This window comes from Dryobates pubescens, chromosome 9 (genome assembly GCF_014839835.1).
Source record: "Dryobates pubescens isolate bDryPub1 chromosome 9, bDryPub1.pri, whole genome shotgun sequence".
Taxonomy (NCBI): Eukaryota; Metazoa; Chordata; class Aves; order Piciformes; family Picidae; genus Dryobates; species Dryobates pubescens.
The window spans coordinates 39,047,754-39,182,286 of NC_071620.1; the positions used below are offsets into that span (position 1 = coordinate 39,047,754).

Genomic DNA, 134,533 nt, shown 5'->3' on the forward strand with positions numbered 1-134,533 from the left:
ACAATGCAGCCTTTCTGGCTTTATACCTTCCCAGACACAGCTACATTTCCAGAACTGCCATGTGACTACCTAATTTTTATTCATCATGAGAGTAGCTTTGTTTGCCTGAAATGCCAGAATCTGTTTCACATGCTTGAAAAATTCCCAAAGACATTTCTTATCCATTGTGAGAGGGAGTGATACTTGGTATCTCAGCTCAGCACGTTTAAGCCACAGCTAGGCAATTCTTTTGAAACTCAGATAACTGGCAAGCCCAAATTTTGTAGATATTTGAAGAAAATTCTTGTAGCTTAGAGATCAAAGTGTTGTTTGAAGTTTGAGCAGAAAGTATTTTCCTCTCTCCTGTGCAACCTATCATCCTGCTCCACAAGCTGGAGAGGTGAGGCTGAACAAGATCAAGTCCTGCACCTTGGTTGGAACAATCCTCATTATCAATACAGGCTGGGGGATGAGGTGATAGAAAGCAGCCCTGAGGAAAAGACTTGGGAGTTCTGGTGGATGAGAAGCTGGACATGAGCCAACAGTCCACAAAGTAAATCACATCCTGGGCTGCATCAAAAGAAGTGTGGACAGCAGATCCAGAGAGGTGATTCTGCCACTCTACTCTGCTTGGGAGACCTTACCTGGAGTTCAAGGACAGGTTGGATGAGACCTTGAGCAACCTGGTCTAGTGGAAGGTGTCCAGCCCATGTCAGGGAGGGTTGGAATTAGGTCCTTTCCAACCCAAACCATTACATGGTTCTATGACTATGATTTGGAGACTTTAGGTGATTTAGTTCAAATCAGTTTCAGCTACCCAACAAGTAGGTTTCCTACAGAATATTTTCTGGTCCACCATGTCTGTACCTTTGGAGCTAGAGCAGGCAGTAGAAGCTGATAATGACAAGGAACACCATAACTTTCTGATTTAGTACTGTCTGTGGGTTTATGACACAGATTACCTAGATTAATCAGAGAGATGTGCATTAGGGGAAAAACTCAGAGAAAACGTTTATGCAGTGGGTGCTGACACATATGCAGCCTATAAGAGAGTCCTGAAAGGTATTTGCTACCTTGTTACCAGATGACTGAGTGCCTCTGTTTTTGAGAAATCATTTTTAATGAAAGCCATGAATCTTCAATATAGTTTAATCTAGTTTGGGCTATATGACATTGCTCATCTTCTTTTGCCAACTCTTCTGTGTTATTGCCACCACTTGAGCATTTAACTAAAGTGCTATTTAATATTAAATAGAGGGTTTGTCCCTTGCCTTGTTACCATATCCTTCAGCACTCAACAACACTTCTTCATTAGAATTAGCACTAATAATTCCTTTAATTGATGTTAAGTATGCTAGGTCACTCATCTAACAGTTTACTGCACTGTCTTTTCAGTAGGGTTAGCCCTCTGGACTAATAGAAACTCATTTTGAATTGAAGACACAGCAGTTCACAGTTGCAGGACATTAACTGTGTAGCATTTCCTTATTTGTTAGAATAATTGTGCATTCATCTTTTCATTCATCTTCATCAGTGAAGTAATTTTGGAAGAGCTTCTTAATATCTACATAGCATACATATAATTATAGAATCATATAATGGATTGGATTGAAAGGGACCTCCAAAGGTCATCTAGTCCAACCCCTCTGCAGTCACCAGGGACATCCTCCACTAGATCAGAGCCTTGTCAAGCCTGACCTTCAAGATCTCCAGGGATGGGGTCTCAACTAGCTCCCTGGGCAACTTATTGCAGTGTTCCACCTCCCTCATGCTAAAGAACTTGTTCCTAATATCCAATCTAAATCTGCTGTTCTCTATTTCAAAACATTGCCCCTCATCCTATCCTCAGCCTCTGTAAATAGTCCCTCTGTATCCTTCTCATAGGTCCCCTTCAGGTACTGGAAGGCCTTCATCAGGTGTCCCTGGATCTTCTCTTCTCCAGGCTGAACAACCCCAGCTCCTTCAGCCTATCCTCATAGGACAGGTGCTCCAGCCCCTTGATCATCTTCATGGCCCTCATCTGCACCCAGTCCATCAGGTCCATGTCCTTCCTGTGTTGAGGGCTCCAGAGCTGGATGCAGAACTCCAGGTAAGGTCTCCCAAGCAGAGTAGAGTGGCAGAATCACCTCTCTGGATCTGCTGTCCACACTTCTTTTGATGCAGCCCAGGATGTGATTTACTTTGTGGACTGTTGGCTCATGTCCACCTTCTCATCCACCAGAACTCCCAAGTCCTTTTCCTCAGGGCTGCTTTCTATCACCTCATCCCCCAGCCTGTACTGATAATGAGGATTGTTCCAACCAAGGTGCAGGACTTGATCTTGTTCAGCCTCATGAGGTTTACCTGGGCTCACCTCTCCAGCTTGTCCAGGTCCTTATAGATGATTTTCTGTCTCTCTAGCATATTGACAACACCATTCAGCTTAGTGTCATCATATGTATATAAAGGCAAATCAGTACACAAAAATGGAACATGATAACCTGATTTAAATTATACTAAACCAAAACAAAACGGTAGGTTCTTACATCTGCAGAGAAAGTGGATTAAAATCCATCATCATACAGATTAACTCGAATTTAAACCTATTGTGTAATTTGTGGTTAAGAAATACTGTAATCTACAGCTGAGCTGGGTCTTAACAGGAAAGATAAATCTTAACTGAACCTATTTAGAATAGAATAGAATAGAATTAACCAGATTGGAAAAGACCATTGAGATCTTGTGGTAAACTGACGGATCTCAGCTTCACTGGGCTTCTGTCTTACTGTTACAGAAGTGTGACATTTAACCACTACTTAAGAGCTTGTTACCTTTCACTAAGGTGTTGTGAACTGTCTTGAAAGTCCTGCAAAGATATCTAGATTCATGGACTAGAACTGCCAAAAATCTCCTGGCTGGTAGAATTTGCAGTAGCACAACGCTTCACTGTGAAGCACAATCAATTGATTCTTAAGTGGCCATTATTTGTGAAGTAGACAGTCTGTTCATTAGTGGAACTGATGAAGAGTGAGATGTTAACAGAGAGTATTTTATTGCCAGCTTTCAGAGCTGCAAGGGGAATATGCAGAAGAAAAGTGAACCTTCAGAATCTCCATTTCCCATCATTACAGCTACATCCTTAGAAATGCAAAGAAAGCAAAGGAACAGCTTTGATGACTTGCCAAAGGCTGCCTTTTACAGCAATTCATATCTTGGACAGTTTAATCATATCATGGTCCTTTCTTCAGACATCAGTTTGAGAGAAGTCTAGTCATTAGGCTCTTATGACTCTATTTAGCCTTGATTTATCAGAAGTTCATGATTCCTTCTCCTACAGGAAAAATCCCAGTCTTTTTAAAAGTGCAGAATCATGAACACATGCAGCACTGCTGTCTTCTAGTGATAGAAGGTAAATGTCCATCTTTCACACCCTATGCAAAAGTGGACTTTATGCTACTTGTGAAGAGTTGTCAGGAGGTATGAGAAGAAGCTATCTTCTCTTCAGCCCCTCAAATGTTATCCCTTATAGTGCAGAAATACAGTCTCCTTCCTCACTGCAAATCAGGTGCCATCAGGGTACCATTGACCATTATCCTTCAGAATTATAGTAAGGACAGGTATAGATTAAGAGAAGCACTCTTACCAAAAATGGTAACAGTAGGATTCACCACTAAAAATGTCAATAATTGGTCTTAAAGGCTTTATTTTGAAGCTGTTGGTAAGACAGAAGAAAACAGACAAGTCTGTCTCAATTTCTATCACCCCTGCTCGGGAGCTGGGGAATACAACAGACAGGATGATGAACCTTTTTATGTTTAGCGGATGACAGGGTTAATTCTCAGTCACATAATTGTTCCTCATTCTGGGAGAGGAGTTTCACCTTAGGCAGAAGGCTCACTAGACCTAAGTGTTTGGCAAGGAGATATCAACACAGGATTATTCTCTGTTCCACAGGCTCTAGAAATTCCTACTGCATTCCAATGGTACAGTGATAACATGAGCCAAACTGTAGTAATAGTTTAGTCATTTGACAGGCAGCCACATATCTCAGGAGTTCAGGCAGGAAGTTAGAAATAATACTTCAGGCCACATTTTCCTGTTAGCATGCCATGGGATTTACAGAATTTACACTACTGCCACGGCACCTGTAGCATACTTGTTTTCATTAGCATGTGCAATTCTCAGAGACAAATGAGGGATACTATTAGCTCTAAGAACCATATGTCATTGAAAACTAGAAACCTGCATTTTAGATCTCAGTTGTGATTTCTGCTGTATTTTGAATCTGTTCATAGTTTTGGTTTGTATCTGTTCCATGCTGCAGTTTTGTTTGAGTTTACTCCAAGGAGTGTATGTTTGAGTATATTTACAGTTTATTATTTATTTAGGGTATCTTGGAAAGAGGAGTATTTTCTTTTGCATTCAACAACATATCACAAGACTTCCTCTGTTCTTAGAACAGACAGTCTGAAATCTGAAGAGTTGTTGGAGCTCAACAGGTGCTTCTATTTTCCTTTAATGACATGAACTGAACATGAGCCAGCAGTGTGCCCGGTGGTCAAGAAGGCCAACTGGCATCCTGGCTTGGGGTTGCTTAGCCTGAAGAAGAGGAGGCTCAGGGGAGACCTTATTGCTGTCTACAACTACCTGAAGGGAGGTTGTAGCCAGGTGGGGGTTGGTCTCTTCTCCCAGGCAAGCAGCACCAGAACAAGAGGACACAGTCTCAAGCTGCTCCAGGGGAGGTTTAGGCTGGATGTTAGGAAGAAATTCTTTACAGAGAGAGTGATTGCCCATTGGAATGGGCTGCCCAGGGAGGTGTTGGAGTCACCATCACTGGAGGTGTTTAGGAAGATACTTGATGGGGTGCTTGGTGCCATGGTTTAGTTGATTAGATAGTGTTGGATGATAGGTTGGACTCAATGATCTCAAAGGTCTTTTCCAACCTGGTTAATTCTATTCTATTCTATTCTATTCTATTCTATTCTATTCTATTCTATTCTATTCTATTCTATTCACTTTCCAGTATATATCCAGAGGTAGCTGTAAAAATACATTACAAGTGGAAGCAGGTTCATTGACTCAGGAAGCCTCAGGATTTTATTCCTAAGTATCTTCTTTCAGTAAGAAGCCATCTCATCCATCGCTCATATATATTGAACTGAAGTTGCTGCTTCTGCATTAAAAGTGACATGGCTTGACGCAGTCTCTTCCCACTGAAGTACTACTTCTGAATGAACTGATTGTACTGATGTAAATGAGAATCTTTTCCTCTGGCTTGTGACGTCCATCCCAGTAAAGACAACAGGACTCTGCCAGGGACAATGGGTTAAAATCTAGGTTCTATTAGGCATGAATAGCTCAATCAATTTATTTTATAAATCTGAGTCTTGAACATATGTGGCCATCTTGTCTCAAAGAAAGTACAGGTTGGTACTCAGCCGCCTTTGAAGAATGTTATTTTGGTTTTGAAGAGTATATGTGGTTCTCCTTCTACAAACCAAGTGACATACAGTTGGAGAACAACCTGTACATTTCAAGGGAACACACTGGCCATGAAACAGAGTTCCTTCTTTTGCTTGGAAGTTTGAAGTGCCACTTGATAACATCAGCCTCAGGCAGATTTGGAGGCTGGAGTTCTACTCAATCCAAATTAAGTAAGGATGCTAAGTTGTCCTTTTAGTCAATATTTTCCCAAGATTCAATATTTTCCTATGACTTTCTCTGGAGGAAGTGGCAATGCAGTAGCAGAACTGCAGTATGCAACCTCCTCTTCTGAAGCTGCCTTTTTAAGATAATGGGCTACCTCAACTTCCTCCATGTCATCTTAGTCTTCTCATAAATTTCACAGAAGCTTAGCTGCACAGCCCACATCATCTCTGTGATGTCCCTTACACACAGTGCTACTGACAGACTTTCTTTGAAGATGAAAGCATGTTTTACCCCAACGGTCTCTTCCCCAACTGTCATATGTTGACTTCTCTGCCTCAAGACCCCAGTCTTATGTATCTTGAAACCTCCTTCACCTCCTCACGAGCCCTCAGCCCTGTTCTCAGCCTTTCTCAGGGACCTCTGGGAAGGGAATCTGTAAGCTTAATGTAGTAGGAAATTAATTATCCAACACTTGACAATACAGTCCCTTCCCCAGATGATTCTTCCTCTCTCTACTCCTGGATTTCCCATATGTTACCAGTCTAGCAGCCATTACTTTCTCAATAATCACAGCCACTGTGCTACAGCAGCAAGAAGCTCCCCTTGGAGTCTCAAGTTCTTCTTGCAGTAGCCTAACTCCCTACTTTCTCCATCAGAAGGTTACTTGCCTTCCTTGGGCATGACAATTTTGGTACCAGTGGCAGTTCTTGACCTAGAGGATCTGTTAGAAGACCAACACTCCTGTAGAAATCCTGGATTTATTTGGCTTGGGAGTTCTACTCAAGAGACTAAGATGGTCATTTCTCCTTAATATACATTTCTAATGCTTTTCTTTCCCTTAATAGCACATGTAGGCATTAAACAAGATACAGAATCTTAAAGATTTAGATATTTTCTCAAATGCTGTAAGCATGCAAGTTGAACTACAACATTATATTTAGACAAAACCATCACAGCCATGTACCTTTATGTTCTTTGTGATCAAGTTAATCTCCTGATGTTACTGGGAAAATCTTCTCTGTAATTTTTGTCCTAGGCAACAGAACCTTTGAGGTGTGCTAGTATGTAATTTCCTGATGCATGGAAAGAACTGGAAGCTAAATGGCAACAGTCGATTCCTCTCAATGCTGCTTGACACGCTTTTTAGTTACCCTCTCTATTGAACTTTTGGTAAGTTAAGATAATCAAAAAGCAACTTTGCAAGTGTTTTAATTTTGCAAGAGCAACAGAAGCAAGGACACATTTTAGAATTAAAACTGAAATACATTGACCTTTTTCCCCCTTGTCCCTTCAATTCTAATAAAAACTGCAGCACAACAAATTTATGTTCTCTGTTGCAAGAAGACCTCTACTCAGTGGATTCTGTAGAGCATAAATAACCCTTTCCAAACTGTGGTGTTTGTCTCTGACATGAGGCTTGTCACCCGCCATAAACAATAGTCCGCTCTTAATGTCTGCTTTATAGCTTTGTCAGGACTTGCAACATGGTTTTGTTCAGCCTTCAGAGAACCTTCTTTAAGGGGTGATCAATTTCTCCCCCTGGCTCAGAAGTTAATATTTAAAATGCATTGTGGCAAACTTTAAATGAGAACATAACAAATTAGACTGGAAGAGTCCCTCGGCATTTATAATGCTAACAGCTGGAGCACTATAAAAAAATATTTTTCCAATTAACAAAGCTCTAGCTCATTAAGTGTGAAGCAAAGTTAATTTCAGACTTTCAATGCAACAGGCTACTAAATAGTCAATTAACTTTTGAGTCCTGCCACGTTCTCGTTCTTCAATTTGAACGTTAATACGAGTCTCCTAATTGAACATTGTACCTAAGAGAGAATAAACAATCCATTTCATACCTAGCAATTGTTTAAATGGCCCTTCTACATGCCATTTCTAATGCCACATGTATCACATTCCTAAAATCAGGACATGTACCATCTGCATTGCTGACTTTGAGATCTAAATTCTGTGCAGTAATCAAAACAATGATTGTGGGGATGGTGAGAGTGATGGTTGCAGCTGAGGCTACATTTGCTTTCACTTTTATAGAGGCAATTTTACTATTTCACCACTTTTATCCATTGCTTATCGTTTTCAACCCTGCATATTGCAGCTGGTATACACAGAGATGTTTTCCTTGAATTTTATTTATTTTTAGAGGACATCTTAAGATGCACAGAGTCCACAGCTAAATAAATACACTTGAGGAGAAGTGCCAGTTGAGAAAAAGGTTGAGCTGCAGCTTGAAGAATAGTTTCTTTGCTTTCCTGAATTGTATGCTCCACTGTAAGGACTAACATTAGAGATAGCAGAAAAAAAATTCTACTGGTTGAGAAAAAATGAAATTTCCAGAAGAGAGATGATCTATTGCAAAGAAGTTCTGAAACAGAAAGCTACCAAGGATGGATTTTCAGCTCAGATAAATTAATACAAAGCAGGGTGAAACTCTTTTTTGACCCAGGATAAAAGGAGATTAAGTGTCATGCCACTGTATCTAATGGTATGCTACAGATCTGCACAGCCAAGTTCAGGGGTTGAGTTTCTGCACACTATAATTTTTCCTCACTTACAACATAAGGAATATTAATTTTAAAACACCATAGATTTGAGAGAGGATGATATCTGCACTAAGAGTCTGTACATAAATGTTCAGATTCCAGATATATGGACCATGTTATCTTCAAACACAACAGCTACTGCTTAGTTTTTAAACCAAAATAATGTTTATCACAAGTGGTTAATGAATATGCAACAGAGGCCAATTATATTTTGAAGAAAAAGTTCTTAGGCAGAAAGCAATGAAGAAAATCCTGTTCACCCAAGACACCTACAACCAGTTACCATAACCCTCATGAGGGGTGGGAGGCTGGTAGTTCTAAGCCTGACCAGAGATTCTGTAAAACAAATTCCCTTGGGCTCAGGGAGATTGAAACAACATCTTCTTTTCACCCTCCTTAGTTTCATTTTTTATGGTCTTAGAGAAGTTTTACCTGTGTGTAACTGACTCCTCAAGAATTACATTTTCATTAAATAAGAAGCATCAGATAGAAGTCCCCAGCCTCACTCAGATGCAAGGATCCAGATCAGGACCACCCTGAAGATCGAACATTCAAGCTTAGGAGTTGCACCCAGCCTGGGAAATGGCCTCCAGCTCTGGTGTGTTTAACTGCTTTTCCTCTGAAGCTGGTCATGCTATACATAGGACAGCCTTGGTGATTCTGTGAACTTCTATCCACATGGTAGTGAGTTCTTATATAGACAGCCTTGCTCCTACTTGCTGTCCTGCTCCAAACCTCAGAAAGTGTATCACATTTTGAGATAGCATGTACAAGTGTATAGAGAAAGAACAGAGTCCATGAAGCTATTTTGTCCAGGACAAGAATGACTCTAATTTATGCCTTGGAGAAATCAGAGCTCACTGCTGAATCAAATGCAAATAGCCTGACAATTTACATACCAGCTTACAAAGGGGAAGCAATCAGAAAAAAAGGGCAATAGCCCATTTTTCATTTTCCTCTGCAATACACTCCTTTCTCTCTCTCTATCTACAGAGTAAAAACACATCTTCTAAATGTTACTCCCTTTTTGTGTCTCTTTCTGAAAAAAAGCTCTATTTTAATTCTAATACTCAGTTGCTGTAGTCCCTCACAGGATGTTGTGTCCCTTCTAGTAAGAAATACAGGCCTGTATTTCGGTTTCTCTTGTGAAAGTCTAATCCTCCTCTCTAAAATTTACGATGAGTGTTTTCATATATTTTCTATTTAAATCAGAATGTAAAGATAGTTTTAAATTTCTTTTACTCAACACCAAATATGAATCACTGAGCATTAAAGACATCTTCACCTTTATCCTAAAGAATGAGTTACATCAGAGAAGAGAGTAAGATGGTACAAGAAGCACATATTGAGAAATGCCAGTTTCGTTCAGTCTGTCTTCGCAGGACACATTCAGTACAGATGAACAACAATGAAAATTAAATCAATGTTCAAGAGTAACTCAGCTCCTCTGTGCAATCTCAGGCTCCTGCACTCATCATCACATTCCTACGTGAATGCAATTTGCTGCTATTATTCTAGCATAATTCAATTGTTTTAAGAATGAAGATCAAAACCTCTTGAGCAGCGAACAAAGATAAGAGCTGCTAAAGCTGGAGTATTCAAAATATATCTGAACCCACTACCTTCTGAGGAGATAACTGCCTCAATAAGTAGATATCATGAGAAATGTTTTTACATCATGACAGATCTTTCCCAACTCATGAGCTATATGAGCTGAACAAAGTCTGAACCAGTCCTTACATCTATTAAAATCCTTGTTTGTATTGGTGCTCTTAAAGCTCTCAAAGTCTTAGCATTTTTTAGAAGCTGGATCAGGATGGATTAGTACAAGACATCTTTAAGATAATTAGACGACTCCTAGGATCTTTTAAAGATCTCTGGGATACAAGACAAAACACTTTACAAAAACCCTTGAAGTTTCACTCTAAATAATATCCCATGAATGCATTATGCTGCTGTTCGCTTCTGGAGGGAAATGTGAGCAACATGAGAAAACAGAAGGCATATACATTGTCTCAAGGAAAGGAAATCCGAGAAATTCCCAAATCAGCTAAGACTACATTATAAGACATAGTAAGTAAAGATTTGACAGAGCAATATACCTCCACCAGTCTGTAAAAGTGTCTTCTTTGAGACAGGTATTCTTAATCCCATTCACCTGCTACTTCACTGGCATCTCTATCCACAGCTTAGGAGCGCCTCCTGGACAGCTGTCAGCAAAGGCAACTGAGACACAGGACTTACCTGGGATGTTCCCTGAACAAAGCATTGGACAATTTATAAAAGGCTAATATTAACAAGAGCCTTTAGCAGGGGATAGCATGGAATCAGGCTTTTCCCCAGTCAAAAGCTATGGACAGCTAAGGAAAAAGGCTAAGTTATTCACATGGTGTATCAGTCCATGCACACTCCTTCCAAGTTTACAGATAGGCAGTTTTTGACAGGACAAGAGGGAATGGATAAAAACTGAAATGCAGGAGCTTCTCTCTGAGCAATTCTTAACTGTGAGGATGACCAAGCACTTCACAGGTTGCCCAGAGGGGTAGTGGAGTCCCCATTCAAAACACCCTCTGGACATGGATAACAGATTCATAGAATGATTTGGGTTGGAAGGGACATTAGAGATCAACTAGTTCCAAACCTTGCGCCATGGGCAGGGACAGCCTCCAGTAGACCAGGTTGTTCAAGGTGTCATCCATCCTGGCCTTGAACACCTTCAAGGAGAGGGCCTCCACAGCCTCCATGGGCAACCTGTTCCAGTGTCTCACCACCCTTACTGTAAAGAATTTCTTCCAAATATCCAGTCTAAATCTGCTCTCCTCAAGCTTCAATCCATTCCCCCTCACTCTATACACAACAAACCCTTGTAAAAATTTTCTCCTCATCTTTCTTATGGCCCCCCTTCGGGTACTGGAAGGCTGCTATAAAATCTCCCTGGAGTCTTCCCTTCTCCAGGCTGAACAGACCCAACTTTTGCAGCCTGTTGCCATAGGGGAGGTGCTCCAGCCCTCTGAAAAACTTAATGGCCCTCCTCTGGACCCACTCCATCAGCTCAGTGTCCCTCTTATGCTGGGGGCACCAGGACTGGACACAATACTGCAGGTAGGGTCTCATGAAAGCAGAGAAGAGGGGGACAATCCCTTCCCTGACACCCCCAAGTTCTCCTCCTTGAGACTGCTCTTGAACCATTTCTCACCCAGCCTACATTTGTTCTTGGGATTGCCCCAGACCAGGTGTAGGACCTTACTAGCACTCACTGGGGGTGTTTAAATAGCCTGCTCTGCGTCCAGCCAATGTCCCCTCAGTGCCGCATCGGCTCACTCGCGTGTGAGATCTGATAGCTCCTGCCTGGGTCTGTGTACTCAAACTCTGCCTGCCGTTGCAATACCAGAAAAGTCTCTGGTCTGCCTCGATACAGCCTGATCTAGTACACAGCACTTACCATTGCTGCTTCTGAGACCACACTGGGACTGCTCCGAAACGGTGACCCTGGCCTGTGCAGCTCCTGGCAAATAACTTTCTGTGAAGAACTTTCTCCTCACCTCGCGCCTAAACTTCCCCTGGCACAGATTGAGACTGTGTCCTCTTGTTCTGGTGCTGAATGCCTGGATCACTTGCTTCCTTGAAATCTGAGAAATAAAGGGGAAAAGGGAACAATTTCTGTTCTTCTGCAATGTCTAATGATATATTAAGTGAATTCTTAGAAAAGAAGGAGCAGCATCCATAATCTTGCCAAAGGCAGGAATTTTAATCTGCAGATTTTATTCAGTCATGCCTCCAATAAAAGTATCCCTTTCCTAGGAACTGAAGTATATCACACATATTTTCTATTTCTATTCCTCTTGCTATTTATAAACAAGAAAACTAAAAAAAAAGTCCTATTAGTGAAGCATTTCTGCCTGGCATGATATTGTTGCCTGCACTGAAACTTTTGGACAGTCTGGGAAATGGGTGTCACTAGCACATCATCTTTTGATTTGCTCTTCACAGGAACAAAAAGAGTTATCTGGTCTTTTCTAATGTTCAAGGTGTGAGGAAGGACTGAGATTTATCACATTAGAGCTGCCTTTTGAGAAGAATCAGCCCTGCGTGCTGATTGAAGAGGACCAGCCATCTCCCAGTTTAATGACTAGCCTAGAGCCAAGGCAGAGGGACTCGGAGAAACAGTGGGCTGTCTGGGAAAAGGGGGCAATTCAAGTTCAGGCAATTGGAATTACACAGATGATAGCAGAAATTCAGTATTAACTGGAATTAGGTAGCTGGTGACCTGTACTACCTTTAAGTAAAAAATAAATAAAGTTGAAGTAAAAAGAAAAATGCCCCAAGGCAGGTTATAATGCACTGAAATCAGGTATTTGAGTTATCTTGGTTGGTAGTGTTCAGAGCTTAGTGAAACCAAGTGGTCGGGAAGGAGGACCTTGTACAGGGCGAAGTGTCCAAAAGGCTTTCATGCACCTTGGAATCTTATTAAATTTGTGTCTTTCAAAACCTGGCAATACTGAGAATGGCTGGAAGATATGCTGGGTAGCAAGCAGAGTACAAAGGACATAAACATTAGAACAGAAAATAGTAGTGTGAAATTCAGCATTTCATCTCAGCTTCACATTAATAACACTGCTATAGGATGTTTCTTGACTGACTGACACTGTACATTGAAAAAAATCTAAGATTTAATATCCTTTTAGGGCAGGTGAGGGATGGACATGTTAGATATATTTTAGGAGATCTAGCCTAACTTTGCACCTAACAAATCTCACTTTGTAATGTAGTGAAAGACAAACACAAATGCAATATTATATTTGTTATCCTAAGGTCCTTATAGCTACATTTCAGTATCTAAAGGGAACCTACAGGAAGACAGGGAAAGGACTGTTTGGAAGGGCTTCTAAGTGACAGGATGAGGGGTAGTGCTTTGAAACTGGAGCAGGGTAGATTTAGGTTGAACATAACAAAGAAGTTCTTTACAATGAGAATGGTGAAATACTGCAACAGGTTGCCAAGGGTTGTGGTTGAGGCCCTGTCCCTGGAAACATTCATGAACAGACTCGATGTGGCCCCGGGGCAGCCTGGAGATGTCCCTGCTCACTGTAAGAGGGTTGAACAAGATGACCTTTGAGGGTCCCTTCCAACCCAATTAAATCTGTGAATCTGTAAAATTTTAACTAACAATTCTGCTAAACAATCCCATTAGGAAAGCTCCCTAGCAGACAATGCAGTCCTCTGCGGTAGATGTGCAAAACCATTAGGACACCTATGGAAACAGTTGAAAATATATAATTAGCATTTAGCAAAGGAAGGCTGAAATTATTTGTCTCTTTCCAATCCCGTGTCTCCTTCCTTGAAAGGGTTAAATATCCCAATTTGAGATCATTATGTCCAAAGTGAATTGCAATCAAACTGCAAAAGACACCAAAACCAAACCAAAACCAAACAAGCACAACCACAAAAGAGAAACCAAAAATCAGACCAGACTAATTTCTTGAATGTTTGGGGATAGGGTGAACAGCAGAATTTTCCTACAGAAGAGAGTTCCCTTATCTGAGAGAGGAAGGAGGTGGAAGCTTCTGTAAGGCTGTGGAGAACTGAGCGCCAGCCAAAGAGACACAGCACCTTCACAAGCTGTACTTGTGACAGAGAAAACTGCTTTGCTGGGCTCCTGACTTCCCTGCACTCCACTGCAGGGATGGAGATGTTCTTCCTCAAGAGACTGAAAGCTGAAGGCAGAAAACTGATGTCTTTCCTCTCATCTTCCCTCCTGAGAGTGGGTGGGGCTTGCAAAGAGTTGTGGCACTGATGGGACCAGCAGGGGCCAAAAGACAGGCCAGGAGAGGCCCTTTCAGGTGCTGGTAGGCACTGGAGGTAAGGAGACAGTTTCCTTAACAGAAAAAAACAGAAAGAAAATGTTCAAGCAGTTGACCTCCACAGTCCTGCTTTGTTCGTGACTACGGAGATCAACTCCCTGCACAATCATGGAGGAAAGGACAGAGCTGCCAGAATGCCCACAGTGAGGGGAAGAAATGGTAACAAAGGAATTTTTAGAGATCCAGCAGCAAAACAGAAGAGCTGATGATCTTCTAGCATGGACTGATCTCAGCAGTGCCTGCCTTCTTGCTTTTGTGCCTCCGAGTAACAATTTGGGGATTCCTCACGTGCAACACAAAGAAAATTCCAGTTCCAGTATCCAGCTCCTGGATCTGGTTCCCATCTGCCACTGGGACTTCCAGCATGCCTGCTGGTGATGGTGATATAACTGCTATCAGGAGAGCTGAGTTCAATACTAGTTTTGTATATATATATATTTTTATATATTATTTTATTATTGCCATTAAAGCTGTTTTATTTTCCTTTTCCAATTCATCTCTCTCCTTTACTCCTTTTATTTTCCCCTTTGTGAAAGAAGAGGGGCTAATAGTGTCTGCCCTGCCCTAACACTTGACACTTGAAAAGGCTGTATGTTTCTTCTATCTTCATTCCAGCTCTCCAAGCAACTTTCAAATTATACTTTTATTGCTCCACCTAGTGACAGAAATAACTATCTCCACACTTCAGGATTCCTCACTTCAGGAAACTATTGCAGGCTCCTGAATTGAAGGGTCACAAGAAGCTTGTTAGCTGTTTAGATGCTCTAAGATGCACAGAACCACAAAGTAAAATTACGGACTTTTTCAAACATCACTTCTGAATCATATAGAAAGTGTCTGCACAAAGGACAGGGGTGAGCAATGGATCTAATGCTAAGCTGCACAAAGTTGGAAAGTCTTTTTTTCATCTCAATGTGGGATGCAAGAGAGCTTTGAGATTTTTAAGAGAAGGAATTGTCTCCAGTGAACTCTCCAATCCAGGGACTGGACTAGGTTTTATTTGCTGTGTGAACTTCTTCTTCAGTTTCTTTCTAGGCATCCTCCACTCGAACCCCAAGACTAGTCTTTTAACTAATAATAATTAATTAAAACCCCATCATTCACAAGTCTCGTTAAGATCAGTGCCCATTGCAGTATGGTTAAACTAGCAGAGCCTGAATGTTTGTTCACCTTGGGGTGACTTTTGACTCCTTTTAGGCAGTATTTTTAGACATGAGATACCACTCAGTTCTTTTATTACTGCTGTGTACTAAGAAATTTGAATTCACATTAGTTGTCCTGGTTCAGTACTAATCTCCAGTTACTGTAACTTAAGCCAGCTGATCTACACTGTCCTCCTCTTTAGAAAGTCTTCTGCATTCCTTCTGATTTTCTTAAGCATATGTAACGTATTTGTGCCAGAAGGAAGCAGCAATACTTCCTAGAGCAGTCTTGCTTTTTGTATCCATGTAAAGTGAAAGCAAGCACAGTTACTGCTTTCTGCTTGTAAACTTGAATTCTCTACTCATTTTAGGCTAATTCTCTGTCAAAGAGGAAGCCAAAGATGTGCATTCTCAACATTCTTTATGAAGTTTGTGTTATTGCCCATTTCTGGATGGCTCTGTGGCTTTCTGTCTGAGTTACCCAGTCCTCCATCTGTGCATAGATGCAAAAGTGAACACTGTCCTCTCCAGTTTCTAATGCTGCACCAAATGCTACATTTAAAAAAATTAAAAATCATATTCAAGTAAAGCAAGCTATTCTGCTTCAAAGCAGTAGTGAATAAATGCAGGTTTAAAAGCCTTTCCTTCTTAAAACTTAAAAATCCCCATCTTGTCTTGTAAACAGGTTGTGGCAGTTTAGGCTGGGTGCCTCCTGTTAGTGCCACACAAGCTACACCTCCAGTGTCCTGAGAGACCAGCCCAGTAGCTGGACACAGGAAATAGAGTATTTCATACCCATAATATCCTGCGCCCTATTAATCAATCTGCAAAGTCTTTCTCTTCCTCTTTCTTCCCTCTGCTCCCATGGGAGATGCTCCCTGCTGGGTAACAGTGGGGGAGTATCTCAAGGCCTCTTAGGCCTGGCTAGGCCAAATGCCAGGAGGAGAAGCAGGGGGACCTGGCCAGCCTGAGACTAGCCTAGCAGTGGAGGGGGGAAGAAAGAGACATGGGGGGTTTGGGTATACCCTCAGGTGGGGAGAAGGGAAGTGTTGGGAGGCCTTTGGGTATGCTGTAGGGGGCTCTGTGTGCTTTGGGATTCTTTTGTCACTATGCTTTGCAGCTTCTGTAAACCACTTATTGCTTTTCCATTTGAACTTTCCATCATTTCACAATCCATTTGTGTGAGTGTCTTTCTTTTGCCCCTCTCAGAGGCAAGAGAGGATCTGCCCGGCCTCAAACCAGGACACAGGTTCATCTTGTGACTCCTGTGTCAATGTCTCAGAGAACACAAAAAAGGATCTTTTATTGCAGTGCTGAAAAATGTCAGTTGTATTCAGCTTCTTGATGTAGAAGAAAATCTGTGCTGACAGATTTAAGAATAAAAAATGGAAATGAAGTGTCATTTAAAAAAGTAATTTAAATTCTAAGTGTAAGGGAAATCCCACCACTGTTAGCTGTTCCAGGCTAATTCATCCACATCAGCTATGGAATTACAATGAATAAAGAATAGCCTTACATATTCAAAATATTATGGATGACTTGCATGAAAGTCTTAGAGCAAAGACTAAGTCTAAGATTAATGATTCCAAGGAGACAACCATCTTAGTGTATAGACATCTTGAGAACTATCTAACATAAAAACTTCCTATGTGTATTTGGTTCCCAGAGTTATCCTAGCAATGTCTTCATTAAGGGTAAGTAACTGCAAAAGGGTAATGGTAAAATTGCAAAAAGCAGAAGCAGATGAAAATGCAGAAATCTGTTTTTGCAGTGATGATCAAATTGGGGGTTACCAAAAGCAAAACACAACAAAGGACAAATAAACAATCTCATCACTCAAGCGGCAGAGAAGGGTTCCCTCTCCTTTACTCCCTTTTTAGATGAGTTTCTGCCAGTAAGCACAACTTGCATTCCCTACATCTTCAATCTTTGCTCCTCCGTGTTCCCATGGAGCAGACCACTAAGGAGTTTATCTTGACTTCAGTTCATCTTGAAGCAAAAAGCTTCTGAAGCTGGGAAGCTACCCTGATAGATTTCCCTGAAAAGATCTAAATCTTAGTACCTTCAAAATCTGGTGTAGCTGATGTTTCCAGGGGCCTGAGGGGCAGCTGGGACAGGGATGACCTGAGTGCATTGTGGTATAGAATCATACAATCATACTTTGACTGTATTATTTAAGTAAGTATTTAAGGAAGTATTACTACTTAAGTAAGTAGTACATTAATACAGTAAGTATATAAGTAAGTAATACATACTTCCAGTTTAATGACAAATTTTTTCCATTATCCTGAGAAAATCATTTAAAAATTACCTTTTGGTTTTGTTTTTTGGTTAGTTGGTTGGTTGGGGTTTTTTGGTTGTTTGACTTAAATATGTGAAATGTTAAGTGCAAAAGTGTCCATCTGTATTGGGTTAAGTAAAAAATTATACAGCATCAACATCCTCTTGTGAGAAACAGAAAAAAACCAATACAGCTGGGTAAAGGTCACTGAAAACACTCCCAGTAAGGAAAATGGTTACTTGGAATACTTGATAGTTTTTTTCAGACAAAGGTCCTAACTTGTGAAATGTGCATCAACATGTTCACAGTGAAGTGGGTGACAGGAATTTCCTACCTGAATGTGTTCTTCAAGCGTCAACCTGTTGCAAGATAAGCAACAAGAGTCTCGATGGTGGTGGTGGTGGGGAAATGTTGGTCATCTGGTGAGACAAACGCCACGGCAACGGAGAGGCTCGACGGGAGCCTCCAGGAGCCAGGCTGACGAGGCCTGGGGGATGCTAGGGGTTGCTGGGGCAACGGCGGGAGATTTATGCGCTCTGTAACCGTCACTAGCCGAGGGCGCCCGCTTGGGAGCCGGGCGTGCCAGCAGCGCAGAGATCTGGGCCTATAGCGGGGGTCCTGAGGCGTTTCTCTCAGCAAGGAAACGCCTGGGGACAGACACCCGCAGGAACCAGCAGCACTCGCAGGACAGGCTGAGGAGGCCTGCGCCTCACCAGGGCAGCGGAGGGAGGTTTAAACGGTCTGCGACCGAAACTAACGGCCGGTCGCGAGAGCAGCTGCCCAGACCAACGGCCGGTCGCGAGAGCAGCTGCTTCGGAGCCGGCCCCGCCAGCAGCTGAGAGACAGATCATAGAATGGCCTGGGTTGGAAGGGACCTCCAAAGGTGATCTGGTTCAACCCCCTCTGCAGTAGGCAGAGGCATCCTCAGCTAGACCAGGCTGCCCAGAGTCCTGTCGAGCCTCACGTTAAATATATCTGGGTGCACTGGGGGTATCCCCAGGGTTTCTCTCGGTTGGGAAACACCAGGGGAGCAGAGACCCGACAGCAGCCGACAGCTCTCGTGGGGACGGTCTGAGAAGGGCTGGCCATTGCTAAGGCATTGGCGGGAGATGAGAAGGGTCTGTCACTGAAACTAACCGCCAGTCGCCGAGAGCAGTTTCATCGGAACCGGCCAGACCAGCAGCGAGAGGCAGATCTGGGGGTATCCTAAGGGCTTCTCTCGGACGGGAAACGCCAGGGGAGCAGAGACCGGCCGGCAGCTCTCGCGGGGGCAGTCTGACAAGGTCTGGGCATTGCCAAGGCGGGAGTAGGCGCCAGTCGCGAGAGCAGCTGCTTCGGAACCGGCCCTGGGCGCGCGGGGGGTTTCCCGAGGGAGGGAAATGCCGGGGGAGCAGAGCCCCGCAGGAGGCAGCAGCTCTCGCGGGACAGGCTGCGGAAGCCTGGGCGTTGCTGGGGCAACGGCAGGCGCGTGGAGCGGTCTGAAACCGAAGCTAAGCGCCCGTCGCCGGAGCAGCTGCGTTGAAGCTGGCCCGGCTGCTGTCGCTCGCCCGGCGCGCGTTACGCCAACGTGCACAGAGCTGAGGTATTCTGATTTTAGCACATATTTGCAAATACGGACACACAAGGTGCCCTTCCCGTTGAACACACGTTCATTACTATTCTATTCCTCTACTGGTTAGTCCATCTCTCGCTTTGACTTAAAGGTCACAAGCAGTACACAAGAAGCAGGCGGAGTCTGCTTTAAGGAGGTATCTTAAGAGAGGCGGTTTGGCACCTAGATGATTATATTGAGCATAGTTATATATATACATTATAATGAGCGTAGGTTCATCTCTAGCTAGTCTAAATATAGTAAGTAAACCTGCTTATTTATATGCTCTGTTCAAGGCTTTTTTTACCTTGTTGCTTCTGAAGCCTTAATGGTCTTTAAGCAATTACTAATTAATTGTAAATGAAATACTTAATAGTAACAGGGACAACTGAAACAGCCAGATAGTAAAACAACAGGTAAGCAAAATAAGTATTTTTAAGCACAAAAATAGTTAATTCTGTCAACTAGAATTGACTGTCAGGGCACACAAATGGTGGCTGCTCCATCCAGGCTGGAAGTGGAGAGACAAAGGTAGCCCTGGCATGGGCCAGGCTGGGCTGCACCAGAGGGGCAGTGCCAGAAGCAGTAGAACCAGGTGAGCAGGGCTGCATGGTGACAGTAGCAGGTCTCATCAAGGACAGAAACAAGCCAGGTCAGTAAGGGCTGCCAGTACTCCAGAGCCCTGGCACTAGGCAGAGGAGGAGACATCGAGTAATGGAAGCACTTTTCACCTTCCACACACAGCTCTGGATCTGTACAATGATTAATAGGTATACATGATATACTACCCATGAATGATGGGCCAGTGTGATGTCATCAGATCATTCTGCATCAAATGGCATGACTTCCTTTTTCTCCCAGCATACATCCTCCCTGGAGCCTCCACCAGTTCCAAAGTATGCTATGAAAAGTTTCAGCTTCTTTATCCCATTTTGATAGGGCTGAGCATTGTCTTCCTTACTGTAAATTTGGGTTAAAATTTATTATTGTAATACTGTGTCTTTGTTCATGAATCAGTTCAACCTAGTAAATACTGTTAGGAAGGCTTTCAGCAGTCCCTGTGCTCTCTTACAAGACAATGAAGGAGATACATGTTTACTTAATAGATCTATTAAGGTGTTATGGTCTTTTTCATGTTCCACTAGAGGGTTCTTCTCAGTAAAATAAATTTATTTCTAGCTTATATTATGGAAATCTCCGGTGAGTTTAACATCAGAAAAAGGAAAAAAAAGAAGACATTTGTTCTTTGGCTCAATCTTTAGGCTATGAAACAGCTGAACATGAGTCATGAGGTATTTCCCTAAGAAAGGGCAGTAACCTTACTGACTTTGTGGCTGTGAGAGCATTGCCTGAGCATTTGCTAGCATGACAGGTTCATAGAAGCAACTGGCAGTTCATTATCAGTGTGGAAAGATTTGAGACCTGTTTGCTGACATGTGATGCTAACTACTTTGTTTATCAAGCCAGAAACTGCTTCAAGTGAAGTTTGGTTTTGAAAGGGGTGTTTGGGGAGGGGGAAAAGAGGAAAGACAGAAGTGGGGGTTTGTGTTTGTTCTGAAGTACAGATCAATGTTATTGAAATACTTCAATGACAAGATGGCATGGTGTTACACCAGACAGAGGTCAAAGTATCCTTCAATCAGAAAAGCACAGAAGAGGGGGACTGATATCACAGTAAATTTTGCAAGGCATGTGATTTTTTTTCCATAAGGATTCTTTCCTTAGGGCAAATGCTGTAGAAAACAATGGGTCCATACTCTTGTAAAATCTCACAATGTAATTAGGGCTGATTTAGAATCATAGAATCAACCAGGTTGGAAGAGATCTCCAAGATCATCCAGTCTAACCTATCACCCAGCCCTATCCAATCAACTAGACCATGGCACTAAGTGCCTCATCCAGTCTTTCTTGGAAGATCTCCAAGGATGGTGACTCCACCACCTCCCTGGGCAGCCCATTCCAATGACAAATCACTCTGTGGAGAACTTCTTCCTAATATCCAGCCTGGCACAGCTTGAGACTGTGTCCCTTCATTCTGTTGCTGGTTGCCTGGGAGAACAGACCGACCCCCACCTTCAGGTAGTTGCAGACAGCAATGAGGTCTCACCTGAGCCTCCTCCAGGCTAAACAACCCCAGCTCCCTCAGCTTCTCCTCATAGGGCTTGTGTTCCAGGCCAGTTTTGTCCCCCTCCTCTGGACACATTCCGGTACCTCAACATTTCTCTTGAATTGAGGGGTCCAGAACTGGACACAGTACTCAAGGTGTGGTATCTTAATGGCATTATTGTGACCAGTGCTGAGTACAGGGGAAGAATAATCTCCCTCGTCCTGCTGGCCACACTATTCCTGATACAGGTCAGCATGCCATTGGCCTTTTTGGCCACCTGGTCACACTGCTGGCTCATGTTCAGCCTACTATCTACCAGCATCCCCAGGTCCCTTTCTGCCTGGCTGCTCTCCAGCCACTCTGTCCCCAGCCTATAGCACTGCTTGGGGTTGTTGTGGCCCAAGTGTAGAATCCTGCACTTAGCCTTATCCTGGAGAAGAGGAGACTCAGGGGTGACCTTATTACTCTCTGCAACTACCTGAAGGGAGGTTGTAGACAGACGGATGTTGGTCTCTTCTCCCAGGCAGCCAGTACCAGAACAAGAGGACACAGTCTCAGGCTGCGCCAGGGGAGGTTTAGGTTGGATGTTAGGAAGAAGTTCTGTACAGAGAGAGTGATTGCCCATTGGAATGGGCTGCCTGGGGAGGTGGTGGAGTCGCCATCATTGGAGGTTTTCAGGAGAAGACTTGATGGGGTGCTTGGTGCCATGGGTTAGTTGCTTGGGTGGTGTTGGATTGGTTGATGGGTTGGACACAATGATCTTGAAGGTCTCTTCCAACCTGGTTTATTCTATGTATTCTATCCCATTGGCATCTGCCCACCCATCCAGCCTGTCAAGGTCGCTCTGCAGGGCCCTCCTACCCTCCAACAGATCGACACCTGCTCCTAACTTGGTGTCATCTGCAAACTTAGATGGACTCAATCCCCTCATCCAGATCATCAATAAAGATATTGAACAGGACCGCCAGTTTCTTTAAAACTGTCTTGCTCCCTCTCCCTCCCCCCACCATTTTAAGGCAAGTGCCCTGAAGAGATTGGGTAAATAGGAACTCCCTTGATTTACATGCAGTTTTGCCCCCTCAGCTTGTGTTTGGAGGGGCTGAGCAGCCTTGTAGCATTTGAAGCAGGAGGTAGGTTCTTGAGGAAAAGGAATAAGCAACCTGACTCCACTAAAGTTTCTATATGCAGTTTATGAACTGCTAAGAATCTTGGACCCAAGGGTAGCCACATCTTTGTGACAGAATACATAAGCACAAAGAAAATCTGTCATGGAATTTATTCTACTGGAACAAATATTTTAAAATAATTATTTACAATATCAACAAAAGTAGTCAAAAACTGTTAAGTGCACAGAGTCTCTGTAGAGCAACTCCTACTATTAACAAATTAATTACAAGCAAAACTTACTTATAATAAAATAATTTTCTATGTGACATTTTCCTCTTTCCCATGTCAGTTTCATTCTCAGTTCCTGTGTGGTGGTGGTTTGGTTTTTGCCTCTGAAAGTGGCTGTTTTCTCCAGAACCAGATTGCTTTCTACGTTCAATACGATTCTACAAGTGTTATTTTCCAAACAGCAATGCTGAAATCAGGAAGAATCTGATACAGAAGGTTTTGCTGCTGACTTCAGTGAAGTTTGGGGTTTTTCCTGAAGAAAAGATCAATTCAGCTTCTTACAGAATTCAACAAATATTGCATGCCTATGCATGCATACTTTTTAATCCTCACACCCACATAAAAATGAAGGTACCAAGCCAATGTCTACACATTAGGGTTATTATCTCAGTCATCAGTGAAATACTCTAAGGCAAAATAAAACATTAATGCAATGGAGTATAAATAGAAATTCTATTCTGTGGATGGGGCAGAAGTCATAAGCTCCTCTAGAGAAATGAGTGGGGGGGGTGCCTGGTCATCTTAAGCACAGCAGTTAACAAAGACAGCTATGTAAACCTAGTATCTTAATGGCATTATTGATGTAATTTTTTTTAAAGGTCCATTGCAACTCAGGAGCATGTCTGTTACTCACCAAACTCCATCCAAAACAATATTTAATTATGTAAATAATTTCTTTTCAGATTCTATTTTTCTTACATAGAAAAAATTCAACCAAACCAACCAAACAAAACCAAAACAACCACCTCCCTCGCCCCCCCAACCACATCCAAACAAAAAAGGGGAAAAAGTAAGTACATTTTATGGACAAAAAATTACTGCCTTCTCTTGCACCGCTTCTAAAAACAAGCAAGAGAGTATAAACATAATCACAAAACTAGTCTGAACAAGGCAACAGGTAACAGCTCAGATGCTGCCGACTGGAAGAAGCAATGCAACTCGAATCTAGCTCTTGGTCAGCTTGAGTTCTAGTGCCACCTGCTGGAATAACAGCATTTTTCCCCTTGCAGCCAGAGCTAACACGCCGTTCAAATGAATCCACCACATTAGAGGGCAATGCGTAAAGGAAGGTCACAAAGAAGAGGTGCTCATGTAATCTAAGTGCACATCCAGAGGGCCATACACTGAACCCAATAAACTGAGAACCTTCTCTTGAATGATGTCAACCTGCTCTGAAGGGCAATAGTCATCCAAACTTGATCTGTAACAAGGAATTGAAAAAGTGTTAGGAGTTATCACTGCCATCACCACATTTTGTATTCTTCCAATACCCTGTGGACAGGCTGAAGCTACTTTCAAGCTGTGATGAGTTCTACCTCCTAGTTTCCTTTCCAAAGCATACTGTTGTGGTTTTGGTCATTACTTTCAGCACTAAACAGTTTCCTTGAAGCTGACTAGAAAGTCTGGAGCAGACGAGGAATTTAACCTACTCATCCTTCCAAATCTACTCTCTGACTGATCCAGAACCTGTTGGCAGTTGAAATTCAAGCAAAGGATCTTATTAAAGGACTGATGGAAAATTCAGATTGAAAAATTCAAATGCTACCAGCAAAACAGGCAGGAAAACCTGAAAACCAAATATTTACAATGCCTGACATAGAACATAATTTTCACTATCTATTAATGAGCTGTAAACAAATACTAGTACAAAAGTAGAGCTGACACTGCTTGTATTTTATACCTGTCAAGTCTACATAAATTATTCTGGCTTTTCTGCAACAGTGGATGTTAATTCTGCAGCTGGCACAGGAAATAAAGCTTTCTTTTACTGCAGGTATTAAGCATACTATTTCTTGTTGACAAGGAGAATTTCTTTGCTAGTTGCCAAGAGCAGCTGCCTCGGAACCAGTCCAGCCAGCAGTGGAGAGCTAGATCTTGGTGTCCAGGGGGCTTCCTGAGGGTTTCCTTTGGTAGAGAAATGCCAGGGAAGCAGAGACCTGCCAGGAGTCTGCAAGTCTCACCGGACAGGCTGATGAGGCCTGGGCACTGCTTCCTTCCCTAGCAGATTGCTATCCACTGTTAATCTTTCAGGTAGACAGCAATGAATTATCAAAAAGAAGTTTAAGGGCAATGAAAAGAGATTTCCAAGCCTTGGGATTTTTGGTTAAGAGATCAGGAACCCATGTAGTGTTCTCCTCTACCGCTCCAGTTGTGGGCAGTGATGAAGGAATAGACAGGAGGAGCCAGCAAATCAATGCCTGACTCTGAGCCTGGTGCCAGGAGCACGACTAAGATCTTTAATCATGGGTTGATTAATTAGACCCCAGACTCGATGGCAACAGATGAAATATACCTTTTACAAAGTGGCAAAGGAATCCTAGCCCAGGAGCTAGCAGGGCTCATGAAATAGCTTTAAACCAGATTTCAAAAGGTAAGGGCCTTGCTAGAAGTAAGCCCAAGGGCAACACACCAGCATTTGAAGGATGGTATGCTAGTGAGGTCTTTCTGTCTTCTGTGTCAGTGGGAGACTCTCGTGGCAGCAAAGACAAAAGGGTTATTGATGGGTCAGTAACCAATGAAGAACCTGAGAACAGCCAGGTAGGAACTAGGACTTACCCCTGCAAAAAGGTAGCAAGACCAACTGAAGAGAGGATCTGGCTGGAAGCCATTGTGCATGGACAAACTATTACCTAATGGCCATCACAGAAATATGGATGTCTCACATGACTGAAGTGCTGCAATCAATGACTACAAACTCTTCAGAAGGAAGAGACAGGTAAGGGAGAAGTCGTAAGGTGGCCCTTTATGTCAAGGAGTGTTTTGATTGTTTGAGCTTAATGATGGTGATGATAAGGTTGAGTATTTATGGGTAATAATCAGGGGGAAGGCTAATAAGGCACATGTCCTGGTGGAAGTCTGCTATATACCACCAAACCAGGATGAAGACACAGATAAAATATTCTTTAGGCATCTGGCAGAAATCTCATGATCACTAATCCCTTGGCCTCATGGGGCCTTCAACTTCGCTGATGTCTGCTCAAAGTGTAACACAGCAGACAGGGAGCAGTCCTGGAGGTTCCTACAGCATCCTACAGAACAACTTCCTGGCACAGCTGGTGAGGGACCCAACTAAGGAAGGTGCCCTGCTGGACCTGCTGTTTGTGAACAGAGAAGGACCTGTGAGTGCTGCAATGGTAGATGGCCATCTCAGCCACAGCAATAACAAAACGATGGAGTTCTTGATTGTTGCAGAAGTAAAAGAGGGGTGTCAGCAGAAGTCCCACCTTGGACTCTCAGCAGGCAGACTTTGGCCTGTTTTGGAGATTGGTTGACACAGTCCTGAAGGGACAGACATTATTCTGGAAGGAAGTCTCAAAAGTGCAGGAACAGGCTGTCCCCATGTGCTGAAAGACGAATCTGCAGGAAAGAAGGCAAACCTGGCTGAACAGAGACATTTGTTTACAACTTACAGAAAAAAGGAGTTTATGTTCATTGAAGAAGGGTATGCATCTTGCTGAGCTGGAAGATAGGCATGGGGAGCAGAATGAAGCCCTCATAATCCAAGAAGAGATGGTTAGCAACCTATTGCACCACTTAGACCACTTAGTCTATAGCACAAAACTAAAGGTGCTGATAGAAGTGCTCACTAAGCCACTCTTGAATCATTTACCAGCAGTCCTGGCTAGCTGGGGAGGTCCCAGCTGACAGGAGACTGGCAAATATGACTTTTGACTACACAAAGAACATCTGGAAGGATTGAGGGAAGTACACATCTGTCGGTCTGACCTTGAAGGTCATGGAGCAGACCATCTTGAGTGCCATTATACATCACGTACAGGACAACCAGGCAATCGGGCCCAGTCTGCATGGGTTCATGAAGGACAAGTCCTGACTGATGAACCTGATTTCCTTCCACAATAAGGTGACCCATTTAATGAATGAGAGACTGGTTGTGGATGTTGTTTACCTGGACTTTAGTAAAGCCTTTGACACTGTGTTCCACAACATCCTCCCAGAGATACCGGATGTTCATAGTTTGGATGAATGGGTGCGTGTCTACCTACAAAGCTGTCTGGATGGTTGGGCCCAGAGAGTGGTGGTGAATGGAGTTAAATCCAGTTGGTGGCCCAAGTGGTGCTCCCCCAGGGCTCAGTATTGGGGCCAGTTCTCTTTCATATCTTTATCAATGATCTGGATGAGGGAATCAAGTGCTCCCTCAGTAAGTTTGCAGATGACACTAAGCTGGGAAGGAATGTTGATCTGGTTGGGGTAGGAAGGCTCTGCCTGTAACTCAAACACTGGTGAGGCCACACCTTGAGTACTGTGTTCACTTTTGTGGCTCACAGTACAAGACATTGAGTTGGAAGGGGTCCAGAGAAAGGCAACAAAGAGGGTAAAGGGTCTGGAGAACAAGTCTGATGAGGAGTGACTGAGGGAACTGGGGTTGTTCAGCCTGGAGTAAAGGAGGCTGAGGGAAGCCTTTGAGCTGTATAACTACCTGAAAGGAGGTTTTAGCAGGGTGGGGGTTGGTTTCTTCTCCAAGTGATAGGACAAGAAGAAATGGCCTCAAGCTGCACCAGGGGAGGTTAGGTTGGATATTAGAAGAAAATTCTTCACTGAAAGGGTTCTCGAACATTGGAATAGGCTCCCCAGGGAGGTGGTTAAATCCCCATCCCATCCCTGGAGGCGTTTAAAAGATGCAGAGATGTGGTGCTAAGGCAACTGGTTTAGCACCAGACTTGGTAGTTAGATAATGGTTAGACTTGATGATCTTAAAGGCTATTTGCAACCAAAATGATTCTATGACTATGATTCTATAGTATATTCTGAAGTGATTAAATTCCAATTTGTGAAGGGATATGCTGTGGTCTTCAAACAAGTTTTCTCAGGACAAATCCCTGGTTCCCCAAGGTCCCTGGCCTCAAACACCATCCTGTTCTCCCTTACATAATACTCTTACAGTCCTGGAAGCATTATTTTTGTCCCATCCAAAGCTTTACTAGAGCTTTCTAGAACACAACCCCCTTTCATCTTATTAGATGAAAACCACTTCCATGCGAAGTTTCACTGAAAATAAAAATACTGTCTGTGCCACCATAAATCCCAGAGCAAGGGAGTGAGGAAGGTGTGATCTCAGCATGTGCAGCTTCAGCAAATTAGCTTTGTCTAACACACACAAGTAATAAAAGTGGAGATGAACCCCAGTCACAGCTATCAATATCTACAAACACAAGGCCTCACCACAGGCTTTCTGTAACCTGTGGTGAAGCTCATGAAATTATCTTTTGAAATCTGTGCTAGCTATTCTAAAGGCCATTAAGTGGCCATCAGTGCAGAACCTTCCCTTACCTGTGCAGATACTGTCAGTGCCTTATGATCAACATTTTCAAACCTCCATTTTCACTACACTATGCATGTGCCAACCAGTTGCTATATTGACAGGATCACTTAGCTTTCTAAGCAGAGTCTGAGATTTTAAAGTGAAAGTATCTATATAACCTTACCGAGCAACCGTCACAAGTGTGGGCTTAGGCAGATCTTTTAGTAGAGCTTTAATGGATTCTATGAGGCCTTCGATCTCCTCTTCAGTGCTAACATGGTGAGGAAGCTCCATATAATCACAGGTCAGACCTGCCTGATGGACCTATATGTAAATTGAACATATTTAATGTCTGTTGATAAATAGTGATGCAGCTCATCTGTGTAAAAAAATCTCTACTATCCCTAGCCCAGCAGGTAACTTACACTTCAGGCAGTGAGATGTTTATTTGTTTTCCTAAACTTGTCAAACCCAAAGAATATTCTGGAGGCTGTATGGATTGTTTTGCTATCTACAGTACACTGGACCTCTCATATGAATTCAGAGCATGTTATAACCCTTGATGATAACTCTAATCTTTTACAAATAGGTAACTTCAGTTCTATAGATTCTGTCAACATTCCCTTGTGAAATTAAACCTTCCTTCACAGGAAGCTGCCTGAGACATCAAAGTTCTGGAAAGATCATATTAATGTTGCCTAAATACAGACAAGCAGAATGTAATTTTATAGTATTTAAAAAGAAAAGCTTGCTTAAGTAATAAGGCATTAAAAAAACAACAATAAAACTACCCAAATCTGACTGAGTCCTGAATGAAGAAGCAAGTCAGAAATGAAGAAAGATCTTTTCCTTCCCTGTTGAAGCTATGCTTCTGGAAACTTTGTGCTTTTCAACCTAGTCACCTACCATTTCGTAGTCTGGACTTTCCATCCTGGTTTTCAAACTGTGAACTAGTTGAACAAGTGACTTCATTCTGGAATTAAGACAAAACCAAAACTTGTTACATACACAGGTCGGTTAGAAACACATATATTTACCCTGGGTGATTTTTGAGAGAGAAAGTAGAAGTTATCGTGGTCCCTCTGTGTCAAGTGCTCTCTGTTGCAAGGTGTTATTATCAGTACTATTGTACTGTTTCACTAGGTCTTTCTTAGAGAGCCCTACACTAATCTCTGGCAAGACCACTTGGCGCTTCTTTTAGGGCAGATCTGGAGAGAAGCTGTTGTAGCTCAAACTCAGATGAATTGGATAGGAAATGTTTGTGGTCCCTGTTACACAGGTCTGACAGTAAGTGCTGCACTTGATGGAGAAAAGGGGTGGATGTCCTATCAAGGGAATCACAGAATCACAGAAACACCAAGGTTGGAAGAGACCTCAAAGATCATCAAGTCCAACCTGTCACCACAGACCTCATGACTAAACCATGGCACCAAGGGCCATGTCCAGTCCCCTCTTGAACACCTCAGACTTCTGCTGCTGCTTTTCAGCTGAAAACATTTAGTTGAAAAGCATAGGTGAGGCTGCTGAGATGTTCTCTGGACACTTGTTCAGGTACAGCCTTTCATTTTTTTCCATTTTTCCATAGAAAGCAGAACCTTTGGGAGCACCAAAGCAGTCCTTTTCCATATCCTCCCTAGTTTCTTGCTTTTCTGAGAGCTCTGCTTCGCACAGATCAGTAGTCACCGAACCTGCCTCCCTCCACAGACAACAGAATTTGCATACAGCTGTACAAGGCTGATCTCAAAAGGCTTACCATGATACTGAAGACAGCAGACTACCTTCATTTTGTTTGTCTCTCCTCTAGCACTAAAGAAAAAATGACAGGCTTGCATAGATCCTATCCAGCTTCTCTCCTTTTGTTAGCAAAGTTCCAAAACTACTGTTTTCATTTTGAAGTATTTAGAAATCACCTACCCAGGATATGAAGCCCACTTCTGTAGGGTCTCTTCATCATCATTATCACACAAATCTGCAAATGCTGCTTCCAAGTCTTCTAGCTGATGAACACGGCTTTCAACACAATCCACCAAGCTCTCCTTTAAATAAGCACATATAAAAGTCTGTTAGGAAAATAGGAGGCAAGAATGTCATAGCTTACCCTATGGCTTGAATTCTGACAGGAGTGATCCATTTGGAAGTTAGGAATCCACAAGTGTTGATTCATTACTACAGATTATCTTTTCAAGAGGATCAGAATGAATTCCTGCAGAATAAATGTTAGACCCACAGAATAAATCAGGTCCTTTTGCTTTGCCTTTCCCACAGCAAATTTTAAAAAGCCACTGTGGAGAGCTAAGAAACTCTGTCAGACTAATTGCTGCAGCCCTGAAATGCTCAGATGAGTACAAGCTTTGTATTTTTATATTGAAAGGAGAATTTGTTTTGTTTTTTTAACCAAGAGTATTATTAAATAAATATTTGCTGAAAAAAACAAAGCAATTGTTGATGTTTTGAGGTTCTTTCAACTCTGCATGCCTGAAAAGACAAGGAATTCATGCAAAATGTCAGTTATTCCTCTTATCCTGCAAAAGTTTATGTCCTTTCTTAAAAAATTCAGACACATAAAGAGACAGCCTTCTTGGAGCGAGGCTCCATACATGAATACAGTTGTGTAGGCAAATATTTGCTGAAAGAGATCCTACATATCAAATCAACTGCAGAGCTTGGCATATTTGGTATTAAAAAATGCTGAGGGCAACAGTGTGTGAAGGAAATTAAAAGCCCTTTGGAATAGATGGACAACAATTAAGACCATGTAAATTCCTTCTCAGGATTCTGGTGGTTGTATCATATAACAGCCACTGCTTCTTTAGGCCAGAGATGTCAGCTTTGGGCCATTTTTACAAGGAGCTCAGAAGGTATCAATCATTCATGAAGTACAAGTTTGTGATCCTATCCTGGGGTATGAATAAGACACTTTCCTAAGCATCACCAGCAACTAACCTTGAAGACACTTCTGTTCTCCCTCTGTACTATTTAAAAACCAAAAGCAAGCAAAAAATCTCCCAATAATACAGCTTATTGTATGATTTAACCATGCAGTACATTTAACCATACTCTGGAACTCTGACACATTCAGGATATTATCTGAAACTTTGGAAAACAGAAAGTTCACTGTTTTCAACCTTCAAAACCTTTAAATTGACTGTCACTATAAAATCACCCATGAATCTTGCCTAGTTCAGTTCTACACCTGAATATAACCATCTGCTAACCATTTTAATTTGATCCTGTAATTTTTTTGCTTTTGTAAATAATTCATGCCCTGAAATCATATTGGGAACTTAAATCACAAGTGTTTACCCCTTCCATATTTATTGACCGTTTCAATAGGTAACTACTTGCTGGAACGTGTCCAGAGAAGGGCAACAAAGTTGGTGAGGGGTTTGGAACACATGCCCTATGAAGAGAGGCTGAGGGAGCTGGGGTTGCTTAGCCTGGAGAGGAGGAGGCTCAGGGGAGACCTTATTGCTGTCTACAGCTACCTGAAGGGAAGTTGTAGCCAGCTGGGGGTTGGTCTCTTCTCCCAGGCAACCAGTGCCAGAACAAGAGAACACAGTTTCAAGCTGTGCCAGGAGAGGTTTAGGCTGGAGGTTAGGAAGAAGTTCTACACAGAGAGAGTGACTGACCATTGGAACGGGCTGCCCGGGGAGGTGGTGAAGTAACCATCATTGGAGGTGTTTAGGAGGAGACTTGATAGGGTGCTTGGTTGCATGGTTTAGTTGATTAGGTGGTGTTGGATGATAGGCTGGACGTGATGATCTTGAAGGTCTCTTTCCAACCTGGTCTATTCTATTCTATTCTATTCTATTTGCCAGCTGAATAAGAAATATGAAAATAAATTTGACAATCTCCCACAGATCTCCATTTTTTTATACACACATTAATTAGGATTGAACTGTGGTAATTTTATGTGTTGAATAGCATACAGATGAGATTAGGACTGCAAAAACAAGACCAGGGTTACAAATTATTTGCTGTAGTGACCTTCAACATGTCTGTCTCCATGGTCTGAATGACTGTATTGGTAGCTACAGCAAAATGACACCATTCTGTGATTTAGAAGCATATAATGCATATAAAAATACATTCAGTGGCAAAATAAAGGCCTTTCCACGCTTAAATATATAGCTAAAATACCAGCTAGGCACTCAGCACAGCTCTGACTGTGAAGGAAGAGCAATTATGGCAAAGAAGCGGGGAGCCTGGAGGGAAGGAAAAAACCAAAGCCCAAGAAGATCACAAACCACCCTCCCAAAAAATCATCCAAACAACAACAAAAAACCCACCCCCAAAATCCTATGGAGCTACACAAATAAGATTGCAAACGACTTACTGTGTTTCCATTTCTTCCTTGTCAATTACCACTTGTATATTCAAATTAATTTTCACACTCTTGCTAAATATTTATGTAGTTGAGATGTTTAACTAAAATGTTTAATAGGAAAGAACTCCTAAGATACTCCTCATTAGCATTCAGCATGCTGCATAGCTTAATTGGAGACCACTTCGTTAAGCACCTTTCATAGGTTCCTTCCTTGTTGTAACTCATTTTTATTGGGTAAATCAAAAGAATCACTCACTTCAACATCCCACAAGGAAATACCATACCTCTGTTGCATTTCTATGAGGCTTCTTGAAATTGTACAACTCTTGCAAAAGCTCATATTCTGCCTTTGAAAAAGACAAAAGAAGCAAAAAATTAGGCTCTTCAAATGAGAAACAAAATCCTCAAAGCCCTCTTTCAAAAAATTTTGATCACTAAGATCATTCTACAACTCAATGCAGATAGTTCTCTGTAACTGCAGCTGAGGAAGACACTGTCAGGCTTGAAAAAGCAATATTGCACAGCCTCAGCCAAGCACTTTGCAGTTGTTTAAACCTGACTTCAAGCACACAGCTTTAAAAGCTAAGTGCAGTCTGTTGGAATCTCTGAAATGAGCCATGCATTTGGCTGAACTATAGTCTCAGTGAAATGCTGAGTGAAACTCAGATGGCAGATGTAGGCAGACAAAACCAGAGTATGATTGTAAATGAAAACCAGACAGGTAAAGACTTCCTGGTTGACCAAATTCACAAGTAAACCACTACAGTGGCTTGTCATTCCTAGTTCTTGATAATATTCACGTTTAATTCATCAAGGACAAATGATTTTATTTACTTAATAGCATTCCAAAGGTGAACACCCATGAATTTTTTAGGAGTACAGGCAGAAAGAGTAAATTTGTCAAATTTTATAGAAATACATCTTTCAGGGCAATGTTTTGGAGTTTAGACTTTTTGGGTGGAAGCCAATACTCTTGGTATTGGAGAACTGTGTTTGCTTTTTATTTTTCCCTTGTATTCTTACATTCCAAGGGTTAACTTGTGAAAAATTGTTGGATGGAATTATTGTCATTTACTATAGTGGGAAATACTAACTGCAAATGAAATGTTGTATCAAAAAAGCTGCACTGCACCACTTCTGAAAGTTGTTCCTAGAACTCAGAACCTATCATAGCACATAAACCCCCTTAAAAACACAAGAAAGAAAAACCCTACACCACCAACCCTGCCCCAAAACCCAACCAAACAGAAAAAGGCCCCAAAAACTTCCCCATTATTTTATTCAGAATGTATTTTACCTAAAAGAAGCATTGAATTGCATTCTTATATGGCAACACCCCTATGGTGTTTTCCTTTTGCTGTACACTTCTCTTTGTAATTCAGAACTGGCACTGTAAATTATCTGAAGACATTGATCATCATCTCAAGAGATGTCCAATGACATTGTCCAGGGGAAATGGGTGCACCCTGGAGCATAGGAGGTTCCATGTAAGCACAAGGAAAAACTTTTTCACTGTTATAGTGACAGAATACTGGAACAGGCTGCCCAGAGAGGTTGTAAAGTCTCCTTCTCTAGAGACATTCAGAACCCATCTGGACGCATTCCTGTGTGATCTGCTCCAAGTGATCCTGCTCTGGCAGGGGGGTTGGACTGGATGATCTTTTGAAGTCCCTCCCAACCCATAACATTCTGTGATAAATACTGAATGTCAGAAGCTTACAGGGCGTGAACAAGGAAGCAACAGTCTAGGTGAAACTCAGAAATGTCAGATGTTCTCTAGCATATGCTCAAGTTAAACCAGTGTTAAAGAGAGATTTAAATGCCAAAACGAGTCAGGATATTACAGAATTTGTCAGCCCAAATGCCACACTGAATTTTCAGTGTATGTTAATTAGTTCTTAATAATCCTGTTCACATCAAGAAAAGCTGTTAACTGCTTTACACCTCTGAGGACTTAGTGTGATTCCATGATTACATATTTATGACTCTATATAGACAAGCTACCTTTGCTGTGCTAGCAAATTAAAAATGGAATGTAAGGCAGTCTTAAGGTCAGAGCCACAGCATTAGAGACAACAGCTGATTTCTTTGCTCTTATGCTTAGCAGTCCAAAGGAAATGAGAGTAACATCACCACAAGTTACCACTCCCGGGAGTAAAAAATGATACAGTCTGTTATCTCTCCCTGATGAATCTTGTTGTGAGTATTTGGGACATTACCTTTAGAAGGCCAAGCATAGCTTTTATGTCCCAAGCAACAAGGAGAAGTGAGCCTTTGATCTTGAATGTGCACACAATACTTATTTCAAATATAAGGATCTACCCTTATGAGGCTGTTATACTTTTTTGGAGCACACACTCCTTTAGCATGTCTCTCCTTCAACTACTACCATGATTTATTAATCATGATCAGCTGATCCACTAAGTGAGCTTAGATGAAAGTTTCTCCATAGATCTAAATGCTAGGATTTGTGACTGCTAAGAGGCCTCTCCATTGTAAAGCTTACCTGTGTGTACATTTCTTTGAAAGGATTTTTAACTGAAAAGAAATCTAAGTCGATGTCTAAGACATATGGGTCCCCGTTCTGCAGTACTTGGCAGACATCTTTAATAACTTCCCGTACTGGGCATTCACTGTTCCTGAGAGAGCTTGAAGCTGAGCACTCTGACAATGTTTCTGCCTTGTTCGGAGCACTTGCATTTTCTACATCCTTCTTCAGTCTTGGGCTGCTGTGATCAAGGTTACCAGGAGCCACTGATGAAGAGGCAAAAGAGGTGCTTGCTGTGTCATCTGTATTTAGCTTCAATCTCTTAGCAGCTGCTACTTCACCATTTTCTTCCTGGCTGTTTGATGCTTCAGTAGGATTGATGAGAATGACATGTAAATTTAAAGGCTTCTGGTTTTCCAGCTGGTCAGCAGGGACATAAAGACCATCACTCAAAAAGTAATGATCTGTACCTGTAACCCTGCAATTGACAATAACTCACAGTTAATACACATAGAATGGGTTGGGTTGGAAGGGACCTCCAAAGATCATCTAGTTCAACCCCCCTGCAGTGAGCAGGGATGTTCTCCACTAGATCAGGTTGCACAGAACCTTGTCAAGCCTGACCTTAAAGATGTCCAGGGATGGGGCCTCAACTACCTCCCTGGGCAACCTGATCCAGTGTTCCACCACCCCCATGGTATAGAACTTGCTCCTAACATCCAATCTAAACCTGCTCTAATTTCAAGCCATTGCCCCTTGTCCTATCACAGTATAACTAAGGTTGGAAGAGACCCCAAGGATCATCGAGTCCAACCTGTCTTGGTAGACCTCATGACTAGACCATGGCACCAAGTGCCATGTCCAATCTCCTCTTGAACACCTGAACATCACTGCAGGCCTTTGTAAACAGTCCCTCTGCAGCCTTCTTGTAGGCCCCCTTCAAGTACTGGAAGGCTGCTATTAGGTCAGTGAAGCCTTCTCTTCTCCAGGGTGAACAACTCCAGTTCCCTCAACCTGTCCTCATAGGCGAGGTGTTCCAGCCTACATATTTATAAAGAGATTAGGAAAAAGCATGTACACTTACAGGAATCTGAGAAGAGTGAAGAGATGATTGATGGGCAAGAAAAGTAATAAAATTATGTATAAAAAAATTATTCAGGGCCAGGTTTGATAAGGCCCTGAGCAGCTGAGCCTAGCTGAGAGGCATCCCTGCCCATGTCAGGGAGGCTGGAGTAGATGATCTCTAGGTCTCTTCCAACCTAACCCATGCTATGATTCTATCTATTTTCATACACAGGTTTTAAACTTGAAGTTTTGTATACTTCTTTATTGCTGAGCCAATACATTTAAATTCTCTCTATTTTGATAGCCCGACAAGATTTCTAACCGATAAGATGAAGGGTCCACATGAGGTACCACTGAAATTAATTTGTCATTGAATTGCATTTTAAAGACCAAATTCAGAATTTAACATGGTATTATCAATATTGTGGCATGTGAGACTGCAAAACCATGGATATTTTGTCTTGGATTGCCTATTTGTTAGTTGTGCTTGAGAACTGGCCTGAAGGCCATGAATATTGATTTAGTAGAAGTAAATTATTATTATTAACCAAATGGTAGCATTCCACTTTTCTTTACCACTACAGTGATTAGAGGACTGGAGCATGAAAGGGAAGCAGAGGAAACAGGGTTTGATTTGTCTTTCTAAGGGAGGACTGCGGAGGATCTAAATGCTGCCCTCTGACAAATCAGCTGTTAAAAATTACTACTTTCTGAGATTTTTGACATTAATAAAGAGAATTAACTTAAAACTTGGGGAGATGAAATGAAATGTGAATAGGTAGAGTTACCTATAATAATAAAAAAAGAATGTAAGGCACAATTTTAACTGGATCCACTCTCACAAAAAAAGGAATGCAAAAATACAAATTTTTTTTTCTTTTTAATTGAAGAGAAGAAAAAAAATGGATTAAAAGCTACAGAAACAGTAAATGACAGCAGAGAGTTTACCTGATTGTAGTTGTTGATATGTCTTTCCCAACTAAAAATTGATGCTTTCCTTCTGAGATCTGCTGGGCCCAGGGTGGGTGAAGCCATAGCACTTGAGAAATATGACCAGCATAAACAGCAGGCATTATCCAGTTCTCAATACTTACTTCACTGAAATGAATGGAGAAAGACTGGAGATAATACTGTTACTTTTCCTGTTAGCAAAACAGGGTTGGTTAAAAATACAACATCTTCCACACCTTGAAAGTTCTCAGACAAATAACCTGAAATTAAGACTTTATGTAAAGGTCACATGAAAGAAACAAAGAGATGGAAATCTTAATCCACAAGACAGACCAAAAATGTCTACTGTAGAATTAAAAAAGTTAGGACTATAAATTATAATCAGCTTCATGCATTTTGAGTATAAACTACATTGAGAAGTTGTGGCTTGAGAAGTTGGGTGAAAATATTGGTCTTAACAGGAAAAGCTTGTTTAACTTCCCATATTCACTGTTCCCTATTCACAGGAGATAGCAATTCAATTTCAGAGTCAAGTTTTCAGTGTGAAGAGAGAAAAACTGGTTTAAAACCACAGCTCTTCAGACATAAAGCATACACTCAGGGTGCTGTCCTGTTACTCAGAGGAACTACCTATTGGCCTAATAACACTATATGCTACAGAACAAATAAACAAAGTAAATGTATCTTAAATGGCTTGATATGTGGCTTAATATTTGACCACAACAGTAAATACAAACATAACTTTTTTCATCAAAAAAAGTGTTCAGCAAGAATGAAGAGACAGAACACACAGCTTCAGGCTGACTGACACTGCTTTTGTTCATACCTACTAGAGAGTCATACCAATATCCACTGTAAAGTCTTGACAGGGCTCTGGGGCAACCTGATCTAATTGAGAATGGCCCTCCTTACTGCAGAGTGGGTTGGACTAGATGACCTTTGGAGGTCCCTTCCAGTCCAGACCATTCTATGACTCTATTTATCAAAGGCAGCAGGAAGTTTAAGGGTTGGAAGGGACTTCTGGAGAACATCGAGTCAAATCACCCTGCCAAATCAGGATCGCTTAGGGCAGGCCACACAGGAGCACATTGAAATGGGTTTTGAAAGTCTCCAGAGAAGGAGACTCCACAATCTCTCTCAGCAGTGCTCCATCACCCTCACAGTAAAGAAATTCCTCCTCATGTTGAGGCGGAATCTCCTGTGTTCTAGCTTATACTTGTTGTTCCTTGTCCTTTCACTGGACACCACCTTCATCTTGACACCCACCCCTCAGATATTTATAGACCTTAATAAGGTCCCCTCTCAGCCGTCTCAAGACTAAACAACCCCAGTTCTCTCAGTCTTTCTTTATAGGAGAGATGTTTAAGTCCCTTAATCATCCTCATAGCTCTCCTCAGACCTAATATATTCTGATACAGTACCTAGGACTTACCTAAAAAGAGCTTCTTTGTCAAATACAGTGTCTGCAGGCATATTCACAGGAATAAGAAGGTCTGGATGGGAATCAAGGTGAACAAAGCTGATGTTACTGTCAGGAAGATGCTTTGAACCAATGGCTCGATAGATGAAAGGCAGCACCTACAACAACACATATATATCCACTGCAATTAGTGAACTTAAAGATGCAATAGCTTTTACAACAAAACCAGTAGTTCCACTATTATTCCTTTAGAATTTGGGTTAGAGGGAGAAGGAGGTAGAAAACAGTACAAAGGAGAAACAATTCTAGTGGCAAGAACTCATGAACTGTAACCATTATGAGATGAAGTGTTCCACATGAGAAGATGATGAAGAATCACAGTTCTGCTGCCACATTCCTTTATAGGAATCCTTGATGATAGAAGATCTTCTCACTAATCATTTTACTCAATTCCTATTTTTAATTACAACTGAGACCCAAGAATGCCTTTCTTCTTCGGCAGAACATTGCCCCTGTATTACCTCCTCACCACGCATGGGTGCCGTGGAGATAGACATCTTGTGTTTTATAAGTTAACTGATAGTGAAAACTGACTACACCATTGTTTAAACTGTAGCTCATCTTTTAACCTACCCGCACTGAAGAAAGGGCTTACTTCCTAACCTCTACATGATTTAGTCACTGTAATATAAAGACTACCATTCTCAACTGCCCAACCTTATCCCTTGCTGAAAGTCTTCTCTCAAAGGTGGGAAAATCGGAGATGAGGCAACTCATCAATTTGCAGTACAGCAAACCCCTGAAGTGCAATCATGTTGGGTGGTAAAATAAGAAAACTGATGGCAGATTCATACCGTACACTGAAGTGCAGTACATGTAGTCCCTCCCACAGACACAGGATAGTAACTGTCTTAGCTGCCAGAACAAATCCAACAAGGACTGGGGTGGCGGGGGGCGGTGGGACACTGCACCAAAGATCCACCGGACACCTCCCTTCGCTTCCACCTACCAGACTAAGCTCCCACACTGTGGAGAAGGGAAACGCAAGCAACCAAGGAAGAAACAAATGAGCTACTCCACATGCACCACCCAAGCGACCCCTCATTCCACCGCCCAGCACCGGGTACTCACGTCCTGATGGTCCTCCACCACCCACACCGGCAGCACCGGGTAGGTCCGCAAGCAATCCTTGCGGGAACAGTCCCAGCCGCCAGCCACCGAGACCCCGCCACTCATGCCGCCGCGGCAACCACAGACCGGGCAGGTCGAACCGCGGCCCAACCTCCGCCTCCTCTGCCGGCGGACGGTGCTTCCGCTCCCAGAGCCCTCCCATCGCTTTCCTCTTCCGGAGCCGGCGCTACGGGCCGGGCTGGCCTCGGCTGCGGGGCCCAGGTGGGCTCGGGGGGACGTCTGTCTGCCGGGGGTGCACAGGGACGGGCGGTGGGGGCATGTTCGAGGTGCTGCAGATCGTCGTGCGGCGCGGGGGATCCGGAACCGGGGCGAACGGCGAGAACAGGTCCCTGTGGCGGGGGGCCGTCGGTGCTGGCGAGCTCCGTAGTGCTGACCGGGGTAGGGGTGGCCGGGCCAGGCGGCCGCTGCCGGTGGCGCCTCCTGCAGCAACCGCCTGGCCGACCTGTGGCTGAGGAGATCCCTCTGTGTGGAGCGGGGCCGTGGCGCGGAAGGCGGGTCGACGGAGGCGGTCGGGTGGCGGGCTCCCCGCGCGGCTTCTCTGCGTTGTGTTCTCTGCCGACCCTTTGGTGGCCGTTGGAGGCCGTTACAAGCCGCTGGGAGGCGGTGGTCGGGGGAGGCCGGGTCTGGGCGTCTTGTTGATCTTAGCTGGCAGCAGGGTTAAACGAGATTTTCCTGTGTGTTTTAAGGAACCTGTGTTACTTTCGTGTGTGACAGAAGCAAACTAATTTCCTGTTCTAGGTGATAGGAGAAGGAAAATTTGTTATTTCCAGTGTTTTAGAACTTCAGTTTAAGTGTGACCGAAGTTTGGGGCAGAGAGAGCTTTTCAGTAATTTGGGCGCTAAAAATAATTTCGTGTACTATTTTGTAGCTTTGATTCTGTGCATTCTGAAACAGAGAAACCAAGGTGATAGAAATAGAGCAGCTCTTTGGTGCTGGACAAGTCCTAGAGCTCTATTTAAGAGGAAGCTGCTCCACAAGACCTTTTGTTTGAATGCCGTGACACAAAGCACAGTGGTACAATGGCTTGTGCTTTATTTAAGGTAGTAAGAGTCTAGCTCAGACTTTAGATTAAATATGTATGTAAATGTCAGCAAAGTATAAACCAGTTTTTTGTTAGGAGCCTGAGCTGTACAAGATCTTGATGGAGAACCAAAGCAAAATTGATTCAGCACCTAATGGATTAGAATTAAGAAAAAGTTTTCATATTGCCAGACAAAATACCTTTTTTTGGTTTTTTTTTTGAGGCTCTTTACACAACTGGAGGCTACAGAGCAGGCACAGGCTGCTTGGAAGGAGCAAATGGCTTTACCATCATGTCCATTAATGGCCATGGCGATATTAGGTTGATATTTGGAGTCAATGATCATGGAAGTCTTTTTCAACTGAAATAGTTCTGGTTCTATGACTGCTATCTCCTAGAAATGTGGAATTCTGTTAGCTTTTGGTTACCCTGGAGAGGGAATGAATGCTTCCACCACCAATTAACAGTGATTTCCACTAAGCCCTGCATGTGTAAGGAGAGACTTACGATCCTCTTGGTTCCCTCTCTTTATGTCAGTCCATTGCCCCTTCATTTCTTTTTTCCTTCTAGTTCCAGAAGTGTTTGGCTGTCCTTCAGCAAGCTACATCATTTGCAGCACTGGCATCAGAATGCAGCTGAAGGCAGTGCTCTGGACAGTCTAGGTTGGCCATATTGCACGGTAGCAGGTGGGAGGGTATTCTGTGTGTACTCCAGCATCAGCAAAGTCTCAGTAAAAAGGAGGTTTTCTTTTCTCTATTTGATGATTTTTCTAATTACATGCACGTCTCCTTTCCTTCTCTGCCTTCCCTTTATGGAAAACTGGATTTGATTTCTGTGGCTGCTTAACTAATTTGAGTAAACAGCATAGTTTACTTTTTTTTTTCTGTGAGATTTTTTTTCTTGTAAGAAGCTTATTCCATGAAAACATACCTACCTAGCTTAAAATACTTCAAAGTATGTGTTTAGTCATTTACTAAATGGAGCTCTCAATTATGAATGTAAATTATTACTGTCTCATTTTAAATTTATATGATTTGTTGGACCCGATAACTTACAATGAGGTAACTTAACAATGCCTGAAGTTTATAATAATGTTTTAGAAAGGACACTTGCTTATGGGACTTTGGATGACAACTGCAGTTGTTAAAATGAGTGATCCCTTTGGTGCGGGCTTTCTGAAGGCTTTTTATCAAAGTGTCTTGACAGTACTAATAGATGCACATATATCTTTGGCAGTTATCATATCTGTCCTTTGAAATGGATATTGCCATTGTCAGAGTGTGGTTTGGTTTTGGGGTCTGGATTAAAGAGAGTAGAGTGCTTTCATGGATTGGAGGCTGAAAGTAATCAAGAAGGCATAAATGACCTGTATGTAGAGGTCCGAGGAGCACAAAGCTTCCAGTGAGAGTCAGTGAACATTGTTCACTGCTTCTGCTAAAGGAAACTGCAAAAACTATTTCAGTGCTTTGGGAGGAGTTCCTGCAAATGCATTAAGGACATCCTACAGAAATTGTATGACCTTTATTTTCCTCATTAAAGGTGAGCCATGTCTTTCCATTCTGGGCGAGGATGTCCCCGTGGTCAAGGGGGACCAGGAGCAAGAACTTCAACACAGACCTACCGCCCTCAGAACCTGCGGCAGCTTCATCCACAGCAGCCGTCTGTACAATACCAGTATGACCAGCAAACTGCCCCTCCAGCAACCTATTCAAACCCTCCATCCACAGGTTACATACCTCCCAGGCCAGACTTTGTGCCCTATCCTCCTCCAGTGCCCCCTTCCACACAAAATCCCATTGGCCAGTGTACCTTGAGGCCACCATTTCCAAACCACCAGATGAGGCAGAGCTTTCCAGTGCCTCCGTGCTTCCCTCCCACTCCTCCACCAGTGCCAAATCCTGGCAACACTCCTGTGCCAGGAACTCCAGCTGGGCAAAGCACCTTTCCTTATATGATGCCTCCTCCAACAGTACCACATCCTCCCCCACCACCAGTCATACCGCAGCAAGTCAACTACCAGCCTGTGTACTCCACAGGGTATTCACAACAATCATTCCCACCACCTAACTTCAATAGCTATCAGCACAACTCTGCCTCCTTTCAGAGCAACGCTGCCAACAGCAGTGGTGGCAGCAGCCATTTCCGGCACATGGGTCAGTACCAGGGAGAGAAATCACAAAGCGATCGACGGTCCCCAGACAGGAGCAAGCACTATGATGAGCACAGACACCGTGAGCACAGTCACATCCATGGCGACCGGCATCGGTCCACTAACCACGGGGATCGTCGGGATCGAGGCCGGAGTCCAGACAGGAGGAGGCAGGAAAGCAGTCGGCACCGGACAGATTATGACAGAGGAAGGATATCGCCTCATCACAGAAGTTATGAACGTAACAGGTAACTTGAGGTGTTTCCTTCTTGCGGAGGGAGAGCAGTCATCATTGTCCTGGAGTATTTGTGTCGGTGTTCTTCCCTCACCTTTCCCTCTAGCCTGGGAGGTAGCCAGTACCTGGGTTTGATGGGAAGAGCTACTGTTTTGACACCTTTCAGGTCGACTCCTTCTACCTTGCCTTTGTGAGCTGATGACTTGTTGTTCTTGTCCATGGAGACAGCTGGAAGCAAAATCTTGTCTGAAACCCAAACAGATTGCTGAGTAGTGCTCTACTCATTGATATTTACCATACAAACTTGTGCACTTGTGGCATTAAAGTAGACTTGGCACAACTTTGTGCTAAAGACTGTGTTCCAAGCTGAGCCTTAAAACCAGTTAAGCAGTATCAGTATCACCAAGGTTGGAAGAGACCTCAAAGATCATCGAGTCCAACCTGTCACCACAGACCCCATGACTAGAGTAGGGAGGAGAATAGTGCCCACTGCAGGCTTGAACTCACAAGCTTCCCATTAAGGGTCTTATGTGCTACCAACTGAGCCACACCACAACCCCAAAGTTAAGTTAAGTTATAAGTTAAGTTAAGTTAAGTTATAGCACTTCAAGATTTAGGTACCAGACTTAGGGTTCTGGATGCTGAATTAAATTTGGCCTTTGAGTAAATCCTGTGTTTGTAGAGAACCAGCACTTTGTGTGTGTGTGTTTATAGTCTGATAGGTGCACATACCTAATCTCTGCAGTGAGGTGTTTTAGTGAAAAGCACTCTGCTGAGTGTTCTTGCATCCTGCTGTGCGGGAGACCAGCATGGACGTGTGCAGACTTCTCAGGACCTACCAGTGGGTGCTTAGACTACCTGTGTGATTCTGCTCAGGACGAAGACTTCTGAAAGCCATCCTGTAATCTCAAGGTGAAAATTAGTATACACCATATAAAAGAGATAGACCTCTTAACGATTCTTGTTCTGTCACTTGTTGCTCCATAGAGGAGACATCCCATCTCGCTGCAGCCTCCTTTCAGGTAGTTGTAGAGAGCAAGAAGGTCTCCCCTCAGCCTCCTTTTCTCCAGAATAAACAACCCTAGTTCCCTCAGATGCTCCTGATAAGAACTTCCTCTCCAGATTCTTCAGTTTCATTGCCCTTCTTTGAATGTGCTTGAGCACCTCAACGTCTTTCTTGTAGTGTTGGGCCCAAAACTGAACACGGAGTTTTAAGGTGTGGCCTCACCAGTGTTTGAGTTACAGAAAGGCAATCACTTCCCTGGTTCTGCTGGCCACACTATTGCTGATACAAGCCAGGATGCTGTTAGCCTTCTTGACTGTTTGGGCACACTTCTGGATTATACTCAGCCAGCTGTTGATCAATGTCCTTTTCTATCGGGCACCTTTCCAGTCTCTTCCCCAAGCCTTCAGTTAAATTACAGCTCTTTTAGCCTGGAAATACGTTTGCATGGTCAAGTTCTTTATATGTATGCAACAGATGAGACTGATAGTTCCAGCATGTTGCACACTTTTTGTTTTGTCAGTACTTTTTGTGTGCTTGCGGTGACTGTCAGAGAGGGCTTGCCTAAAACACTCAAATGACTGCCATGCTTACAAAGCTATTGTGCCATGGAAAAGGTTTACTTTCTGTTTCCTGAGGCATTAAGAATAGTTAAAGATGCAGTAATCCTAACCTTTGCCATTTGTAACAGGAGAAGAGGAGGAATGGCAGCAAGTCTTGTGGTGAATTTATAGGTGTTACCTCTGGGTGGTATTGAGATAGCTGGCTTTATGGCAAAGGTGGAGAAGACAAGGGACTGTCTTTTACAAATGACTGGAAGGTCAGCATTAAGAATGAGTTTCTAGTGGTCACCATGTGTGTATCATTTTTCATAACAATCTCAGCCTGCTTCTGTGTTCCTTTCAGGTGTGGAATGTATGAAATGCCAGATTTCTCAATTAACTTATGTTTTGAACTCTCCAAGGGAGCGGGAGAGGGAGAGGCATAGGCACCGTGACAGCAGAAGATCACCATCACCAGACAGATCCTACAAAAAAGATTACAAGAGAACAGGAAGGTAAGGAAGATTACATTTGGTCTCTTGTGTGTTTGAGACTCTGTGCCTTGACACATACAAGTTTTTGTCTATGTATACATGTGCACATGCCTGGTTTGAAACTCAGAGAAGATGAGTGTCTTAAATTTGTAACCATCTGCTCACATGCAAATGAAATCATTTAGGTTGGGAAAGACTTTCAATGTCAAATCCAACCATGAACCTTACTCTGCCAAGTCCACCCTAAGCCACATCACCAAGCACCACATCTACAGGTCTTTTAAACACATCTAGGGATGATGATTCAACCACCTGCCTGGGCAGCCTGTTCCAATGCCTGACAATCTTTCCAATGAAAATTTCTTTTATAATGTCCAGCCTAAACTTCCCCTGGGGCAGCTTGAGACCATTCCCTCATGTTCTATCACCAACACTCACCTCATGACAGTCTCTCTTTGAGTAGTTTTAGAGAGTGATAAGGTCTCCTCTCAGCTGCCTTTACTTCAGACTAAACAGCCCTGGTTTCCTCAGCTACTTCATACAAGACTTCTCTAGGCCCTTCACCAGCTTAGTTGCTCTTTGGACCCACTCCAGCACCTCAGTGTCTTTGTTGTATTGAGGTGCCCAAAACCTAACACAGTACTCAAGATGCATCCTCACCAATGCAAAGTACAGAGGGACAATCACCTTCCTGGTCCTGCTTGTCACACTAGTTTTAATACAAGTCAGGATGCCACCTGGGCACACTGCTGGTTCATACTCAGCCTGTTGTCAAGTAGTATCTTCAGGTCCCTTTCCACCAGACAGTTTTCCAGACACTCTTTCCTTAGCCTGTAGCATTGCATGGGGGCTTTGTCACCCAAGTGTGGGACCTGACACTTGGCCTTGCTGAAGCTCATGCAACTGACCTCAGACCATTGATCCAGTCTGCCCAAATTCTGTAGAGCCTCCCTACTCTCAAGCACATTAACACTCCTATTCAACTTGGTGTTGTCTGCAAGCTTGCTGTGGGTGCACTCTATCTCCTCCTCAGGGTCACTGAAAAAGATGTGAAACAGAGGTAGTCCCAATACTAAGCCCTGAGGAACACCAGTTGTGTAATGTCTCAAAACCTTGTGAAGTTAGAAACAGAATTACTCCCTGGAGAGGGCTTCACTACTTTTTATTTTAAGTCATTCTGCTTAGATCATCTTTTAAGAGCCTTTTTAATATTGATGCTTTTCTGAGTCCTGGATAGTCAAAATCAGAGTGACATTATTGGCTTTGTAGGTATAAGAAATAAAAAGTAGGTTTCCTACATTCAGCTTTTGAAAGCATTGATCTAGCAATATGTAAGGAGTCTCACAGATTTTGCTGTCCAAGGAAATGCCAGAGGCAGAGTAACACAAAGCAGGGTGGCTTCCATGTAACCCTTCCAATAAAACCCTAACTCTTTTCTCATGCAAGTAGTTTGTGGGCTATGTATTAGAACTTTGTATAGGAACTTCTAGTTGTGGCTGATGTGACTTGTAGTTATTAGTGATGAGCTTCCAGATTTGGAACAGAATCATAAGAAAGTCAGGAGTAGGAATTTTAATGAAAAATACTTATTTTTATTCTAAAATATTTTTTTACATTTAATTACTGAATAAATTTTATAGTAGGTAAAAGCTACTGAGTGCTTTACTCTTGATTGTGCAAGTTAAAAACAGGAAGAGGCAATTGGATTTTGCTGTAATGTATGTGATAAAATGATGTACTGATCTGAAGCGAACTATTTGCTCTTCATTATAAAACTCTGCCTGTTAAGATAATGAAGAGAATTGTTCTCATTTGCTTTCTCCCACTAAGCCGATCTCCAAGCAGAGAAAGAAAAAAACCTCGATGGGAGGAGGACAGGGAAAGGTGGTCTGAGAACCAGAGCTCCACTAAAGAGAAAAATTACATTGCTACCAAAGACAAAGAGTCAGAGGAGAATGCATCTGAAAAAAACGAAGAGGAAGATGAGGAGCTGCTGAAGCCAGTCTGGGTTCGCTGTACCCATTCGGAAAGTTACTATTCCAATGACCCTATGGATCAGGTGGTACGTTTGTCAGAGAGCTCGGCATTGCTGTACACAATCTTCTATTGATTATTTGACTAATATGAACGTTTCAGCAGGATCATGTTTCACATCATTAATCCTCCTCTCCTCCCAACCATCCCAGCCTTTTAACCCTCTTAAGAACTTTGGTATTTTGGTATTATTCTCTATTTTCATCAGATTCTTCTGTCTGCATTCAGAGCAGTGGTATATGAAAGAGGGCTACTTTCTAGTCTGTAGAAGAGAAGGGTGGATTTTTTCCATTGTAGCTGTATGCAAAGATGCCTTACGCACCATCCATTCCCACAGCTTTGGAGACATTCTGGACAGAAGCAGGAAGTCAGGATTCTTTGTACTTGAAAGCAACACTTGGTGATGGAGTAGTGAAAAAAAGCAGGAAGTTTCTGGGATCTTGTGTGGGTTTTTTTTTTTTGTGCTTATGGCTGGTTGTAGGTATGGGGTTTTTGAGAAGGAATTCATGGAGGTTCAAAGCAGGCAACAAAGTGAACTGGGTTTTGTGTTTATTGTGTATGATAAAATTCTTTTTCATTGCAGAATACTTTCACAGATGTCCTGTTTCTTGTAAACCATGTTAGAAATCAATGCTGAGCTGTACTAAATTTGCTTGGCTATAGTTCTGCTTCGTTAGGCCAAAGGTTTGATGATAATGCACCAGCAAATGAAGTAATTTCTCTGCTAATTCAGCTGGCAGAGCAATGTAATGGTACGCTAAAGGCTTACCAGGTATTTCCATGTTCTGTGAACTACACAGATCTGTCTTTTTCCCCTTTTCATTTCACAAAATGCTGGTACATTGTGTTTATGTGCTGTTTCAATGCTGTCTTTTTGTTGTTTGTTTTTCAATTAACAGGGAGACTCTACTGTGGTGGGAACAAGCAAGCTCCGAGATCTCTACGAAAAGTTTGACGAGGAGTTAGGAAAGCGACAGGCAAAGGCCAAAGCAGCCAGGCCACCATGGGAGCCACCAAAGACCAAGCTGGATGAAGATTTAGGTAGGCAGAAAATACAACAAATCTCTGAAATGGAATAATCTATAGTTAAATTGGTTTTCTTCAGCTGTGTGTATTTAGTAATGTTGGTGGATTAATGTGTATTTTTTAAATCTTCCATTATATTACACATCTATGGGAGATTTCCTGTTGATTTTGACTGATGTGGATCTAGATTCTTTACCCAGGAGGCCCAGAGGAACATGAAGAGTATCTAGCACTGAAGTCTCTTGCATAGCATAAAAGCATCCTAAGTATGGTGTGACAGGTCAAAGCCTCCACTAGATGAGGTTGCTTAGAGCCTTGTTGAGCCTGACCATGAGTATCTCCAGGCATGAGAAATACTACCTCTCTGGCAAACCTGTTACAGTGTTCTACCACCCTCATGGTCAAGAAGTAGTTCCTAACATCCAATCTAAATCTGCTCTTCTCCAATTTCAAGCCATTGCCCCTCATACTATCATTGCAAGCCTTTGTAAAGGGTCCTTCTGCAGCCTTCTTATAGGCCCCCTTCGGGTACTGGAAGGTCGCTATAAGGTCTCCCTGGAGTCTTGTTTTCTCCAGGCTGTACAGCCCCAACTCTTTCAGCCTGTTACAGGCATTTCCTATCCACAGTATTTGCTGCCAGTTGTAATTAAAAATGCACTTGCTGTCCTTCTTTATCTTTGTGCGAATGTCATGCAAAATGTTGATAACTTCCAATGTGTGCCCCAGTTATCTGTGTCATGTTAGAGAAGGCATTGCTATTGGAGAAGGGTGTGTGGAAGGGGTTTTCAGCTGACTTTATTCTTCTTCTGTGAATCAGAGACCTCCAGTGACTCAGACTGTGACTCTGAAGATGACAGCAGCTGCTCCAGCAGTTCGGATTCAGATGTTTTTGACGTCATTGCAGAAATTAAGCGTAAAAAAGCACACCCTGATCGTCTCCATGAAGAACTATGGTACAATGATCCAGGACAGGTACAGTGAGAGGAAAACTTGCTGTGTGTCTGAGAGCTGCTCTCCCCTGTAGACCATGAATTCTGTATTGTCAAACATACTGGGTGACATGTATTTCAATATGCCTCTTCTGGTTTGTGTTTTTTACTCCCCACCCTTTCCCCTTGTCTCCCTCATCTACCTAAATCACTTTTTATATCAAGAATGTGCTTTCAGCTCATGAATTCTGGGGTTATTTAGCTGGAATCCTATCTGCCAGTGTTAGTAAAACCTGAATTGCTAACAGTGTGCTAATGCTGTCCTCTTAGCCCTGAGATAAAGGTACACAGATGAAGTCTGGGATGGAGAAAGGCTATGTATTTACCTCCTTTACAAGTTTATCACCTAAAAGTTCATAATGATAAATAACATTTTAAATATGCAGTTAATACTCCTAATTTCTTGTCTAATGGTTCTTTTGAAATTGCATGGAAGTTGTAGTTCTCATTAAATTGCTGATCTCATGAAGTGTTGAATGTATACATTGCACAGAGGGCTAGTTCTTGTTTGCAAATTTGCCATCTTCATCTTTCTTACTTAAATATTTTACAGTGTATTCTAACTCATTGTCAGATGGCACCCCAGCAAATTCATTGTTCAGGCACTTTGTGATGCATGAGTTTAGGATGCAGCAAATCATAATGTGAAGACATGCCGAAATGCTTATGGCCACTGTGGTTATTCAAAGGTCTGTTGTATATTCTGTTGCAGACTCATCGATGCTTCTAGGTTAAAAAAAAAATAACTGAGCACAGTTAGATGTTTGTAAGGAAAACAGAATTAGCACACTTGTTATTTAACTGAATCAATTGGCTAGCTCCTGGGCACACTTCAAAGCCACATTCTAGGGCAGAATAGTAACTAAATAAGACATTGAATAACTGTAGGTTTAATAGATTTAGGAATGTGTGGTTTATGAATTTCCTGCTGAAAAACTTTCTTTCCTGAAACCTTCCTTGAGACTGACTCTTCATCTTTCTTGAAGGGGCTGACATGAGATCGTGGTGAGCTTGTCAGTGCTGTACTGAGTAGATTTCATTTGAAAACATTTGAAGTTTTTCTAGTTATTTATCTTCTATGCCAAAAAGCTTTCTAACTTTCACTACATAAACCAGGAGTGATTGCTGTGCACAGTGGCATGTACAAGTCAATGTGACACAGAACTAGATTTTTAGGATGTATCTTCCCAACCCCTCATTCTGAGCAGTATGTTTGTTACTTTGGATAATCACCAACAGTGCTGGCAGTTTCTAGAAAACAAATGGTTAAACCTTGATGCCACCATATTGGCCTTTTCCTTGCAAGTGTTACCTGTTGGACAGAGAAAGTTAGAAGCCACTGCCTATGTAAAATTGTGATCTTTTAACATTTTATCATCACTTCATGATACTTTTTTCTGCATTTTTTTCCATGAATAATGTCATTAGGGACAAGATAGGTATCTATCTGATTTGTTTCTCAAGTTCTGGGCTTCACATCACTCTCAGTTTCAGTTGGTGCATTTAATGTAACAGAGGCAGTGTTAGTGCTCAGCTAGTGCTCTAGCACTCACAGCTAAAGGTCAAGGATAAGATTTTAAAAAATAGGTGGTGGTGATTTTAAAAGCCACAGTAGGTCTTGTGCAGTCATGAGCAGTTTGCTAGTGATTGCATTTTTTGATTCTCTATGGGTTTGTGACTGTATGAGCCAGTGAAGGAGTATGCTTTTACCTACAAGAATGGTTCAGTTTCATTAAGCCTGTACTTTCCTCAAGGGAAAAAATGTGTGAACAAAAAGCCATCATGCCAACTCTGTTAAGATTGCATGACTAAGTTCTCCAAGCAGAAGAGAAGTGCCCTACTTGTTACATTCCTTTGCTAGTATGACAACTTTAACCTAGTATGAATGCAGCAAATCTGAAAAGTTGTATTCCTCTCCAAACTGTAGACTACAATAGCAGTAGTTTGGTTTGGCTTTTGCTTCATTTTTGCTTTTGCATGGTTTAGTTGATTAGGTGGTATTGGGTGATAGGTTGGACATGATGATTTTGAAGGTCTCTTCCAACCTGGTTTATTCTATTCTATTCTATTCTATTCTATTCTATTCTATTCTATTCTATTCTATTCTATTCTATTCTATTCTATTCTATTCTATTCATGTTGTGTCTGTTGTGTGATGATACCATTTAACCCTGCTTTTTACATTTTGAAACTGCTTATGGTGGCATGGAAAGTTCTGCAGCTTTTTGTATTACATTGCAAGCAAAGTTGTTTGGTTTTGGTTGGGGTTTTTTTAAGTCTTGAAAAAAATGTTTCATTTCTTGGATCCAGACTTTGAAAAACTCCATTAAAGTTGGGAAATTGACTTGTTTCTCTGGGTTTTTAGTTGGATTTCTATGATGGGCATGATGTTAAGAACTGTAAGCTTTAGGCTATTGCAGCAATTTATAGTCTGCATTGAAATTGGTATAAAAGTGAAAAGAAAGACACTAGATTTATATGATTTGCAAAGGCTTTTCTGGGTATAGCTACTTGATGTACCCTTACAGAATACTCAAGTGGATATCTGGATATTTTGTTGCCCCTCTTTTTTTTTCTCCCTTCTATTTTTCCTTTTCTTTTTTTAACAGATCTGTTAACCAGGATGGATTTAAAGTGCTGCTATTAGTTCTTTAAAGCACCAAGTAAAATCTTAAAATGGCCTGCTTTGCATCCTTCTAGTAATAGTCTTGCTACATGGCAGAGGGGTTAGTCCGGGGCAGAATTTCAGCTGCTGAACCTAATGGAATGTTTTGGACTTGGAGATTGCATCGTGAAAATACTTGTTAGTGCATGCTTAGGGCCTGAATTTCTTCAGGCAGACAACCATGGGGTTTGTATGTATGAGAAATGGAAAAGATGTATATGATAGAGTGGTACATTTCTGAGAGTTTTTCCCTGTTGTGCTTCTGGAACAGTGCTGAAGTTCTAATGCTATCGTGCAGTTTTCTTACATGAATCTATACTCTTTTCAGTTTTATTGGCTTAAGAACATCCACTTAATCTAAGCATGACAGGCTTTTAGAAGCATCAGCACTTCAGGCATTAAAACCAACATACTCTTCCAAACCCATTTCTCAATAGAAACAGAACTCTGTTTTGTTTTCCCCAGATGAATGATGGACCTTTGTGCAAGTGCAGTGCTAAAGCCCGACGAACAGGAATAAGACATGGCATTTATCCTGGTGAGGAGGTAAGTAATCCTAAGAATTGCAATTATGAATACAAACTTGCTGCTGTAAACTCATACTGTGGTTGATTTGAGGATTTTTCCCCCCATGATTTACAGGTTGAATAAAAACTCCTGTGTAACATTAAATCACTTAGTTGTGTAACCTTGTATTTAGAACACACTACCAGTACGAAATCCACCTGAAAACTGTGGAAACCTTTTGTCTGCATTTGGTTAGTTCCAGATACTTTAAAAAAATGACTGAAATACAATTACATTAATAAAAAAGAACTTAAGGTCAGAGATCTGAAGTGGGTCCAGAGGAAGGCCATGAAGATGATCAGAAGGCTGGAGCACCTCCCCTGTGTGGGGACAGGCTGAGAGAGCTGGGCCTGCTCAACCTAGAGAAAAGGCAGCTCTGGGGAGACCTTAGAAGGCCTTGCAGTACCTGAAAGGGGCCTACAAGAATTCTGGGAAGGGAGTTTTCACAAGGGCCTGTAGTGATAGGATGAGGGGCAATGGCTTTAACCTTGAGGAGGGCATATTTATGCTGGAGTGTAGGAAGAAATTATTTACACTGAGGATGGTGAGATACTGGAATAGGTTGACCACAGAAGCTGTGGGTGCCCTCTCACTGGAGGTGTTCAAGGCCAGGCTGGATGAGGCCTTGAGCAACCTGGTCTAGTAGAAGGTGTCCCTGCCCATGGCAGCAGGGTTGGAACTAGATGATCTTTAAGACCCCTTCCAACCCAAACCATTCTATGAATCTTCAAGTGAGTGAGTATGTGAAGGGATTGCTTTGAAAGTAAAAGCAAAAATAAAGAAATAGTAGTTCTGTTGCTGGTGGGAGCAGAAAGCTTGTCAAGAGGTGTTCTGGCCATAGCACTAGAGCCTCTCACATGAGGAGAAAGTTCTTCACTGACAGAGTCGTTCGCCATTGGAATGGGCTGCCCAGGGAGGTGGTGGAGTCACCGTCCCTGGAGGGGTTCAAAAGGGGATTGGACATGGCACTTGGTGCCATGGTCTAGTAGTCATGAGGTCTTGGGTGACAGGTTGGACTTGATGATCTTTGATCAACCAACCTTATTGATTCTATGATTCTATGATTCTCTGCACTGTGAACTGTCAAACACACAGTTCTTCGTGTCATCAGAAAAAATTACTCCATTTTAGAATGGCAGTGCCTTTCTTTTGAAAACCATTGTTAAAATAGTCTTTGGTTATTCTCCTTAGAAATACTCATTTGTACAGAGCATGCTTGATGATCAGTATTGCTTCTGGAAATAAAAACAGTGCTCTGATGACCTCAAGCTATTTTTTTCCTAAAAAAACCTTTGCTCTTGTGAAAGAATCAGAGAACATAAATACATAGGGTTTACAATTTAGCTTTGTCATTTTTCTTAACTAATTTCATTTTTCAATATATTTTTGTTAATATATGATCTGAAACATTATTTTATTTGGCTGCATCTAAGGATTTATGAATATTTCTGGGAATTATTCCAGTTCAGAAAAATGGCTTTGGTCTGAAGCTTACTTTAAATCACTCCACTTCAGGATCAGTGCCTCCCTAGATTGTCTCTAGTGTTTGTGAGGGTTTTTTTGCAGGGGGAAATTTTAGAAGGCAAAAGCTGATGTATCAGACTTCCTGAGTGAATGCAGCTGCTTCCAGGTGCAAAGCCAGCTAGGAATTTGAGGCTGCAGAAAACCTCCTAGTAATTGTTCTGTATAGCTCTTAAACTAGCAGGTTTGTAACTGTCTTGTTGCAGCAATGAGAATCTTAGTTTGGGCATGACCAGCCAGAGTAATTACTCTACTTATTCATAGATACATAGAGCAGTTTGGGTTGGAAGGGATCGAGGAGGCTCAGGGATGATCTCATTGCCCTCTACAACTACCTGAAAGGTGGTTGTAGCCAGGAAGGGGTTGGTCTCTTCTCCCAGGCAACCAGCACCAGAACAAGGGGACACAGTCTCAAGCGGCGCCAGGGGAGGTTTAGACTCTAGGTGAGGAGAAAGTTCTTCTTCAAGCAAGTTGTTCATCATTGGAATGGGCTCCCTGGGGAGGTGGTGGAGTCACCATCTCTGGAGGTGTTCAAGAGGAGATTGGACGTGGCACTCGGTGCCATGGTCTAGTCATGAGGTCTGTGGAGACAGGTTGGACTCGATGAGCCTCGAGGTCTCTTCCAACCTTAGTGATACTGTGATACTGTGAAAAATCTTGTTCCAAGCCCCCTTCCTTGGCCAGGGACACCTGCCACTAGACCAGGTTGCACAAGGCTTCACCCAGCATGAACTTGAACACCTGCAGGGAGGGGGCTTTCATGACTTCCCTGGGCAACCTGTTCCAGTGTCCCATCACCCTTGCTGTAGAGGATTTCTTCCTAATATCCAGTCTAAATCTGCCCTCCTTGAGCTTCAGTCCATTCCCTCTCAGCCTATCATTAGAAGCCCTTGTAAAATGTCCCTTCCCAGCTTTCGTGTTAGGCCCCTTTCAGGTACTGGAAGGCTGCTCCCTGAAGCTGCCTTTTCAAGGATTTATTGGATGGGTTATGCAAAGTAGGCAGTTGCACAGTGGTGTAGTGATCTTGCCACGGCAGTCAGGCCACTTTTTGTGCTGCTGTTTGGTGTAGTGCACTTCTAGCTGCTGTGATGTTTTTATTTTTCATGCAGACAGATCTGTTCTGAACAGACTTGTGGCAGCCTTTGAACTGCAACAAATTTGATGTAGGGCATGTGAGAAACTTTAGTCTGGCCTGAGGATTTTTAGGTCTTTAAGATGGGATGCTTCAGAAGAAGCTAAGGAAAACATGAACCCCAGGTGTTTGGTGTTGCATCAGAGTGCCTGGAGGGCTGGCTGCCTTTAGATCTCACAGGCAGGCATTACAGCCTGGCAGACAGAGCAGCGATCACAGAGCTACCTCAGAATATTTAGAGGTTGGAAGGGACCGTGAAAGATCATCCAGTCCAACCCCCCTGCCAGAGCAGGGTCACCTATACCAGATCACACAGGAGTGCATCCAGGTGGGTTTTGAATATCTCCAAGGGAGGGAGACTCCACAACTGTTCCAGTGTTCCATTACCCTCTCAGTGAAAAAAATTGTCCTGGTGTTTCCATGGAACTTCCTATGCCTCAACTGCCACCCGTGCCCCTTGTCCTGTCATTGGGCATCACTGAGCAGAGCCTGGCTCCATCCTCTTGGCACTCACATTTACATATTTATAAACATGAATGAGGTCACCCCTTAGTCTCCTCCAAGAGGAGGAGCCCCAGCTTCCTTCCTTGGAAGGAAGATGTTCCACTCCCTTAATCAATTTTGTGGCTCTGTTGTGGACTCTTCCAGGCATCTCTCTGAGGTCCCTCTTGAACTGAGGAGTCCAGAACTGGACACAATATTTCAGATGTGGCCTCACCAGGGCAGAGTAGAGGGGAAGTTGAACCTCTCTCGACCCTTCTAATACAGCTTAGCATGGCATTGGCCTTCTTGGCCACAAGAGCACAATGCTAGCCTATCACCTCCCTGGTGATAGAATCCTTTCTCTTCAGGCCCCGGATTTGCCCCTAGCAGATGAGCTGATCCTTGTCTATCTTTATAGCATACTTTGAAATCTCATGTGAGCTCCATGTTGCTTTTTGTGAGCTTTTAACATCAGTTTCCTGAGAGAAATTTATATAAAAGAGGGAATTATTCTGGTATGTAAACAACTTCCTGCTATGCCTAAGAAAGACCAAGAGTCAAGTGGAAAAAGCAAACTCTACAGCAATGTTTTTTGCCTTTTTTTTCCCTCCTTTTGAATAGCTTTAAAAATATTTCTGAAAGCAAAAATGTAGCTAAAGCCAGAATGCTGAATTATGACAACCTGCTTTTATTTAATTTTTCATAGTGCATATTTCATGGCTATTAGAAATGCTTTATTCTCTCTTTTAATCTAAATTTGCCTTGACTTTACACAGAGTTCTACCTTATCTCTTTCTTTAAGCCCATTAAACCGTGTCGCCCCATGACCAACAATGCTGGCAGGCTGTACCACTATCGAATCACTGTGTCACCTCCCACAAACTTCTTAGTAAGTACTTTATAAACCTTTTGAACTAGAACTGTCATGGGTTAAGGCTTATGCCTTTAAGAACCGTGCAGTACAAGCCTCCAGAGGATAGATGGGTCCAGGTAGTGGACAGGAAATTGTAATCTTTTGGTATTTCATTCCCATAATTCTGTTATTTTACCCTATTTAAGCTGGCAGCAAAGCTGGCTCTTCCTCTTTCTTTCCTCTCTTCTCCCAGGGAGGCACCTCTCTTATCTCCTGGTATTTTTACTGGGCAATCATGGCTTAGGTAGTGCAGCCCTAATGGGCCTCAGGAGGGATTAAGGTGGGGGCAGTTCTGGCCTGGCCAGCCCTGAACTAGCCTAGCAGGGGAGGGGGGGAAGAAAGAGCACTGAGGGTTATGGCAAATCCCAGGTGGGGGGCGGAAAGAAGTACTGGGGTTTGGTCTGATTTGGTGGAAGTTTGGGGAAGGCTTTGGCATGATGGGGTTCTGTGTTAAGCCCAGAATGTGGATTTGTGTATTTCATAGGCTTTTGCACTGCTTTGTATTGTAGTTTGCAGTTATTAATAGCACCTTCCATTTAATTTTCAAATAATATTCTGTATTTCCATACAGTCCAATCCTGTGTGGAGTCTTTCTTAATTACTTAGAGAGTAATTTTAGAGCCTGTCTTCCTCTACTACTTAAGCTACTGCTAAACCAAAGACAAACTCTTAATTTTGCTTTCAGTGATGGAAGTAGTACTGCTTCGTGCTTACTCCATGATGGTTGTGTTTGCTTTTTTAAGACAGACAGACCTACTGTTATTGAGTATGATGACCATGAATATATCTTTGAGGGGTTCTCAATGTTTGCACATGCTCCACTAACAAATGTAAGTATGCTCATCGGTACAGATGTGGAGTTTGTCTGGGAGGTAAGCTGGTTCTGCCCCCAAGCAGAATTCTAAACCAACCTTAGCACTGGTCAGGGGAAGGGCATTTGTGTTTATGGATGTTGGGCTTTGTCTTCACCGATGCTGCTAAGTATTATCTTCAAACCGTGACTGAGATGTGATGTGCATCAGAGTACTGCCTTTACATGTTTCACAGTTTGGGAGTGAAATAAACCATGGAGTAACTTGTTAAAACTGTTAATTGATTTTCAGTTGAACAAGGAGGTTTGTTAGCTTGGCAAAATGTTAAAACACAACAAGAAAATATTTTTCCCTTTAACTGACAAATGGCCTTTTTTCAGGGGATTTTTCAGGAGTTTTCTCTTCTGAAAACTGCCTAGATGTATCCAGTACTTTCTGACATCTGCTCAGCTTCTTTAGGAGCTAGGCATTTTTTTGGTTTTGTTAAGAGTCTTAAATATTTAAAAGCAATTAATTGTATGCTTTGTTAGCAAATATAATGAGAAAAGGACATGATTGGTACCTGGCTGCCCTGCTTTTCAATGTAATCATATGTGAATGAAAAATACTCAAATACTTCATTTCTGTATGCTGCAGATTTTTTGGTATCTTGATATTTCAAGAACTGTTTTCAAATACTGTGTTGGTTGCTTGGTTTTATAACTGTTACTGGCAACACCACCAGTGCCAAAGCCCAGTATGAAAGTGTTTATCATTACAGGACTAGCATGTAGTTGGTAGCTGTCCTGAGGTGATTTTTTTGGCAGCATAATTGCAGTTTCAGAGATATTTAGGAATGTGTTTCATAAAAGGGAAGTGATAAAGAGTAGTAAAAACAGACATCTGAAACCAGCATCTTTGAATGAACCAATGCTGGAACTGAGAGGCACCAAGATGACAGTATTTTGTTTCCTGATGGTTTGCTTACATAATGTAGATGACAAAGCTCCAGTGGGGAAAGAGCTCTTGGTAACAAGGAGTGAGTAAGAGACTGAAGTTCCCAAGTGCTAACCTGAATAATTACTGTGAAATCCTCCCCATTAAATGTTTGTGAAAGATGGAAGGTTGCAGATCACATGTAGTTCATCATGGCCAATACATGGGAGGAGTGTGGAGTGCTGATGGGGGAAAAGACAGTGCTCAGCATGCCTTTCAAGTCTACACTTTCTCATTCCCACACCAAAAGAGAACAATTGTACTAATGTTCCCATTTACAACTGCCTCAAAGGTGGTTGGAGCAAGGTGGGGATGGATCTCTTATCACATGCAACAGCAGGACAAGAGGAATTGGCTTCAAGTTGTGCCAAGGGAGGTTCAGGCTGGATATCAGGAAAAATTTCTTCACAGGAAGTGTTACCAGGTGTTGAAACAAGCTGCCCAGGGAGGTGGTAAAGTCACTACCCCTGGAAGTATTTAAAAGATGCATGAATGTGGTACTTGGGGGTGTAGTTTAATGGTGGGAGCTTAGCAGTAGTGGTGGGATTGTGAGCTCTAGGCTTGTGGTTGGACTTGATGATCTTAAAGGTCTCTATCCTGTCACAGTGTGAAGCACTCCAGGTTGGTGACATTAATTCAGCCTTGTTGTTCAAGGCAGGTTTGTCCTGAGGCATTTGCATTTTCACTTGGCAAACAAGCAAAAAGAAACAGTTTTATTAAAAAGTTAGAGCCTATCATATCTATAATTTTTGTGTGTACTCCATGACAGGAAGGCTGAATTATGGAAATCTTTAATATACAGTGATTTTTTTTTTGTAGCCAGATAGTCAAATATTTGGCAGTGGGCTGCAATAAGATGCAAGCTGGATACTGCACCACTGCTAAGTCCATTCATTTGTGTGTTTACCAGTGCAGAATAACCTTGGCTTGCCTCACGTTGACAAACTATTGAATTGTTCTAAAATTCTTTCATGCTTGCAAGACTTGTGAATAGTAAAACTTACTAGAAGTTGTGGATATGTAGGGTAGCATTAGGCATTTCTGTAACCTTGTGGAAATTCAGCTTTTTTCTTTTTCTTGTAAAAATCCCATTTATAAATACCTTCAGCAGTCCACGGGGTTTGTAAACAAAGAAACCTTTTATCAAAGATTGAAAAAAATTGAATTAGATGTTTCTCTTACTAGTTACCTGAGTGAAATTCTGAGGATGTTTATTGGATGAAATGAGTATAAACCTTACATTGTGTTGCTGTGCCTTAAGGCCATGTTTTAAGACAGTATAGATAACAGAATTGGCAAGGTGCTGAAAACACCTTGCCTTCAGGCCACTGTATCAATCTGACGTCTCGTTATCACCAACAATAAATTCACTTCCAAATGCACAAGTGAGAGGAGATAGAGGTTTACTGAGCTTTGTTTTTCATTTGAAACAAAATTTCATCTCCAGTAGATGGCATTATTTAATCTTCCTTTACAATCCCTCCTGTCAGTTCTGTGTTATTGCAGAGGTGGAGGTTAGAACTGTTACTTCTCTTGCGCTTGCTTGTCTTTTCATGATTCCTCAGAGCAGCTGTTTTAGTAAGTGTCCTTTTCAGCAGACAGTGATGCTTTTGCATACAAAGCTGTATTAAGTATATGTTCCAGGCCGTCTAGTTTTCAGTGCTGTATTTCTCTTTTCCTTCCAGATTCCTCTATGTAAAGTAATCAGATTTAACATTGACTATACAATTCATTTCATTGAGGAAATGATGCCTGAGGTAAGAAGGATAATTAGTCAAAATGTCAGATTAGGTAATGAGTTGTTGGTGTGCTCAATGGATTAAACTCTTCAGAATCCCATCTCATGAAGTGTCTGAGGCAGGCTGTGTTCTGAATGGATGGCTGAAAAAGGAATGGCACTAACAGGTACCAGCATTAATCCATCTACCTAGGCTATCATATATTAAAATCAAATGCTAAGAGATGCTTATATCCCTAGCTTCTTTTCAATTGAAGTTATATGCAACATATATCAGGTACTCTTATCTTCCTTTTATGGGTGACAAAAATAAGATGTGTGGAGGTTCTGGTTTGCCAGGACTATATAAGTCAATGCAGAGCTGAAACTTAATCATGAGTTTGAAGCTCTGATAAGATTGCTTATCAATAATTTCATATAATCTGTTACTCAAACAAATTTCCAATGAATACAAGCAAAGCACATTCAGATCATCATTTTTTTATATATTTTTTTTATTACAAATTAATCCCTAGTGAAGGCCATTTGTGAAGTAAATTGCTTCAGTGGAGCAGCATGTGGAGGTACAGAAATACCCCTGCATATTAACTACAAAGATAGGATCAGGGTTTAATTTAGTCACATATATTTACCTTTTTTTCTTTCTACTTACCTCTCCTTTTGTTGCTCAACAGCATCTAAATATATGCAAGAACCCTGAAATTCCTCAGCAAGATGTATGTGATCAAAGCAATTCATTTCTTGTTACTGCATCTGCTATGCTGATTCCAAATCTTCTTCTAAAATAACAAATGGCTACTAAGAAAATGGAGTTCTACTTTTTGGGGTTTTGTGTTTGGTTTTTTTACTCCTGTTCAGGTGGCTGCAGCCCTACTTGCAGATTACCTTCTAATGCAATCTTACAAGATTGTGTTGATGGATTTGGGATTTATGGCCAGTATTGTACCCATACAGTGTATATCAGCCTGGCCTGATTTTGTTCATTAAGCAAAGCATTTAAAGTTCATTTCTGAATGAAAGCTCTTTGCTTTGCAGGAGCTGCTTCCCCACTTAATGAGAAGAATCTCTTTTTTTGCTGCAGTTGGTTTTTTTTTAACTCTGCCCCCTTCCTCTTGTCTTTTGAGGTCAAAATCTTCAATTTGCATTGCACATTGCTATGGAAGTGATCATGGTATCACAGATGGTGATTTATAAACTTGGAACATGTAGAAAAAAGTGACTTAGGGGAAAGCCTTCTCAGAAATAAGTCATCTCCTTAGCTTACTTAGGTGAGAGGGGATTAGTGCATGGTAAATTCATGTAAATTTGTGATTTCTACCTGTTGTTTTGGTTTTGACATTGACTAAATAGTCTCCATCACAATGCTTTCTGAAGAAGTCACAGTTATGTTAAAGTGGATGATTACTAATGTATCAATACTGTTTCCACAGCCCAGTGTCTGGCAGTTGGAAAAATATGTTTCTTTAGTTGTTCTGTGTAAATAGATGTGAGTGGCTTTATTTGCATTACAATATTGACTAATTCTGGTTGGTTTGTTTCTTTCCCCAGAATTTTTGTGTGAGAGGTCTTGAGTTGTTCTCTTCATATCTGTTCAAAGATATTTTGGAGCTCTATGACTGGAATCTTAAAGGTAACTTTTATTTAGGGGAAAAAGAATACAAAAACCCAATTAATTGTAGCTTTGGTAATAAAGCTGGTGAAGAGTCTAGAGAAAAGCTCTTATGAAGGTGAAGTAACTTGGGTTGTTTAGTCTGGAGAAAAGGAGGCTCAGGGGAGAGTTTATCGCTCTCTACAACTACCTGAAAAGGAGGTTTTAGCAAAGTTTGGCTCAATCTCTTCTCTCTAGTCACAAGTGTTTGTACAAGAGGAAAAGGCCTCAAGTTGCACCAGGGAAGGTTTAGACAGGGTATTTCAAGAAAATTCTTCACTGAAAGGGTTCTCAAACTTTAGAATTGGCTCCCCAGGGAGGTAGTTAAATCCCCATCCCTGGAAGTGTTTAAAAGAAATGTAGATGTGGTGCTGAGGATGTGGTTTATCCTCATACTTGGTAGAGTTAGAGAATGGCTGAACCTCATCTTCTTAAAGGTCTTTTTCAATCAAAATGATTCTATGATTCAACCTCAAAACAACAGAATCAAATTCTGGTTTGCATGAGAGGGAGGAACTTCCTCTTTGTTCTTCAAGAAGAGGAGATATATCAAGAGTTCATTATTGCAAGCTGTAGCAATTGAAGTGCACAAACATTGTAATTTGTTCTTGCAGATGAACTAAATTTCTTTCGTAATCAAACCCTATTTTTTTATCAGACAGTAAATATTACTGTATGTTTAATATTGCACAGGATCCTCTGCATCTTACCTTGAAAGCCAAGGTGTCAGGTAAATGGTTCTCTCTGTTTTTACAAGCTAACACACTCGTTACTCAGACAGTATTTCTCTACAGTCAATGTGGAAAGCAGCGTCCTTCAGACAGCCATAGAGGGATAACATCAGAGCTGAATGGTTTCTACTTGACAAGATAAAACTATGTCTATGTAAAGGGCAACAAAGCTGGTAAGGGGTAGCCCTATGAGGAGAGGCTGAAGGAGCTGGGGTTGCTTAGCCTGGAGAAGAGGAGGCTCAGGGGAGACCTTATTGCTGTCTACAACTACCTGAAGGGAGGTTGTAGCCAGGTGGGGGTTGGTCTCTTCTCCCAGGTGGCCAGCACCAGAACAAGGGGACACAGTCTCAAGCTGTGCCAGGGGAGGTTTAAGCTGGATCTTAGGAGGAGACTTGATAGGGTGCTTGGTTGCATGGTTTAGTTGATTAGGTGGTGTTGGATGATAGGCTGGACGTGATGATCTTGAAGGTCTCTTTCCAACCTGGTCTATTCTATTCTATTCTATTCTGACAAAGGACAATTTCAGGGATGATCCTTCCCATGGTCTAAAAGAAAGATCAGCATATCAGAAGACTTTCATTTCAGAATGTGTAGGTGTACTTTGGTGTCTTGGTTTTGTCTATGGAGGTGCACTCCACACTTACTGCAGTTAAACAGAGGAGTGCACACTTTTCATATAGTTTGTGTAGCCTTTTTTGGTTTGATACAGAATGTATTCTAATATCACTGCTATCAATCCTATCACTGGCCCTGATTGTTCTTTCTCTTTTATCACTGGGTACTTACTGGTTTTGTTTCATGTAAAGCTTTAGATGATGAAATAGGAAATTAAAAAGCCACAAAATAGCATCATGGAAATTTCCTTGTCTTTGTTACTGTAACCAAAAACCAGCCCACTGATTGGAAGGGAACAATAAACTGGTGCTTGTGTCTGTAAGGCTATAGTGAATTAATTATACCAAACTATATTTCTCTATATCACAGTTTGAAATAAAAGCACTGGGCTTTTGTTAGGTGATTTTTATTTTCAAGGTATTGTAGCTTTCTTTTGAAATTGGCCATTGGAAGGCTTTCACTAGAAGCTGAAGGGTCTCAGAAATTATCAGGAGGTTGGAATACCTCTCTTATGAGGACAGGCTGAGGGAGCTGGGTTTGTTCACCCTGGAGAAGACTGGAGGCACATCTGGTGGAAGCCTTCCAGTACCTGAAGGGGGCCTACAAAAAGGCTGCTGGACTGTTTACAAAGGCCTCCAGTGATAGGACAAGGGACAATTGTTTGAAATTAGGGAAGAATAGGTTTAGGTTGGATGTTGGGAACAAGTTCTTTATAAGGAGGGAGGTGGAACACTGCAACAGGTTTCCTAGGGAGGTAGTTGAGGTCCCATTCCTGGAGACCTTCAAGGTGAGGCTCAACAAGTGTCTGAGCATCCTGATCTGTGGAGAATGTCCCTTCCAACCCAAACCATTGTTTGATTTTGTGGTTCTAAATTGTTACTCTATTCCTTTCTGCTGTGCATTTTGGGGTTTTTTGAGTGAAACTTAGACCTGATCAATTGTAATCACTGTTAATTGATTTCATCTGCAGCTGGATTGCTTTGATTTTTCCCTCCTTGTGCAAATATATTGCTGTTTATAAATATTCCTCTATTTTTTTTTTTTTTCATATTTAAGGTCCTTCACTTGAAAATGATTCTGTTTGCTGCCCCAGGTTTCACTTCATGCCAAGATTTGTGCGATTTCTTCCAGGTAATGTTTGTATTGTGTGGCTCTATGGAAGTGAGATCTAAAAAGTCCCCAAGAAAACAACAAATCTCTCCCCAGACACCCTACCCCATTCCCACACAAAGGAAAACAAAACCAAAAAAAAAGAAACACACAAATCCAAAACCCAAACCACCTCACCAACTGCTAGTTGAATGGTTCAGTCAGTGTAGAGACCTGGCGCTTCCACCTGAAGTCTGTGTGGTGTACTCGGAACTGGATTTTGCATGAGCAGGCCAAGTCTTGCTTCCAGCTTTTGTCTCTGTCATGGTGCTTTTTGGGCAGCTCTGGGTCATCCCTGTCCTACTCTGCAGTAGACCTGTGGCATTTGAGGAGTGCTATTGCCTCATCTCACACATGATACTGTATTTAATGTCCCCTCTTCCCTTCAGCATATCAGGTAATTGTACTAAAATTCTTGATGTGTGGTTTTGAGGGTCAGCATGATTTGCACCTCTGAGCACATGTTGTTCTGATTGTTTCTTTATCTTAATGTAAGCTTAAGACCTTGCAGACAATGAAAGACAGAAAAACTCCTTTGCAGTAAAATTCAGCCCTAGCTCACCAAGCTTCGGTGTGGAGCATTATGCTCATGTTGAGCGAGCAGCTTATGCAGGCATTTAACACATCATAAGATGCTGGGGCAGACTTTCAGTTGATGTAGCTGTCATGGCTCCATGGATAGTGTGTCCTGCTGAGATCCTGCCAATGATTGTTGTAAAGGGGTTGCGTGGACAGGAGGATGTGTTTCAGCTGCTGGACTGAGGGTGCAGATGAGACATGGAACAATCATGAAGGCTGTGGCCTGGAGGTGCTCTCTGCTCTGGGCTTTGAAACTTAGTTGGGATATTAATTATAGCTGTAGCTAAATGAGGTTTGGCTCATTACTGTGGAGAATACTGATGGCTAGATGACTATGTTTGTAATTGTTGTTCCTTCCTGGATACACTACACTGTTCAATCAGAAGCAGAGCTCTGAGTCTTGCTAGCAAACATTGATTTGGTTCTGCTGAAGCAATTTACAAAATAAGCCATCAAGCCACATGTGGCTGATTAACTTGACCTCATCACAAAATGAGAATGTTTGACCTGCCTGGTTTGTATAGCTTGAGGGTGTTTTCCTGTTACTTTGGAATTTTTTGTTCTCACTTGCTTTAGTTTGGAAGTCAGCTCTTCCTGCACTCTGGGATTGCTTAGTGATAGGAAGAAAATTCTCTACATTTGTCTGTGCTTCCTCTTCAGAGTTCCCAGCCTTCTAACTCTGAAAAAATACCTTTTTCCTGGTATTTCTGCATGTATAGTGGCCTTTTAGCATCTTTATGACAAATACTTCCTTTTTTTTTCTAATCATGTTTTCACTGTATGTTATTTCCTGAGATGTCCTTGGAGGTCTTTCTAATTTCCAGAGGGTGGGAATTTAATTCCTTCAGGTATGGTTGCAGAACACTGTGTATCTGTGCCTATTCAAAGAAGATACATTGGTGTAACAGATCTCCAGACATCCACCAGCTGTCTCTTTAATGACAGAAATGAATTGCCAATTTCCCATCCCCTCTACTTGACTTTTCTTTCTTATTTTTCTAACGTGGTCTAAAATTATGAGGTTTGGGATGGTAGATTTTCTGTGTGAGTTACATAAAGACAGGCCCCTGAGCTTTGAGCTAATCATACCACATTTACTGAGTGTCAGAGATGCATAGCACGTGGAGCAGTTGCTGTAGTGTGTTCATTGTTATAGGGGTCTGTCCTGGGTCCAATGCTCTTTAACATCTTTGTCAGCGACAGGGGCAGTGGCATTGAGTTTACCCTCGGCAAGCTTGCTGATGATACCAAGCTGTGTGGAGCAGTAGACTCGCTTGAGGGAAGGGCTGCAATCCAGAAGGATCTTGACAAGTTTGAGAAATGGGCCCATTTCAAACTGCATGAGGTTTAACAAGTCAAAGAGCAAGGTCCTGTATCTGGGGCTGGCCAACCCAGTCACAAATACAGGCTGAGTGCAGAGTGGGTTGAAAGTAGCCCTGAAGAAAAAGACTAGGGGATGTCGTTTTCATGAGAAAGTCAATTGCAGGGCAGATTGGATGAGGCTTTGGGTAGCCAAGTCTAGTTGCAGGGTGGGGTTGGAGTAGGGCACTTCCATCCTAAGCCATTCTGTGATTAAGAGACTAAAAGACTAGAGGAAAAAATTTGAGGTCTCAAATACTGTATTCTCTGACCCAGGAAAGTTCAGGTCTCTTAACTGCTGTTTAGCACAGCCTGTACATAGTCTTCTGTGTACACTACACTTCTTTTTCCCTTTCTTTCTTATTTTTATTGATTCTTGAACATGGGTTGCCTCTTGTGTAACAGTATCATCTGGTTGTCAAGACAAAAGTCTTGTAAATTGAGCCCCTCTTCAATTTGAAGGAAAATTTTGTGCATTGCCTTTGTAGCTGTCTAGAAGTACTTTGTGTTCTCAGTGAGGTTTGGGGTGTATTTCCCCCATTTAAGCTTTTCTCTTGGAATTTGAATGAGGTTAATTGCTCTAAGAGGCCAAATTGTATCATTCACTCTCATCTTTTCTATGCCATAGCACTGTAATCCCTTCTGAAGTAAGAGAAGCTTGTGCTGGTGAGGCCTTACCTGGAGTTCTGTGTCCAGTTCTAAAACTAATGGAGAGGGTCCAGCACAGGGCCACAAAGATTAGGAGACTGGAACATCTATCATGTGAGGAAAGGCTGAGAAGGCTGGGGCTGTTTAGCTTGGAGAAAAGGAGGCTGAGAGGGGATCTTACTAAGCCTTACAAATATCTAAGGGGTGGGTGTCAGGAAGTTGGGGCCAATCTCCTTTCAGTGGTCCTCAGTGACAGGACAAGAGGTAATGGGCATAAACTCGAACATAGGAAGTTCCATCGAGACATAAGAAGGAACTTCTTCACTGGAACAGGCTGCCAAGAGAGGTAAAGTAAGTCTCCACCTCCTGGGGACTTTAAAGCCCCACCTAGACATGTTCCTATGTGATTTGCTTTAGGTGATCCTGCTCTGCCACAGGGCTTGGATGCAATCTTCGGAGGTCCCTTCCAGCCCTTACCCTTCTGTGATTCTTGTTCCCTTGCATGTCTTGCAGAAGGCATCATCTTATGCAACACTGCTGTTATGCAGTTACACTGCTGTAACATTTGGTGTGTTCTTTAAGACAGCTGCATAAAGGTTGTTTGACTGCCATTCTGAAATGGATGTTAAAGTGTGAAAAGGAAAATGTAACTGGACAATGGAACTGATTGTTCTGTCTTCTCCTTTCAGAGGTTTTTCAGGCCAGTTAGAAACTTCAGCTTTACACTATGCTGAAACTGACATTCTCACCACCACTACCATTAGTGCTCCCAGTTTAGCAGAGTGTTTATGCATGTGCTGTATTCATCAATAAAACATTGGCTTTCATATTTGTCAAGTCACTTAAGCATTTTGCTGTTTCTTCTGCTCATCCAAACATTCTGTGTTCTGCATATTTTCTCTTTTGCTCATGCTTTAGGAATGACTATCTGAAGTGTGTTTATTTATTTATGTTTTTAAGATGGAGGAAAAGAAGTACTCTCAATGCATCAGATCCTTCTGTACTTGTTACGATGCAGTAAAGCCCTGGTGCCTGAAGAAGAGATTGCCAACATGCTCCAGTGGGAAGAACTGGAATGGCAGAAGTATGCAGAGGAATGCAAAGGGATGATTGTTACCAGCCCTGGCATGGTAGAGCAAATAATTCTGATTTATGAACAGTGCAATGGCATGTACATGAGCCAGCAATGTGTTTTTGTGGCCAAGAAGCCAATTGTATCCTGGGGTTTATTAGAAGAGGAGTAGTTAGTAGGTTGAGAGAGGTTCTCCTGCTCTGCACTGTGCTGGTGAGGCCACATCTGGAGTATTGTGTCCAGTTTTGGGCCCCTCAGTTCAAGAAGGACAAGGAACTGCTTGAAAGAGTCTAGTGCAGAGCCACAAAGATGCTGAAGGAAGTGGAACATCTCCTGCTGAGGAGAGACTGAGGGAGCTGGGGCTCTTTAACTTGGAGGAGACTGAGGGGTGACCTCATTCAGTTTTATAAATACATGAAAGGTAAGTGTCAGGAGGATGGAGCCAGGCTCTTCTCAGTGATGCCCAATGATAAGAGAAGAGGCAGTGGAAGCAAGATGGAGCATAGGAGGTTCCATGTGAAGATAAGGGAAAAACTTTTTCACTGTGAGGGTGATGGAACACTGGAACAGGCTCCACAGAAGTTGTGGAGTCTCCTTGTCTGGAGACATTGAAAACCTTCCTGGATGCATTCCTGTGTGACCTGCTCTGGCAGGGGGGTTGGACTGGATGATCTTTCAAGGTCCCTTCCAACCCCTAAAGTTCTATGATTCTGTTCATGTGTTGTTTCAGGGAGTTAGCTATGGGCTGAATTGGAAAGGTGAAAATGAGCAGTGATAGCTGCAGATTGCTATAGGAACAGCTCACTGACTTGCTCCAGTCCTGGGAAGAATTGCACCCTCTGCTGCTCTGCTGAAGGGCAGATTTCCTCCTTTGCTTATAGTTCAGCCTCTTGTGCAGAAAAAGGGGGACTTGGTATCCTGCCTAAAGGGAAATCTGATCTATTAACTGAAAAACCTGCCCCCAAAAAGTAGCCAAGCCTAAGTATATTTTTCAAGTTCATGTTTTTAAGTATGGCAGCATTACATTTAATAAACTATAAGCTAAATAAATCCATCCAATTGGCTTTATATAAAGTGACAGGAAGGTGATTTGAATCTTCTGTCACATGGAGAAGTGCTACTTTGCTTTGGGTGCCTCCAGAGTCATGTTGTCCCTTGGTGGGGCAAATGGCTTCCTTCAGCTCTGCATTGCCTCCTTTTTCTCTTTCACCTCAACAGACAAGCATGCATGTAGTTGAGAGGATCTCTCAAAATATCTTGTGTTAGCTAAAAGGAGTGTTAATATGAGGGAGATGGTGAAAAAGAAAGTGAACAGACAGACGGAGAACAGGCACACAGTGGCCTTTAGTGGGGGTCCGTAGATATTATGGGTAGAAATGGCACCATAGGAGGTTTAAATTGGCTATTAAGAAAAATTTCTTTACTGAAAGAGTGGTCAGGAGTTGAAACAGGCTGCCCAGGGAGGTGGTGGAGTCATTGTCCTGGGAGGTGTTCAAGAAACATGTGGACATAGCATATTGGGACGTGGTTTAATGGCCATGGTTATAGGTTGATGGTTGGACTTAATGATCTTAGAGTTCTTTTCCAACCAAAACAATTCTGTGATTCCTGCCATGGCTTGGGCAGCATAATATTATTTTTCCTTTCTTTTCATTCTGAGTACTTTTATTCTGGATAAAACTTTCTAAACCAAAAAGAAAACAAAATCTTCTGTGGGATACATGAAATATAGAATACTGGTGAATGCTCACTATGGAAAATTCTGCCTGAGCTGCTTAAAATTGAGTGCTAAACCAGAGGCTCATAATAGACAGACTTAACTGGTTAACTTCATGTGGCTTGTGGTTTCTGTGATACCAGATACATGCTAGTGCACAAGTTGTGAGCACTGAATGGTGTACACTGACATAACATCAAGGGTTTTGCTGAAGGTACTCTGGTGTCAGCTAGCAGAAACCTTACTTTTTGTTTAGCATAAAGGAATTCATACAGGCTCCTTCCTTGTGTCACTGAACTGTAAATGCACAAGGCAGTGCAGGATGTGAGTGGTAGTGTTAATTTTGAGATTTGGTGTGATTTTTTTTGTGTGTGTGTTGGCTTTTTTTACTGACAGACCTTGCATTCTACAGGACAGTGTTTTTAAAGTTGCATGTGGACATAAAAATATATAAGCATAAAAGAAGAATCTGGAGCCATTTGAAATGTTGTCATGTTCCAGTGCCAACACGAGAACAGTTTAGTTCTCTCAAGATTACAATAACCTTCTTAGGTTGGGATTTTTTCTGTTCATTGCAGTGTTACTATTGAGTATGAAAGCCAGTGAAGAGAGTATGAAAGTATTCTCTGTGCATTTTACAAGTTAGAAGATAAAACAGCTCTGTTATAGACATAATGTGAAACTGGTTTAGAAAATGACAGCTCTTCAATTCCATTTTATCTGCTTGACACAACAAAGTGAAAACACTAAAGTTCATTTTGTTGCTTTCTTCCACAACATCATTTCAGAAACAATAATTCCTCTTGTGAGCAGATCCAGGTTTTATACATGTATATCATTTTTTCAAGGGAGGTGTGTACATGCATGCCGGAGGGAGAATTTTGATGGGCATTTAAATCCCATTTATTTAAACACTTAACAATAGTTCAGCATTATTTAAAACCATTGAATTTATTAATGGAGTTTCATTAGTTCAGTGAAACTTTGTGTTGGAAGAGATTTAAAAGCTCACAAATGTTAATCCTCTTTAATACTTCACTCTTGCTAAAGTAGTGCTGCTTTTCTCAGTAGCACAAATGTAGATGTGTTTTAACGTACTTCTGTACTGCATCTGCATACCATCTATCTTCTGATATCAGCAAAGCCTTGACTGATGAGGTTCAGAGTAGGAAACAAAGAAAATGGGCCTCTGTTCTGTTAGAATTTCCTTTTTTAATGAGATTTCAAAGGCAAGGTTGTGATAATTGAATGGTCTCTCGCAGCACTTCTGAAAGAACACAGGGACTGAAAAAAAAATAGGAAGAATAACACATTGCTTATGTCCTGTCTTCTGGTGTGTAATTTCTGATTCTGTATATGCTACTTGTTCATTTAACCTTAAGAAATGGCACTAGAGAAGAAGCTAGTGGTCACTGTGCCACAGGGAAAAAGCACAGCCTAGTTGCACTCCTCTCATAACCATCAGTGAAGGAACAATTAAGATGAAGCCTTAAGGAGTTCTTTTTCCTGGCTGTTATTAGGCAGCTGTGAAAAGCTGCATGACAAAACTCAAAGGCAGTGAATGGCATGTAAAGTAAGAGTCCAGTTTTGAGACCTGCTATAGGTGTATTGAAAGCTCTTCTCCTTTTCATGCTTTTGACGATCACAGAATGTTAGGGTTTGGAAGGGATCTTGAAAGATCATAGAGTCCAACCCCCTTTCCAGAGCAGGACCATTTCACAGTATCACCAAGGTTGGAAGAGACCTCGAGGATCATCAAGTCCAACCTGTCACCACAGACCCCATGACTAGACCATGGCACCAAGTGCCACATCCAATCTCCTCTCGAACACCTCCAGGGATGGTGACTCCACCACCTCCCTGGGCAGCCCATTCCGATGACAAATGACTCTCTCGGTGAAGAACTTTCTCCTCACCTAAAGTCTAAACCTCCCCTGGTGCAGCTTGAGACTGTGTCCTCTTGTTCTGGTGCTGGTTGCCTGGGAGAAGACACCAACCCCTTCCTGGCTACAACCACCTTTCAGGTAGTTGTAGAGGGCAATGAGGTCACCCCTGAGCCTCCTCTTCTCCAGGCTAAACAATCCCAGCTCCCTCAGCCTCTCTTCATAGGGCTGTGCTCAAGGCCTCTCCCCAGCCTTGTTGCCCTTCTCTGGGCACGTTCAAGTGTCTCGATGTCCTTCTTAAACTGAGGGGCACAGAACTGGACACAGTACTCAAGGTGCAGCCTAACCAATGCAGAGTACAGGGGCACAATGACCTCCCTGCTCCTGCTGGCCACACTATTCCTAATGCAGGCCAGGATGCCATTGGCCTTCTTGGCCACCTGGGCACACTGCTGTCTCATGTTTAGGCAGCTGTCAATCAGTACCCTCAGGTCCCTCTCTGTCTGGGAGCTCTCTAGGAACACATTCAGGTGGGTTTTGAATGTTTCCAGAGAAGGAGACTCACAACCTCTCTGGGCAGCCTGCTCCAGTGCTCTGTCACCCTCACAGTGAAAAAGTTTTTCCTTATGTTCACATGGAACCTCCTATGCTCCAGCTTGCACCCATTGCCCTTTGATCATATTCCTTTAAGTGTCTAAAATGTTTGAGTAAGAAAATCTTGTGTGTGTTTATTTTTTTAGAAAACACATTGATTATAATGAATGCATTGATTCATGATCCATATTCTGTTAATCACATTTTACTGCCTTGGTTCTCAGAAGAGTCGTGTAGTGAGGCTCCTTTTCTGAGGGGAGTGAGGATGGGAGAAATTGAGGGGGCAGAACTAATGAAGTTCTGTGAAGATAAAAACTTTACAAGTTAGCTTTGTGCAAACCCCTCAAACCCAGATAAACTTAAATTTCAGGATTTTAAGCTCTGTTTCAGAGAACAACATTCTGCCTGCCACAAATCCTCTCTGTGTTTTTCATTAGATTTTTTTGTCCTGATCCCTTTTGATTGGAAATGCTGTAGGGAAAACCTTTTCTCTTCCTTTTTTCTTCCTACTTTTGTTTTAAAACCTGGCAGCATGAGCTAACTTTAAATTTTTTTAATCTTTTTTCCTTGACTGGGGAACTGTAACTTTATGTTCAATCATCATGTCCAAAAGGGAAACTGATAAGAATTTTTCCCTTGGAAAATGTTTCTCTATCTGAATGTCAAAGTTTTAAGTAAGTTTTTGTTCTTCCAGAATAGATTGGAAATGTGACCACCTGATGAGGCTTACCTTTATTTATAGAACTGGCTTTGCTTATCCATGCAGAAAATGATTCTTGTGAGCAGTTCTATCAAGGTGATTTGAAGGGTGAAAGCTTTGTTCTTGACATGTTTTTTGTTTTGTGAGGAGAATGGTAGGAGCTGTTTCTGCAACTCTGAAGCTCATCTTGGAGAAATTCACAATGCTAAATTAGAAGGTTTGAGATGCAGGTAACTAGAAGTAATGCCCTTTTTCTGAAACCTTAGACAAGCAGAAAATATTGGCCTCATCCAGCTGATTGCGAAGTGGGGGGTAGGCAGGCACGTAACAAAGCAGCTTGCGAGGTAATGGCAAAAGTGTTTACTTGGAGACAAGCTGTGCACCTTCAGCTGGCTTTTTCAATGTGCTGGGTAAGTGATGGAGAGCTCTGCAAGCAGCTTGTCTTCTACAGTGATCTGCAATTTCTCATTTTCTGTGGGCTTTGGAGGTGAAGCAAAAGTTGCCTCCTTCTACGCTGCCCTTTTTAACTACAAAAAGAACTTGTGTTCTTTTTGAAGTGTAAAAAGGCCAAAAGGCTCCTCATTATACAAGACTGTTTTCCTCCTTGTACACATCAGCCTAGGAGCCTTTGTTAAGAGTAGTGTGACATTTTTTTCATGCTGTTTAGTTGGTGATTGAATGGGTCTAACAATAGCTTCACTCGCTTGGGGAAATCAGGAACAGAACTAAAATTAGAGAGGTATCCTGATCTTAGTGAACTGTTCAGGCATGTGGGACCTTGGATGCCAGAATGCTAATCCTGGCTTTATTTCTAGTGTGATGTTCAACCAAAGAAAGATGCTTTAATTTCTCCCAAGAAATATATACATGTGTGTGTGTACTAGAGAAAATTAAAATATATGGTAAAAAGTAATACATAGAGGTTAAAAAAGACAGAAAAAATATATATTATATAGGAAAACATACATTATAGAGAAAAACATACATATTATAGAGAAAAAATACATTATAGAGAAATATATATAGAGAAATAATATATGTATATTATGGAGGAAAATATAGAGAAAAAATTATATAGGGAAAAGTATATATTAGGGAGAAAATACATATGTTATAGAAAATATATACTAGAGAGAAAAAGTATCTACATTAGAAAAAGTATATATATTAGAGAGAGAAAAATATATGTATTAGAAGAAAAAAAATACATAAAACTATTTCTTGGCTTGTAAACTCAAAGCAAAAATACTTCCCTTTTTTTGTTACCGAAAGATCAAACACAGTTAACTTGGTCTGAGACATTGTCATTGCCAAAGAGTTATTATAATGTTAATGATTAGTTTTTGGTTAATTTTAATAAGCTTGGAATATTGCTGCTTGGTGGTCCCTGGATACTGTGGGCTAGAGGCAATAAATCTTCCATGGAGCAGTTGTCAGTTAGGTGTGTTGTTTGTTTTTCTTTCTCCTAGAAGCCCAGCTCAGTTCGTATTGATCAACTGGACCGGGAACAGTTCAATCCTGATGTCATTACTTTCCCCATTATTGTCCACTTTGGGATACGACCTGCTCAGCTCAGTTATGCTGGAGACCCTCAGTAAGATGCTTTTCCTTCCATCATCCATTCAGCAATGCATTACTGTTGTAACCTGTGGCTTACTTAAGGCTTTTTTGTGTGCTTAATGGAGTCCAATACAAAGCTTAGCTTTTATGACACTGAGCACAAGCTCCTGTATATTTCTGGATGTAAGGTAGAATTCATTTTTTTTCTGGAATGATTCAGGATCTGCAGAAGTAAATGTAAATGTGTGTCCAGTATGAAACTTCTCAACCTAATATAACACCTCTGCCAGGTTACATCAAAGGTTCACAGAATGGTAGGGACTGCAACCTCTAGAGATTTGAGTCTAGCCTCCCAGCCAAAGCAGGATCACCTCAGGTAGGATGCACAGGAATACATCCACTTGGGTTTTGAAGATCTCCAGGCAAGGAAACTCTACAACCTCTCTGGGCAGCCTGCTCTATCACCCTCACCATAAGGAAGTGTCTCCTTGTGTTGAGGTGGAACCTCTTTTGTTCTAGCTTGTACCCATTGTTCCTTCTTCTGTCACTGGACACCACCAAAAAGAGCCTGGCACCTTCATCTTGATACCCACCCCTCAGATATTTATAGACATTAATAAGATCCCCCTTGGCCTTCTCTTCTCCAGCTTAACATCCCCTGTTCTCTCAGTCTTTCTTTATAGGAGAGATGTTCAAGTCCCCCAGTTATCCTTGTAGCTCTCTGTTGGACTCTTTCCAGCATTTTCCTCCGGTGTCTTTTAAGGACATTGAACCTGACCTGCAGCTTCGAGGGCCAAACACTTGTGTACATGTACGACAGACAGAGAGATTCTTCTACAACTGCTTACTGAAAATTTTAGATGAAGAATGTTGGGAAATGGGAATAGGGAGGGATTATCCAGATAGTGCATTTTCTTTTGCCTTTGAGCATGACTCCTCATGGTCCTCCTCATCTTTTAACTTTCTCGTCCATGAAAAGAAAATAATTAGCCTGAATAATAGAAGAACTATTTCTGTTCTGATGCTGAATTTCTTAATGTTTGTAAAGTTCTGCACCTTGCAGTATAAAAATACAAAAATCAATCTTGCCACTCTTTTTTTAATTTGCACTGCCTTTAAAATTTCCAGGGCTTTTTGGGGTTTGGTTTGGTTTCTCTTGCCCAGAGCTGTGTACAGAATTTAGATGTGATTCTTTTTATCCTAGCAACAAAGACATTTTTGTGAAGCATTTCTGTGGTGACATCATGAATCACAGGTTTAACTCTGGTGTATGTGTGAAAGGGGTAATGCCCAGAAAATATTTTCCTCAAACTTAACTCCAATAACAGAGTTTATTCCACCCATATTAATACTGGTAGTAAAATTCATGTTGTAGATCATAGTTTTAAGTTCTTGGGTTTGGGTTGAAACCTTCTCATGCCATTTGCTTGTTTTCTTACTGGCTGATCTGTTCCTTAATTCATTTTTCTTCTTTGGGTGGGGATTTGTCAGGTGGGTTATTCTGCAGATTGCAGTAATATGGAGAAAAGAATGTAAGAAAAATCTGTGCATTGATGATTTAGGATGTGCTTACAGACTGAAAAATATCAGCATCTCTAGAGGCAGAAAGCAGACATTCAAAAATGCTGCAGAGGAATATCTATGGGGAAAATTGCTAATAAGAAAAGATGCTTGTGTGCCTGTGAATGTGGAATGCTGGAAAGACTAGGAAACAGTGAAAGAGCTGCTTCTTCATACACTCTTTGCCACTAGTGTTGTGACTTCCTACTAAAACCATTGCTCTAAATTGGTCCTGAAGAGATCCTCTTTTAGAATGTAAATGTGAAAACAAATGACTGGGGCAAACTTCTTTCCTTTTGTCCTCTGATTTCCTGCTTCCTGCTAGAAGTCTGAGTTTATAGGTTTTCTTGAAAAACTCTACAGAGTTGATACTAGTTTGTTTCCTAAGGAAACAAGGTCCACGGCATGATTCTCTTGGTTGCACCTCCCATAGTAACTTTTGAACCTGTTGGTCAGTTGCAGTTGGAAGAAGCTGCCCAGGGAGGTTGGGGATGCCTCCTCACTGCATGTGTTTAAAGCCAGATGGGATGAGGCTGTTAGCAGCAGAGTCTAGTTGAGAGGTATCCCTGCCCATGGCAGGGAGGTTGGAGTAGGTGATCTCTAAGGTCCCTTCCAACCTAAGCCATTCTGTGATAATGGTAGGATGTTGTCTACAAATGGAGTAAGCTCTTACAAACTTTGTGAAAATCTGTGCTAGATTGCAGAGGGACTCTCACCAAGGGCAAAGTTCTGTTATTTGAAGTTCATGTGTGACTAGACAACCCTGAAATAGGAAAAGGTTAGATGGTTGGAGAAAACCAGAAACCTTAAGTAAATGCTAACTACAGAGAAAACTTGACTTGCTCTTTCCATTCAGCACAAAACCACAGGGAATGAAACTTTTACTGCACTATTCACACAACAATCTCAGGTGGTGCATGACTTGGAGGCTTCTTCCTCATGTGCTTCACTAAAACATTTCAGCCAGTGGAAGGGCAGACATTTCTTGGGAAAGGTTACTTCTGCTTTTCAGTGAGTGAGAGGCAAACTCTGTGAAGAAAAGCAAATTTTCACCTGCTTGAGATGTCATGCTACAGGCAAGTCTTTTCAGCATGTGAAGGTTGCCCAAGTGGGTATCTGCAGACCTGAGTTCTGCCTTGAGCTTTGCCGTTCACCTCATACTGCGCACTAATGGCTCCTCTGCTGCTGTGTCCACTCTGCTGGAAAAACAGAGACGCTGTTACCACTCTGGGGAAATGCTTTGAGATTTCTTTCTGGAGCAAAAAGATGCTCATGGGCAATCTGTGTGTGTGTGGTTGCAGCTGATGTGTTTGTAAGGATGAACCATGAGAGGCTTTAGTTCTGTTGACCAAAATATTTATTTCCTGCTTTTGTCCTTCAGGTACCAAAAGCTGTGGAAGAGTTACGTGAAGCTGCGTCACCTGCTGGCTAATAGTCCCAAAGTCAAACAGGCTGATAAACAGAAATTATCCCAAAGAGAGGTAGGTCTGCTGGGCCTTCTGATAACTGATAATTGAGTATTCAGAATGGAATAAAGCAATGTGACTGCCCTGTGTATGTATGGAAACAATAGAAATCCTTCACAAAAGATTCTCTTTTCAGGCTGTTAACACTGATTTTATTTTTATCTTTGCTTGTTACTGAATGGATTTTTTTCCCTTTTTTTCAGCTGTCAAACTACTGCAAAATTTGAGCCAATTATAGAAATGATCATTATAGAACCATAACTTCTTTATAGCTGTTGCCGTTAATGGTTTCAAGAGTTTGCATGGGGAAGGGCTTTTTTATTTCAGGGTGCACTTTTTAACTGGCTCATAATTTTAAACATTGCTCTTCTGAGGTAAAAACTGCCACAGTTGTTGATGGTTTTAAACCATAATTTATTAGACAGTCTTAGTGACATTCCTTGAGATCTTTCACTTCAAGTCATTTAGCTGTTACTTTCAGTAATCTCTAATGACAAATGAGGTATTTGTCAAATTTTTGTCTTTTCTCTCTTTTTTATTTCCCCAAAGTGATGAGCAATAAGCGTTTTCAAAGTGCAGATACTCAACCAATTGGGAACTCAAATCAGAAGAATAGTCATCTAAATATAGACTAAAGCAGCCTGCCCTCAGGTATCTGGGTTTTTAAGATTTTAGTCAGATGGTTTGAATCTCTCTGGTGCATGTCTACCAGGCACTGCTAATTGGACAGCTTGTGGAAAGAATCGAATCGTAGAATGGTTTGGGTGGAAAAGGACCTCTAAAGGTCATCTAGTCCAACCTCCCTGTAGTGAGCAGGGACGTCACAGTATCACTAAGACATCCTCCACTAGGTCAGGTTGCTCAGAGCCTTGTCAAGCCTGACCTTGAATATCCCCAGGGATGGGACCTCAATTACCTCCCTGGGCAACTTGTCCAAGTGTTCCACTACCATCATGTTAAAGAACTTGTTCCTAACATCCAGTCTAAATCTTCTGTTCTCTAATTTCAAACCATTGCCCCTCATCCTATCACTACAGGCCTTTGTAAACAGTCCCTCTGCTGCCTTCATGTAGGCCCCCTTCAGGTAGAATAGAATAGAATAGAATTAACCAGGTTGGAAAAGATCTCTGAGATTGGGCGATCTTTGAGCACCCCATCCAGTCTCTTCCTAAACACCTCTAGTGATGGTGACTCCACCACCTCCCTGGGCAGTTCATTCCAATGGCCAATCACTCTTTCTATGAAGAACTTCTTCCTAACATCCAGCCTAAACTTCCCCTGGCACAGCTTGAGGCTGTGTCCTCTTGTTCTGTTGGTGGTTGCCTGGGAGAAGAGACCAACGCCCACCTGGCTACAGCCTCCCTTCAGGTAGTTGTAGACAGCAATAAGGTCTTCTCCAGGCTAAGCAACCCCAACTCCCTCAGCCTCTCCTCATAGGGCTTGTGCTCCAAACTCCTCACCAGCTTTGTTGCCCTTCTCTGGACACATTCCAGCAAACCAACATCTTTCCTAAACTGAGAGGCCCAGGTACTGGAAGGCCTCCATCAGGTCTCCCTGAAGCTTTCTCTTCTCCAGGGTTAACAGCTCCATCTCACTCAGCCTGTCCTCATAGGAGTGGAGTAGAGAAGACATTAACTTTGGTACTGGATGGAATTTAATGAAGTGATGGTCTATTTTTATTTATTTATCAGAAACTCTGATTTAGAATCATAGAATGTCCTGAATTGGAAAGGACCTGTGAGGATCACTCAGTCCAATTCCTAAGTCTTCCCCAGTTTGCTAATTGTGTAGCTTTGAGGCAAATGTTTGATATATTTGACATTACAACTGATTTTTGTTATTACTGCAAAGCATAGTGTGCTGTTGTATGAGCAGGAGTCTTAGTTAATGTTTTATTGGTGCTGGTATTAAATAATCCCATAGCTTCCTGTAAGGAAAAAAATATGTCCCTATAGGAGATGATTTTATTTGACACAGCTTTCTACAATCAGAGCAGGTAGAAGGGAACACTGTTGTTTCGTGGGAATGTTTTCATTAGGGGCTATTGGATGACTGATGTGTAAAATTGTAGTGGATGTATGGGGGTGATTATGCTTTGCTTCAAAAGATAAAATGCTCTTTTAATATTTATCACATACTGTGTGGTGTGCAGATTTTTGTTTCTTGATGGTATTACCTAGGATAATAAGTTTATCAGGTAGTTTGCCATCAGGGGGCCATATGGGGCTGAAGCAACAGCTTTATGTGAGAATAATGTAATGCATTTTGCCATTGAAGGAGTCAATAACTTAGAACAAGTCATAGGGCTGCCTGTTACTGGTACAGGCACTTATAGAGATTATTAACTATATCATATAGGATGGTAGGGGTTAGAAGGGACTTCCAGAGAACTCCAACACCCCTGCCAGAGCAGGATCACATAGGGCAGGTCATAGAGGAACACATCCAGATGGGTCTTGAACATCTCCAGCGAGGAAGGCTCCACAGGCTCTCTGGGCAGCCAGTACCAGTGCTTCATCACTCTTACAGTATACATTTTCCTCATGTTGAGTTGGATTGGAACTTCCTGTGTTCCAGTTTGTATTCATTGCCCCTTGTCCTATCACAGGACACCACTGAACAGAGACTAACACCTTCTTGACACCCACCCTTCAGATATTTATAAATATTAATAAGACCTCTCAGCCTTGTCTTTTCCAGACTCAACAGCTTCAGATCTCTCAACCTTTCCTTGTCAGAAAGATGTTCCAGTCCCTTAATTATCCTCATGGACACTCTAGTATATCCCTGTCCCTATAGAACTGGGAAGCCCAGAACTGGATGCAGTTCTCCAAATGTGATTTAACCAGGGCAGAGTATTATCAGTAACACTGGAGTGCTCCTGAGCCAATCAGCTTGCAAGTGTAGCTAGGTCTAGCAAACACTTGAACAGTTGTCTCAGAAACCACCCATTGACCCAGCCCCAAAATGCAATTTTTAGAGGGTGCATAAGGAGTGCAGTGCTATAAGGATCTTTATTCCTCCTGCTATCCATCATTCACTGCTATGAGACTCTACAATATTCCTCTAACCTTACTTGAAGCATTTACAGCAGGTACATAAATTGGAACCTGAAGGCTCACTTTGAAGTCAATGGAGAATGAAATGCCTTTTTTTTGTTTGTTTGCTTTTGAAGCCTTTTATACCCCTTCATTGAATATAAAAGGAACCAGGGCTATCTAGCCTCATACACTAGGTGCCTCAGTAGAGAGGTGTCAGAGGTTTGATGAATCTGTATCTGGGCAGAGGCATGTTTTGGAATCACCCTGTGAGTCTCTGCAGAACAGTAAACAGAACCCATTTCTTCCCAGCGACGCTCACAGGCTTCACATTGGAACCTGGGATGAGACAGCTTTGAGCAAGTGCCCTGCAGTGAAAAGGAGAAGGAGAGAGAGGATGGGCTGCAGCTTTGAAAAGCTTTGTGTTCTGAAAAAGGAAGAGCAGTGAGAGAATCTTTAACCATCAGTGCAAGCTGTCTGGGGAGCTTGCACACCTCAGGGGCTTTGCAGTACTGAAACCAGGAGATCCTGATCTGGGGATTTATTTTAGCTGGGTTTCTTTCATTCCAGTTTTACAGAAAATCTTTTCTTTTAACGATTCTATCAGAGTCTTCTAATAATTCTGTCCCTTTTGTAGCTCCTAGGGACGAACTGTTTACATGACACCAAACAGTCAGTGATCAAGGCAAAACAGGTTTTGGTTAGGGTTGGTTGGGTTTTCTTTATTTCTGTTTTGTTGTTGGGGGTTTGTGTTGGGTTTGTTTTTTTGCAGGTTTGTTTGTTTGTTTGCTTTAAAAAAATAGCATATAATTAATATTGATAGATTTCATTGTAATAGGCTTCAGGACTAGTAAAAAAAAAAATCACTTCCTTTTCTAGCTTTCATAGAATACATAGAATACACCAGGTTGGAAGAGACCTTCAAGATCATCGTGTCCAACCCATCAACCAATCCTAGACTCAGAGTACTGACAGTGTTGAACATGAGCTATTATGAAGTAGCTGAGATCACTAAACAAAGCCTTTCTTTTACTTAGGTCTGTTTTGCTCCTGCTGAGTACTTCAGGAGTACTTGTGGTGGTGGGCTTCAGTGAAGAGGTTGTTTTTCAACAAGGGTAAAGACGGTGCTTTCATGCTAGGAACTTTAACTTGCTTATGTGTCATCTTGGATATATGAGTTGGACTGGTTTGTTGTGTCTTTTACAGTACAAAATGTAGGCACTTCTGTTCTCCTCTTGGCCTACCAAAGTCTTCTGTCTACACTGTACTCCCAACACATCTACCACGGTCTGTACTGGCACTTAGAAGATCTGGGCTAGTCTTATAAACTGCTTACCAAAAGCAAGCCTTAAACAAGTATGGTGAGCGCACTCGTGTGCATTGAGACTGCTTTGCTGTAGGAAGTTCTTCACAGGAGCTCTCTTCTCTTCCTGTCTAGGAAGCACTGCAGAAAATCCGTCAGAAGAACACCATGAGACGTGAAGTCACTGTCGAGCTAAGCAGCCAAGGATTCTGGAAGACAGGGATACGCTCTGATGTCTGCCAGGTGACTGAACCACGGAGCTGTTTGCGGTAGTTTTCCGTACTCGTAGCTTCCATTTACCTCTTGCAAGGGTGTGCTGTGATGGAAATTAATACCTTTGCTTCAGTAAGATCTGGTGATAGAGGGAACTGTTCTAGTGTCCTGTCCACCTCCTACACACACACAAAAAGTTATTTTAAAATTTGGGTTTTTTTATTGCCACTGGTTGCTGAGCTGTAGGGAAAAGGGGTAGGAGTGGCCAGCTTGAGGCCGTTTGGCTGGCTCTTCAAACTCAGATTTTACAGGGAAGCCTGAAGAAATACCTTTTTACTTGAAAGAAAAATAGAAAATAAGGCCACCACAACTAACTTCTGGATTAAAACAGGTGACACTTAGTATGAAGATACCTTTCAGATACTCTGCTTTTTATATGCTTGACTTCTCCAAGGTACAGATCATATTCTGAAGTAGTTGACAGCCACCAGCTTTGTGATATGATAAAAATCAGTGCAATTTTCATGTATTAATATATTAGCAAAGTTCAAGTAGTTATAACAGCAGAATAATCTGGAGGTATATTTGATTCTTTTTAGCTGTTGTGTTGGGGATGTAATTTAAGAATTAAAATGCTTAGGTTGCTAAGGTGTAGGTAGAAATCCCATTGTGAAAAGTCTGATAAAGCCAAAGGGAAGTTTGTGATGGGAGAGAAATGTTAACAACTAAAATTGCTGCTCCTCTGTCTGGAACATTTCTTTTGATTCTACTGTTGCTTCTGGAGTCAAAGAGGACAGCTGAACAGTATCTTCTCACATAGCTAAGGAACATTTCAGCCCTTTTCTAATTTTTTTGTTGTGAAGTGTATTTTTACAGGTTAAGTAAACAGTGTAAGCTTCTAATTTAGTAGCTTTGAAACAATTCTGTGTTATTCTTAGTATATGTCCTGTGATTCATCTTACTCTCTTCTTGGATATTCCTGTTTTGTTTTGTTGAAGGACAGTAAAACACCAAAGAAAAATGAAAATAAAGCTTTTTCAGTGTTTTGTGCCCATCTGCAGCCATAACATGTAAATAAGTCAGTTGTGGTACAGATGTTCCTTGATTTGATTTCTTTGAGAGGCCAAGGGTATGCAAACAAGAGTCTGTAAAATGAAAGATGGCTGCTGTTGCTATGTATTTTCTCTTGGATTAAACTAAATACACACAAATCAACTGTGTGGGCAGAGCTAAAGTGCAGTGCTATAAAATTAATGCTTTTAAAAGCATTAGTTTATCAGAGTGAAACTCTTTTAGGTTGCTCTGATAGTTTGTAGATACAGTAAGTTCCACACAGTAGTAATGACACTGGTGTTTGCCGTCTCAGAAGTGAACCACCTACAGGGGGAGAAAAAGGGTGAGGGAAATGTTCCCAAAATGTAAAATGGCTTTCTGCCAGGCTCACTTGAAATTACCCAGCAGATGAAGTGCACTAATTGGCCACTAAGCTTGGCAGTCTGGCAGGATGGGACCGAGGAGCTACCATCCCTCCCCCTCTCCTTCCCAAGCCAATGTTGTTGCCTGTATTCCTGCTGGTGTGCTCTCACCAGCTGTGTTAAATGTTCAGGATGGAAAGAAATTATGCACTTCAAAGTCTTTCAGGCAGCCTAGTTCCTCCTTAGTAGATTCAGGTCAGAAGTGTCTGCCAGCCTGGGGTGTGGTGGCACTAGCTAAGGGCATGTGAGAGAGTTGCTGCCTTGATATGGCAGCTGCACAGCTGCAGCAAGAAAAGAACATGCAGCATCATTAGAATAATATACATTAAAAAAAAAAAGAAAAGAAGAAGTTGCTTGTATGTTTATAACCAGATGCAACTGCTGAGGCTGCATCTCAAATATTGTCTTCTGTTTTGGGCCCCTCACTACAAGAAAAACATTGAGATGCTGGAACATGTCCAGAGAAGGGCAACAGAGCTGGTGAAGAGTCCAGAGAACAATCCTTATGAGGAGCAGCTGAGGGAACTGGTATTGTTTAGTCTGGAAAAGAGGAGGCTGAGGGGAGACCTCATTGCTCTCTAAAACTACCTGAAAAGGTTGTAGAGAAGTAGAGATCAGTTTCTTCTCCCTAGTATCAGTGATACGATGGGAGGAAATGGTCTGAAACAGCCAGGGGCATTTTCAGATTGGATATTAGGAGAAATTTCTTTATGGAAAGAGTGGTCAGGCATTAGAATAGGTGGCTCAGGAAGGTGGTGGAGTCACTGTCCTTGGAGGTGTTCAAGAAATGTGGCTATGGCACTTGGAGACATGATTTAATGACCATGGTGGCGTTAGGTTGACAGTTGGACTGGGTAATCTGAGAGGTCTTTCCCAACCAAAACAATTTGATGATCCTGTGGTTCTAAGTATTATGGAATAACTTGTGTAGTCATATAGTTTCAGACCTTTTTGTCATCACTAGCCGTTCTTTAACACAGTTTGTAGTGCTTATGTTTGATTTCCTTATAAGGAGATAAATGCATAAACCAACAGTGTTAGTACTAGTGTAGAATTCCTGCTGAAAGACTCTTTTTTTCAAAATATTCCCCCCCAGGAAAACATTCTCTGTTTTCAAGATGATCAAACAGCAGACTTTCTGGTTTCATTTTTTTTTGTTTGGCACGTTGTGCCAGGAACTGCCAGACTACAGCATTTCAAAAAGCCATTTATTCTTCTTCATAAGAAAATGAAGCAGGGCACTAATAACTGTCCTTGAAAATCCAATAGCTACTGTTCCTTGCTGAAAGCTGGTTCAAGTAGTTTGAATTTAATGTGTTGCACTGTTTAACATCTTTGTTGGTAACATGGGCACTGGGATCAAGTGCACTCTCAGCGAGCTTGCTGAGGACACCAAGTTGTGTGGTGTGGTTGACGCGCTGGGGGAAAGGGATGCCATCCAGAGGGATGCTGACAGGCTTAAGAGGTGGAACCATGGAAACCTCCTGAAGTTCCACAAGGCCAAGTGTAAGGTCCTGCACATGGACTGGGGCAATCCCAAGCACAAATACAGGCAGAAACTTCCCCCTCTGCTTCATAGCTTTAGGGAAGAAGCATCTTCATAGAATGAGTTTGGTTGGAAGAGACCTTAAAGATGATCTAACCCCTCTATGATGAGCAGGGACAGCTTCCACTTAGACTGAGTTACTCAAAGCTTCATCCAGCCTGGCCTTGACCACTTCTAAGAAGCAGGCATCTGTGCAATCTGTTCCAGTGTCTCACTACGCTCAAAGAATTTCTTCCTCATATATAATGTAAATCTACTCTCTTCCAGTTTAAAACTCTTACCCTTTGTCCTATAATTACATACCCTGATAGAAAGTCCCTCCCTGTTTCTGTCTTCATCTTTGGTACTAGCCTAAAACTGCAGGGTGTTAATGAGAAGGTACAGAGAGCATCATATTCAGGCACATCTTAGTGAAAGTTGATGTTTCTGGTGACCAGCCATTTTTTTAACCTCATTAAAAATAAGGAAGACTGGTTTTATGTGTTTTATTTGGTCTCAGTGGGGCTGTCCCCACTGTGATTATGCAGTGGGACAAATCTAATTCAATTGATGGTTAAAGGTTCAAAACCTGTGAATTCATTTTTTTTTCTCATCTAAACCAAAACCGCAAAACTCAGTATGACAAATGGAAAATGTTTGTATTTATAGCTTATTCCACTGAATGCTCAACACTGAGTTTGAATGCTTTTCCTTCTTGCAATTGTTTTTGCAGCACGCAATGATGCTCCCTGTCCTCACCCACCACGTCCGCTACCATCAGTGCCTGATGCATCTGGACAAATTGATAGGCTACACTTTTCGGGACAGGTGCTTGCTGCAGGTAAGGGAAGGGAAAAAATCAAACTATTTTCTGGTTTGTCTTCTTCACATGTCAGTATGACTTTATCTTGTACAAACCTGAGGAATATTCTGTATTGCTACAGCTTGGATATACTTGATTCCTTGTACTGCAGATCTCTTGTTCCAAAGTTTAGGTATCCGTGACCAGCCAGTTCTAGGTTAGCAGCTGGATTTCAGGCTTTGCAACAGATTGCCCAGGGAGGTGATGGAGTGTCCCTGGAGATACTGAAAAAACATGTGGACGTGGCACTTCGGGGCATGATTTAATGGCTATGGTAGTCTTAGGTGGAAGGTTGGACTCAGTGATCTTAGAGGTCTCTTCCAACCAAAGCAATTCTCTCATTCTATGATCCCAAGAGACTTCTAAACAGAGTCCTCAGTCATACATGTAGGCATACACCTACCATTGCTCCAGAGGTAGGTCTGGATTTGCCTGTAATGTGTAGAAAAGCAAACATGCCCCCTGAAAGTGGCAGGTATATTTTATTATATATCTACAAAAATAACCTGCACAGAAATCATGTATAATATTTGTAAAGAGTACCAGGTTAGTCTGCAGATGAGTGTGTATGCCTTGCTATTTCATTTTGAGTCTGTTGTTCCAAACAAAACCAACTTAAACATTGCCTTTTTAATTTTGCATTTATAGCTAGTGGAAAGGAATTGGCAAACTTCAGCTCTTCCTTTCTACAAAGAGGTGATGAAATTCTTGTGTTTAATAAACAAGGGCAGGTACTGGGGAGAACTTCTTAGGTGTTTCATATGCATCCATGTCACAGAACTGGCCATTCATGTAAGTGCACATTTAAAAATGATCAGCTCCATTACCATTTTTCTGAAGTTACTGGAGGGCATTAGAGACTTCTGTTAATGATTTCCCCCTGAAATAAGCATCATTTCTCTGGGAGGGGAATTTTAAGTTCAAAATATGCAGTTTCTGTATGTCTATGGAAATGTTACATAATCTTTACTATATACATGCATATAATACTTCTGGGTGTATACAGACAAAATGTGTAAGTTTGTAGTGGTGGTGGCAGCAGCAGAGTAAGCTTTTGATAATGCTAGATGGTACAAATGTGAAACAGAAGATCATAGAATCATAGAATTGTCAGGGTTGGAAGGGACCTCAAGGATCGTCTAGTTCCAACCCCCCTGCCAAGGGCAGGGACACCTCACACTAGAGCAGGTTGCTCAGAGCCCCATCCAGCCTTGCCTTAAAAACTTCCAGGGATGGGGCTGGGCAACCTATTCCAGTGTCTCACCACCCTCATGGTGAAGAACTTCTTCCTGACATCCAATCTGAATCTACCCACTTCTAGTTTTGCTCCATACAAAGATGCAGCCCCCCGTTGCTGTTCACTTTGAATTGAAGAGTGGCCCTATATAGTTAGGAGTTCTTCTGTGAATAACCATGCCAGAGATAATTGTTTGTTTGTTTGTTTGTTGTTATGAAGTGTGAAAGTTTTATAGATAATTAAATAGCCTAAATCAAATATGAGTGGTTGAGAATCTCTATGTATTTTTAACATGAATATTTATGCTGCAGTGGTAGGGTGGATATGTGTTTAAGTACATGTATTGAAATCAGGTCAGCAAAGCTGGTGAGCAAAACTCATAGGGCAAATTGACAGTTCATGCTTTTTCTCTTCTAAACTGTTTTTATTTATGTATTTTAAGAAAAAAGACTGTTGAAAGTTAATTAGTTGAAGTGATGATAAGGCATAAATGTTTCTTCTTTCCGACATCTGAAAAAGAACATCCTGCATTGAAATTGCTGGAACCAAGCTGCTAATCACTTTGTAGCCTTTCTTCAAACTAAAAAAATGACAATTTTTAGCTACCAGTCTAATTTTCTGTTTCTTACATTTGCAAAAATACATCTAAGACTTTTTTCCCCTGTATTTGCTACATTATAGCTTGCCATGACTCATCCAAGTCATCACTTAAACTTTGGAATGAATCCAGATCATGCCAGAAATTCCTTATCCAACTGTGGGATTCGACAGCCAAAGTATGGAGACAGAAAAGTTCACCATATGCACATGAGGAAAAAAGGTATGCTGCTGCATCACTACCATTTTTTTTTCACCTTAATCAGGAAGAGCACACTTTGTTCATTGATCAACAGCCAGCTGAATTAGCCAGCACTGTGTCCGGGTGGCCAACATCATCCTGGCCTGTATCAGGAATAGTGTGACCAGCAGGACCAGGGAAGAGCCTGTCCCCCTGTACTTAAGCACTGGTGAGGCCACACCTTAAGTACTGTGTTCAGTTTTGGGCCCCTCCCTCACTGCAAGAAACACATTGAGGTGCTGAAGTCTGTCCAGAGAAGGGCAATGGAGGTGGTGAAGTGTCTGGAGAACAGGTCTTACGAGGAGCAGCTGAGGGAACTAGGCTATTTAGGCCAGAGAAAAGGAGGCTGAGGGGACAACTTACTGCTCTCTGCAACTACCTGAAAGGAGGTTGTAATGAGGTTGGAGTTTGTCTTTCCTCGTTTCTTCCTAGCAACGAAAGTGATAAGACAAAGGAAATGTCCTCAAGTTGCATCAGGGGAGGTTTAGACTGGATACCAGAAAAAAATTCTTCACTGAAAGGATTATCAAACAGTGGAATAGGCTTCCCAGGGAGGTGGGGGAATCACCATCCCGGGAGGTGTAAGGGACATAGTTTAGCAACAGACTTGGTAGCATTAGGTAATGGTTGGACTCGATGATCCAACCAAAACAATTCCAGCATTTTGTTGGCCATTGCTGTTCTGAGAGATCCCTTCAGTGGAGGATTTTAATGCTTACACAGAGATCAGTGATGTCTTTCTAAAAGACTGCATTTTGTAAATTAATCAGCAAGTATGGGGCTGAGAAAAAACAAGCACAATAAATGAGAGTGTATTTTCAGTGGGATTTGGCAAGTATTGTTTGCTTAATTTGCTGCTCAACACCGAGAGAACTGGAGGGTATTGTGTAAAAATGTCTTATTAATGTGAAAGCATGTGGGCTGTCTGCTGCAAAGATTCCTTGCCCTTTAAAAGCATATTCAGCTGTAATGAAGTAAATATTTTGTATTGTTTATGTAATGTTTAGAATGTCTTTTTCATGCTCTGGTGGGATTTTTTTATCTGGCTCTCTGAATGCAAAAATACAAGAGTATTGCAATGGGACTGAGGTCAGTTAGGCAAAGAGCATCTGTAAGGATTATACTTGCTGTGAGTAAAACCTGTAAGTAACAGCATGAGCTTGTGTGCAGCAATTACAGAGTAACAGTTTGAATAATTATTTTCTAAGCCAATTCAAATTAAATTAGTTCTTGGTTGTTTGATAGTGCATTGTTTGTATTTCTAGGGATAAACACCCTGATAAATATTATGTCACGTTTGGGACAAGATGATCCAGCTCCTTCCAGGTAATGAAAATAACTCTTTGTGAGTTGGGAAGCTGTTACAGAGGGAGATGTTTCATAGAAACAACCAACTTACCAGCAGCTTTGGCAGCAGCTTTGGCAAACAGTTAAAATGAAAAGTTGTTTGGAATTGACTTTTATATTATGAAGATGTGCTTAGACCCCATTAGCAGTGACATGGTAAATGTTCAGTCATACTTGCAGGAAACTCCTGAGGATGGCCTTTAACTGATAATTCTATCATTTATGGTTATCTTTGAAATGAGGAGGACTAAAAGGCCTGCAAAATAGCAAATAAGATTTGTTGTGGTTATTGTAATTGTTATACATTGGGTTCTCCATCACATTTCCTCACAGTAGTACCTTCCTGGCATGGCACCTTGTTAACATGAGTGTGGTATTGAACGTGGGCTTAGCTGATTTACTGGTCCAATTTAAAGATAAATGCAAAAGCCATTGATGTTGTAATGTAAATGATCCTTAAACGACCACTAAGAATTCTGTGCAAATAAAGAATGTTTTAAGATAGGGTTTATAGCTACGGGCACTGTAGTTAGCCAAAGTGAATAAAGAAAACTTAGAGGGCTGATGCAAGAGAGTTGCATATGAAATGTCCTAAATGCAAGAACTAGAGGGCAGAGTGTATTTTAGTTAACTAATGCTATTACTGGGACTTTCGAGAGTCATCATTCTGGAAGATGCCTGGGAATATCTGAGGGGGATCTACAGGAAGGCTGGGGAAGGACCGTTCAGAAGGGTTTGTAGTGACAGGGTAAGGGGCAATGGTTTGAAACTGGAGCAGAACAGATTTAGGTTGGACATGAGGAAGAAGTTCTGTATAGTGAGAGTTGTGAAATACTGGAACAGGTTTGCCCGGGGATTCAAGATCAGACTCCATGTGGCCTTGGGCAGCCTGATCTAGTTGGAGGTGGCCTTGCTCACTACAGGGAGGCTTGGAAAAGGTGACTTCTTACAAGTCCCTTCTAACCCAATTCAATCTGTGAATGGGAAAAGCTGAATTTTGGATAAATTACTACAGTGTACCTCAAATAATATTTCTTCATACCACACCCCTTTCTTTGAGAGTCATCCTGAAGCGTGTTTCAACCCTCTTAAGATAACGTGAGACAAGGTTAAATTTCATTAATTCTCACAAATTAACACACAAATATCAAACCTCATTTCTGAGAGATCTGTGAGTTTTCACTCTGTGAAAGGAGGTGTACTTTTGCTCACACTTTGTTTTACACACCAGAGGTAACTGAGTTCCTTCAGCCCATAACAAAGGCCTGGTATAGCAGAAATTAAGCTACCTCTATAATAGTTGGGGGGAATGCAAATTATAATAAAAGCTGGCAAACACTTGAGAAGAATCTTCTGGATTAAAGCAAAAAAAAAATCCTGTTGCATTGGCCTTGATTCTATTGCAGTGAAGTCAAAACAGTGCTATTTATATGCTTTGATATTCACTGCAGAAATGAGTATGTATTTGAAGGCAAATTCATGTTCTTTCTCAGCTGCTGTGTCCTGTTAGTTCTTTGTTAATATAAGCAGGCAGAGAGCTTGGAGGAAATGAAAGCTAATGCAGTCTTCAGGAGCAGTGATAAAAGAAAAGGAAAATAAAATAAATGTAAGATTCTACTAACTTAATGGCATCTTTGAATGCATCTCCTTGAACAGCCATTTTTCCTTTGGAGCTCAAAGGAAGTTCCAGAAAATGGGTCATTTAAAGGTGCTATAAAGTATCCAAGTCCTTACTTTCTTGTAGTTCTGCAGGTGTTGATGTTAATTACATACACTGCCCTAGCTGCATGCAGAGGATAGGCTGTTGGCTTCAATCACCTGGTGCCATCTGATGGATGAAGAAACCCAGCCTCAGTGCCAATGAGCAATCCCATTTCCTTTCACCATTTGTTAAGCTCCAGCTGGAACATACGAAAATTTTAAGGGTGGTAGCATCTGTCCTGAATATCAGGATGCAACCTCCCAGAGTTTGGGAGAGGCTGCAAGAATGTCTTTCCTGGCTTATTAACAGTCAGTTCTGCTTTGTTCTCTTTTGGTTGTACTTTGTAAATAACTGGCATGTATTGCCTAGCTGATGGTAAATATTAAAATGCCTTTTCCAGGATTAACCACAATGAACGTTTAGAATTTCTGGGAGATGCTGTGGTTGAGTTCTTGACGAGGTAAGTGGGCAATTCTTCCCCAGTCCTCACTTTTCTATGTTAGTGGCATGTGGTTGGATTTATTAAGCTTTGTGCTGTCTATGACTGTGCGTGTTTGCAGTCCTACCTGATAATTAGAGCCGCACATCTGCACACAGCACTCCTGAAAATTCCTTCAGTGCTGATGATACCACAAGGAAGAGTACAAAATACGAAACCAGATTTCCTGTTTCATGGAGTATGATACTAAGTTGATTCAGGTTAGAGAGTCAACTACAGACAAGTTGCACTTTGACAGCTCCCGCGCTGTCAGTCACCGGGGTAGGAGCTCCCGCGCTGTCAGTCACCCGGGTAGGAGCTCCCGCGCTGTCAGTCGCCGGGGTAGGAGCTCCCGCGCTGTCAGTCACCGGGGTAGGAGCTCCCGCGCTGTCAGTGACTGGGGTAGGAGCTCCCGCGCTGTCAGTCACCGGGGTAGGAGCTCCCGCGCTGTCAGTCACCGGGGTAGGAGCTCCCGCGCTGTCAGTCACCGGGGTAGGAGCTCCCGCGCTGTCAGTGACTGGGGTAGGAGCCCCCGCGCTGTCAGTCACCGGGGTAGGAGCCCCCGCGCTGTCAGTCACCGGGGTAGGAGCTCCCGCGGTGTCAGTCACCCGGGTAGGAGCTCCCGCGCTGTCAGTCACCGGGGTAGGAGCTCCCGCGCTGTCAGTCACCGGGGTAGGAGCTCCCGCGCTGTCAGTCGCCGGGGTAGGAGCTCCCGCGCTGTCAGTCGCCGGGGTAGGAGCTCCCGCGCTGTCAGTCGCCGGGGTAGGAGCTCCCGCGCTGTCAGTCACCAGGGTAGGAGCTCCCGCGCTGTCAGTCACCGGGGTAGGAGCTCCCGCGCTGTCAGTCACCGGGGTAGGAGCTCCCGCGCTGTCAGTGACTGGGGTAGGAGCCCCCGCGCTGTCAGTCACCGGGGTAGGAGCCCCCGCGCTGTCAGTCACCGGGGTAGGAGCTCCCGCGGTGTCAGTCACCCGGGTAGGAGCTCCCGCGCTGTCAGTCACCGGGGTAGGAGCTCCCGCGCTGTCAGTGACTGGGGTAGGAGCTCCCGCGCTGTCAGTCGCCGGGGTAGGAGCTCCCGCGCTGTCAGTCACCAGGGTAGGAGCTCCCGCGCTGTCAGTCACCGGGGTAGGAGCTCCCGCGCTGTCAGTGACTGGGGTAGGAGCTTCTGCGGTGTCTGTATGTAAACACACAAATGTAATTTATTTGGAAGTAATAACAAAAACCCACAATGTTTATCAAAATCTGCTTCAGTTTTGGTCTGTTTTGAGTATCCTGCAACTGGTGAATAATACAGGGACATGATCATTTACGTACATTGGCCTCCTTTAGGTGAGTACTAGAGGCAGGCAGTTTGCACAGAATAAAGATCCATTTTCAGCTGCTTTGTTCTGCCCTTTCAAATAGGGGACCAGTCTTGTTTACTGTAAAGCTTCTCTTTAAGCAAAAGTGCCCTTATCTCCATTCTCTGTTAGCCTCTCCTAGTCGTTAGCTACTCAGTAGTACAAGTTTAATCCATAAAGGTCTCCACTGCCCTGAAAACTCCTGCGCTTTTCTCTCATAAAGTAGTGCAGGCTGATGTAAGACTTGCTGATTGAATTGCCTTGCATTTTTCATTGGCATTGTTCGTCAACCATCAGCTGGCTTTCTGAGCTAACTTTTGTGTCCATTCTGAAAAAGCTCAGGCTACATTTCTGTTCAATAGAGCATAGAAGCACCTATTTAAGTCTTTTTTTTGGTAAAAAAATATTCCTACATCTCAGACTTCAGGTCTCTGCTTTTATGAATTTTGTGGTACTTGATTTCATTGCCTCTATGTTTTACAGTGGTTCCTTAAATAATCTTTCAGCCATCTGCACTTTTCTCCCTGTGTACTGGATTGATAAAATATTTTCATAATTACTGCTATCCACTGCCTTGTGGACTGCTGAAAACCTCTGCATTAACTTCTTTCCATCATGGGTTAAGTGGTCACATGAAGATAATCAGACTCATTTGCTCAGATCACTGAATTGGATCACTGAATTACTTTTTGTTCCTGTTTTATGAAGTATCTTACTTGCATGGTGACAAAAGCCATTAAAGGCAGTTGAAAGCCTGGGATTTTTACACTTTTTTTCCTGTGATATTAATGACTTCACACATTTGATGAATACAAGTTGTTGGCTTCTGTTCTTAGGCTCTATTAGCATCTGTTGAAGTACTGTAGGAAACTTGTAAGCCAAATATGCTGAATGGTGATCCAGCCTAAATCAGTAGTGTCACCTTAAAGCACTACACACCTGCAGGACTGAGTTCCTCAAGGCTGGCAGTTCCCTTGTGTTTTATTCCTCAGCATCCTCTGAGTGTCAACATTGCTGAACCCACTGCTGCTGACAGAAACCTTCAGATGAGGAAACTGCTTCTGACTGTAGGAATTTAGAGACTATGCATTGCCCAGTAGAGAAACAGCACTCCCCTCCTGCTGCCAGTGCTATCTTGTCAAGTATTACTGAGCATTGTTTTAATGTTTCTTTACCTTAATTCAAGCCCATCTGCTACCCTGGAAGGGACCTGTGTTACCAGCTAGGATCTGAGGGAAGGGCATAGTTCCCTAGAGGCACACATCTTTAACCAAATGCTGACAGAGTCTGATTGGATTTTTGTTTTTCCAGTGTCCACTTGTACTACCTGTTTCCCACTCTGGAGGAAGGAGGATTAGCTACATACCGCACTGCCATCGTACAGAACCAACACCTGGCCATGCTGGCTAAGGTACAGTTTGCTAAGTCACTGTGTTTGACACCCATAGGTGGGACACTATTAACACATGGATTGCTTCCTGAGGAATCTGCTTGTTTTGAATATCAATGTCTTTACCAAGATTTGTGTATGAGATTTAGATTACAGGAATTCTTTTGAATTTGAAAGAAGAATAGAATAGAAGAGAATTAACCAGGTTGGAAAAGACCTTTGAGATCATCGAGTCCAACCTATCACCCACCACCAACTAAACCATGGCACTAAGTGCCCAATCCAGTCTCTTCCTAAACACCTCTAGTGATGGTGACTCCAACACCTCCCTGGGCAGCCCATTCCAATGGCAAATCCCTCTTTCTGTGAAGAATTTCTTCCTAACATCCAGCCTAAACCTCCCCTGGCACAGCTTGAGACTGTGTCCTCTTGTTCTGGTGCTGGTTGCCTGGGAGAAGAGACCAAGCCCCACCTGGCTACAACCTTCCTTCAGGTAGTTGTAAACAGCAAGAAGGTCTCCCTTGAGCCTCCTCTTCTGCAGGCTAAGCAACCCCAGCTCTCTCAGCCTCTCCTCACAGGGCTGTGCTCCAGACACCTCCCCAGCTTTGTTGCCCTTCTCTGGACACATTCCAGCAATTCAACATCTCTCCTAAACTGAGGGGCCCAGAACTGGACACAGGACTCAAGGTGTGGCCTGACCAGTGCTGAGTACAGGGCAGAATGACTTCCCTGCTCCTGCTGGCCACACTGTTCCTGTTGCAGGCCAGGATGCCATTGGCCTTTTTAGCCACCTGGGCACATTGCAGGCTCATGTTCAGCCTACTATCAACCAGCACCCCCAGGTCCCTTTCTGCCTGGCCACTCTCCAGCCACCCTGACCCCAGCCTGTAGCACTGCTTGGGGCTGTTGTGGCCAATGTGTAGAACCTGACACTTAGATGTGTTCAATCTCATGCTGTTAGACTGCGCCCATCTGTCCAGCCTGGCAAGGTCCCTCTGCAGAACCCTCCTATTCTCCAACAGATTAACTCCCGCCCCCATCTTGGTGTCATCTGCAAACTTACTGATGATGGAATCAATACCCTCAATCCAGATCATCAATAAAGATATTGAACAGGATGGGGCCCAACACTGATCCCTAGGGGACACCACCAGTGCCTGGCTGCCAGGTGGATGTGGCACCCATCAGCACCACCCTCTGGGCTCGGCCCTGCAGCCAGTTCCTAACCCAGCAGAGAGTGTAGATTTTAAAGATTAATTGGGACTTAGTGTTTTATCCAAAACATGGTTTTGAGAGGACTAATTTTTGCAGGCAGAAGGATGAGTTTTTAGGATGCCTATGTTGAAGGTGTGTCTATATATATACAAGGATGATTAAGGGATAGCTCCTGAACAGCTTTTCTGTGAAGAAAGACTGAGAGAACTGGGGCTGTTTAGGCTGGAGAAGAGAAGGCTGAGAGGGGATGTTTATAAATATTTGAGGGGTGAGTGTCAAGATGAAGGTTCCAGGCGCTTTTTGGTGGTGCCCAGTGATAAGACAAGGAACAACAGGTACAATCTAGAACACGGGAGGTTCCACCTCAACACAGGGAGACACTTCTTTACTGTGAGGGTCACAGAGCACTGGAGCAGGCTGCCCAGAGAGATTGTGGAGTCTCCTTCTCTGGAAACTTGCAAAGCCAACCTGTTCCTTTGTGGCCTGCCCTAGTGACTCTGCTTTAGCAGGAGGGTTGGATTAACTGATCTCTACAGGTCTCTTCCAACCCCTCACACTCTCTGATTCTGTATTTACCTTTAAATAGCACATGTAATGAAGCTGATAATTTAGTGAAGAAAAAAAGAAACAAACTGTGGGTTTAAAAAACTTGCTGATACTGTGTGGGGGAAACATAGCAGCAGGTGGTAGAAAAAGTGTGTGTGGGGGAATTATTTTTTCCTACTCCCTAACCGATGCAGTCATTTTCAGATACACTGTGAACTATGAAAGAAATAGGTTAGAAAGGCTTTTGGTACAAAGTTGTATTATCTCATGGAAAAAAACTTGAGATGTCTCTGAATTTTATTTCATGTAATGATGGCATTTTACATTTCTACATGATACTAGGGGGTGGGAATGTGATACAGAAAGTTGTTGAAGTCTTTATTCAGAGGTAATTTGGTATTGTTCATCTTGATTTTCTTAGCACATGTTTTAAAATCCAGTCTGAGACTTAACTGATGTAATGTACTGTGCATGCCTGCCTGCATGTCCACTGTGTACTGCTGATAATTTTCAAGTGCTCCTTTAATGCTCTTTGTTCACATTCACAGTCATTTAAAGAAGCATATCCAGTCTTGAGAGTTTGGCAAACACTGCATGACTTTATCTCTTTGCTCAGGAGAGTCATAGAGTAGGGAGTGAACACAATCACTTTGCTCCAAAGCTTTCTTTAATGTGTTAGATAAGCATAAATTGATTGAAATGTTTCAGATCAGAGCTTTGTTTACAAATGGGGGTGGGGGTTGCTCTTTTCTCCCAGGCAACCTGTGACAGAACAAGAGCACACAGTCTCAAGCTGCGCCAGGGGAGGCTTAGGCTGGATGTTAGGAAGAAATTTTTCACAGAAAGAGAGATTGGCCATTGGAATGTGCTGCCCAGGGAGGTGGTGGAGTCACCATCACTGGAAGTGTTTAAAAAGAGCCTGGATGAGGCACTTGGTGCCATGGTTTAGTTGATTAGATGGTGTTGGGTGATAGGTTGTACTCGATGATCTCAAAGGTATTTTCCAACCTGGATAATTCTGTATTCTGTAAATACAGTATTGAACTGCCTGACATTTGAATTCATCTTACCATTTCAAAACTTGCATAAGGCAAGCTTATTTATTCTGGAAATCATCAGTGTACATGGACTTCTTTGAAACTTCTACTGCAATGTTCACAGGACCACAGGATGTTAAGGGTTGGAAGGGACTTCTGGAGATCTTCAGGTCCAAACCCCTACTAGAGCAGGACCACACGGTGTTGCACAGGAACACATCCAGACTTGTCTTTAAAGTCTCCAGAAAGGAGACTCCACAACCCCTCTGTGTAACCTGCTCCAATGCTCCATGACCCTTACAGTAAAGTTCTTTCTTATGTTGGGATGGAACTTCCTGTGCTGTAGTTTACAGCCATTGCCTTATGTCCTATCATACGAGAAGAGGCTGTCCCTTCCTTCCTGACACCCAGCCCTCAGATACTTACATACATTTATTAGATCCCCTCTCCAGACTAAACAGCTCCAGGTCTCTCAGCCTTTCCTCATAAGGCAGTGCTCCAGTCCCTTAATCATCCTTCTAGCCCTCTGTTGGACTCTCTCCAGCAGATCCCTGTCCCTCTTGAATGGGGGAGCCCAGAACTGGATGCAGTATTCCAGGCAGGCCTCACCAGGAATGCAAGTATAAATACTAGATATTTGTACATTCCTGATTTCTCAGCTTACCCTTTTTTATTCTTGTATATCTTATGCAATGTTCCTGATTTCATCCCCTTAATTATCCCTTGCTTTCATTTCACTTAACATAATTCTCAGCTCTCCCAACTTCTCCTGTGCATCTGGAATGCTGTTTTAATTGAGGATGAAATGATAAAATGTTGTAGCTTCTAAGGGACATTGTAGCAGAAGTTTTAAAAATAATTTGAGATTTTTTTGGTGATCAAAAACTGAGAAGCCAAACACATGCAGAAAAGCTGAATGCAAGCTCAAAAAATGGAGATAAGCTGTTGGGGATGGAGGTGACACAGCAACACACAAACATCAGCTGTTAACGTGAACAAATTGACAGTAATCTGTGAGCAGTTCAAATTCAATGCAGAAAAAAGTTGATGCTGCCTCTTAACAAGTGTTCCCTGCATTTTATCAAGTGTGATGGAACATTGTAGGTGGTAATCCCCTATCTTCTGGGGCTGTCATTCATTGAAAAATGCAAGACTTTGTAAAAATTATTTTGCAATGAAATGTGTCCAAACCACAAACTACTTGCTCTCCACTTTTACCTCTTCAATATACTCCAGAAGGATGAAGTTGAAAGTTAATGAATATTAGTCAGTAGAAACTAACTACCAGTTGGGAAGAAAATATTTGCATACAGACTTTGCCAGATGCACGAATCTCCCCTTGAAAAATCTCAATAATGGGTTTGTGTCAAAAAGATGAATACATAAAGAGACTGTAGCAGCTCTTACCTGCATTTCTATAGCAGAATTATGTATGATAGAAAATACCTGACTCACTACCTGGGATTGTGACTGGCAAACAGAACTGTGGCTTAGGCACTGGATGAATGTTAATGATGCACGCTTGAAAGAAGCAAGCAAGCTAGGTGGCACTGCAGATTAAAGTATCTTCTGCTTGCAAGTACCCAGAGGCTTCTGTTACTGCCACCTGTTGCCACCCTTAGAGGGAAAAGCCAGATGTTCAGTGGATTGCATCTGTCAGAGCTGGAGCTCCCATTCCTCTCCCTCTTCTACTTTATCTTCATCTTGTAGGCAATTTTTTTGTCCCTCCTCTCCCTTTGAATGTCCCTTTGGCACTTCTGAAGGCAAGTCACATGAGGGCAATCTACCAGCAAAAACTACAGCACATTGCACCAGTCAGCCAGTCAGTATCAGGCTATTTTTCTGTCACATCTTCAGCCTACCTTTTGAACTCACTTCTAAATCTCACTAGTAACATATTTTAGTCTGGCTTCTCTTGACAATTTGACAGCCTTGGCTTTCCCACACTATCACACTCCAGTTGCTTCCCTCTAATAAACAAATATGAAGTCTTCTAATTTTAGCCTGTGTCTGAACTGAAAGTATGGAGAAAACCTTTAAAGTTCTCTCACATTCAGTTGCTGCATATTAGTGGAATTTAACTCTACTGAGGAGAACTGGTGCTCTTACACTTCTAAAGCTGTGTTTTTAACTCTTTCCACATACTCTGCAGAAGCTGGAACTAGATCGATTTATGCTTTATGCTCACGGTCCAGACCTTTGCAGGGAGTCGGATCTCCGCCATGCCATGGCCAACTGCTTTGAAGCCCTAATAGGTAAAGCACGTGTATTTTGTGTGTGTAGACAGTGATGTTTTAATGCCATGTTGACTGGGCTGGAGGAAATGTGTGTTGAGTAGTAGTAGTAAGTATAGGCAATAGTACATCTTAAGTCTTCATCTCTTTCCATCTCCTGCATGTATGCCACGTGTGTAACATGATGAGTGTGCTGTATTACAATGAAAATTTCATCTTCTGTGTCCTGCCTCTCACATACTGGAAATGCACCCATTTCATACTGTTGGCACACAGCACTTCTCTCCATCACTGCATAACTCTGTCTCTCATGTGCCACCATGCCCGGCCACCTGCAGTCATCTAGGGGGAGTAGTTCAGTCACCACAGCCTGGCAGGAAAAATGCAGCTTCACTGATTCCCATAGTACTTGCACAAACCTGCAAAGAACCTGAATCTTAAACTCTGCAGCTTGTTTTCTCAATGCATCAGGCACTCCCAACCAAGTCATCAGCCTGCTTCCTTCTCTGCCCTGCTAACCTTCTCCTGTGACTTAAACATGACATTGGCCAAGTAAATATTTTTTGATCTTTGCATTTTCCTTACAAATAAAAAGCGTGGCAATATGCCATAACTGCTGTCACAAAGCTACCAGGCCCCTCTAGCTGAGGATGAAGCAGATTTGTGTCAATTTTGCTGCTGGGCACTAAGATGCTGATTAGTGACTGGCTGCACAAGTCGGTATGTTGGAGAAGAAATCAAGACTGCCTGCCCACAGTTAGCAAATAAGCAAGCAGTAAGGCAGACATCTGATCCATTCTGTACACACAAGCTCTATTTTAAGCAGCATGCTTTTATAAAACTGTCCTTGTTTGCATACACAAAGCAAGCTAAATCTCACTGATTTGGCTTTATATTCATCCAGATGTCCTGTATGTGATATGAGCTATGGGTATGGTTTAGCCCTGATCCAGATCTTTACGTACTGCACAAGCTCCTAAAGCATTTTTTCCTGTTTTGAAAAATAGATGATAATTGGCTTAGATGTCAACTGTTCTGTGCATTCTGCCTTGGGCCAAATTGCATTTCATCTTATCAAGAAATAAGAGGTTTCTTTTCAACTCTATTTTGCTTCCATGAGTGCTTTGATCTTTAAAAAACAATCAGAAAAGGAACACTGATCTGTATATCTGTGGTTTTGTTTGTGTGCTTCAACTTGTCTGGGATGTAATGATGAGGACTATTTGGCAAGCACTGAGATTTGCTAGGAGAGCAGGCTTGCTGTTTAACCTCCAATACAAAAATTGTTCTCAAAGTTAATTGAGCAATAAGATTTTGGCAGGGCCATAGCTTAAATGTGGGAGCTTTTTCAGGGACTGTAAAAGTATATGTGGGGTCTCAAGTTTCTGCTCTTGAGAGCCATTGTAAAAGTCTGGTGCTCTGTGAAATCCTGTGCTCTATGCTTCTGGCAAGATATAAACCCTGAAACTCTTCTCCAAAGTGTCCAAGAAAATAGCTGACCCTGTGAGGAATTAAAAAGAAAGAGGCAGGGAAAGACACAGCAAAGCAACCCATGTTCTCATTTCATGTGGGAACATTGACTCTCTGTGTTCATGCAGCTGTGCATTCCCTCTGCTTTTATACAGATGTGCTTACAAGAACTAGTTTGAGGCTTTGAGAAGCCCTCCTGTAAAGAGTATCAAAGGACAAAATGTTGACACTGTATTCATAAAGTGCCTGTGCAGATACAAGAGTGTATGTGGTACACAAAAAGTGTAATATACTGGTACGAGTTTTGCAGGGCTTCTTACTAAGAAGGGTGTGGATGGCTAGGGAGGGCTGTATATGATTTCTGTTTGGTTTCTTAAGGCAGTTTTGAATAGGCCTGCCACATCACTTACATGCAGAATGTGATGTTCCTGAAATTGCAGAACAAATGACAATTATTTGCTAGCTGTTGAAATGTATTTCGTGGCTTTCACCATTTACATGTACGGCATAGTTAGCTGATTATTGTGAACTGCTTTTAGAAATGGATTGCTTCTAGCCTCATTTATTTAAACTTTGCTCCTTGGACGTGTCCTTTTCTGTCTCTGATTTTATTCTTTCAGGTTTTTTCTGTGTACTGTATGACTGTTGATTTATGTTGGTGTTTAAAATGCTTTCAGTTTCTCAGAAAGTTAGGAATTATGACAGAAGGCACACTTTCAAAACATAAATGTGTTGAAGAAGGCAGAGATCTTTCACCTTCCTGCTCTTCTGACATATTGGTCCCCTCATGTAGGAGCTGTTTATCTAGAGGGGAGTCTGGAAGAAGCAAAACAGTTATTTGGACGTTTACTCTTCAATGACAAGGTATTTAGGTATTTCTATGATTTGATGTTCATTTTAAAAGTAATTGAAGTCATGGTTTCTTGTCCACTGTTTTACTTGAGAATCACAAATTGACGCACCTATTGTACTTACATCCTGGAAACTGCACTGGTTCAGGTAAAATAGTTATAGTTCCTTGGGTGTGTTGTTTGTTGGTTGGCTTAGGGAGGTTGATGTGGGAAGCCAGCATTTAAAGTGCTGCTGTAACCAGAGGTGAGTGCAGTGAATCCAGGTGGCGTGCTCTGGGGAAATGATGCACACACAGATTCCTGTTTCATGGTTAAATTGGCCTAGCCCTAAAAGTTTTAAGCATCTCTTTGGAAAAAAATACAGGGGATTTCATCCAACAGCTACACAACCTCATAACTATAGTCTAATCAATTCTTGCATACTGTATCTTAGGTCAATATTAGTTAATCAGTACAAAGATGATTAGGGAACTGGAGTTGTCTCTCTTGTAAGGAAAGGCTGAGAGACCTGGGGTTCTTGAGCCTGGAGAAGAATAAGTGGGGATCTTATTGATGCTTATGAATATCTAAAGGGCAAGTATCACAGGATCACATAGGATGTTAGGGGTTGGAAGGGGACTTCTGGAGATCTTAAAGTCTGACCCCCTCCTGCCAGAGCCAGACCATAGAATCTAGTGCAAGTTGCACAGGAACACATCCAGATGGGTCTCAAAAGTCTCCAGAGAAGGAGATTCCACAGCTTCCCTGGGGAGCCTGCTCTAGTGCTCTGTGACCCTTACAGTAAAGAAGTTCTTCCTCATGTAGAGATGGAACTTCCTGTGTCAAGGGGATAGGACTGGTCTCTTTTCTGTGGTGCCCACTGATATGACAAGGGGCAGCAGGCACAAACTAGAACATCGAAGTTCCACCTAAACATATGGAAAAACCTTTCAATTTTGAGAGGGATGGAGCACTGGAACAGGCTGCCTGGAAAGGCTGTGGAATTTCCTTCCCTGCAGACTTTCAAAACTCACCTGGATGCATTCCTATGCATCTTGCTCTTGGTGAACCTGCTTCAGAAGAGGGGTTGCACTAGATGATCCCCAGAGCTCCTCTCCAACCCCATCATCCTGTGAATTTACCCCCCCTAATGGCTAAGGAAAGTAACCAGTACATAGTGCTGGGACAGCAGGCATGGAAATGAAGATCAGATAAACAGTGTTATTATCCTTCTTGAATGTCTCTGAGTCTGTGGAATGACAAAGCTTATTAGAAACAAAAGAATTTAGAAACATCTTGCAACTCGGTGTTTCTTTCCCGCTCAGTGCCTGTAGTGAAGGAAGCCTTGATGAAAGAGAAGAAAATCAGTGGGCTTTTTAGCTTTGTCTTTTTTTTTTTTTTTTTCTCCAGTCCTTGCCTTTGGTGAAGTCAAACCTTACTACTGAGGAGAGTACTTGCAAATAAAGTTAGTCCTGAGGCTTAAACAAATCGTTTCCTTCTTTTTAACCACTTCTTACGTGGTTCAAGGATTTTTCCACCTCTTTGACATAAGCTAATTGGGAGAACTACAGGCAGTTTGAACAGCAAATACATGATTTTAAAAATTAGTTTGCCAGCACTATTGAATTTGCAATAAGCAGAGTCAGCATCTGAAATAGTTCAGTATTTCAAGCAATGACATTTTATTTAGTACTGTGGAATTTGTTAAATGACTCCCTTGAGCATTAAAGGCATCTCTCAATGTTTGCAGGACCTGCGGGATGTATGGCTTAATTATCCACTACACCCACTCCAAGTAAGTGTATCCCTTTCTGTAATAAATTTTATAGCTCTCTTTTATTTTCAGGGATGCTTTTCCATAGTTTTCCATTGTAATGACATCTCAGAAGCCATGCTAAAATGTAGCCAAAGGAGCATATATATATATTTACCTTTGTGTTTGATTTTGGCTTGGTTGGGTGTTTTTTTAATAAATAATGAATCTCTGTCTAAAAGATTAATCACTCCCCTGTCCTTGGCCCATATCTGCTCTATAACTGTGCTTGTATGGTAAATCTAGTGAGGCTTAACATTTTGGCAGCTTCCTGTTCATCTTCTTGAAGTTGGGGGGAAAAGGGTACAAAACCCATCTTTGTATATGTTTGTGTGAACCTGAAATTAATACTGAAACTTGAAGAGCAGGAAGACACATTAATTACATGCACTAAAAATGTGAGTCTTGAGTTATTTTTATGTTGTGCATATGTCTGCAGTGGTAGCATGGTTGTTTCAACGATTCCTCTAGCTTTAGTACCAAGTAAACACTGAAATGGTGAAGATGTCTGAAGGCAAATTTATCCTCCGTGTACTGAAGGATACAAGTTCACAAGTTGTTAGTTTACAAGGCTGGGAGTTGGTAAAATGGTTGCCCAGTCCTTGTTCCCTGACTGAATTCTGTGAGAGATCTAGAGCAGATCACAGCCTTTCTGCACTGTAGCTCCTTGTCTTCCCACCAAACATGGGAGCATTTTCTAAGCGTGCAGGAATAGTTGTAATCAAATTCCAGTCAGTAAGGTTTTCAGGGCTGTGTGAACATCTGAGAGGTTCCTTTCATCCAGCCAAGTCTCTGCTGTTTGGTGCAGTCAGTTCAAGTCCTTTGAAATATTTTTCTGAGTACACCCATCCAGCAGAAGGTCATTTTGAGGTCTCCATCTGGAATGTCTTGTATATTTGTATGGATTTTGCAATGGGCACATAGACAAAATCTTCAGCAACAAACTGGTGCACATGAAGCATTTTTACAGCCAACTCTCTGAGTGTCAATAGGAAAGAGTCTTAATGGGAAGATAAACTTTGGGGCTTCAGCAGCAGCTATCCTGCATGGTTACACAAGCTCCCAAGACAATTCTTCTTACTCAGGATTTCTTTCTTTTCTCTTACTTTGTTGTAACCTTTTAATGCCTGCTTTCACAAAGAAGACTTGGACTCTGCTTAGAAATTGGAGATAGCCAATGGATGGAGTTTATAATTTCTTCCTACTGCCTTAACTTGTGCGATGAAAAATTATTTTCTTCCACGTCCCAGAAGTTATCCTAGCTCTCTACTTGCCAGTAGGGGAAACACAGTCATCCTAACAGTTCTAAAAATGAGATGCCAATGAAAAAACCAAAAAGCTCTATGTAAGATAGGTAAGCTACAGAACAGAAGGTCTCTGACCCTGTTACTTGCAGTAGTCAAGCCAATACAAGTAGTGCTGAAAAAAAATTAGTAATCACCTGGATAGTGTGGGGTTTTTAGAAAGACAAATCCTGTCTCACAAATGAGTAGGAGATTTTACAGGAGACAAAAAAACCCATGTGATGATACAGGTAATACTGCCTGTGGGTTTCTAAGGAGGCTGTTAGAAAGGCACTCATAAAATGCTTTTTACAAAACCAAAGAAGGAATAATGAATAAAGTAAAAAAGCAACCCCAGTGAATACTGTCAGCCCTCACAAGATACAGAGAAATGGCTGAAACATGAAATGGAGTGAAGGAGTGAAATGACCACATCTTTACAAGGGATGGAGATAGCTGACAGATTTCCCCAGGGATCTTTGCTGAAGTACAGGCTGTTCACATCCACAGCTTAGGGAAGAGGATGAGCAGTGAAGTGGCAGTTTGTTGACAGTACCAAATTATTCAGGGTAGCAGGGACAACAGCAGGCTGAAAAATTGCAGTCTGATTGTGAGAATGCAAGAGTGACTAACTATGGAGTGAAAAGCCAGATGAAATTCTATGCAGATAAATATAAAGGACTGTGCATGAGGCAGCTAAGAGCACACTCAGCTCCACATGCAATTTGAACTCCAAACTGACCATTATCACCCAAGTGTGGGATTTTGCTGTCAGGATATGTAGTTGTATGCAACCGTCAGCTGAAAGCTCAGTTGAACGACAAATTGAGTGTAATCAAGAAAAGGAATAGGGGCAGGCATCAAACTGAACAAGTTCTTTATGCCACTTCAAAAAACTGTGGCAATTCTTACTGTCCTTTAAATATCCTCATCGGGATGATTCCTGCTCTAAGGCATTGCTATAGAAGAGAGATGCCCAGAGTGGCTGGGCAAAAAGCTTATGCTATTCCCCAGCTCCAGAAGGCCATTTAAGTGTCACATCAAGGACATTGGACAAGAAACTGATAAAAACAGATACTGACCCAAAGTGGTAACTTTCATTTTCTTGTGTTATTGTGCCCTTTTGAATGTCATATACTAAGTATATATTCTTGATTTTTTTTGATACTGAAGGAGAGTGGAAAAAATACATTTGGGTTTTGTCTCATCTTGACATGCTGTCAGTCAGCCAACCCTATTCTAAATGTCTGAATTTGTTTCTCAGTTGCAAATAATGTGATAACATTAGAAAACTCAGACATGTACAATTGTGCATGTGTTGTGAAAATAAGTAGGCCATACAATCCATGTGCAGAGACAAGACCATGTAGGCAATGTGTTACAAATGTCTCACCTGTTTAAACAGCATACAACAGAGCTCACATCTTCTTTGAGTACTACTCATCCAAGACAAAAAGCCTGAAGAAGCTTGGTTTTCTCAGTTCAGCTCTCCACAGAACAACTCATTCACTATGTTCTTTGTCCTTGGTTTACAGAAGGCTTGCTTTTCTCTGAGAAGTTCTAAAACACCAACAGCTTGTCATTATTTTCACTTCTCTTTATTTACAGTTGCAGGAGTCCAATACTGACAGACAACTCATTGAGACCTCTCCAGTTCTTCAAAAGCTTACAGAGTTTGAGGAAGCAATTGGAGTCATCTTCACTCATGTTCGACTTCTAGCTCGTGCATTCACTCTGAGGACAGTAGGCTTTAACCATCTGACTCTGTGAGTACATAGCAAGAGCCCTCATGTAGCTCTGTCAGTCCTTCTGTTAGCATCCCGGATTGCTTTATTTTTAAACAAACTCTAGCTAATGCATCTGTTCTCCAGAAGAGAATAGAGCAGCTATGTTTTCAAGCCCACTTGGCTCAGTATCCCATTTCTGACAGTAGTCAGCAGTGTATACCTTGTGAAAGACGACAGAGTGTGTTAAGAGAGCCATCCCAGCATTTCTTCTGAGCTTCCCACAGCATTGATACTTGCCTACCACTCCTCAGACAGTAGGTAGACATACTTGGAGGCAGAGGAAAGAAGTAAAACCATGCTCTGGTCTGAGTGGAGCTCTGTTGTGTGTAGAGCTGCCAGGCCCTGTTTAAGGCAAACAGAAGACCTATAAGAGTTGTTCCCCAGTCCATGGTCTCACATGAGTTTAAACCCTGATCTTTTTAATTCCCATGAATGGACAGAGCTCTTTCTCTGTTGAAGTCACTGCATTCCTTATTTCACTTTCTTACAAGAAGTTGCAGGTAGAGAACTCATCCCAATACAAACTTAATGTCAACTCCCCTTCTTCAATTAGAAGAGCCAGATCTGTGATCTAGTAATTGCATTTGTATTAGATTTGTGATCTAATAATTACATCTGTGACCTAATAATTGCATTGATCAATTGCATTTGCATTACTGCCTTTCTCCTTGCAAGCTGGTGTTACGACACTAATGAACTGTGTATTCATCCCACCTGGTTAACACTGGAAAATTGCTTTAAATGCATTTGGAAATGAGCAAGGCTGAACTCAGATCACTCTATTTTAATTTGTGTGTGCATCCTGGGGTTTTTTTCCCTCTCTGAGTGCTTATTGATTTTGCTGCATTGATGTCTCATTTTTCAGAGGCCACAACCAGAGGATGGAATTCCTGGGTGACTCCATAATGCAGTTGGTAGCCACAGAGTATTTATTCATCCATTTCCCTGATCATCACGAAGGGCACTTAACGGTGAGACTGCCATCAGTCATGCTCTCCAGAAAAGGGGGAGTGGGATAGAGACAGAAATTATGGGAGCAGTTAGTGAATTATTCTGGATTTGATTAATAAAAGAAACCTCAGCAACCACTGATATTAATAAAGCTTTGTTAATTTTAAGTCATGTGCACTGCAATGGATAGGAAATGGTGGTTTATGAGTCCAGGGCAACATTTTTTGTTCTGTGAAACGGATCAATAGTTTTAAGGTTGTCAGTGACAAAACTGGGAGATAAGACTGGTTCTTGCTTAAAGATGGGTGTCTTAAACCATTTATTTAAATTAGCACACCACGTGGCTTGTGTTATTTATGACTCCTGGTCTGTTGAACCTGCAACCAGGCAGGGTTATGTTTCCTAATAAGAAGATTTTACAACCTATTTTAGTCTGATTTTCCTGTTTTCTCCCACCTGCAGCTGCTGTGGTAGCTTTGTTATTTAATTTTAGTATTGTTATAGTCATTAGCTTTTATTTGCCATAGCCTTGGAGCCTCTCTTATCCAAGCTGTTAACAACCTAGTTTGGGAGTCTTAGGATGGTACTTTAAGAACAGGGTGGCAGTACATGTAGTTTTTGTCCTGAATAATTCCTTTAGTACTGCAGCTGGACAGCTGTGGCTTTGTTTCTGAGGAAGACATTTTTTTAGGCTTACTAAATATTTCTTAGTTTTGAAGTACTGACTAAACCAAAAAAGTGATACATGTATCAGGAATGTGAGTCAAGTCTTCTGGTTAAAATTAGGAAGTAGCACTGTAGGTTTATTAGCTACTTAGAGCCATTTTCTCAAGTCAATAGAAGGATGACAATGCTACCTATCAGGCAGTGTGTTTTCAAGTATGTGCTTCTTGTGCTCTTTGCAGGCAAAAAGCACATACTCTGACTGAAACCAATTGCAATGTTTCTTCACCAATTCTTAAGTTCCATTTATATTTGTATTTTTCTGTACCATTAAAGAGACAGAGTAGATAAAGCCTGAACTTTTGAAGTGAAAATTAAAAGGGAGAAGAGCCTTGTCATATTAATTCTTTGGAGAAACAAAAAACAGGGCAAAAATCCCAAACTGGTGGGTTTATGTTTTTGTGTTGTAGGCAACTTTTAAGAATGTAGGCATTAGTGTTGTAGTAAGATAAATCTTTCAAGAACTATTTGACAGAAAGAATTCAAAGTGTTGCTATTAACTGAGACCAATGATCAGAATGTCTCCATGTTCCTTAATTTAATGATTGGTGAGTAGGCGAGTTAAACAAGTTGCACAGCCCACGTTTGCAGTGGAAACCTCGAAGTTAGAGAATGGATGCTGAAAACACATAAAGATATGGAGAAGTAGGTAACAATACTTAGAATGAAATTTCAACTCTGAGGATGATGATATGCAGGCAGTTAAAAAAAACAAAGAAAATTGTCTTAGCATGGTTTTTGTGGATAAATTAAATGAGACTTGTGAGAAAGGAGACTGATACGGGATCTGAATTGGAAAAGCAAACACTGAGCTCTTGTCATCTGGGAAGATACATTCAGAGTAATGACAGCAGCTGGCTGGTATTTTTAAGTTTTGAAGATGCTTTTGGTCAAAGATGGGAAGGTTCCGCTTGACTGGCAATGCAGTGGCTTCCCAGTGTCTTGTGATTGCTTGTGTAATCTCCCTGGCAGAGAGGGACCTTGGAGTGCCCATCTGAACATGAGCCAGCAATGTGCCCAGGTGGCACAGAAAGCCAATGGCATCTTGGCTTGTATCTGGAATAGTGTGGCCAACAGGTCTAGGGATGTTATTCTGCCCCTGTACTCAGCACTGGGGAGGCCTCACCTTAAGTACTGGGTGCAGTTCTGGGCCACTCACTGCAAGATACTGAGGTGCTGGAGTGGGTTCAGAGGAGAGCAATGAGACTGGAGAGGGGACTGGAGGGAAAGTCTTATGAGGAGAGGCTGAAGGAGCTGGGGTTGTTTAACCTGGAGAAGTGGAGACTCAAGGGGGACCTTACCACATTCTACAAACTACCTGAAGGGAAGTTGTAGTCAGGTGGGGGTTGGGCTCTTCTCCCAGGCAACTTGTGACAAGATGAGAGGGCATGGCCTGAAGCTGTGCCAAGGGGGGCTTAGGATTGGTGTTAGGAAGCACTTCCTGATGGAATTAGACACTGGAATGGAGTGCCCAGGGAGGTGGTGGACTCACTGTCCCTGGAGGTGTTTAAGGAAAGACTGGATGTGGCACTTAGTGACGTGGTCTAGTCAATATGGTGGTGTTGGGTCACAGGCTGGACTTGATGAGGTCTTGGAGGTCTATTCCAGCCTCAATAATTCTGTGTGATGTCTGAAAATTAACTACCTTTAAGAAAAAGAAAGGAGAAGATAGTCTTGTCTACATATTTTGAAACAGCCAAGTAATTGCTGGCTGTTAGAAGACACAGCTTCTGCAGTAATGCCTTATGCTACAGTCATAGGTAGTAGTATGCTATGTGAAGGTGGAAGAACTAAGAAAATTAATTGCTTTGTAATTAGAGTTAAGCTCCAGTCGAGCATCCATCACACATTAGAGCACCTGCAATAATGAAGACTATGTGTTGCCAGAGTGGAGACTGCCTCTAAAATACTGCTGGGAAGGTAAAGGTACCATGTCTTCCCTGTATCATTAAGGGGAATTGTGTTTCTTGCTAGGCCATACATGAAGAGGAGGCGAATTCTAATACACAGCAAGTTGATTAATCACAGTGCTAGAAGGATAACTGAGGGGGTTTTCCATCTCTAATTCACTGTGTAGAGTATAGGTTGCTCTTAGTTTTATGTTACTACTAATCCTGATTATGAGTCCCATCAAAATAAATACTCTGCAAACACAGTAAAAGAGATCCTTCTTGTCCCATTACACGAAACAGACTTGTCAGGTGATACTGAGCTTCTATCTTGTAGGTTGCATGTTGTACTTAGCATTTCATGGGGGAAAGTATTGCTTCTTTATCTGAAGAGCATAAAAGGGAAGAATTTGGGAATGGAGCAAGTAAAAGATGAGTTTAAGGAGATGTTAGGGAAGCAGGTATTAATTCTATCTGCAGTCTGCTGAATTTATGAAGATCAAGTTCTGGGTATTTGCTTCATACATCACTGCCAAGCAAATTATGAAGATAGCGTTCCTGCTTTGTCTGTTGTCAGAGATGAAGTATCAAGTTCAGCAAATAAATCTTGATTTTCATAGACTTAGTTGACATGCTGGAGCCAGGTAGCATATAACTTAGATCTAATTGGCTGAGCAAATGTGATATGGAAGACAGAAAAAATGTGTATGCAGCTTCTCAACTCTAGATTACACAGAAGCAGTGGGAAAAAGAGAGACATTCTTTCCCTCTCACCTTCACCTCCTAGAATAACCTTAACTTCTTAAATTAATGCTGTTTCATTTAAAGCAATAGAAAGGGGGAAATCTCAGTTTAACAAGGGCTTCAGCAAATTGCAAGAAACACTTTAAGCCCCAAATACTCCCTTAAGATGTACAGGATTGTATCTTTGGCAGAGCTCTGTTTATTTAAGCAATCATCCTAGAGACAGAATTGAGCATTTCAGGGAACTCTGCTGGAGAACCAGGTGTCCCAGACATTGTCTACACTGAAGAATGCTAGAGCCAGATGTTTGTCAGGGATGCATTGGCTTAGCCATACTGCCTGCAGTAGATGCTGTCTCACTGAGCGAGTCATTCGTCATTGGAATGGGCTGCCCAGGGAGGTGGTGGAGTCGCCGTCCCTGGAGGTGTTCAAGGGGAGATTGGACGTGGCACTTGGTGCTATGATCTAGTTGTGAGGTCTGTTGGAACAGGTTGGACTTGATGATCCTTGGGATCTCTTCCAACCTTAGTTACTGTGATACTGTGATACTGTGATACTATACACTTTCTTTGGCAAAAATAAATGGAGCAGCTTCCTCATCAGCTGGTTCTGAAAACTAATCTGTCTTGCTTTAATGTGTACTTGTTTTAATTAGTGCCTGTTTCTTTTTTATTTGATGGACACTGCTGCTCCACAGAGCGTGGCATGTTTATACTTTATGTGGGGAAAGGTATACAACTGTGTATTACATGCATGGAAATAATGCAGATCAGCTGAAAAAGCAAAGACTGAATAAAAGCTCACAAACAAGCATTTTAAATGCACGACATGTCTGCAGAAGTCATCTGTCCCTAGAAAAATAGTATTTGGTGGGAAGAATTGAAACAGGAGGAAAAATCAGGGTTAGAAAGAATGAGTGTGTTTATGCAAATCATCTGAAGTGTGTCAATAAACTGATAAAAGGAAAAGGCTACAAGGATAAAAGTCACTTTTTTTTTTCCCCAGCTCTCTATACCATTCATAATTTGATACTGCTAATTGTTACCACTGAATAGAACTTTCTATTGCAGCTATTGAGAAGTTCTTTGGTGAACAACAGGACACAGGCCAAGGTGGCAGAAGAGCTGGGTATGCAAGAATTTGCCATCACTAATGACAAGACAAAAAGACCTGTAGCTCTTCGAACTAAGACTTTGGCTGATCTCTTGGAATGTGAGTTAACTTGGCTTTAACAGCTTGGTACTTCTGCAACTTGTTTTTCCTTAAAGCCTCCTTTAAAAAGTCATTAGCAACCTCCCAAATCAAATTTTAAACCATTATGTTCAGGTTTTCAAATTAATTATGCCTATACCTCCAAAAGCCAGAGTTTTGAACACTAGCCTAGATTTTACAAGTCTGAAAGCTTGAAGGAGATGTAGCTGCGAAGTTGTAGGCTTAGAAATGGCAGGGTCATGATGACCAGGTCAAAAGCACATCCAGGGGGAGTTAAAGCTTGTAATCCAAGATGAGCTGTTTACAGCAGTTTCAGTGTTGAATTAATATGTTCATGTCATTGTTGGAAAATATGCACCTACTGAAGGAACTACTTTTGAGTTCACTTTAGGAGGTTTCAAAGTGGTCATTTCACAAGGGGAAAAGGTATACAGAAATTATTTTGAGTCCGTTTATGGAAGTTTGTGATACCTTCTTTTCAAAGAAAGTGGGAATGGTGGTAAATATTCTGCCAAGAAAGTTAATCTGCATCTTGCATATTTTGATATATTTTATGAGGCATTCAGAACTTCTGGCTTTTGGCAAATCCACTGAAAAAATAGAAATAGCACACAAGCAGGTGTGATTTATATCTAAAATATTTTATGGTACCCAGTAGTGATTTATTTGTAAGTATCCATGGTCACCTGGTTAAAATGTGCCATTAGGAGCCAAGTGTCATTTCTAGCTCTTTTAATGACACAGTGGATTTGGGTAAGTCACTTATATCTCTTGGCCAGCTTTACTTTTTCCTGTGATGCAGGAGAATAACACCCTCCTCAGATCACTGCTGTGAAACATAATTGACTGTGGCTTTAGAGTGCTGAGGTACTTGTTCTAGAAGTGCAAGCCATTAACATTCTCCTTGGATGAGTGACAGTACCTTTTTTGTTCTCCAGCCTTTATTGCCGCTTTGTACATCGATAAAGATCTGGAGTATGTTCACACTTTCATGAATGTATGCTTTTTCCCACGCTTAAAGGTAAGATCAGTCAGGTTTCTACTTTCCTGCCTCTGTTTTAAACATGTTATTGTTTGAGACTCAAACCACAATCTCTCAGCCGTAAAAGCATCTTTGTGAACTTCTTACAGGAGTTTATTTTAAATCAAGATTGGAATGATCCTAAATCTCAGCTTCAGCAGTGCTGCTTGACCCTCAGGACAGAAGGAAAAGAGCCAGACATTCCTCTTTACAAGTAAGAACTGGCATCTTGTTGGAAACAAGCTAATTATCAGTCTTGTTTGTGAAGGAAGATGTGATAACATCACCCCACATTTTGCCCATCGTTTGGTTTTATTGTAGTTATTCAGGTGCTCCTGTCTCCCTTTGATGATGGAAAATACTGAAACAACAATCTCCAAATTTTTGTTGATTTATGCCATTAAAAGGAAGAATTAGTAAGCATTTTCCCTTGTACAGGTACAAGGGAAAATATAATCTGTCTATTTGAATGGAGTATTTCATTGGCAACATTCTATACTTGCTCTTTTATTGTAAGGTATGAGCCAGAAGTGTGCCCAGGTGGCCAAGAAGGCCAACAGCATCCTGGCCTGTATCAAAACCAGCACGTCCAGCAGCAGTAGGAAAGGGATTGTGCCCCTGTGCTTCGCCCTGGTGAGGCCACAGCTCAAGTACAGTGTTCAGTTCCAGGTGCCACAATGTAGGGCAGACACTGAGGTCCTGGAGCATATCCAAGGAAGAGCCACAAGGGTGGTGAGGGGTTTGGAGGGCATGTTGTACAAGGAGCAGCTGAGGGAGCTGGGGTTGTTTAGTCTGGAGAAGGGAAGGCTAAATGGAGATCTTCTTGCCCTCTATAACCACCTGAAAGGAAGTCATAGTGAGGCTGGTATTGGTCTCTTCTCCCAAGTAACTAGCAACAGGATGAGAGGAGATGAGCTTAAGTTGTGCTGGGGGACGTTTAGGTTGGACATCCGGAAAAACTTCTTTAGTGAGAGAGTGGTGAGGCACTGGAACAGGCTACCCAGGGAGGTGGTGGAGTTGCCATCCCTGGAGGGAACATGTAGATGTGGTGCTTCAGGATATAGTTTAGTGGTCACGGTAGCTGGGTTACAGTTGGACTCAATTCTCTGATTCTATGGCAGTATTTTAAACTAAATAAATGAAACAACAGCTGTGGGATGAAGTCAAGGTAGTTCCATTGTGTCTTAAGTAACAGTATCAAGTTTCTCTCATGATTATGCAAACATAAGTGCCTTGTGTTACACATCCTGATTGTTGACTGTGTTTCTGATCCACATTCGGGTACTGAAGGGCAACAGAAGTTCTGAATGTTTTCCCTGCAATATTCATCCCACATATGTCATCCTGGTTAGTGACAGAAGAGTTCAGGGCCATGAACCTCTTGTACACTTCATTAGATACATGAAGTTGGATGGCATGGATCTCTCTTCTCTCTTTCAGATGTAAAATAGCTGCTTCAAAAAAGCTATAATAAACTTAAGATTGTATATTGCTTCCATAGCCTTTTTATTAATGCAGCAGGTGCAAGGTTTTCCCTCCAGATAAAGGCTGTGAAAGTCCAAGGTTTGTGTTGTTGGAGTTACTATATCAAAAAACTATGGAAAATGAAAATCCTAAGTGCATTTGTCACGCTTAGCAAAGTTTGCAGTGAAATGTAGCAGCTCAGTTATGGTGACAAAATGCACTTTAGAAATATGATTGCTTCAACACTGCAACTGATGCTCTGCAAATCTGACTCCTCCTTGTCCCTGTATGAGGGCTCACAGCTTTGTCCTGAGTGAGGGAGATGAATACAGTAAAACCAATTCCTCATTCTTGTAAAACCCACTGAGTATCAAGTTCCAAATGTTTGTTTTGTTTTGCTGTGATGATAAATTGATTTTTATAGTAGAGCTTAGAGCTAGTAATATGCTGTTATCTTCCTATTATCTTGTTAAATTCTTTTCTTGGAGTTATCTGTTTCACTGCAGTCAGTTCTATTGCTTTTAAATTCAGGTTGGGTTTTATTTGCTCTTGTCACAGCACACAGAGACAGAGTACTATAGTTAGCTGCTTTAAAAATTGATGTGAAATTGGTGCTTTTTCCAAAAAGAAAAGAGGTGGTAGAGGAACTTCAGCTGACAGTGGGGAGAGATTTGGGACAGCAGGAAAAAACAGCAGAAAAGCAATTCATTGCATGTCTAGGGAATGATCTTCTTCCCCTTCAGATGTTTTTTGGTGCACACCCTAGACTTCAGCTCAAATCAAAAGTTAGGTTCGTGTAACTTCAAAGCTGGTTGACAATTTATTTGCACTGTGCTAATTCACTGTGTAGAGAGTGGAACAGTATAAAGTCCTTTAAAACCTTGCTAGCTGCAGAACTCTCAGGGACTACAATTTTTGTGCACACAATAATCAAGTGGGTGTGATTCTTTGCAACTGCACAGCTACACAATAGTTGTATGACTATTACGAGTGCTTGAGCACTTTGTGGTAGAATTTGCATTTTTGTTTTGAGTTAAATTTTTCATTTTCATGTGGTGCTGCTGAGTGAACCTCAATGAGCACATGCAAGAATATCAACAAGATGCATTTTATGTGAATTTCTCCTTTTTATTGCCTACCAGAGTGGTAATCCCTGGCTTCATGTGATTTATACAGGCGTCTTTCAACCCTTGCTTTGTGCTTCGCACTAATTCCATTATATGTATTGACCAGACTGAAAGCTTGGTGATGTATGTGCCACAAACAGATTCTGGGTTTTAATGCTTCCTGCTCTTCCTTCTTTCAGGACTTTGCAGACAGTGGGACCATCTCATGCCAGGACATACACCGTAGCCGTTTACTTCAAAGGGGAAAGGATAGGATGCGGCAAAGGCCCGAGGTATAGTGAAACATTAATCATGGGGTGCTAAAATTTGAGTCTGGCAGTGTCCAAAATGACACTGGAGCTGTGGAGACAGAGAAGTGTATGGTTTGCTTTAGAAAAGGAGAGCTATGGAGCCTTCTTCAGGCTCTGTGTTTCTGCCTCAGGAATACCTGGAAGGGTGCACCAGGTCTGTGTAGTTTGGGGTCTTAAGCTTTTTGGTGAACTTACCTACAAGGTGGCAAGCTGTGCAAGCTATGCTAACCCATTTGTGGCTCTAAGACTAGAAACTGCAGTGTAATTTCCAGGAACTAGTGACTGTATCTGTGGCTTTGTTACTGGATTACTGTCCAGCTCAGGATGGCAAGTTAAGGGTGCAAGACTCAGGTTGTTTTTCTGATGTTATTACTTCTAGGCTTTTTCAAATGGTTTCTAAAGTTGCAAAGACCTCATCTTATTTTCTGCTACCAAATGTGGTGGTGGCTATAAAAACATCATGGTTCACACCTTTGTGACTTTGCTGCTTTTTCCATCTCAAGAAAAGCAAGTGCTTCAGTGAGGAATGGACTAAAATATTCTGTTATTGATCCAAGTTTAAAAATACTCTGCTGGAGCCGAGGTGCCGTTGCTCACATATTTATGCAAAGACTGATACATCACACACTCCACAAATAACTAGGTACTGGTTACCCAAAGGGTTCTATTACAAAAGAGCAGCTAGTGTTTCACTTTGTCAGAAACTTGAGTTTATTCTGGACAACTTCCATCTCGTGTAACATTTTTCTGTTTGGCTTTCACAGCATTCAGCAAGCAGAAATGGGAGCTGCAATGGACGCACTTGAAAAATGTAAGGAATCCAGGCAACAAAGAAAATGACTTCTTGTTTATATGCTTGGTCTCTAGTGAGCTGAGGTTCAGGTTTTCTGGGGGGATAAGACTGGAACAGGATGTACATGCCGAATGCTGTCAGCTTCTAAGCAGCAGGTTTTCCTTGCAGTACTTTCAAGACAATTTTGTAAGAGGTGAAGTTAATACAATACCAACAGATCCCTTTTTTTCCAACAGCAGATGATCAGCTGCAGAGGTTGCAACTTAGAGGGAACGCTGTGCAGTGAAATTTTGGGAGATTTTCCCATGCTTAAAATGTGCAGTGGGATAAGATTGCATAATGTCCTGTGGTGTGATTGTCCCTTCTCTGTTTGGGGGAGAGAGAAAATTATTTTTCACTTACCAATTTAGAAAATAAAATTTAATCTCATATTATACAGTAGACTGGGAAAATACAACAGGAAGACCTCAGCCAATGTAGGTCAATATTTATGTTAAGAACAGCTGAGGGCTCAGTATGCATCTCTCAAAATTATGCACAGGATATCCAGCATGGGAGCAGTCCTTCATTGCAGTGCAGTCTTGGATATGAAAGGAATGAGTGGATGGAAATTTCTTGTATGAAAGATCTTTGGTCAGCTGAGTTAGTGCCAGGTGTGAACATACTGTAAGCAAATAGCTGACAAGAATTTTGTGCAGCAGAAGCTCTATTCAGAAGCAAACAAGGAGGGACAATTTTTATTCTGTTTGATTCAAAGGAAACGTGTATTTCCTCTGATGCCTGGAAATCCCAGGGCTTAAACATTTCAGAAGACAATGAATCCCTGTAATTCAGGAAAAAATTTATATCCATCTGCTAGGCATATACTTCTCACCCTCAGTAAATTTGACAAGTAGAAAAATATATGTCCCCTTCTCAGCTGAATAGCTGCAAAATCTTAATGAAGTTTGGAGTGTTTTTTTCTTGTGACAGTATCAACATTCAGAGAACTGTGAGCTTAATCTCCTGTCACATCCAAGGACTTCACAGCTCTTTCCTGGCATATGTATTTGTTTGAATACAATAGACCTATAGAGGTCTGTACTCTAAGCACCCCTCAAAACAGAGCCAACTTTCAAGTTAGCTCATGTTTCTCATTGCCTTGCCAGCAGGTTTTGACTGTCTTTAAGGATGGAGGTTCCACAGCCCTTATGGGCATCTGTTCTGTTCTGTGTATTTGTGGAGTGGAGTGGGGAGGTTTTTAATGCATAAATAGTTAAATTCAAGTAACAGTAATTTTCATGTACCTATTTATATATATGATAGCCATAAGAAGTTTATTACACAAATTTCCTTTTCAACACCTTAAATGGATTGTAAACAAATGGGTTCTTACCAAGCTGAGTTCTTAAAGAATCATGTTACAGGCACACTGCTGAAAATCCCATTTTCATTTTGTTGTGCACATGAGCAACAAACCTCCCAGAACTGCATTAAACAAAACACTACTGCTTTAAAACCACCACCAATTTTGAAACAGTTTTCTTTAGGTGAGATTGCTTTCTGGTTTAAATAAAGATACCCTCCTCTACCTGACTTGTAAATGATGTATAAACCCTTTATTCCTACAGTACATAATAAAAGGCATAATTTTCACCAGCCAATAAAACAATGCAGCAGAAGGTCATTCTGCTGTACTACAAGCTCCTGCAGATTGTTGCTTCTGCACCATGTTCTGCAGCTGAACAATCTGAGCTGCCTGGGATGCAGAAAGAGAAGGAAAACACTTAGTGCCAAGAGATTCCTCTCTAAGGAGCCTCAGTGGAATTCTCTCAGTAGCCCGCCAGAAAGAAAGAGCAGTCCTTTGCCAAGTCATCTCCCAAATTTGTTTATGGTTTTAAAGGTCAGTATAGTAAACTTTTGCATTCATCTCAGACATACATAGATAGCCAGTGCTGATCCCAGAGCTCTTTGTGATCCCAGCAAGATTTACTGCCAACTACAGGCTGCCACATACTCTGTCATCTCTTCATTTTCTGACCAGCTTGAAGGTGCAGGTTTCTGCTGCAGAGAGACACAGAAGAGTGTCAGCACTGTGGTCATGCAGAATGTCACATTCTGTCAGCTGTGCACTAAATTAAGAGCAATTCTGATCAATTATATAAACTGATTTGACAGCCTTGGTTTTAACTAGTGTACACCCATAGCAGCCAAAGGACTAATGTCTGAAATCAGAAGCATCCATCCCCCTAGCTATTTCTCTGTCACCTCAGCCTTGTCTAGTCTGTCTTAGATAGTCTTCACTCAAGCTCTTAGACTGTGCTAAGGCTGTATTCTAGTAGGTAGCCAAGCATTAACTTTTAGGAACAAATTACACTGCCTTCCATTTTGCTGCACTATTACTTCGCATTAGGAACCCTGGCATACTGTGGGGCATCAAGTGCATTCTGTGTGGTCTAAAATAATAACAGTAATGGAAGCATCTCCACGGTGCTTTGAACCAGTGGTTCCGACTTTCTGACAACAAGAGAAAAAGCCTTGACAGCATTGACAGTAGCTTCACATTTGTTTTTCAGTATTGCCCACCTGTTGCTAAGGGAACTGAATGTAAAATCCAGGTAGTACCTGGCCATGTTGCTATACCAGGAGTTGATTTCATTTTTTGAGTGTATGAAATTTAGCAGGGGAAATCGTAAAGAAACAAAAACCTTAGGACACACAGCCCTGGTTTATTGTGAATGTTAGAAATACATGCGTTAAAAAGGTAGTAACATTATTCCCTCCATTGCCCCTAATCTCATCAAAGTGGTTTTGTGTGGTTGTTGTTGGTTTGGGGTTTTGGGGGGGGGGAGGGAAGGCTTTCTGTGTTATTAATTTGTTTATTAATGTAAAATATTTCTCCTTGTGTCAGATAACTTCCCCCAGATGGCCCATCAGAAACGGTTCATTGAACGGAAGTACAGACAAGAGTTGAAAGAAATGAGGTGGGAAAGAGAGCATCAAGAGAGAGAGCCAGATGAGACTGAAGAAGCAAGGAAATAAAAAGAGGGCACAGAAGCAGTGGCATATTTACTTACTCTAATAACTCTCACAGTGGCCTATGGAGACCTAACCTAGTTTCTTGCCGATGAATGAAGAGTGCCTGTTGATATCAAAGAGGAAATTGTAATCTCTCCTTTTTAAAGTGTGTGTATATGTAGTATTGCGTTTGGTTTGGTTTAAGTGCACAGTTTGGCTTTTTAATATGATTTGTTTTAAAATCCTTCTAATTTTTCTGAAAAGCTGTGGGATTATTTTAATTACTTTTACTGTCTTGTATGAAGTAATAAAGTACTAATTTCAAAAGCCTGTAGGAGGAAAAGCTGTTTAGCAGTTGTCTCCAATCTCTAAATGCTGTTTTGTCAGTGACCAGCAAAGTTATTGTATGAACTGCACTGTGGAGGAGGAAAGTGTTACAAGAAACTAATTCAGTAGAGCACTTAAGCATGTACCTAAGTTTGGCAGCTAAATGTGTTTCTTGACTCTGCTAACTAGAGCCATAAAGTTCAGGTCCTTTTACAGTAACTTATGCAAAGGAGATAGTCAGGTTTGGTTTCAACAGTGGATTCCACATCTGGAATGTGACACACCTGTGTGTGGGAGGTTGGGGTTTTAGTCTTTACCTCAGTACTGTAAAACTCAGAAAAAGAGAAAAGGTAATTATGAAGCAAGAGGATGATAGCTCTTTTTGATAACAAATGTACTGAGTTTGCATTTACAAATGCAATTTCATTCTCAACTTCTTGCTCTATCAAACTGACGGTTACCTTAATGGATTTCTTTGTCCAGAAGATACCAGTGTGACCGTAACAGTCAAATGGCTTATTAGAAACTCCACACAGTTGCTCTTCCACATAGGTTCGCTGCAAACTGTTTGTATCCAGAGGGCAGAATTTGTCACCATGGTGCAATTCAAAGGTGGTGTACAGTTTTAAGGCAGCCAGTTTCCTTGATGTTTGGTGTCTGTGGTTTGTGTTAGAAAGACAGTTGTTTTCTTTTATAAAAGTTCTGAATTATATCCAAAGTGGAACACCCACTGTGTCTGTTAGTGATTTTTCCCACCCACCCCATTGTAGGTGTTGGCGCATTGTTCGTACTTTCAGTTTGCTGGCTTCAAGCCATTCCGTTCTGTTATGCTGAGTTCTGAGTTAGAACAATCCCATCATGCATATTGTGTAGTCCATTTCTCTCCTTTCTCATAACTGAAACAGATACAAATTTTGTTTTCTTATTTTCTCTATTTTCTTCCTGTTTCAGATCCCTTTTAGTGAGTCATTTATGCATCTTTTCTAATGTAACTTAGAAGAGTGCGACGTCAGGCAGCTTCATGATGCACAAGTCTGGCCCCAAGAATTCTTGCAGACTCCTGCAAGAACTTCTCAATGACCATACTATGCTGAGCAACTAATTCAGCAGTTGTCTGAAGCACCTTTATGTAGGTGTGCAACGGGCATCCATGAAAGCACTTTATTGAAGGTACCAAAGTAGACACAAGTGTAACTGAAAAGTTGACATTACTCAAATAGCTTTGTAAAGTTTCACTTGTGAGCTAATTAATGTGTATTTTCATAAGCACAGTTTTGTACACATGCAACATGAGATAAACACTTAAATGTGGGGTGGTTTTTCATTTTTAAAACTTTACCCCATAGCACTACCTCACTTCTTCCAGCTTCTATGGTTGCCTTTTCTTAATGGATTGACGCTTTAAATCTGTTTCAGAGGATGAGAATAAAAAACCCCACACATTCTCGAATTTGGAGTGTGCTAGTAAACCATTAAAACATAAAAGAAGGGGATAAAACAGTAAACAAAGCCAAAAAAATAAACAATAAACCACCAACCAAGATAAAGCCAAGTTGCTGCTTTCTACTGGATGCAGCTGTTGACTTTTGAGAAGTGAATCTCTTTAGAGATTCAGTCCAAGTAAAAAGCTGATAGGCCTCTGAACAGTAGCAGGCTTAATAAGCGAGCACCATCTCCCCTGCCCTCGTGTCTTTTTGTATTTCAAACTCTTGTATAATTGCCCATTTGCTTCTAGCAGTAGTTGAAATGGTGCACTGGTAGAGGGTTACGGGTAATTGTGTACACCAATTATTGTATTAATCAAAATTAATTTCTTTTTCCCTCTTAACTGTGATTCAGAGTCATGTGTTCAGGTTGAACTTGATGATCTTTGAGGTGTCTTCCAACCTTGGTGGTTCTGTGCTTCTGTGTTTAACAAGTAGAACATGTAGTAACTTAATTTGGGGGTGTACGGTTGCTTTGCAAATTTCTCTCATCACATCTGACAGCACCAGAGTACCCCAGTGGGATCACTGGCTCAGTTTAACATTACTTCCATTCTTGCTATACATCATTTCATTTTTCAGCTGTGAAAAGATTCTGAGCTTATTCATAAACATTTGCTTAAAATAGATTGAATTAATCAGATATGCTGTTTGGGACGAGGAACCCAGAACTATTCTCTTTTCTTCTTTGACCCAGAAATTGCTTGAAAACAAACTTTTAAAATGATTTCTGCATTCCATTGCTACAGTTAATGAATTTTAGGTCATCCTCAATAAAATGTTAGATGAGAAACCCTTTTTTTTTTTTTTTTTTTTTTTAATGAGTGGGCTATTTTCCCTTGTTTCACTGTGTGAGCATGAGCTAGCAAGATTGCCTGGAGAAATTTTGTTTTCCTTGTCTTGAAGGCAGAAAACAAAAGGTAAAGAAATTTTCTTTGTCCAAGTTAAAACCATGGTGTCTTTCTGTGTAAGTACTGTCTAAAAACAGGCTGTGAACATTTCTGATAACTCAGAGAGATGTACAGAATGTGTGATTTGAGCACAGTCCTTTATAACATACACTAAGGAGAGAAAGTTGTTCCCTTAAGTTGCCTTAAATTTGAGAACTGATTACAGAACTCATGCAAATCAGCGCAACAGTTGCGGTTTATAAATAGGCACCTTTGGCTGCTTGCTTGGAAATGTGAAGGTGTCTCTGGCTTCTTGATAACATAAAGCCCTTTTTTTGATTGCTCCAGACCCTGATCTACAGTAATCTAGAAGATCTCATTCAGGATCTGTGGACTTGTTTTGGGTACCAGTAGATGATAAAAAAGCACAAGACGGAGATGTTTTTTGTTGGTTTCTTTTTAATGTGCATATGATACAGAATTGTCTCATCACTGATTGCTGGAAATTATTCTTGGCCAGTAAACCAAAGTGTCAGAAGACAGGCATTCTGGATTCTGCTGTCTGTTTTTTCATTCCTAGTTATATAAATATGGTGAATAACCTGGAAAGCAGCTGCAAAATGAATTTGTTTACTTATCAGACTAACAAACAAACCCCCACAACTACCGTAACAATATGGTAGGCGTACCAGGGAATTGGATCCCTCATCTGTCATGAACATATTTCAATACCATTTATTCTTATTTTAGAGTTGCTGATTAGACCTTCTGCCACAGGAAAAAAATAGGTTGATTCCCTGTGTTTTGAAGACTTAATTTCTCTTTGTATAAAGATGCCAGTTAAAATGGTAACAAATCTGGAGGTGTATGGCCATCTCAAATTCCAGGCAAGATGGCAATTTTTATTTTAGTGAGAATGTGTTTTCCAAGTATTTAATGACTTTTTTTTTTCTTCCCTCATTTTCTGATATATTTTGTTCACAGTGTGTGTTACAGGCACTGTGTTTCTTAGCAAACTGTTCACATTTATGGACATACTATTTCTACCTAGCAATGAAATGGTAAGATCATCCATCACATCTTGTTACTGTTTGTCTATATTCCCCTTTTAAGGTAATTCTCTGTCTGTAAAGACGGGTCAGTAACTTTGCACCAGTCTTGTTTTCCTTATTTTCTCATTGCTGTTGCAGTGAGTTGTTCATCTAGAGCCACTCTCTGAAGCTTGCAGAAGAGAAGGCCATCCTAGGCTCTTGTGTCTGTGCTTTCTCTGCGTGGGCACACACTTGACCTGGAAGGTCATGAGCAGAGGGAAAGGAACATTGCTGACTGGAGTGCACTGACTGATAGCAGCACGCTGGAAGATCTCCCAAGCAGTCACAAAAGCAGTGCAGAGAGGCGGACCCCACAGCTGTCAGGCAGAACAGGTAGGCTAAGGCTCTGAAGAGAAATTGTAGGAAATCTCTCCCATTTTTGAACAGTCAATAGACAAGGACTGTTCAAAGACAAGAGTAACTATCTTCTCCAACTGTCCTGGATTTTTTTGTTCCCATGCCTGGTTTTTCAGCCCCCCTCAAATTTCAGATTCTTTCTGGGGCCCTAAGATGAAACAGGATCTGTGCTCCAGCCACTCAGATTTCCGTATCAGGCTTACCTTGGAGGTCCTTTTCTTCACCTGACAAGATAACGAGGGAAACACCAAATTACATACAAAAGCTCTCCAACTAGTTATATTGTGCAACCTGATCTAGGTGACCCTGCATTAGCAGGGAGGTTGATCTCTAGAGGTCCCTTCTAACCCCTGCTGTTCTGTGAATCTGTCATACTTCCCTTTGTCTAAATCCTCACTGCATTCCTCAAAAGGATTCCAAAGTCTTTCATTACTAAAGGTATAGGTGATACATACCTGTGATTTACAATACAGTCATATCTCAGTGCCTCGAGCATGTAATTCTGTTGCTCTTCACAACAATTGAGTGGAAGGAGCAAGGGACTATTTGTTCTGTTGCTGAGAGATGAAACCGAGAGTGACACACTCATGGGTCCAGGCCTCAGGAGAATGCTTCAGCTAGTTGATGCCTTAGCCTGGGAATTAAGTATCTTCTTTTCTTTGAAAGCCTTTTACACTTCCCATTCCTGAGAGTCTTTGAGAAAAAGAGAACTTGGCTGTGCAGGCTGGGCACTCACTCTTATCCTTTACTCCTGCAGAGTCTTGGGTCCAACAATAATTGAGAAACATCTCTAAAACTGAAGGCTCTACTCAGAGAAGCCAGAGCCACAGTGTGTTGCTTGTACACATTTTTAGAGAAAGTGGAGAAATAAAAACTTCCATTTACACCAGATATTTCAAAGTAATCCATTAGCAAAGGACAGACTCTGCAGCTGGCAAATTGGGAATTTTTACTGGTGGCAGAAACAGCTCAGGCATCAGTGAGCCAGACATGATGCAGCAGTGATGGGTGAGTGTCACTCAGAGGTAGCTTGTTATTTTAAATAAAGATGGGGATGGTGGTCATGGAAGCCCATGGGACCCCACTGATGCAAGCTGAGCCAACATTACTTAAATAAATAAATAAATAAAATACTTCCCTGCAGATTTCCTGCTGTTGTTACTTCAGCCACTTACTCTGTCAGAACAGCTCTGACATGCTGACCAGTTTTTGCTGCCAACTAAAATTACAATTCAAATACTGCAGCTCTGTTTCCAGAGGGATACTTGAACTGGCAAACCAGAAGCAGCTATCTCCCAGTTATGCACCCCTTGAAAATGTTAAGGTTAAGGTCAGTATCATTTTATTTATTTATTTAAAATAAAAACAAACAAACAAATAAACCACCCACAATTTAAAATTGAAAGTCATTACAGTTCTCTACAGTAAGAATTTGTAATGACCTCATTGGTCAAGTTACCCAAAACCTCTGCTCTTCTATTCCTGTGATCATAAACATTGTCAAATACATGAGAATCTTTAGCTTGAGCATCATTAAGAAAAAATAAATACCATGCCAGCCAAAGGTAAAAAGTAAGGAAAAAACCACCTGGTTTAATGTTTGACTTTTAAAATCCCTGTCATTCAATACTGTTGTCTTCTTCCTCCTTCCAAAACTCAAGGCAAGTATTTTAAGTACATTTTGCATCTGTCAGTCTGTCAAATATTACAACCAATATCCTGTTCCAGTAGGCATCTGTACCTTAGCAAGCAAAAGCAATCTATATGTTATTGCTAACTGGTTTTTGAATCAGCTCTTGACCAGACATCCAAATTGATGGGACGCTGCCAACCATATGAGCCTTCAAAACCGTAAGAGAATTCAATGGCTTTACCCAGCAACTGATTTTCATGACTTCCCGTTCCTTATGTTCTCATTCCTTTCAAAGGTATCTGGGTTTAGGGGTTTTTTTGTTGTATTTTGGGGGGTTTGTTGTTGGTTTGTTTGGGTTTTGGGTTATTTTTTCCTTCTTTTTTTCAATGTTTTCATTTGTTTATCTCTTATTTTAGTGCTTCATAATCCATACTTTTGGTTAGCAGATACAGCATCAATTTCTTGCCCACTACAAGAAAATAAATTACCTTGAATTACTTGCCCTTACAAGTCATACCTCAATGCTTAGAAATACATTTTAAAAGAGATTGTGATGTCTTCAGGCATGTATCGATGTAGTTTGTGTACCTTATGTTATGAATTTATGCAGTTGGATTAAATTTGGTCTGTTTCAGCTGGTAGTTTATAAATGGACATCTATACATGTAAGCAAGAGAGTGAAAAAAAGGTAGAACTGTTACCTAAGACAGTAGGGAAAGGCTTATTTCAGCACTGCTGAGAACAGGATTGACTTGATAGAAAAATATGTTGACCACTTTCAAACAAGAAAGCCACTGAGTTTCATTGTGAAACAACTACAATTCTATGCCACTTGTTTTGAGATAAAGATGGCTTTAAAAATGCATGAAGAGCCGATTTTTATGCAGAGTACAACTCTGAAAAGATGTAGAAAAGCAATAGTTTTTATTACAAATAAAAGTGAACTGATAAAACTTGAAGACGTAGGAATATAGAAGAACTGTAATAAATAGAATTTAATTAGGATTGTGCTTGAATATGTCTGGTTTTGGTAAATGCATATTATACACATTTCATAGAATCACAGAATGGTTTGGGTTGGAAGGAAACTCCAAAGGTTATCTAATCCAACCCCCTTACAAAATATTTGAAGTTTTCACTTAAAATTGCAGCATGGTATTTTCTGCCAAGAAAAGGTCTCCTCTGTGTTTATTTAAATACTGTTTAGAGTGTAAATACTCTTTGTGCTGCAGCCAGAGATCTTCACAGGCTCTGAGGCTTTTCATGCCAGCCGTTGTGAACACAGTGACAGTTCCTGACGGGGTCGGGGGGACGGGGATTAAAAAGGAAACGACAAAGCTTTAGTCTAGCGGCGGGAGAGGTTGAAAGTAGATGATCTTTAAGGTCCCATCCAACCCAAACCATTCTGTGATGTTCTCAGTCACCAAATACGTCGAGGGCAGAAAAAAGAACAAAACCTGCATCTCACTTTCCGCTGAGATTTGTTTCATCTTCGTACCCCGTAGCTTCTTATTTACAGCACTTCCTTATTCGTGTGAGTGCTCCAATTTTCGTGCACAGCACAATACAATTTGCTTTTAGGGAATCTCTATGTTACTGAAGGCTTATAGAAATAATTATAGCAACTGAAAAGAAAGGTACCGAGGGTTAAGGGTTCTGCTGCGGCTGATCGCACGGACGGAGCATTGCGACAGCACCGAACCCGCGAAGGCAAAAGCTGAGCGCGAGACCGCTCCCGCTCCCGCCGCGAGCAGAAGCGAGCTCCGTGAGGAGCGGCAGCCGCGAGGCAGCGCGGGCGGGGACTAGAGGGACGGCGGCAGTGCAAAACCTATTCTAGCGGAGCCGCTGAGAAGAAGGGTCGCCCCTTCGGACCCTTCGTAAAGAGGCAGAACTGTGCACAAATGGAAAGCCAACAGCGGAGAGAAGAGAGGGGGTGCCTCACACCCCGGCCCGAGTGGAGTAAGCGAGCTCCTTGACGAGCGGCAGCTGTCAGCCAGCGTGGGCGGGGACAAGGGGGACGACGGCAGTCCAAAACCCGGGGTAGCCGCTGAGGCGAAGGGCTCGCGGGCGGAGGGTCGCTCAGCAGAGCCTTCCTGCAGGGGCAAAAACACAAAGGCAAAAGCAGAGGCAAAGAGAAGGCGCTCCACCACCACCACCCCCGGCCCCGAGCAGGAGAAGGGCGCTCCCTGGCGAGCGGCCGCTGTGAGGCAGCGTGAGCAGGGGCAGGAGGGACGACGGCAGTTTAAAACGAGGCGTAGATGCCGTTTTAGCGAAGGATGGCCTCGCAGACCCTTGCCAAAGTACTAAAACCGCAGCAAGCGCGCAAAAGCAGAGAGGGGGTCCCTATGCCGAGCGGTGAAAGTGCGTTCTGTAACGAGAGGCCGCTGTGAAGCGGTGTGGGCTGGGGCAGTACTGACAGTGGTACCTTAAAACTCATCGTAGCTGCCATTCACGAAGTCGCGAAGGGCTCCAGCGTTGAGGGTGAAGTTGCAGCCTCTTTCTAAGGTAGCCAAACCCCGGCCAGAACGCAAAGGCAGCAGCGGAGAGAGGCCGCTCCGCGCCCCGACTGGCAAAAGTGCGTTCTGTGACGAGCGGCCGCTGTGAGGCAGTGTGGGCGATAGTGACGGTGGCAGTTCAGAGCCCGGTGTAGCTGCCGTTGCAGCAAAGTTATCGGCGCGAAGGGCTGTAGAGTGGAGACTTGTGCTGGTGGACTCTAAAGCAGGAAAAGTGCAAAAGAGATGGGGCTCTCAAGCCCTGCCCCAGGTCCGAGCGGGAAGACTGAGCTCTCCGAGGAAGGGCAGCAGTGAGCTAGTGTGGACAGGGTCAAGAGTCATGGCAACCAGTATCCTCTCATTAAAGAATAATCCCCAGCCAGTGTGAGCTACTAGGAGAGCAGCGACGAGGATGGGTAAGCAGGGCATGACTCACAGTCTGTGCATTGCATTTTCCACCAGCAAGGCATGCAGGGGAGGCACTTCAACTGGTGGTCATTGCCTTCCCAGAAGAGGTCTGATTTGTGGTGCCATTCATCCACAAGCCTTCACCAGAAGGAATGTGATTCCCTTGATGAAATTTGCACACAGGCATAAATCTGGTCTAAGTCTCTAGCTTTTTGTTCTTTATAAGGTTTCCCTGGGATCACTTACCTCACTAAGGTAGGCAGTATTAATATAACTTTATCAATTCCTTTTTCTTATCCTAAGGCAAGTAATACCAGCTTAACTTGTAAACAGTCATCAGTGTGGGACTTAGGACACAGTTTAGTGGCCATGGTAGTTGGGTTGGGTTGGCTTGATGATCTTCAAGATTTTTTCCAACCTTAATGATTCTATAATGCTACGAAAATTCATGTGGTTGATGGCTGTGTGGTAGGAGTCTCCACAGTCAACTCATTTATGCTTGTTTGCCTTTGCTGTTGGGCTCCTGCTGTGGTAGCTTGAGCTCAAGGTCCAATGCTCCGCATGTTATGAAGGTGCATGTGGCAAGCATTGCTTGAGTAGTAACAGGCATTGTCATTGTGCTGCAAAAGACCTGGCATTGGCTCTGTTATACACAGGACAAGGCAGGGCTCTGTTGTGAATTCAAGACCAGGCATTATGGCTGTTTGGGTGGTTTTTTTAAACATTTGATCATATGCTCACCAAATTTGGGGGAGGTTATTACAGCTGTAAGCATGCAAAAAGGCATGCAAACACCTATGTTCCTGTGCATGCGAAGTATGTGAGTTTTGAAGTGATAGATTTCCTTGGTTCCTTAAAAATAAAGTGCTCAAGAACTTTCCAGTAACCTTCCAGGTAGGTAGAGTGGGCCATGGGTTAAGACGTCAGAAGAAGAGAATGTGCTTTCTTCTTGGTCTTGAGCTTCCATGTGTATTTGCTCCTGTTGGAGGACTAGTGGCTGTCAACCCCCAGTAATGAGAGGTGGAGGTGGGGTTAAGAGTGCTTACCACATGCTTGATAATGGTTCCCAAGCCGGCTACATGGCACCAGCGCTGAGGCAGGCTAGAGGGAATGCATCTAGTGCGTTTTCAGCCAGTGAGAAGGCAGAAAAGAATAAGCACAGGGTTTAGCTCAGCCTTGACTGACAGAAACTGCTGAGAGCTGAAAGTAGAAGCAGGACCTCTCTTTACAAACTGTGTTTAATCTCTGACCAAACCAGTATTTCCTGTATGATGTTGAGGTGGAAGACAAGAGGTCCAGAGGGCAGTATGCATTACAGAAGACCTCTACTCAATGAGCTGTTGTTTCCATACCGTTCAGTAATGACTCATCTTGCACCTTCACACAGGTTGAGGGGATTTTTACATGCTCCCACATGTGCACGCATCCAGATGTGCATGTGCATACGTGTGCCTAGAATTAAACAGATGAGCGTCTGTGTGTGGATAAACAAGTCTGGGACTGTGCACGTGTGGGAGTGATGGAGGTCCAGAGGGACACCTGCATGACTCTTTTGCCTCCTAGGCAGATCTGTTATTTCTGGCAATAGAATTGGTTTGTTCATTCTGTTTAATGATGCTGACCTTTGTGTTGAATAGGTTGGCCTGTTGCAAAGGTAGGATTTCTGGGCTTTTGGGACTTAAGTTGTTTGGAAGAATGAAGATAGTTTTTACTTGCATTGGGCCCAAAGAGAACACCTTGTGATGACCAAGCTGCCTTTATAACTCATTTGTCCTTTACCTTTTGACAGACAATGTGACTTCAGATTTAGTTATATGTTAGAGACTGTCTAAAGTTAAAGAACATTCTGGTAATAAATGATGTCTTATGGCAAAAGGAAATTGAAAACTATTTTGCATTTTATATTTTAATGCTTTTTGTGTACTGTATTGGGAAACTAATCCTGAATTTGTACTGTAAATTCTAGAAACTACTTATCTTGAAAAGTAGGGGGGAAAAGTCATTTTGATACATTGAACTGTATTGTCTGAGAGATCTTATGCCAATACTAGTTTGTACATCTCTGAAAGAGCAATCACTCTTAATGTAAAAAATTGTCCCTAAATCTTACCTGATCTTGGCACTCCCAAACCGATTTCCCCAGTCTCTTTTAGCTATGTGAACCCCGCAGATTTGGCACAGAAAGGCTCACACCTGGGATGTTTTGCAGCACATGAACAAATAGCCTCTTTGGGCTTTCAGTCACTAGACTCATAGGGGTCCTGATCCTGCAGTAATTCTGCCTAAGATTAATTTTAAGTATCTGACTGTCTCCGAGTTCAGCACTTCAGCTAGGATTGGTAACTTGTGTTATTTTGACTTGCATGCCATTACTGGTGCCATCTTTGCAAGCTTTGCTTGTATGTACCACTCTGCTGTCAGTAGTGGGAGTGTAATGGTAGTCACAGTCCAGAGACCCACAGGCTGCCCAGGTGATCCTGGAGTTTGGTTGATAGTCAAAAATCCTGTCCTGTTTTCTTCCTCTGAGGTGTCTGGTTCTTCTGGGTGGAAAGCAGAGAGGCAGGGAGAAAATGGGGTTTGTATGTTGTACAGTAAACTAAGCAGCACTCTGCACACAGGAAAAAGGGATCTGCTGAGTAAGAAAGTGCTAATTTCACATCACCATTTTTGCAGTAGAGCTACGCTCTTAGTACCAAGCCCCAGAAAAATGATAGCATAGTCAAATTAATGAAAAATAAGTTATGATGATAAATTATTCAAATGGATAAAATTACTTTGTATTAAGAAGACACTGAAACTTAAAACTTGATCCTTTTCTGGTATAAAAAGATTTAGCTTCCTCACTTTCAGGGAAACAGTGGGAACATGTATCATTCATCTGAGAATCTGACTATGATTGGCAGCATAAGTAATCATTTGAAACTTGGTGGCACATATTTCATCTGCTTTATGTGACAGCCATAAGGTGAATGTTTTTTATTCTGACATGGCATAGCCCTTCTTTTGAGTTCTGTGGTGTGATTTTGAAAGGATGTGAGATAAAAGCTGTGCCTCTCCAAAGGCACTCTTTCTCTGATGTTAAAGGAAACAATGTAAAAATATGCCCGCTAAATAAGTCATCAGGGATTTTTTGGAATAGATTACATCCTTCTGTCTTAAAAATTGTAATACAACTCAAGATATTCACCTTAACTCAGTTTCTTTTGTTCAGCAATTTTTCTGTACAAGGAGGCATATGTAGTGAAGGCAAATCTGGAGGAGACACCCTAACAGAAGAGGTTCCAGTGAACAGAGAGAAAAGAAGCTCCTCTTTTGACTTCTGTTATGGCACTTTCAGGAGTTTAATCCTCATTGATCCCTCTCACATTTCTAAGGAGGGGATAGCAGAAAAAAGTTTGAGAGTTGTTACTTTGCTACAGGTGAATACCAGCAACCTCTGAACACATCTGGCTCTGCAGAGCAGTCTTTGATTTTTAAGTACCTTAGCTTACATAGAGGAGCAAGTGTGCTAATTTGGCTTTTGCTGCTCTGAGATGAGTTTTCACAAATGGCTGTCGTCAGCTTGCATGCATGTAAGCCCATGGAGCAGTGGAGGGAAGCATAAGGTGGCACAACAAACTTTCAAGGACCATGTCAACTTGTAGCATGTTGCATCTATGGGAAAAAAAACGCCCCAAACTCAAGAACTCTTGGCAAGTTTGTCTGTGGGTTCCCAGTGTTAACAGTGGCTGCACCCACACCATTATGGGAACCTCTGAAGGAGCACAGTGGCCAGGTCACTGCACACTGAGGAGGCTTACTGAGGAGGATGTGTGAAGTCATCTGAGGTGTGACTGGGTATGGCACAGCAATTTACACAGGATGTCTAAGGAAGGTGCTAAAGCTTGCCCACTTTGACTGGGGAGTGATGCTGTCCATTCAGCAGAAGGCCATGGCATCCCCAAGCCCTGTGCCAGCCAGGTCTGATGCTGCTTTTCAGACAGATCTCTGATGAGAACATTCTACTTACCCACTTTTGGGGGTTGCAGAGTCTGCCCTGCTCTTACACCAAGGTCAGGTGGGAGCAGTGAGCACACCTGTCAGAGGTCTGCTCAGGTAGAGGAGCTACTGTGCTTAATGATGGAGCTTCAAAAGGTAGTATGAAGGTTGAAGACTGTCAGGGAATTTAAGAAAAAGACTCTTGGAGTCACACCCTGCGCCCCATGAGAGAAGGACAAGAGGCAGACAGAGCTCATGTTACTGAGAGCTGTCCTCATTCCCCACTTAAATGTGGTGACTCACAAGATAGTGGGCAGGGGCAGCAAGTTCCTTGTCAGGCACTGCAGGCTTGTCCCTCCAGTAATTACCTCACCTTCCAGGTGTCCTTGAAAAACTTGTGCAATGCACATGTCTTTTCCATATGGAACAATTCTGTGATTCTATACACTCTTGTCTGAGAATTGAAGAGTGACAGTGCTTTTATCTTTGATTAGTACAATGCCTGTAGTTAGATGAGTTGAATTGAGGTTTAACATTTGTGGCATGTAGTTGTTGTAAGACGCAAGTGCTCAAATTGAGCCAGCACAGCATTGCCTCCTTAACACTTCACACAGCCATTGCTGTGAGGAGGACACTTGTCATCCCCAGATGACTCCTCCAGCCATCCCCTTCTGTGCAGATGAGAGGAGGAGTGACAGTTTCTCCAAAGTGAGAGTATTTTCAAATGTCAAGGAGCTTTATTTTTTGATGTGTTAAACTATCAAACCCCCAGATAATATACCTCATAAATGGAATGAGACTCGTTAATGGGAACGTAATGAAAGAGGGTTTACAGAGGTTTCATCCCAAGGTCTGGTCACTGATATGGAAAATGTGGGAAAGGGGTAAACCCAGCAGTCTGGTTTGTTCCTTCAGCAATGGTGTGCATAGTTGATTATTAACCCCAGAAAGGGCAACTTTAAAATGACAAAATGAGGATAAAAATGTTAAGGGACTATGAATTTTGTTTCCTTTCTCTCCCCTTTGTCTTCCACCAGTGTCACTGGGCTGGCATGAGCTCCTTACTACCCCTGCATCTATGCTGTGGCTCCATCCAGTTTTCCTTGTGTTACTGCTACACATTTGGAAACTCAAGTTCAAGTGTTTTTTCCAGGAACAGCCTTAGGGCTACTGGAACGCCACGGAAGTCCTTTTGTCTTAGGTCATCAAGGTTCTGTAGGTGCTCAGCTCCTTTTTAACTGAGAGTTAATTGCACATCTGCAAAAGCAGAAAATAGCACTTCTTGTCTTACAGTATTGGCAGTGTAAGCCTGTTAGGTGGTTTTGAGCACTTGCTTACAAAGGTGTGGAGAGTTGTGTGAGGATTTAAAACAAACTATTGAATTAGAATGCCATCTGTGATGGGAGAAGTGGAAGCTATTGTACTGACTGCATGGCAAAGGATCCCAATGGCAAATTTATGTTCTGGGTTACTAAGGCTTGAATAGAAGAATAAGTTCTCATTCTAAACTCATCTGAATTAATAGGAGTCCTTTTCCTTGACTTTAATAAGCTTCTATATTGAGCTGGAAGTTAAGCCTTGAAATGCAACCTTGGCATGTGAGTAACTGAGACTTTAAAAGCATGAATTTACAGTTTGTCAAAATATCAAGGAGGTAGTACTGATGAAACAACATCTATGCTGTGTACTAAATCATAATGTACTTAGTGAAAAACAGATGTCTCTTGAGGGACAAGACCTATTGAAAACCACCCCCATGTTGAACAAGGGTCATCCATTTCCGTAGGTTATAGTAGTTTCCACTTACTCCTGAAAAGCTCCAAGCTCTCTTGAAACATGACAGAAATCGAAATGCTTGAGGCAAATGCAGCTGAAGGAATTTACAGTCAAATCAGCCCTAACTGCAGAAGAAGCACCTGTGTCTATATACCAATTGAAGGAGCTGGGTGGAAAGGTCACGAAATGATGAGCTGTGGAGATGCAGTGAATGAAGTTTAACAGATGAGAAGTCAAGTAAGAAAAAAAGAATAGCACTGCTGTCACATAAGAAATAATTATGAACAAGCAGGTGTAATGAAAAAACAGGTATGTTGCAAGTAATGGAATTTGGATGCTGCCAATCCGAAATTCATCAGACCATTGTGGAGGAAAAATCATGAACGGAGTGCCAGGAAAGACTCTCTCCATGATTTTATTCATGGACCAATGTTCTCAAATATATCCACTAATTGTACCTCAGCCACCTTTGAATTTCTCACTAGCCTAATTACTCTTAGATTTTTGTTCATGCTTATCCTAAATGTTTCCTTCTTTTCCTTATGGCTATTATTTTTCTGTTTTCTTCTGAGACTTGGTGTAATTTCCTTCATTTGTTGTGTTACATAGAAGATATTTACAAGCTATGTTCATTTTCCTCCCAAGTTTTCTTTTCCCCTCTGTTGCTCTTTTCAATTCCATTCTTGTTTGTTTGTTTGTTGTTTTTTCCCTAATTTATATGCTCTCCATTTCTATTTAACGTCAGCGCAGTTAATTATTTTGACTAATTTTACATCTAATCTTTTTCTCAGATGTCTAAGTGTATTGGTTTAAGCTGACTGGTCCCACTAGAAGGGATGGGGCTACCCACTACACCCCCTGCCCAGTGTCACAGTTTGTATATTCTACACCATGCTAACATCATGCTCACTGCATGACCGGAAGGGGTTGCCCAGGGCTTATGGCACTTGAAGTATATTCTGTAGTTTCTGAAGTTTCCTGTTCTGGATTCTTGTGGTTTCTTCCCCAGCTTCCGTGCAGAGGTGTGGCCCTTTTGTTCCGGTTTTTCGACTTGCATGGTGTTAGCTCTGTCGACTTCCCTTGCTGCTGTGTATGCTGCTGGTTA

The 134,533-nt window shown here is 41.9% G+C and overlaps 2 protein-coding genes across 2 annotated transcripts; one reads left to right on the forward strand and one right to left on the reverse strand.

Moving 5' to 3' along the window:
* Nucleotides 1-23,462: 23,462 nt before the first annotated feature.
* Nucleotides 23,463-39,317, reverse strand: C9H5orf22 (chromosome 9 C5orf22 homolog). The gene is made up of 9 exons (XM_009900825.2): nt 39,182-39,317; nt 38,063-38,208; nt 36,628-36,777; nt 34,633-35,092; nt 32,411-32,473; nt 29,714-29,835; nt 28,706-28,772; nt 27,984-28,123; nt 23,463-23,740 (listed from the first exon to the last, which is right to left on the reverse strand). The coding sequence occupies exons 1-9, from the start codon at nt 39,284-39,286 to the stop codon at nt 23,611-23,613; spliced, it is 1,383 nt and encodes a 460-aa protein (XP_009899127.2). The 5' UTR covers nt 39,287-39,317; the 3' UTR covers nt 23,463-23,610.
* Nucleotides 39,318-40,809: 1,492 nt separating this feature from the next.
* Nucleotides 40,810-120,910, forward strand: DROSHA (drosha ribonuclease III). Its single transcript, XM_009900821.2, has 32 exons — nt 40,810-40,948; nt 41,802-42,659; nt 44,614-44,706; nt 46,516-46,747; nt 47,619-47,760; nt 48,563-48,717; nt 51,865-51,945; nt 55,905-55,991; nt 56,759-56,845; nt 59,488-59,559; nt 61,089-61,170; nt 63,591-63,665; nt 67,230-67,399; nt 73,705-73,829; nt 76,737-76,836; nt 81,298-81,405; nt 85,109-85,216; nt 87,156-87,294; nt 88,578-88,638; nt 90,762-90,821; nt 93,488-93,587; nt 98,517-98,619; nt 100,862-100,932; nt 102,649-102,693; nt 105,603-105,760; nt 106,647-106,752; nt 111,159-111,300; nt 112,239-112,321; nt 112,432-112,535; nt 115,092-115,184; nt 115,967-116,013; nt 118,886-120,910. The coding sequence occupies exons 2-32, from the start codon at nt 41,809-41,811 to the stop codon at nt 119,014-119,016; spliced, it is 4,011 nt and encodes a 1,336-aa protein (XP_009899123.1). The 5' UTR covers nt 40,810-40,948; nt 41,802-41,808; the 3' UTR covers nt 119,017-120,910.
* Nucleotides 120,911-134,533: the final 13,623 nt, after the last annotated feature.

Coding starts and splice junctions, on each gene's coding strand:
- C9H5orf22 (XM_009900825.2), bottom strand. CDS start 39,286: ATGAGTGGCGGGGTCTCGGTGGCTGGCGGCTGGGACTGTTCCCGCAAG. Junction 29,836..32,410: donor CTCATAGAAATGCAACAGAG/GTATGGTATTTC, acceptor GCTTATTTAAAG/GAGAGCTTGGTGGATTGTGT. Junction 28,773..29,713: donor AAGTGGGCTTCATATCCTGG/GTAGGTGATTTC, acceptor TCTTAATTCCAG/AATGAAGTCACTTGTTCAAC.
- DROSHA (XM_009900821.2), top strand. CDS start 41,809: ATGTCTTTCCATTCTGGGCGAGGATGTCCCCGTGGTCAAGGGGGACCA. Junction 55,992..56,758: donor CACCTCCCACAAACTTCTTA/GTAAGTACTTTA, acceptor TGCTTTTTTAAG/ACAGACAGACCTACTGTTAT. Junction 61,171..63,590: donor CTATGACTGGAATCTTAAAG/GTAACTTTTATT, acceptor TTCATATTTAAG/GTCCTTCACTTGAAAATGAT.